This window comes from Eurosta solidaginis, unplaced genomic scaffold (assembly GCF_040869045.1).
Source record: "Eurosta solidaginis isolate ZX-2024a unplaced genomic scaffold, ASM4086904v1 ctg00001119.1, whole genome shotgun sequence".
Classification (NCBI taxonomy): Eukaryota; Metazoa; Arthropoda; class Insecta; order Diptera; family Tephritidae; genus Eurosta; species Eurosta solidaginis.
Genome location: NW_027136965.1, coordinates 8,340 through 152,518, shown reverse-complemented (window position 1 = coordinate 152,518; position 144,179 = coordinate 8,340). Strand labels below are relative to the sequence as shown.

General features: G+C 38.3%; 1 protein-coding gene and 2 pseudogenes across 17 annotated transcripts; 1 reads left to right on the top strand and 2 right to left on the bottom strand.

Moving 5' to 3' along the window:
- Nucleotides 1–2,138: 2,138 nt before the first annotated feature.
- Nucleotides 2,139–3,160, bottom strand: LOC137235967 (exocyst complex component 6-like; annotated as a pseudogene).
- A 265-nt stretch (nucleotides 3,161–3,425) lies between these two features.
- LOC137235966 (protein pinocchio-like) lies at nucleotides 3,426–4,209 on the top strand (annotated as a pseudogene).
- Nucleotides 4,210–70,616: 66,407 nt separating this feature from the next.
- LOC137235973 (dual specificity phosphatase 29) lies at nucleotides 70,617–135,063 on the bottom strand. Of its 17 annotated transcripts, none has more exons than XM_067758696.1 (8): nucleotides 134,983–135,063; nucleotides 133,837–134,163; nucleotides 120,847–120,961; nucleotides 99,303–99,478; nucleotides 81,497–81,625; nucleotides 73,515–73,612; nucleotides 71,360–73,457; nucleotides 70,617–71,315 (listed from the first exon to the last, which is right to left on the bottom strand). In XM_067758696.1, exons 3-7 carry the CDS (start codon nucleotides 120,931–120,933, stop codon nucleotides 73,252–73,254), a joined length of 696 nt encoding a protein of 231 aa, XP_067614797.1. In that variant the 5' UTR covers nucleotides 120,934–120,961; nucleotides 133,837–134,163; nucleotides 134,983–135,063; the 3' UTR covers nucleotides 70,617–71,315; nucleotides 71,360–73,251. The 17 variants fall into 17 exon arrangements, with proteins under 17 accessions (XP_067614797.1, XP_067614796.1, XP_067614809.1 ...); XM_067758695.1 differs by having other exon boundaries at nucleotides 70,617–71,283; XM_067758708.1 differs by having other exon boundaries at nucleotides 70,617–71,283; nucleotides 120,847–120,906.
- Between the last annotated feature and the right edge of the window lie 9,116 nt (nucleotides 135,064–144,179).

Genomic DNA, 144,179 nt, shown 5'->3' with positions numbered 1-144,179 from the left:
ACCCGAGGTAGTGTTGCTGATGGGATTACCGTTACGGAATGTAGTACAGAGAGGTAGCTGGCGCGGCCGTGGGGCCAGTCTACGCTCTTGGTTGCTTTCGTTGTAAGTGGAATTACTCGTGCGATGTCGCTGGCGTGGCCGAATGGCCAGTCGACGTTCGTGGCTGATTGGATGACTTTGCGTGTGTCGTTTATTGAGTGAGCGGGAAGGCCGTGGTTCCGCGCCACTCTGGATCCGTCTTTCATGGGCTAACAGGGGTCGGAACGGCCGTGGGTCCGATCCCCCGATGTACGGTTGTGGCGACTTTGTGGTTGCTTCCGCCTGGTGATTTTCTGGTGCGTCGCGATAAAAAGCGGCCTCTGAAGCGTGAATGGATAGCACTTCATCCGTCTCTTCTCCTGCGTGGTGGGGCCTACTCTCTCTGGATAATAATAATAATAATGAGCGTCACATAGAGGGCACGGCTTGGGGTAGCGACCGGCCTGGCGCTCGGTTCTTTGGCGCAACGATGCGTAGCGAGTCATTCTATGCAGAGTGTGAAAGAAAACAAAAGGAAACTCATTTACCTATAATGACTGTGTCACGCGTTCGGTGGCGAGTAGGCCCTAATTTGATTATCGAGGTTAGGAAATTCTATTAGCGCGTGTGTAGGGGGAAAATCATCTGTTGCTGCAAAAAAAATATTTGGCGCATAATATGTGCATGACCTCTTTCCCTGCACTTTATGTGCCTGGGTCTTTAGTGCCTTATTTTGTTTATTTTGTGTCACCCGGTAGCGTTTTAGTTAGCCACGGGCACACTAGTGCTGCAGAAAAATTAGCATTTCCGATTTTCGGTTCGCACATTCTGGTACCGAACCGGGTAGAAAGTGTATAGCGTGGATTCTTTTGATTCGCTGTTATTTGTGTTGTTGGTGCTAAAAACCAACAACTTTCCTGCCCGCCACAAAAAAAGAAAACAATTATTGGACAGCAAAATTGTATGCTATATAAAGAAAAAATTAAAAGAGAAAAATTTGTAGAATGAATCAATTTTTTTTTTGTATTGCCCTTCGATTATTTGTTCAAGTTTACCCTAAGTACGCTTGTAGTCCTGTTTTACTGATGGCCTTTATGACAAGGCACGGTTCCCGAAGTGTATTTGGCTCCGATACCGATTGTCAGAAACGGGTTTTTGGGTACCCGTTTGCATCTTTTTATGCATCCCTAATATAATGTACATTTAGACTCGGCATATATATGTACATACGTTGGTATAAATATATGGGCAGTCAGTGCACGGACTTTAACACTTAATTTACTTTTTGACCCGTTTTCAATTCTTAGCACTTCTAGTGTCTTTTACCACCAAAGCTTAAAATCTGCCATCATTGCAATATATTTCGCATTGAAAACACTTGCTGCGATCATTTGGTACACGTATTCAACTGCCGAGCCCACCCAAATAACACTTAGCGGTGACTCTAACCAATTTTGAAAAAATTTGTGTAGAAATTATGAGATAAATGTAGCAAATGAGTACGCAAATATTTTCCTACGCTATTTTCGGCAGTTTGTGTGAATAAAATTTGGGCGAAAAATGAACGTTTCAAGTAAATGGAATTCCAAAAAGGTGAGTATTATATGGGCATACGCTATTTATATACGAATTTACATGTAATTTTGTCTTGTTTACGAGTTTTAAAGTGTCATTTCCTTGAAATGCGCGTTATTTGTTTTACAATAAATTATTAATTGTTTGGGACAAATAAGAACTGTAGCTGTTGTTTTCTTGGTAAAAAATCTACCAACTAGTACTATTTTCATTTTTTTTTTTGTCTACCAACATATTCCTCTTAAAAAGCCCGCGTACTGGTAGATATTTACCGGCAGCAAAGACAAAAAAAAAAATTGCGCACATTCATAAACGCCCGTGTATAGAATGTAAATTCCTTAGAATTGAGACAAACGGGACTAATCGAAAGATTTTTTCCGTTGCTTCATTCTTTTTACTACGGCAACGCGCCGTAGTACAATCGTTTGCGGATTTTTGTATGCAGAATAAGGGTTAGTAAAATTCTAATATTTGCTTCTATTTATTATTATAAAAATAAATCAATTTTTTTTATTTTCCATTAGTAATTACTTTTATTTTATTTTTCAGGTGGAGAATGGGCATGGAGCGTATTGGTCTGGTGGTTCGATAAGTAACCAATCGTAGGCTCCCAAATCGAAGAATTCATCAATTTTCGAGCAAATGCGTACACCAACTTGTTTCTCAGCTTCTTGACGTGCTACATGGAACAGTGCTGAAGGTGTTTGTGATATATTACTAACTGTATTATGACAAACGAACTCATCTAAAAATGGGCATGCCTTTTCCAAGTATTGCGTATCAATTATAACTTGTATTAGTTGTGTTAGGGCTACGCTTGGATTACGAAATACCATCGATAAACAACCGCCAAAACTGCGTGTTAGCAACAAATTTGCAGCTTTACGCACCATAGCTGCAACTTCATTTGGGGAGAGCGTTAGCTCTTCGGCAAATTTCATACAGGCGTACATAAATTCTTTTGCTTGATGATAGACTCCGGGCACCATGCGAGAGAAGGGAAACTTTTTGGGGAATGGTGCATTTTCCAATTGTTCTGAATGGAAAAGAAAACGTTCAATGATTATCCTCTGGAGTTTCAACCATCATCGGTTGGAATTGTTCTTTATCCAAAATTTCACGAAAAACATGCACCCAACGCTGAAGTAACACCTCATTATAATTATCGCGCATATTATGCAAACATTCGAAAAGCATATTGACTGTATAGCCATAACATTTGAAAGTATTAATGGACAACATAATTGTTTTTTTTTTTTTTTTATGCGTAACAATATGTTTGCATCAGTAAAAGACGATGATGCCATACTAATCTCATTTACACATTTCGTCAAAGACTTAGACCAAAAATCCTCCAAATATGAAGATGTTACAACATCGTCAGCTGCATTCTTTACATGATCCTCAACAATAAAGAAGCCAAAAATTGCACAAATGTACGTTTTATTGGTTGCTTGCTGGGTAAATTTAATATAACATTCGAGCGCGGGCAGGCAGGCGTGTATAGCATCAACAGCGCTGGCCAAATTTGATTCACTTTGACGCGCGCGTACTTAATCTTGTCCATGCTGCAATACCGATGTACTTATTTGTTGCAGTGAATGATCGAGTGCATGTACCTCTTCGTGTAGTTGCTTAGAGAATTCGCATTGATTTTGTTGACTGAAGTTTGGAGGTAATTTTGCACGCTTCAGTTGCGTTGAACCTAAATCATCAAAATTTGAAATAATTTGTACATATCGAATACAAATAAAATTACAAAGAATTCTACATTAGTGGATAACAATAACTGCGAAGTTAGCAACAGAAGGGATAAAGAAGCATTTTGGAAGATGAAAACCCGTCCTATTTCAAATGTAAGTGTAGTCACCGAGTGGGAGGATAATATTATTTTCGATGTTGATGATACCGATTTTTGTGGTATTTCTCCAAATGTTGGAAATGTTCTTAATACCAATGGAATGACGGTGTCTTCAGCTAACATTGTTGCTCCACCATCGGGCTTAGTAAATGGTTTAGCTCCAAATGTCAGTTTAAAATGCATTAAATGTAAAAGTTCCAACAGCAATATCTTTAGCCAGCGTACATGGTCCACAATTCTCTGATATCTGCAGTCCTTTGGGACGCAGCAATATCAGTATATCTTCGTCCTTATCGGATTTAGTGGGTAGTCCTTTGGAATTTTTCGTGGACAATGTACTCACAATTGAGGAAATGCGTCAGCATATGGGCTCCTGCTTCATCTGCGGCGTTTCATGGACTGATCATCATGTTTCCCTCGATTGCAGTGAATGTGGTGGCTGTAGTTTAGAGCGCCCATGTCCGCTTTGTAATGGACAGTGTGGCGTACCGTGGAAGCGTGATTTCACCATGTCGCATGCCTGTGGCAAAGCTCGTTGGCATGATGTGTGTCCTAGTTATCGAGAGGCAATGACACATTTGAATCCCCAGGAATCTGCTGTTAATGCCGCTTGCCCTGTTGCTCCATCAACGTGTGCTAATGCTGCTACGCATTTACGTTTAGCTCAAGAATTATGTCTGCGTTTGGAACAACTTTCGACTAGTGCTCATACATACGTGATTAATTTGTTATTCAACATAAGAATGTGTGATTAAAAGGAGTGCAGCAATGTCTCAAAAAGTCCCTCAAGCTCAACATTTAAGTAGATAAATTGGAATTTCTAAACAGCATACAACGCATCCCGACCATCTTGAATCTATCTATATCATTTCTATCTAACCATTTTACATAGATACTCCATACATAGATACTTATACATATAATATATGTAAATACATATAAACTGGGCGTATGTAGCTAATTTTGTGATTGGATATTGTCTACGTTTAAGGCCTTTGTATACAAATACAATTGAATAGATATACTTTAGACAATATTGGATTTGTAATTACCTTTCAATATACTTACATATGTGAGTAGAAACATTTGTATAAAAAGGGAAGTGTTGCTGCAAAGCCTCTATCATAAACACCACACCGCGGGTCAATGGTGGATGCATAAATAAATCGGGACATATATTCGTGACAGATCGACGCAATGACAATGTGCAGGCCTTTGCTGCTGATGGACGTGTCTTACACAGATTTGGGGAGAAGGGAACTGCTGATGGTGCATTATGTCCCCTTCCCGATTTTGTGGCGCTGCGTGCTAAGTATAGAGTACGTTGGTTTTTGGGATGAAAGCATATCTTTTGGCACACATGGCAAAACGGGATACGGTTGATCTCATTATGGTGAGTATGGAAAATTCTTTAGCTACTATTGCTTAACCTATCTAAACCCTTTGATTTTAGTGTTGTTCCTAACTGCTAGACTATCGTTCACCCTATGCTTTCGTTGTCCAATGTGGCGCTGCTGTGATTGTAGGGCATTCACTCCATGGAGCAAGTCGCACTCCGGTGGATTTGGTGGTTGCATTGGATTTGGGATATGTATTTGGTAAGTGGTTTTACATTTCATATTCAGCCCAATTCTGAACAAAAATTCCGTGCGAGTTTTTTCACTTCTCCCTTTCCTCCTATTCTGAACAATGTTCGAAAAGGCGGAAACCGGTTATGGGAGAAAAGTAGGTATTATGAATGTGAGGGAGAGGGAGATTTCTTTGCCATTTCATAGTTTGTTTTCACTTATTAAATTAAAGGGAATGCATCAAAATAGTTAAAGGAAATTGGTTCTTTTAAGAAAGAACACTTATTTGTACAAATTTGTGCGAAAATATGTATGTACATTCTACCACAATATTCTTATTTTAATATTTTAAGTAGAAAAGTATATCATAAGCAACGTAAGAGCTCTTGGTGTATTTGATGCAGCCATCCAGAAATTCCGCAGGGATTTTTAAGAAGGCTTAAATAGATTTCGGCATATGGCGCAAGGCGAACTCAACTCGACTTGGCCCCAGAAAATTGCTTTGCTGAACGAAAGCATGCAACCCCAGCGGATTTGTGTTATCCCGCTGCCTTCTTCTTCTTATGCTCCTCTGCTGATGTTGCTGTGGCACAAATTCATTACTCATTTCAGTGAAATGCAATACTGTGCATTGTTCATATTTTATTTCTTAGTTTCAAACAAATTTGCAAAAACAATTAAACTTTTCAATTTTTTAAACGAAATAAGAAATGCGCAACGAAATTTCAATTCACAAAACAGCTGACGTCGAAAATTCGAAATTCCTATTCCCCAATTATTCTTCTCCCTAGGAGAAAAGAATTGGAGGAATTTTTCCGCGGGAATAAAAACATCCGCGAGAACAAAATTTCGCGAGAATATTTAGAATTTGTCTGATTTTATCTCTTCTTTCGCATATTTAACAGCATAAACATGCTCGGCTGTTTTTTAAACACCTACTTTTATGGATTTATGGGTTTTACTATTTTTCTGTGCGTTTTTACTGTCCAAGGCGGTTGCGCAATTTACACCATTTTGACGTTGCTCAATTATGTTGTGTGGCGATGATATGTAAAGATTATCTTTGTGTTCACGACGCATTTTAAGCGTAACCAGGCGGCGTAAGCCAACAGATTTAAGTGGGCAGCGTACATATGTATGTATGGATTGACTTAATTAGAATTTCTAACCCTATAAGGAATGTAACTCTGCTAATATCTGGGGCAGATGAGTTTTCTCATCAGCGGTAGGCTTGCGATGTGCCTCGTTGCGCGGCAACGAGTGCAGCTGTGTTCTGTGGCAGATCGGTTCGCCCTTCTGCGGTAGGCTTTTCTGTTGTCCTCGCTCGGGGTGAGCGAGTGAATTGGGGTTAGATTTTGAAAATTAACAGTAAGTGTTTTGTGACAGATGGAGATCTGCATTAGGGTGGTTGATTGGCCTTGTTTCGGTGAACGAGCGCTGGGTTTTGAAATTTTGAAAATTTAAAAAGATTATGGGCTGAATGCCTTCGTTTTCTGTGGCAGACCGAGGGTCTGCGTAAAGCCTTCTCTGGTATACTCGTTATGGAATAACGAGTGATTGGGATGGTTTGGGATATTTCGAAAGTAGGGAGGAACGGAGGGATTGTTAGGAGGAGCTCTTGGTCCTCTCGCAATCTATCTCCTCCGTGGGAAGAAGGATCAGTTTGACCAAAGGTCGTCGGACTTGACCCTTCTCGGTAAAGAGGTCGACCACACGTACTCGGTTATCTTCGCCGGGGTGTACGTTGACGACTCTACCTAACCTCCATTCGTTGGGAGATAAGTTGTTCTCTTTGAGGACAACGAGATCTCCCACTTGTATATTTTGTTTGGGGTGTTTCCACTTCACACGCTTTTGAAGTTCGGATAAATATTCGGTTTTCCATCGCCGGCAGAAGGCTTGATGGAGGGCCCTGAGCTTCTGCCATCTATTTAGCATGGAGGCAGGGCTTTCGTTTGCATCCGGTTCTGGCGGCGCCAGAAGATGGCTGCCCGTGAGGAAATGTCCTGGGGTTAGTGGCTTCAGGTCCGTTGGGTCATTGGACGCCGGGCTGAGAGGCCGTGAATTTAGACATTCCTCGATCCGGCACAAAAGGGTTTGGAACTCCTCCATGGTACATTTATGGAGAGAAGCGACCTTTTTGAAGTGGCTTTTGAAGCTCTTCACTCCCGCTTCCCACAGGCCGCCCATATGTGGAGCGCTGGCGGGAATAAAATGCCAAGTTAATGCTTGATGGCTATACCTGGATACTGTTTTGTCTCGGATTTCGGCCAGAAAGGCTTTAAATTCGGATCGTAAAGATCTTGATCCTCCGACAAAGTTTGTACCATTGTCGGAGTAGATGTTTTTCGGACATCCTCTCCTTGCGATAAAACGTGAGAAGGCTGCGAGAAAGCATAGGGTGCTGAGGTCACTAGTGGCCTCTAAGTAAATGGCCTTAGTGGCGAAACATACAAAAAGGCATACGTAGCCTTTTGACAGTCGACATCCTCTACCGCGGTAGCTTTTGATGTCGAAAGGCCCCGCAAAGTCTACCCCGGTATTGGTGAACGCGCGGGTAAAAGTAGTCCGTTCGCAGGGAAGGGTACCCATAAGTTGGGACTGTGCCTGCTTTCGATGAATAATGCCGGTTTTGCAATTGTGGATGACGGCTCTGATCATGGTCTTGACATTCGGTATCCAGTATTGGGTTCGGATGAGACGGAGCATGAGCTGGTTCTCGCCATGAAGGGAGTCATGATGAGCCATCATAACTGTAAGGCGAGACAGCCTACAATTGTAAGGCAAGATGATCGGATGACGCTCGTTGTATGATATGTCTTTTGACGCCCCCCTGTTGTAATAATATCATCTTTGTCGATATATGGGTTTAGTGACAGTATTTAACTCTTTCGATCGATAGGTTCCCTATTTTTCAATTTTAAATATTCTGTCCCGCAAAATTGTTTCTGGCAGACTCGTATTAATGCTTGAGTCGTTGCCTTAATCTCATCGGCTGAGATTATGCACGACTTTTCTTGGAACACGGCTTTAGTTTTAGGATGCGTTCTTTCATAGAATCTCCTAACATAAGACAGGACTTTCAAAGCTCGTGGTAAATCTGAAAATCGGTCAAGAATGTCTATATGATCTACACTTGTCGTGGCATATGATTGTGCCCTCTTCTCCTCAACGGACGTTTTGTATTCGATCTCTTGTGCTGGCCAGTGGGAATTGTTTTCTTGCAGCCAAGAAGGTCCCTGCCACCACAACCAATTGTTGACCGACTCTGATGCAAGTAGTCCTCTGCTTCCTAGATCCGCTGGATTAGATTCCGAGTCCACGTGAAGCCAGTCCTTGCTACCAACCATATCGATGATCTTAGTGATTCGGTGTGCGACGAAGGTTGACCAGGAACAGGGCGGCTTTCTTATCCATGCTAGTACGATCGTTGAATCCGTCCAGAGGTGAACTTTTGCTGATCCCAAATGAATGTTTCGGAATATTGATTCCATGATTTCTGCAAGCAGCACGGCGCCGCAGAGTTCTAAACGTGATAGCGAGATGGTTTTCACTGGAGCTACTCTGTTTTTTGCTGAAAGTAAGTGTATGAAAACCTGATCGTCTCTTTTCACGCGCATGTGTATCGCTGCCGTATATGCTTTCTCGGAAGCGTCACAGAAGCCGTGGATTTCTATGTTGTCTTCCGGTGAAAAATTTACCCACCGCGGTATCCTAATGTTATCTATTTCACTATAGTGTTGGGTCAAATTTTCCCACCGTTCTAAGGTAGTTGGGGAGACAGGTTCGTCCCACCCGGTGCCCTCTAACCAGATATTCTGCATTAGTATTTTTGCCACTATGACCATTGGTGCAAGCCAGCCTAAAGGGTCGAAAAGTTTGGCTATAGCGGATGGGATTGCGCGTTTGATGATGTTCTCGCCATTCTCTAAAACTCCTGCGGTGAAGTAAAACATGTCTGAATGCGCATTCCATCGTATTCCGAGTGCCTTCACCGAGCTAGCCTCTTCAAACGCTAGGAATTCCTCGCTGAGCAAATCCGTTTTGGGGATGTCCTGAAGGATTTCCTCACAATTTGATGTCCACTTGCGCAATGGAAAGCCAGCTGAGTGTAATGCTTCGCGAATCTCGTTTCTTGCTCTGATGGTTGACGCTATTGTATGTCCTCCAGATAAAACGTCGTCGACATACATACTTTCTCGTAATATACCCGATGCTATTGGGTGGGTATTTTCTACATCATCAGCCAATTGTAGAAGTGGTCGTATCGCGAGGTAGGGAGCGCAGTTTACACCAAATGTGACAGTCTTTAGTTCGTAGAGACTGATGGGTTCGTTGGGGGATGTTCGATGGACAATTCTTTGAAATTTGGCGTGATTATCGGTCACCCAAATTTGCCTATACATCTTTTCTATGTCACTATTAAAGACAAAGCGGTACAGTCTCCAACGTAGAATTAAAATAGGCAAGTCTGCTTGGAGTACTGGACCTGGGTGGAGTATGTCGTTTAGACTAATGCCATTTGCTGTCGGACTTGACGCGTTGAAGACGACGTGCACCTTGGTAGTGGTACTTTCCGCCTTTACAACGGCGTGGTGGGGCAGGAAATAATTATCTGAATCGTCGGATGGAATATTGTTTTTGATTTTTCTCATATGTCCAAGCGTTTCGTGTTCGGATAACACCCGAACATACTCTTTCCCTAACTCTTGGTTTTTCAGTAATCGCCCCTCATTTCTGAAGAATTGTGAACATGCGCGCTTTAGGGATGGTCCTAATGCAATCTTCTCAGGGTAATCCTGCCTGAATGGTAGCGACACTGTATATCTTCCACTTTCATCACGTTTTGTTGTGTCCTTAAATAATTGTTCACAATACCTTTCTTCTTCATTAAGCATTTTATTTTTGGGCACATTTTCTACCTCCCAGAAAGCTTTTAATTGGTTGTCCAACGCAACCTCGTTGTAGAATGACATGATGCTCTTCGTTGGACTCGGTGCTTCGATGCGACCGGTTAGTATCCAACCGAACACTGTCTCTTAGGCCAAAAGTGTATTTAGTATATTCTTTTTCAGACCGCTCAGTATAATTTGGGGATATATGTCTCCTCCAACTATGAGGTCTACGTCTTCGTTGATGTAGAACCTTTTGTCTGCCAAAACCAAGTCTGGGAATGCCTGCATAGTCATGGCGTTGATATGGCAGGATGGAAGATTCCCAGTGAGTTTGGCTAGGACTAGAGCGGGTGTAGTCAGGCTGAAGCAGGCATCCTCTGGTGAACGTAATTCAATTTTGGATGCCTCTTTCACCTGAGCTGACACCGCATTTGTGATGCCTGAAACTTGGGCATGCATTTTTCTCGCTGGCAAATTGATTGATTTTTTTTTTTTTTTTTTTTTTTATTTTTAAATTGATTCTGCGTTTCAGTCTTTCAGTTATAAAGGAACATTCAGACCCTGAATCAATTAATGCCCGTGAGGAGAAGTCGGTACCATTATGGCGAATGTGTACGCGAGCAGTTCCTAATAGCACGCCTGTGCTAGAATTGGCATGACAGGATTTTACATTCTGGTTCGCAGATTGTCGCGCCTGTGCCGAAGAAGGGATATTATCCGCATCTTTGAAAGGATTGCGTACAGCCGTGTGCCGAGATGTATCCGCATGCAGGAGCGTGTGGTGACGAGAGTGGCATTTGGAACAGTTGTAGGAACTGTGCACTTCGTCACGGTGTGTCCTGGGGATAAGCAATTCAGGCAGCAACTTGTGGATTTTATAAATTTAATCCTTTCTACTGGGGTTAACTCGAAGAAGCGTGAACAGTTGCGTAATCTGTGTTCAGGGGATTTACACATTTTACAAATTGATTTTATTGTTTGCTTGGATACTTTCGTTTGAAAAGCACCAATTCTTTTCGTAGGGGTTTCTGACGATTGTCGCGACGTGTTTGGTTTTTGCACTTTCGAAGTGGCATGCCCTGTAAAACGAGACACTGTTTCAAGTGTCTGAAACCGATTAGACAGGAACTTATCCATATCCTCTCACTTGGATATGTCCATTTTATGATCTATACTTTGCTCCCATAGAGCCAACGTGCTCTCTGGTAGCTTGGTTGAGCAGAGATAAGTCAGGATTGCATTCCAATTGGAAGTGTCAATTTTGTGGCATTTGAGGGACGAAATACAATTATTTATATCATTTTGCAGCTTTTTTATTGAACTGCCACACTCACTTTCTACCTTTTTTAAGTTAAATAAAATTTGTAGTTGTGTGTTAACTAAGATGCGTTTGTTTTCGTATCTTTCACACAAGTTTTTCCAGGCCATCTCGAAACCTTCATTTGTGAGAGGGCATTTTTTTACGATATCTTTTGCTTCGCCCTGCGTTTTGTTGTTGAGATGGAGCAACTTTTCCACCCCTTTCAAACTAGAATTGTTTATATATATTGCCGTGAACAGCTCGCGAAAAGTTGGCCAAGACAGATAATCCCCTTTAAAAACTTCCGTGTCGCAAGCCGGGAGGCGAATTTTATGCCCATGAGGTTCTTGCTCAGGGTTGACGTTCTTTTCATCCTTCTTGTATTTTTCTGTCTCAGCAGATATAGACGCTGAACATCGCAAGTAGATTGCGCATGCTGCCTTTTGCTTCTTTCTGATCGCCATAACGTCATCCGCTGACACCTCATCAGATCCCAATAGCGAATCAAACGCAGACTTTACCTTCTTCCACAAGAGCCGCAAGTCTTCCTGCTGTATTGCAAGGGTATGTTTGCTATGGTCGCTCTCCGGAATAAGGCTGTAATCTTTATCAAACTCTGCGATTGATTCTGATAAACGGATGTAGGTTTCCATTGTTTTATTTACGTTTATTAACGAGAAAATTGCCGATTATAGAAATGGAACGCTTTAGAGTAAATACCTGCCCAGCCGTAAATAAACACTATTGAAATTCGAAGTTTATTATTTATTTTTTTTATTGCAGATTTTGTCAGAGTAGCGACAACGAAAAGGGTTTACTTTATGGACTTTTTGTCACAGCAGCGACAACAACAGAGGTTTATTTTTCAAATTTTTTGTCACAACAGCGACAACAAAAAAGGGTATATTTTTTTTTTACCATTATGGCGAATGTGTACGCGAGCAGTTCCTAATAGCACGCCTGTGCTAGAATTGGCATGACAGGATTTTACATTCTGGTTCGCAGATTGTCGCGCCTGTGCCGAAGAAGGGATATTATCCGCATCTTTGAAAGGATTGCGTACAGCCGTGTGCCGAGATGTATCCGCATGCAGGAGCGTGTGGTGACGAGAGTGGCATTTGGAACAGTTGTAGGAACTGTGATATCATACACTCAGAGATCCCGTTTTTTTTTTAAAAATATCAATTTTCACCCAATGATGACGGTAACCATCATCTTATTCTGTACGTTTTAATTTTAATAACAATGCAAAAGCTTTGCTTAATAGAGATAGTCAAAGTAAGGAAAACTAAATTTCCTATATTTACTCGATGGCATATATATAAGGTCCTGTGGAGTAGAAAGTAAAGAAAACTAAATCATTAATATCCATTATTTTATTTTAGAAATATAAATATAAGTTAGACCTTATTCATCTAGGATAGGCCTTTTAGAAAGGTCATAATTTTAGATAATAGGATCCTTTATACCTAGTAAAGCTAGATAGTAGATATAAAGAGCCCTTTGGAATAAAAAGTATCAATAGGAAAAATATTTTTACATTTAGATCCTTTAGAGTAGTATATATCGATGAAAACAATAATTTTACATTAATGGTAGATAATATCGATAAAAACAATGTAGAAAATAGAAACATAGAAAACATAAATCAAACTAATAAAAATAAGAAAAATGTAATACATAAAAATAGACTTAAACTCATAGAATAAGAGCACTTTAACTTTATAAACACAAAGAAAACTTCTATTGTATGCAAAAGAAAAATACAATAATAAAACAAAACAAAAGAGAAAAAAAAACAAGATCGCGGGTTCGAATCGAGCTCAAGGCCTAACAATAATTTTTTATCATTATTATTGTTATGATAAATTTTTTCTTAATTGAAAAAATTTTTAAATTAGAATAGAAGAAAGAAAAAATTTTAGACAACTGCCAAAGCTCGTTGTATAGATCCATTTCGGGAACTGCTAAATTCCTTCATCGGCAACGTTTAGGCGCCGCTGCTATAACCATTCAGCCACCACAGCGGTTTTTTGTTTGTCTTCATTAATCCTACTTCCATTCTGGTTCGTGCCAATTGATATTCACAACACTGCGACATCTGTTGCAGAATAGCTGTGAAAATTGGACTTGTTTGTTGGCAATGCTGCCATAGTGTCATATTTTATTGACACTTTTTCCCCGTGCTCTGGGATGTATTAACAATTTTTGTTGTTATATCGGCCTACTGATTTTAAGATCGCGGGTTCGAATCGAGCTCAAGGCCTAACAATAATTTTTTATCATTATTATTGTTATGATAAATTTTTTCTTAATTGAAAAAATGTTTAAATTAGAATAGAAGAAAGAAAAAATTTTAGACAACTGCCAAAGCTCGTTGTATAGATCCATTTCGGGAACTGCTAAATTCCTTCATCGGCAACGTTTAGGCGCCGCTGCTATAACCATTCAGCCACCACAGCGGTTTTTTGTTTGTCTTCATTAATCCTACTTCCATTCTGGTTCGTGCCAATTGATATTCACAACACTGCGACATCTGTTGCAGAATAGCTGTGAAAATTGGACTTGTTTGTTGGCAATGCTGCCATAGTGTCATATTTTATTGACACTTTTTTCCCCGTGCTCCGGGATGTATTAACAATTTTTGTTGTTATATCGGCCTACTGATTTTAAGATCGCGGGTTCGAATCGAGCTCAAGGCCTAACAATAATTTTTTATCATTATTATTGTTATGATAAATTTTTTCTTAATTGAAAAAATTTTTAAATTAGAATAGAAGAAAGAAAAAATTTTAGACAACTGCCAAAGCTCGTTGTATAGATCCATTTCGGGAACTGCTAAATTCCTTCATCGGCAACGTTTAGGCGCCGCTGCTATAACCATTCAGCCACCACAGCGGTTTTTTGTTTGTCTTCATTAATCCTACTTCCATTCTGGTTCGTGCCAATTGATATTCACAACACTGCGACATCTGTTGCAGAATAGCTGTGAAAATTGGACTTGTTTGTTGGCAATGCTGCCATAGTGTCATATTTTATTGACACTTTTTTCCCCGTGCTCTGGGATGTATTAACAATTTTTGTTGTTATATCGGCCTACTGATTTTAAGATCGCGGGTTCGAATCGAGCTCAAGGCCTAACAATAATTTTTTATCATTATTATTGTTATGATAAATTTTTTCTTAATTGAAAAAATTTTTAAATTAGAATAGAAGAAAGAAAAAATTTTAGACAACTGCCAAAGCTCGTTGTATAGATCCATTTCGGGAACTGCTAAATTCCTTCATCGGCAACGTTTAGGCGCCGCTGCTATAACCATTCAGCCACCACAGCGGTTTTTTGTTTGTCTTCATTAATCCTACTTCCATTCTGGTTCGTGCCAATTGATATTCACAACACTGCGACATCTGTTGCAGAATAGCTGTGAAAATTGGACTTGTTTGTTGGCAATGCTGCCATAGTGTCATATTTTATTGACACTTTTTTCCCCGTGCTCTGGGATGTATTAACAATTTTTGTTGTTATATCGGCCTACTGATCTTAAGATCGCGGGTTCGAATCGAGCTCAAGGCCTAACAATAATTTTTTATCATTATTATTGTTATGATAAATTTTTTCTTAATTGAAAAAATTTTTAAATTAGAATAGAAGAAAGAAAAAATTTTAGACAACTGCCAAAGCTCGTTGTATAGATCCATTTCGGGAACTGCTAAATTCCTTCATCGGCAAAGTTTAGGCGCCGCTGCTATAACCATTCAGCCACCACAGCGGTTTTTTGTTTGTCTTCATTAATCCTACTTCCATTCTGGTTCGTGCCAATTGATATTCACAACACTGCGACATCTGTTGCAGAATAGCTGTGAAAATTGGACTTGTTTGTTGGCAATGCTGCCATAGTGTCATATTTTATTGACACTTTTTTCCCCGTGCTCTGGGATGTATTAACAATTTTTGTTGTTATATCGGCCTACTGATTTTAAGATCGCGGGTGCGAATCGAGCTCAAGGCCTAACAATAATTTTTTATCATTATTATTGTTATGATAAATTTTTTCTTAATTGAAAAAATTTTTAAATTAGAATAGAAGAAAGAAAAAATTTTTTTTGACAACTGCCAAAGCTCGTTGTATAGATCCATTTCGGGAACTGCTAAATTCCTTCATCGGCAACGTTTAGGCGCCGCTGCTATAACCATTCAGCCACCACAGCGGTTTTTTGTTTGTCTTCATTAATCCTACTTCCATTCTGGTTCGTGCCAATTGATATTCACAACACTGCGACATCTGTTGCAGAATAGCTGTGAAAATTGGACTTGTTTGTTGGCAATGCTGCCATAGTGTCATATTTTATTGACACTTTTTTCCCCGTGCTCTGGGATGTATTAACAATTTTTGTTGTTATATCGGCCTACTGATTTTAAGATCGCGGGTTCGAATCGAGCTCAAGGCCTAACAATAATTTTTTATCATTATTATTGTTATGATAAATTTTTTCTTAATTGAAAAAAATTTTTTTTTTTTTTTTTTTTTTTAAATTAGAATAGAAGAAAGAAAAAATTTTAGACAACTGCCAAAGCTCGTTGTATAGATCCATTTCGGGAACTGCTAAATTCCTTCATCGGCAACGTTTAGGCGCCGCTGCTATAACCATTCAGCCACCACAGCGGTTTTTTGTTTGTCTTCATTAATCCTACTTCCATTCTGGTTCGTGCCAATTGATATTCACAACACTGCGACATCTGTTGCAGAATAGCTGTGAAAATTGGACTTGTTTGTTGGCAATGCTGCCATAGTGTCATATTTTATTGACACTTTTTTCCCCGTGCTCTGGGATGTATTAACAATTTTTGTTGTTATATCGGCCTACTGATTTTAAGATCGCGGGTTCGAATCGAGCTCAAGGCCTAACAATAATTTTTTATCATTATTATTGTTATGATAAATTTTTTCTTAATTGAAAAAATTTTTAAATTAGAATAGAAGAAAGAAAAAATTTTAGACAACTGCCAAAGCTCGTTGTATAGATCCATTTCGGGAACTGCTAAATTCCTTCATCGGCAACGTTTAGGCGCCGCTGCTATAACCATTCAGCCACCACAGCGGTTTTTTGTTTGTCTTCATTAATCCTACTTCCATTCTGGTTCGTGCCAATTGATATTCACAACACTGCGACATCTGTTGCAGAATAGCTGTGAAAATTGGACTTGTTTGTTGGCAATGCTGCCATAGTGTCATATTTTATTGACACTTTTTTCCCCGTGCTCTGGGATGTATTAACAATTTTTGTTGTTATATCGGCCTACTGATTTTAAGATCGCGGGTTCGAATCGAGCTCAAGGCCTAACAATAATTTTTTATCATTATTATTGTTATGATAAATTTTTTCTTAATTGAAAAAATTTTTAAATTAGAATAGAAGAAAGAAAAAATTTTAGACAACTGCCAAAGCTCGTTGTATAGATCCATTTCGGGAACTGCTAAATTCCTTCATCGGCAACGTTTAGGCGCCGCTGCTATAACCATTCAGCCACCACAGCGGTTTTTTGTTTGTCTTCATTAATCCTACTTCCATTCTGGTTCGTGCCAATTGATATTCACAACACTGCGACATCTGTTGCAGAATAGCTGTGAAAATTGGACTTGTTTGTTGGCAATGCTGCCATAGTGTCATATTTTATTGACACTTTTTTCCCCGTGCTCTGGGATGTATTAACAATTTTTGTTGTTATATCGGCCTACTGATTTTAAGATCGCGGGTTCGAATCGAGCTCAAGGCCTAACAATAATTTTTTATCATTATTATTGTTATGATAAATTTTTTCTTAATTGAAAAAATTTTTAAATTAGAATAGAGGAAAGAAAAAATTTTAGACAACTGCCAAAGCTCGTTGTATAGATCCATTTCGGGAACTGCTAAATTCCTTCATCGGCAACGTTTAGGCGCCGCTGCTATAACCATTCAGCCACCACAGCGGTTTTTTGTTTGTCTTCATTAATCCTACTTCCATTCTGGTTCGTGCCAATTGATATTCACAACACTGCGACATCTGTTGCAGAATAGCTGTGAAAATTGGACTTGTTTGTTGGCAATGCTGCCATAGTGTCATATTTTATTGACACTTTTTTCCCCGTGCTCTGGGATGTATTAACAATTTTTGTTGTTATATCGGCCTACTGATTTTAAGATCGCGGGTTCGAATCGAGCTCAAGGCCTAACAATAATTTTTTATCATTATTATTGTTATGATAAATTTTTTCTTAATTGAAAAAATTTTTAAATTAGAATAGAAGAAAGAAAAAATTTTAGACAACTGCCAAAGCTCGTTGTATAGATCCATTTCGGGAACTGCTAAATTCCTTCATCGGCAACGTTTAGGCGCCGCTGCTATAACCATTCAGCCACCACAGCGGTTTTTTGTTTGTCTTCATTAATCCTACTTCCATTCTGGTTCGTGCCAATTGATATTCACAACACTGCGACATCTGTTGCAGAATAGCTGTGAAAATTGGACTTGTTTGTTGGCAATGCTGCCATAGTGTCATATTTTATTGACACTTTTTTCCCCGTGCTCTGGGATGTATTAACAATTTTTGTTGTTATATCGGCCTACTGATTTTAAGATCGCGGGTTCGAATCGAGCTCAAGGCCTAACAATAATTTTTTATCATTATTATTGTTATGATAAATTTTTTCTTAATTGAAAAAATTTTTAAATTAGAATAGAAGAAAGAAAAAATTTTAGACAACTGCCAAAGCTCGTTGTATAGATCCATTTCGGGAACTGCTAAATTCCTTCATCGGCAACGTTTAGGCGCCGCTGCTATAACCATTCAGCCACCACAGCGGTTTTTTGTTTGTCTTCATTAATTTTTTCTTTCTTCTATTCTAATTTAAAAATTTTTTCAATTAAGAAAAAATTTATCATAACAATAATAATGATAAAAAATTATTGTTAGGCCTTGAGCTCGATTCGAACCCGCGATCTTAAAATCAGTAGGCCGATATAACAACAAAAATTGTTAATACATCCCAGAGCACGGGGAAAAAAGTGTCAATAAAATATGACACTATGGCAGCATTGCCAACAAACAAGTCCAATTTTCACAGCTATTCTGCAACAGATGTCGCAGTGTTGTGAATATCAATTGGCACGAACCAGAATGGAAGTAGGATTAATGAAGATAAACAAAAAACCGCTGTGGTGGCTGAATGGTTATAGCAGCGGCGCCTAAACGTTGCCGATGAAGGAATTTAGCAGTTCCCGAAATGGATCTATACAACGAGCTTTGGCAGTTGTCTAAAATTTTTTCTTTCTTCTATTCTAATTTAAAAATTTTTTCAATTAAGAAAAAATTTATCATAACAATAATAATGATAAAAAATTATTGTTAGGCCTTGAGCTCGATTCGAACCCGCGATCTTAAAATCAGTAGGCCGATATAACAACAAAAATTGTTAATACATCCCAGAGCACGGGGAAAAAAGTGTCAATAAAATATGACACTATGGCAGCATTGCCAACAAACAAGTCCAATTTTCACAGCTATTCTGCAACAGATGTCGCAGTGTTGTGAATATCAATTGGCACGAACCAGAATGGAAGTAGGATTAATGAAGACAAACAAAAAACCGCTGTGGTGGCTGAATGGTTATAGCAGCGGCGCCTAAACGTTGCCGATGAAGGAATTTAGCAGTTCCCGAAATGGATCTATACAACGAGCTTTGGCAGTTGTCTAAAATTTTTTCTTTCTTCTATTCTAATTTAAAAATTTTTTCAATTAAGAAAAAATTTATCATAACAATAATAATGATAAAAAATTATTGTTAGGCCTTGAGCTCGATTCGAACCCGCGATCTTAAAATCAGTAGGCCGATATAACAACAAAAAAAAAAAACAAATGTAAACTATTCTTTGGAAATCAAGCTAAAGGTTACATAAAAAAAAAACCCAACAAGCAAAGTAAACACAAACGGATTCAAAACCTTTAACCTAACTTGAGTAGCCATAGATAATTCGTGCACAAAATTATATATGTCTACTCTTTCAAAGGCGGATGGTGTAGCATTCACTCATTAAGTTATTCATTCATTTGTACAAACATATATTTCAACCCGTTTTGGAATGTCTTAAAATATATTGACTTTTACATACATATTCATAAAATTGTACATACGTATATTTTGGCTCGCTTTGGTACGGCATGAGATTCCATTGACACATTAATTCATTTGTACAAACATATATTTTGTACAACGTGCATCATATGGTAACCTGAGCCTTGGTATGTCACTGTTTAGAGCTTGCTCACGACAAGCCTTTACCTGTAAACAAATTATTAACACGATTCATTTATGCTTGCGTTGCACATTCCACAGCCAATTTTAATTATGCTTAGAATGCAGTTCCCAGGGAACTAATTTGAATGTATATGTGTGTTATACTTAGTTTGTAAGTATTAGTGTAAGTAAGTATTTTAGCTCATAGGAATTTTGTAAAAAAGAAAACAACTTTTGAATAAAGAACAGAATTCAAACTGCTGCCGTTTCAATTGGCAGTAAATTCTATGTGGTGCAGCTAACTGGGCACTGCAACCTAGATTTCGATTTTCTCTTATCCGCAAACATTACACTATATCTCAAGACCCTGTACGTCGATCGCAACCAAACCTATGTAGTAATCTAGTGAGGTTAACGCAACTTGTGTGAAAGTTTGAACAAAATCCGCGGACGCATCTCTTCAAATAATGGCGACCAACTAACACACATTTTAGCCTTTCTTTTTATATATATAGATTTTTATTTTTCACAATTCACTATAATATTAAAACGAAATGCAGATTTTCGTTGCTTTTGAAACTCAGCTTAAAAATTGCACATGGAACAACTAAAGACTCTCCTGAATTATGTCATAGTACCTCTAAATCGCGGGCACCCTCAGAAAACCCCCCCCCCCCCCCCTCTCGGCGGGCCTTGTGATGTGCTATACTTGATATCATTCGCTATAATATTTTTTATTGATAAGCACGTTGTTAATTAAACACCAACCAATTACACGGAAGTATATCCGCACCCCTGAAAATTTTAATGCCGGTGCGTATACGTAACATTTTATTATTAGGTATAAACAAATAAAAAAATGTCCAATAAATAATATTGCGACTATAAACTGAGATATAACCTTTCTGTTATGATATCGCATCTTTGATGGAGCAGTAAGGAAGGCAGTCGGCATCATCTGGTGGTGCACAGTGGCTAGTCATGTCGGCTTGCCAACCTTACTGTTCCTGCGCCATAACAAAAAAAAAAAGGTCATATCATGCCTTTCAATATCAACCGTCAAAAACTGACAAAAAAGCGCAGAACGCATTCAAAACGCTTGAAATTCAAATTAAAACGACATCCGGCAGAACCGGATGCCACGGACAGACCGTTAAGCATTCAAAAATTTAAAAATTCAAAAAAGAAATAACGCAAAAAAAACTAAACGCAAAAAAAATTACCGAACCGGACATGACCAGTTACTAACTGCGGAAAATTAAAAAACAACTGAAAATTAAAATAAAAAGAGAAAAGGGGAAAAGGGCCGAATATATAGAGGGGCGCTGCGGGTGTTGTTGCGACGCCCGGTGCTTTTACCCACCCTCAAATCCATGGCCACCGTCGCACCTAAGATTTCGGTGGCCCCTTACCTGTATGCCCTATGTGCCTTCTAAATGAAAGGAGACGCCACCATTCCCATTTCAAATTACAGGTTTATTTATTCATGGCGATTACTAACCTATTCATTAATTGTATCTCCCTTATTCCTGCCTAATCTACGAATGAATACAATACAATAGGTATTAACTTATGTAACAATGGTATTTAGGTAGTTATTGTTTTATTTATTTGCTGCCTGTATTTATTTACTTTAATTGATTTCTGTAGTTTTATTCTAGTCTATTTTATTTTGGTAATTTTTATACTCAGTTGAGCAGAGCTCACAGAGTATATTAACTTTGATTGGATAACGGTTGGTTGTACAGGTATAAAGGAATCGAGATGGATATAGACTTCCGTATATCAAAATCATCAGTATCAAAAAAAAATTCGATTGAGCCATGTCCGTCCGTCCGTCCGTCAGTCCTTTAACACGATAACTTGAGTAAATTTTGAGGTATCTTGATAAAATTTGGTATGTAGGTTCCTGGGCACTCATCTCAGATCGCTATTTAAAATGAATGATATCGGACTATAACCACGCCCACTTTTTCGATATCGAAAATTTCGAAAAATCGAAAAAGTGCGATAATTCATTACCAAATACGGATTAAGCGATGAAACTTGGTAAGTTAGTTGAACTTATGACGCAGAATAGAAAAATGGTAAAATTTTGGACAATGGGCGTGGCACCGCCCACTTTTAAAAGAAGGTAATTTAGAAGTTTTGCAAGCTGTTATTTGGCAGTCGTTGAAGAAATCATGATGAAATTTGGCAGGAACGTTACTCTTATTACTCTATGACTGCTTACTAAAAATTAGAAAAATCGGAGAACGACCACGCCCACTTTTAAAAAAATTTTTTTTTAAATTCAAATTTTAAAAGAAAAGTTAATATCTTTACAGTATATAAGTAAATTATGCCAACATTAAACTCCAGTAATGATATGGTGCAACAAAATACAAAAATAAAAAAAAATTTCAAAATGAGCGTGGCTCCGCCCTTTTTCATTTAATTTGTCTAGGATACTTTTAATGCCATAAGTCGAACAAAAATTTACCAATCCTTGTGAAATTTGGTAGAGGCTTAGATTCTAGGACGATAACTGTTTTCTGTGAAAAAGGGCGAAATCGGTTTGAAGCCGCGCCCATTTTTTATACACAGTCCATCGTCTGTCCTTCCGCTCGGCCGTTAACACGATAACTTGTGCAAAAATCGATATATCTTTATTAAACTCAGTTCACGTACTTATCTGAACTCACTTTGTATTGGTGTAAAAAATGGCCGAAATCCGACTATGACCATGCCCACTTTTTCGATATCGAAAATCACGAAAAATGAAAAAAAATGCCATAATTATATACCAAATACGAAAAAAGGGATAAAACATGGTAATTGTATTGGTCTATTGACGCAAAATATAACTTTAGAAAAAAACTTGGTAAAATGGGTGTGACACCTACCATATTAAGTAAAAGAAAAGGAAAAAGTTTTACAGAGCGAAATCAAAAGCCCTTGGAATCTTGGAAGGAATACTGTTCGTGGTATTACATATATAAATAAATTAGCGGTACCCGACAAATGAAGTTCTGGATCACCCTGGTCCACATTTTGGTCGATATCTCGAAAACGCCTTCACATATACAACTAAGGGCCACTCCCTTTTAAAACCCTCATTAATACTTTTAATTTGATACCCATATCGTACAAACACATTCTAGAGTCACCCCTGGTCCACGTTTATGGCGAAATTTCGAAAAGGCGTCCACATATAGAACTAAGGCCCACTCCTTTTTAAAATACTCATTAACACCTTTCCTTTGATACCCATATCGTACAAAAAAATTCTAGAGTCACCCCTGGCCCACCTTTATGGCGATATCTCGAAAAGGCATCCAGCTATGGAACTAAGGCCCACTCCCTTTTAAAATACTCATTAACACCTTTCATTTGATACCCATATCGTACAAACAAATTTTAGAGTCACCCCTGGTCCACCTTTATGGCGATATCTTGAAAAGGCGACCACCTATACAACTACCACCACTCCCTTTTAAAATACTCATTAACACCTTTCGTTTGATACCCATATTGTACAAACATATTCTAGGGTCGCCCCTGCTCCACCTTTATGGCGATATCTCGAAACGGCGTCCACCTATGGAACTAAGGATCACTCCCTTTTAAAATACTCATTAACACCTTTCTTTTGATACCCATATTGTACAAACATATTCTAGGGTCGCCCCTGCTCCACCTTTATGGCGATATCTCGAAACGGCGTCCACCTATGGAACTAAGGATCACTCCCTTTTAAAATACTCATTAACACCTTTCTTTTGATACCCATGTTGTACAAACAAATTCTAGAGTCAGCCCTGATCCACCTTTATGGCGATATCCCTAAATGGCGTCCACCTATAGAACTATGGCCCACTCCCTCATAAAATACTCTTTAATGCCTTTCATTTGATACAAATGTCATACAAACACATTCCAGGGTTTCCCTCGGTTCATTTTCCTACATGGCTGTTTTCCCTTATGTTGTCACCATAGCTCTCAACTGAGTATGTAATGTTCGGTTACACCCGAACTTAACCTTCCTTACTTGTTTTAATTAAATTTTATTTTATTTCGGCTCGATTTTACTTAACTTGGTTTTATTATATTCTCCTTTTTGTTTTGTTTTGTTTTATTTTATTTTATTTAATGTTTTTCGCTTTATTTTATTTCGTTTATTTTATTAATATCGTATTATTTTAATTTATTTGTCTTTTCCGTGTTTTAAATAGGCGCTCTTATATGTACTTAGTTTCTTTAGTTATTTTATTTTATTTGATGACATAAGAATTTAACTTCGATTTGATTTTACTTTTTATTTTCTTTATTTTATGTATTTAAATTTATTTCAATACATTTTAATTTGCTGCATTTTTTTCTTGTAATTGTAATTTAGCAGTCGTTCTATCAAATATGTGTAAACTTATCTTGTTACTTTTTTTTCCTTTAAATTAGTTATCATTAAGATTACGATTAATTTTACATAAATTTAAATGTAGCACATTTGGCAAGATAATAAATTGTAATATTACGTTTTGGTTGCTTTGTATTCTGCATTACAATGTAATTTAGTTATGTAGGTTTTTTTTTTGTTTGCTTTAAAGTATGTATATAAATGTGTTGCCAAAAGAATAGAACGCTATAGAGTTAAGTTAATTCTAAGTTAATAAGGTCGTTTCTCATCCTTTTTGTATTTTGTATATATGTATGTATACTAGACTAAGTGGTTTTTTTTTTGGAGCAACTAACTGGTATAACTAAATGCTAAACTTGGTTTAATTTTGTGTGTTTGTTTCATATCATTTTCAATTGTTACTTTGTAGTATTGTTTTGCAATGGGGGAAATAATACAATTCCAATATATTCATAGTATGCGGAATAGCTATTTTCACTACGAATAGGTATATAGTGTATAAAGTGAGAAAAAACTAATTCAACCGTTCACACTTTATCGACTATGAATTGAAAATGATACCTTTGGTTCTTCCTAAACCGTAAAAATTGTTAAGTGTGGTAATATAACATGATAACTCACAAGACCATTGCATATTAACTTTTATTATTTAATGCGTGAAGTATGCGGGGATAAATGGGAATATGAATACTTAAGTCTGGCTAAGCTTGCTCTGTTGGAGCTTTTTGTTCGAAATATTTCAAGTTATACATATATTCGTGTTTTAGATAATCAGTATAAACACTTTGTGTGAGAAAAATAGGTAAATAAATATGTTTATGTATAGTAAGTATACTACATACAAAGTAAGAATTTGGTTGAATGCATTAAATTACATACGTATATAGTATTAGGTATAAGTAGAATGAGTTAATGAGCACATTTTGTGTTTTATTATTTCCTATACTGGTTTAGGCCTAACTGAATTAGGCAATACAAAAATAAGGGTAAAAGTAAAGTTTATAAAGTTTTTTCCTTTTCAAAGGTGAGTTACATTATAACTGTTAAATTTGTTTTATTTGCTCAATTTCACGACAAAACCAAAATGAGGAACATGACTAATGAATTTTGCAAATAATTTTTTGCTGCATTTTTCTTTCTCGCAGGTGTGTATAAAATTAAAAAGGTATACAAGTATATCAGCCCAATTCTAAACGAAAATTCCGTGCGAGTTTTTTCCCTTCTCCCATTCCTCGTATTCTAAATAAAAATTCCTTGTGAGTTTTTTCACTTCTCCCTTTCCTCCTATTCTGAACAATGTTCGAAAAAGAGGAAACCGCTTATGGGAGAAAAGTAGGTATTATGAATGTGAGGGAGAGGGAGATTTCTTTGCCATTTCATAGGAGTTTTTTCACTAGTTAAATTAAAGGGAATGCATCAAAATAGATAAATAAAAATAAAAAAGGAAATTCGTTCTTTTAAGAAAGAACACTTATTTGTACAAATTTGTGCTAAGATATGTATTTACATTCTACCACAATTTTCTCACTGTTAATACAACAACAACAACAACCACTATTCTTTATTTTAAGTCGAAAAGTATATCATAAGCAACGGAAGAGCTCTTTGTATATTTGATGCAGCCATCCAGAAATTGCGCAAGGATTTTTTAGGAAGGCTTAAGTAGATTTTGGCATATGGCGAAAGGCGAACTCAACTCGACGTGGCCGCCAGAAAATTGCTTTGCAGAATGAAAGCAGGCAACTCCGGCGGATTTGTGTTATCCCGCCGTCTTCTTCTTATGCTCCTCTGTTGATGTTGCTGTGGCACCAATTCATTACTCATTTCAGTGAATACCACATGAAATGCAATAATGTGCATTGTTTATACCTTATTTCTTAATTTCAAACAAATTCGCAACAATAATTAAACTTTTCAATTATTTAAACAAAATAAGAAATGCGCAATGAAATTTCAAATGACAAAACAGCTGACTTCGAAAATTCGAAATTCCTATTCCCCAATTTTTCTTCTCCCTAGGAGAAAAGAATTGGAGGAATTTTTTTTATTTGGAATTAGTCTGTATACGTATAAAATCATCAAAAGTTAGAGTGGCGGGTATACAAATTTACTGTAAAGGACATATTTTTGTTATGTAGGTTCGCTATTGTTTTCTAGTTTTAGCAAATCAAAAACCTTAATACACAAAACAAAATATACTCATTTATTTTTTTTTTCCAAAAAAAAAATTGTGGTTTTATCGTAACTGGAACAGACTCACCGCTGCGCCATAGGGGCTATTCTTGTGGTTGTGGCCGATGTTGCAACATGCCTACACGGGGTTCGTTGCAGCAGGTCGGTGTTCGTGGCCCTGCTATTGTGGTCCAAGTAGGTGATGTCACAGCCGGCCTATATGCGGCGGCCCTGCTGGTTGATGTTAATGAGATGGTGTAGCAGCGGCCTATATGAGTCGGCCCTGCTGGTTGTGGTTACCACCGTTCTCTTGGATTATATATTTCCTTGTGGCTTTTCGGTAATATTTCATCTAATACGCAATTCCTTTCTGACTTGTTATAATTTTGGATAGAAATCTTGCGCAGAGATTGTGTTGTTCGTTTTAGCGCCAGCCATTTGTTCCTCAATGCGCGAATTTTTATATTTGGACGATCATTTGCAAATGTTGCTTATACAGTTTATAACTTTAGCATATTTTACCACTTAGGAAGCGTCTTATTAATAACCGAGCGATATGGAATTGTATCCCGAAATAAAAATAATTTAACTGTTGTAAGCCAAATATTCTGCTATAAAAATTTAAGATTTACGTGACATCTTAAGTTATGAACGGTGGTATTGCCCCAGACGTAAGCCAAAAGTCAAGTTTTTCTTCCCGGAAACAGCGTGTTTCTTCCTAGCGATCATTTTTTTCGCCCGTGGCGACCTCTAGTGTTCATTTCGATCAACATGCCATGTAACCATGTATTTGCCATCACTAGCCACTAGGTGCGTTCCAAAGGTGACTCCCTCAAGGGGACCATAACATTTTGTATATTTCAAGTTAGATCAAACTACACACGGGGTGTAAAACAAATTCAAAATCGGTTCAGTAGTTTAGGAGTCCTTTGGCGCAAAACATAGTGACACGTGATTTTTATATATTAAGATTTTATGATCTAAAATTTTTGTCTAAGAATTTTTGTTATAAAACTTACAGGTCATTGACCTTTGGCCTCGTCAATATTTATTTCCATCTACCGGAAATATGGGTGAATCCCAAATAAGGTCCACCCCGAACTGAAAATCAAAAATGGCCAGACTTTATTTACATTACTTAGGATTAAAGGTCGAATGTGTGTATGATGTGGAAATAGAATACATTATTCTTTCCCCTTATCCTGGACAATTCTGCTGTTTTACTAACAAAGTATAAGGTCCTTTCTTTAAATAGTTGCACTGTTCAACCCAGATCTATGTATTTGCTTTTGATTAATTTTTTAGATTTTTCTGTAGCATTAAAAAAATTATAAAAAACTTTGGAAAACCGAGTTTTTATAAATTGATCCTACCATAAAATTAAAGCTGTTGTTTCTTCTTTTCATTTAGTGCGGGATTTCCTAATATTTTTGTTTACGTATATATTGCTTGAGGAAAATCTAAAATCAGTTCTGATTCCAACAAGATACGAATTTTAAAGATTAATGTAGGTTTTATTGGTTACTCAACAATTTCATATGAAGACACAAAGAAAAGCAGTACAAAATCCCTTGCATTTTATTTTGAATCTTATTTGCTTTAAAAAAATATTTGTCGACTAGAAATGGTCAAATGGGAGTATCTCAGCCAAATTTCAATTGGTTTATTATATTCTTGAGTATTTGAACGCAAAACTATGTATACTCGTAGATTCTAAGTTAATACAGTATACACTAGTAGACATAGTGACAAGAAAAATATAAAGGAAACGGCTACTAAATATCCAAAAATTCAAGTTTTTTGTTTTTTTACTCATTCTAAGATATGTATTCCGGTCAATAAAACATAGCATTTATATATCATTAGTAGCACAAAAACGTACTCTATTGAACGACCTAAAAATTGATCGAACAATAAACAGATGGTACGTTATATACCAGTATGTTCCTTTGGTCTGGCCGGTCAATAAAGACCTCACTTAGATTGCATGTGTCCAGAGAGCTACCAGAAATTGTTTGCCGACCAAACGGAAGAAGCCAAATCAGGTGCCAGGACTTATGTTATAAAATAACTCGGTCCTCTTAATTGATGCCTGACAACTCTGCCGGCCCTAACAACTGGGCCCTTAACCTGGCGAGCGTAGGAAACGAACACAGAACGTGCTCAGCTGTTTTTTCCTGCAGTGTCCACAGCATTTGTGATCAAACCCCATCCTACAAGGTTCCTCTTCTTACAGATCTTGCTGTATCAGCAGATCTCTACATTTGTCCCAGCACTTCTCGATTTCTGCAACTTTTGTCAGCTCAAATATCTTTTTTACCTGCTATCTACGAAGACTCAACTCTTTACTTCACAGTATGGGGGAGCTTTAATCTTCTCAGCGGACAAGCTCTGTTGTACGCAGTTGACAGCGCCTTTTATGAGAAGCTGTTATACCCCTCTATGGTGGTAACTTCTTTAGGATGCCTCAGTCTTTCTAATACACATTTCTGAAATGTGAAACAGTCTTTTGCCGTAAGTTTTCTAAAGGGGTTTCCCTTCTCTACCCTTTTTTGGGGGATGCTGAAACTGACATATGCATGGTCTGAGAAGCATGGCTCATTATTACTAGGCCTGGAAGCACTGCGACCTTTGTGCAGATCTATTGTGCATGACATTTCAGCCAATTTGTTTAGGTGGAGGTTTTTGATGTATCTAAGTAGCTCTTCAGGCTTTTTACTTATATCACATAGGGATTAAGAGACACACCACCTAGATGAGAGAGTATCCGCCTAGCCAGAGCGACGCATTCGCAGATAATGTGAACCAGCGTTTCATCCTCCAGCTAGCAGAAACGAAAAATTTGAGTATCGGATTGATGTCCCTTATAGTACCCAGTGATAGTTTTTGGGTCCTCCCTGCTTAGATTAATGGTGTGTGCTTTTGTCAGTTCACAAAAGGGCTCTGGACCATAGAATGCTGCTATAGCACTCTGCGTTGCTAGGTAATCTGCATGTTCATTACCTTCCTGCCCCTGATGTCCGGGAACCCAGCCTCCCATGTCATTAAGGATTTCAGTGCAGTCATCCACTAGCTTAGATCTAACTGTGTAGGATTACAAGGCACGCAGGGCCGCCTGGCTGCCCGACATAATATAGATGCTCTTCGATGTTGAGCCTCTCCACAGACTTCTATTGCATGGATTTCTGCCTGAAATATGGTGGGGCACCATCCCATTGGTATCGATTTCTTGAAGTTCGGCCCATAGATGCCAGCTCCCGCTCTTCCGTCACCGGATTTCGATCCATCCGTGAACCAGACCTCTAAGTGAGGGTCATTATAGGGATTCCCTGTTTCCCAGTGGGCCCTGTCCACAATGGACACGTAAAAGTTCCGTGAGATTCTGAGCTTAGGGAACATTACGTTACGCAGTTGCATTTCCTATGAATTTTCTTATTACTTTCATATGCCCTATCATATTTCCTGGCTTCAACTCCGAAGTCTTAGTACGCCTAGTGTTGTCTCTTTCTCTATCAGAATAGGGAAGGGAGGTATTCCCACTAAAGCACTAAGTGCATCAGCAGGGGACGTTCTCATTGCACCCGTTATGCCAATACAAACTAGTCGATGCAGTTTGCTTAGTTTTACTGTTAACTTTCTTTGCGTGGCCTTCTGCCACCAAAAGCATAGGTGCCCTGCTAGACAGCTGTCAGTCATTTGAGGCATCAATTGACAGATATGGCTGATGGAAATTTACATCAGGGCGTAAAGCAAAGTTTCTATCAAGTTGTTAGAAGCGGCATGACAAACCTGATGTTTACATTCTGTACACGTTTTTGCACACACATGCATACCATGGTTTTCCATACGAATATCGTATTATTTTAATTTATTTGTCTTTTCCGTGTTTTAAATAGGCGCTCTTATATGTACTTAGTTTCTTTAGTTATTTTATTTTATTTGATTACATAAGAATTTAACTTCGATTTGAGTTTACTTTTTATTTTCTTTATTTTATGTATTTAAATTTATTTCAACACATTTTAATTTGCTGCATTTTTTTCTTGTAATTATAATTTAGCAGTCGTTCTATCAAATAAGTGTAAACTTATCTTGTTACTTTTTTTTCCTTTAAATTAGTTATCATTAAGATTACGATTAATTTTACATAAATTTAAATGTAGCACATTTGGCAAGATAATAAATTGTAATATTACGTTTTGTTTGCTTTGTATTCTGCATTACAATGTAATTTAGTTATGTAGGTTTTTTTTTTTTTGTTTGCTTTAAAGTATGTATATAAATGTGTTGCCAAAAGAATAGAACGCTATAGAGTTAAGTTAATTCTAAGTTAATAAGGTCGTTTCTCATCCTTTTTGTATTTTGTATATATTGTAACGATTTTGCTTGCAAATCCTCTTATTTGCAATCCTCTGCTAAGTTCGAATCACTAAACTGTTGAATAAATAACTCCAATATTGAATGATGGAAAAATGGCCTTTATTAAGTACTTCACAATAACACTCAAACTGTGCAACGAATAGCTTAATAACCAAACTGATATCTTAAAGGAAACTGACTTTCAAAATAATAGTGCTATTGCTCGCTAGATATCGTCTTACTCGTAACTGCTTGACAATTCAAATCAAACTGAATTACTTCTTACTCGCCTGCATCGCTTTTATAGTTTACGCTGCATACTTCTAGGCTCTTCGATTTCCAGAAGTTACTAGTTGTTTCGGCTACAAAATCGCCAGCCACAACTACGTGCACAAATTATTGCTCTCTCTTGTGACAACTCAGATAAGGTATATGCATGTGTTTGTAGTTTACAGTCTCCCACACACACATAAGCGTATAAGTAAATTCATCGGTGTGTGACATCTCATCTCTCGCTGCCTTGTATGTAAATGTTGCTCGTCGGAATGTGTACATATGTGTAGACGCAATTATTGATTCGTTTATGTAGATACATAATGATTGAATTATTGATGTGCATTCACGTCACTGCTTAGATCGGCTTAGAGCTGGCAGCACTCCTTAGTTTTGCTAATATTCGTAACACTGCCCTCCACCTAAGTCTGATCGTCCCGATCAGACAAATCTCTCGATCTAAACGCTGCTAATCTCTCCAAATGAACCACTTTCATTTTGGTTCGTGGTTTGGTAGTGGTTTGTATGCGGTACACTACATCGTTGATCCGTTTTACAACTTTGTATGGGCCTTCCCAGTTACACTGCAATTTCGGGGACAAACCTTTTTTTCGTTGTGGGTTGTATAGCAGCACCAAATCTCCTTCCTGAAACCCTTCCGAATTAATTGCTTTATCGTACCTCGCTTTCATCTTGTCACTCATAATCTTTGCTCGTTGCCTTACCAGATCGTGTATCTCTCTCAGCTCTTCTTCTAAGACATCAGTGGATTTCTTGACATTCCTCTCCGCATCGGCATCTATCCCATACTTCAAATCAGCTGGCAGTCGAAGGTCATTGCCAAAAATTACCTTTGCGGGAGTTTGGCCCGTTGTGTCATGTACTGCCGATCGGTAGGCCATCAAGAATAATGATATGTGTGTATCCCAGTCCTTATGGTACTTGTCGACTACTTTCCTTAAATGCTCCTCCAATGTTCTATTGAAACGTTCCACCATACCATCGGACTGAGGATGCAATGCAGTTGTCCGTGTTTTTCGAATGCCCAACTTCTTGCACAGTTCTTGGAACACAGCTGATTCAAAATTCCTGCCTTGGTCAGAATGTAACTCCATTGGTACACCATACCTTGCAACCCATTCGTTTTTAACCACTTCTGCTACTGTTTCTGCTTCTTGGTTTGGGATTGGGTATACCTCTGGCCATTTACTGAAATAATCCATAACCACCAGTACGTATTTGTTTCCGCGGTTGCTAGTAGGAAATGGACCTGCGACATCCATGGCGATCCTTTCAAATGGTGCACCTGAAATATACTGCTTCATCTGGCCACGACTTCGGGTTTTGGGCCCTTTCGCTCTGTTGCATACCTCGCAATTGGCAATCCACTCGGTGACCGACTGACGGCAACCAACCCAATAGAATCTCTGCTTAATTTTCTCGAGTGTCTTCGTGATTCCAAGATGGCCTCCACTTGGACCATTGTGCAACTCGCTGAGCACGTCAGGAATCCTCTTCCTGGGAACAACTATAAGTTTCTTCTTACACTGACCATCCTCACTCTCCCATACTCGATGCAAGCAACCGGATATCAATTCCAAACTGTTCCACTGTGCCCAATATGACTTCGCAATGGGACTCTCTGCTGACATATCCTCTCTGCTTGGTCTTTCGTTTCGTTCGAGCCCTTGCATAACATGTGACAGATCTGTATCTTCTAGCTGACACTTTCTTAGTTGTTCCTTGTCCCATTCATCCGTACACGTTATAGTCATTAGCCGGACATCTATAATGTCTTCTTTAGCCTCGGCCTTTGAACAGTGCTTGCATTCCAAACTACATGGCCTTCGTGACATTGCATCGGCATTTCCATGGGTACTACCTATTCGATGCTCAATGGAAAAGTCATAGCTTTGAAGTCGCTCGATCCACCGTGCCAATTGTCCTTCCGGATTACGGAACTGCAGTAGCCATTTTAAAGCTGCGTGATCTGTCCTGACACGGAATCGCTGGCCGTAGAGGTATTTGTGAAAATGTTTAACGCACTCTACCAATGCCAACAGCTCTCTCCGCGTAACGCAGTAGTTCCTCTCTGGTTTTCCAATCGAACGGCTGTAATATGCAACTACCTTCTCCTGTCCATCGACCAGTTGTGATAAAACGCCTCCTATAGCATATCCACTCGCATCTGTATCTAGAATAAATGTTGCTCCTGGAATCGGATATGCTAACATTGGGGCAGTGCACAAACGCTCCTTCAATGTTTGGAAAGCCACTTCTTGCTCCTTCTTCCATTCAAAAGCTTTATTTTTTCTTGTAAGCTCATGGAGGCTATGGGCTACGCTGGAAAAATTTGGTACAAATCGGCGGTAATATGTGCACAGCCCAAGAAAACTTCTCAATTCATGTAGGTTCTGTGGTCTTGGCCAATCCTTTACAGCCTCTATTTTTTCGTTCGCAGTGCAGATGCCCTCTGTCGTTACCTTGTGACCCAAATAATTGACTTCCTTTTTAAACAGCGCACACTTTTTGGGACTTAACTTCAGACCAGCGCCAGCTATTCTCTGGAAAACTTCCTCCAAATTCTTAAGATGTTCATCAAAGTTCTTGCCCAATACGATGATGTCGTCCAGGTACACCAAGCATGTTTTCCAATGTAGTCCTTTCAGTACCTGGTCCATGAGTCTCTCAAAAGTAGCTGGTGCATTACAAAGTCCAAAAGGCATCACTGTAAATTGCCAAAGACCATCACCGACACTGAAGGCTGTTTTCTCTTTATCTTCCTCCTTCACCTCCACTTGCCAGTAGCCGCTTTTCAAGTCCAGCGTGGAAAACCATTTCGTACCAGATAGCGAGTCCAGAGTGTCGTCAATTCTTGGCAATGGGTAGCTATCCTTTTTCGTTACGTCATTCAACTTCCGGTAGTCCACGCAAAACCTCATTTTTCCATCCTTCTTTTTTACAAGTACTACCGGTGAGCTCCATGGACTAGCTGATGGTTCGATGACGCCGCTGTCGCTCATTTCTTGAATGATTTGACTCACAACTTCCCGCTTCGCCAGTGGAACACTACGTGGAGCTTGACGGATCGGCCTCGCATCGCCAGTGTCAATTTGATGTTTCACAACGTTGGTGCGGCCTGGTTTAGAATCATCCTGGTCAAATATGTTCGCGTACTTTAGGAGCAGTTGTTTTGCCTTACTCTGATATGCTTTCTCTAGCCCCTGCATCCATGCCGTGATGTCATTTGAAAGATCAGTATTACTAGCTGAAACGTGTTCCTGGAGTTGTTCACAGTTAATAACTACTTCAGCCTCTTGGCATCTTCCCAAAATAGCTCCTTTAGTCAGTTTGAGTGGTGACTTGAACTCATTGAGTACTCTTACCGGAATACGACCATCTTGTTGTGTCATAGCCAGGGTTTTTCCTACAAGTATGTTTAGAGCTGATTTGTTTGCTGCTTCGACAACCCACAATTTGTTTGTCCCACAATCTCCATCAACCTTTGCCCAGATGACTGCTTCGGATTTTGGTGGTATTTGCTGACTCTCTTCCACCAGCACTCGTTTACTGCTGTAGCCTCTCTCGTAGCCGAAATTAAGTGGTACATCCATGTTTTTATATCGCATCGTCTTGCTTTGCATGTCGATCTTGATGCCCTGGTCGATTAAGAAGTCGACTCCAATTATGATTTCATCAACAATTTCTGCCACTATAAAATTGTGTACTACCGTGACGTTCCCAATTGCGACTTCACATTCTACTTCTCCAATTACCTGGGTGTCCTCTCCCGTGGCTGTACGTAATCTTGCTCCAAGCAATGGTCTTATCTTTTTGTTGACTAAATCCGCTCGAATGATGGAATGAGATGCACCCGTATCTACAGTCAGTAACCGTTCCTTTCCGTCCACATGTCCTCCAACAGTAAGATTGCTCGATCTTCTTCCAATCTGCGAGATAGAGATTATGGGGCATTCAATTGCGGGAGCCAGCTGTCGCTCCTTGCGGCTGACTCGATTTAGTTTAACGATTGAGTGGTCTTGGATATTTGCTCATCACCTTCTGCTCTGCGTTTACGACCACCCACATTGTTGGAGCTATTGGGACCGCTGCTGCAATGTCGTGCCATATGACCTGGGTTGCCACACTTGAAACATTTAATAACTCCGGCATTTTTCTGTTGTGATCCCTTCAGTGCTTCCAAAATAGTGTCTACCCAATCTGGTCTTTCCACTTCTACACGATGAGCTTTGTATGCTGGTTTACTCAATAGTGAGGCCGTTTCCTGAGTCAATGCATGTGATACCGTTTCAGCAAATGTCAGCTTTGGGTTTGCGTATGTAGCTCGCTTCGTTGCCACGTCCCGTATGCCATTTATGAAACTCTGGATTTTTACCCTTTCAGTGTATTCCACGGGTGCGTCCGCATTTGCAAGATGAGCCAATCTTTCAATATCTGAAGCAAACTCCTGCAATGTCTCATTTGCTTTTTGGTAGCGGTTTTGCAACTCAATTTGGAATATCTGTTTCCTATGCTCGCTTCCGTAACGTCTCTCTAAAGCGCTCATCAATGTTTCGTAATGGTTCCGCTCGTACTCTGGGATGGTCTGTAAGATTTCCGCGGCAGGCCCTTTCAGTGCCACGAACAGAGCTGCAACTTTATCTTCAGCATTCCATTGGTTCACTGCTGCGGTCTTCTCAAACTGTAGCTTAAAGACCTGAAAAGGAACAGAACCGTCAAAGGATGGTGTCTTTACCTTTGGATTACTCGCTGAAACAGCTGGGCGATTTAGTTGTAACTGCTCCATACGACCTTTTAAATCATCTACTTCTGCCTGAAATTGAGCGATTTTTGCATCCTGCGCTTCCAGCTTTGATGTTACCCTTGCTTCCTGTGCTTCTAACTGTGAAGACATTTGTGCCACCTGCAATGATAAGCGCTCCTCTTGTTCTTCAATCTTTGATGTTATACGGGTTTCCTGCGATTCCAGTTGTGAAGAAATTTGTGTCGACATTTCTGAAATACGTGTTTCTTGTGCTTCAATCTTCGATGTTATACGGTTCTCCTGCGATTCCAGTTGAGATGACATATACGTTTTCTGTTCTTCCAATTGTGATGCCATATATGTCTTCTGCTCTTCCAGTTGTGATGACATTTGTGACGACATTGATGCTACTGTCGATGTTTGAGCAGATATTGCAGCCAAAATCATGTTCAAGTCTGTGCTGGTAACCGTCTGCGATGTTTCGTTTTTCTCTTCAATTTTTGTTGTCTCCTCGCCATCAAGGTGAAAGGCATACTCTTCCACATCAATTCCTTCTGCTTCCATTGCCTCTCGTAGCCGTGCCTGAAGTTCGAGTTTAACGCCGCTTGTATTCAATCCACGGCTCTCCAACTCCTTCTTCAGTTGCTGGATCTTTAATTCACTGAGCTTTGCCATATCCTTGTTGTCTTCTGGAATTTATTCAACAATTCCTCTTCTGACACCAATTGTAACGATTTTGCTTGCAAATCCTCTTATTTGCAATCCTCTGCTAAGTTCGAATCACTAAACTGTTGAATAAATAACTCCAATATTGAATGATGGAAAAATGGCCTTTATTAAGTACTTCACAATAACACTCAAACTGTGCAACGAATAGCTTAATAACCAAACTGATATCTTAAAGGAAACTGACTTTCAAAATAATAGTGCTATTGCTCGCTAGATATCATCTTACTCGTAACTGCTTGACAATTCAAATCAAACTGAATTACTTCTTACTCGCCTGCATCGCTTTTATAGTTTACGCTGCATACTTCTAGGCTCTTCGATTTCCAGAAGTTACTAGTTGTTTCGGCTACAAAATCGCCAGCCACAACTACGTGCACAAATTATTGCTCTATCTTGTGACAACTCAGATAAGGTATATGCATGTGTTTGTAGTTTACAGTCTCCCACACACACATAAGCGTATAAGTAAATTCATCGGTGTGTGACATCTCATCTCTCGCTGCCTTGTATGTAAATGTTGCTCGTCGGAATGTGTACATATGTGTAGACGCAATTATTGATTCGTTTATGTAGATACATAATGATTGAATTATTGATGTGCATTCACGTCACTGCTTAGATCGGCTTAGAGCTGGCAGCACTCCTTAGTTTTGCTAATATTCGTAACAATATGTATGTATACTAGACTAAGTGGTTTTTTTTTTGGAGCAACTAACTGGTATAACTAAATGCTAAACTTGGTTTAATTTTGTGTGTTTCTTTCATATCATTTTCAATTGTTACTTTGTAGTATTGTTTTGCAATGGGGGAAATAATACAATTCCAATATATTCATAGTATGCGGAATAGCTATTTTCACTACGAATAGGTATATAGTGTATAAAGTGAGAGAAAAACTAATTCAACCGTTCACACTTTATCGACTATGAATTGAAAATGATACCTTTGGTTCTTCCTAAACCGTAAAAATTGTTAAGTGTGGTAATATAACATGATAACTCACAAGACCATTGCATATTAACTTTTATTATTTAATGCGTGAAGTATGCGGGGATAAATGGGAATATGAATACTTAAGTCTGGCTAGGCTTGCTCTGTTGGAGCTTTTTGTTCGTAATATTTCAAGTTATACATATATTCGTGTTTTAGATAATCAGTATAAACACTTTGTGTGAGAAAAATAGGTAAATAAATATTGTTACGAATATTAACAAAACTAAGGAGTGCTGCCAGCTCTAAGCCGATCTAAGCAGTGACGTGAATGCACATCAATAATTCAATCATTATGTATCTACATAAACGAATCAATAATTGCGTCTACACATATGTACACATTCCGACGAGCAACATTTACATACAAGGCAGCGAGAGATGAGATGTCACACACCGATGAATTTACTTATACGCTTATGTGTGTGCGGGAGACTGTAAACTACAAACACATGCATATACCTTATCTGAGTTGTCACAAGAGAGAGCAATAATTTGTGCACGTAGTTGTGGCTGGCGATTTTGTAGCCGAAACAACTAGTAACTTCTGGAAATCGAAGAGCCTAGAAGTATGCAGCGTAAACTATAAAAGCGGCGCCAGCGAGTAAGAAGAAATTCAGTTTGATTTGAGTTGTCAAGCAGTTGCGATTAAGACGATATCTAGCGAGCAATAGCAGTATTATTTTGAATAGTAGAGTTTCATTGAGCTATCAATCAGTGTGGTTATTAAGCAAGCTATTCGTTGCATAGTTGAGTGTATTGTGAAGTACTTTAATAAAGGCCATTTTGCATTATTACAAATTGGAGTTATTTATTCAACAGTTTAGTGATTCGAACTTAGCAGAGGATTGCAAATAAGAGGATTTGCAAGTAAATTCGTTACAATTGGTGTCAGAAGAGGAATTGTTGAATAAATTCTAGAGGACAACAAGGACATGGCAAAGTTAAGTGAATTGAAGATCCCGCAACTGAAGAAGGAGTTGGAGAGCCGTGGATTGAATACAAGCGGCGTTAAACTCGAACTTCAGGCACGGCTACGAGAAGCAATGGAAGCAGAAGGAATTGATGTGGAAGAGCATGTCTTTCATCTTGATGGCGAGGAGACAACAAAAATTGAAGAGAAGAACGAAACATCGCAGACGGTTACCAGTACAGACTTGAACATGATTTTAGCTGCAATATCTGCTCAAACATCGACAGTGTCATCTCAACTGGCAGAACAGCAGACATATATGGAATCGCAGGAGAACCATATAACATCCAAGATGGAAGAACAGAAGACATATATGGCATCACAACTAGAATCGCAGGAGACACGCATAACATCCAAGATTGAAGCACAAGAAACGCGTATGTCAGAAATGTCGACACAGATTACATCGAAGATTGAAGCATAAGAAACGCGTATGGCAGAAATGTCGACACAGATTACATCAAAAATGGAGACACAACTGAAAGCACAAGAGGCACGCATAACAGTACAACTCGAAGCACAAGAGGCGCGTATATCATCAAAACTCGAAGCACGTATGGACGAGAAAATAACGCAGTTTGAGGAAAAAATCGAAGCCGAGGTGGATGCTTTGAGAGGTCGTATACAAGAGTTGCAATTAAACCGCCCAGCTGTTTCAGCAAGCAATACAAAGGTAAAAACACCATCCTTTGACGGTTCTGTTCCTTTCCAGGTCTTTAAGCTACAGTTTGAGAAGACCGCAGCAGTGAACAACTGGAATGCGGAAGATAAAGTTGCTGCACTATTCGTGGCATTGAAGGGGCCAGCAGCGGAAATTCTACAGACGATTCCCGAAGGAGAGCGGAACAATTATGAAGCATTGATGGCTGCTGTAGAACGACGTTATGGAAGCGAGCATAGGAAACAGATATTCCAAATTGAGTTGCAAAACCGCTACCAAAAAGCAAATGAAACATTGCAGGAGTTTGCTTCAGATATTGAAAGATTGGCTCATCTTGCAAATGCAGACGCACCCGTGGAATACACTGAAAGGGTAAAAATCCAGAGCTTCATAAATGGCATACGAGATGTGGAAACGAAGCGGGCTACATATGCGAATCCAAAACTAACGTTTGCTGAAACGGTATCGCATGCACTGACTCAGGAAACAGCCTCACTTTTGAGTAAGCCAGCGTACAAAGCTCATCGCGTGGAAGTGGAAAAGCCAGACTGGGTAGACGCAATTTTGGAAGCATTGAAGGGTACGCAGCAGAAGAATAATGATGCAGTCAAATGCTTTAAGTGTGGAAAGCCAGGGCATATTGCGCGTTATTGCAACACCAACCCTAACAGTTCCAACAATGTGGGTGGCCGTAAACGCAAAGCTGGCGGAAATGAGCAAGAGCGTGTCGAATGTAAAGAACGAAAACTTGCCCCGGCTGTTGAATGTCCTGTGATATCTATGTCGCAAATTGGAAGGAAATCAAGCAGTCTTACCGTCAGAGGGAATGTGGATGGCAAAGAACGAATACTGACTGTAGATACGGGCGCATCTCATTCCTTGATCCGATCTGACTTGGTCAACAGGAGAGTAAAACCGTTACCTGGAGCAAAGTTGCGTACGGTCACTGGCGAGTATAACCAAGTTCAGGGAGAAGTGATATGTGAAGTATTGATTGGGAAGGTCATGGTCCTACACAAATTTGTTGTGGCGGAGATTGTTGATGAAGTTATATTGGGAGTAGATTTCTTGGTTGACCATGACATCAAGATCGATATGCAGAGAAGGGTGATGCGTTATGAGAACCAAGATGTGCCACTTAACTTTAGTTTGGAAAAAGGGTTCAGCAGTAATCGGGTACTGGTGGAGAATACTCGACGAAGGCCACGAAATTCAAAGGTAAAGGTTGATAGATCGAATGGGCCAAATAAATCAAAATCAAAAGTACCTGCGAGAGAAACACTGGCATTGACAAAACCTAAAAGACGCAGGAAAACGAAGCAACGAATTTCCGAGAAAGAATGCGAGGGTAGTTTCAAGCCGGATCGCACTACTGTTGTGAAATGTGGGAACGATACTGATTATGCAAAGCAAATCCGTCCAGCGCAAGCTCTACGAAGTAGTTCATCGGCCAAACAACAGAGTGTAAAGGAACGAACCAGGGTATTGAGTGGTACGATGAAACACAGGTACCATGAGAACAATAATTCGAAAAGTTTCTTGGCGGGAGATTTGGTACTGTTATACAACCCTCACCGGCGGAAAGGTGTTCCAGCCAAATTTCGGTGCAGTTGGGAAGGCCCGTACAAAGTTGTGAAGAAGATCAGTGATACCATCTACCGCATACAAACCACTGGGAAACCACGGATTAGAAGAGTGGTACATTTGGAGATGCTAGCGGCGTTTAGATTGGGAGATTTGTCTGATCGGGACGATCAGACTTAGGTGGAGGGCAGTGTTACGAATATTAGCAAAACTAAGGAGTGCTGCCAGCTCTAAGCCGATCTAAGCAGTGACGTGAATGCACATCAATAATTCAATCATTATGTATCTACATAAACGAATCAATAATTGCCTCTACACATATGTACACATACAATACAATACAATACAATACATTCCGACGAGCAACATTTACATACAAGGCAGCGAGAGATGAGATGTCACACACCGATGAATTTACTTATACGCTTATGTGTGTGCGGGAGACTGTAAACTACAAACACATGCATATACCTTATCTGAGTTGTCACAAGAGAGAGCAATAATTTGTGCACGTAGTTGTGGCTGGCGATTTTGTAGCCGAAACAACTAGTAACTTCTGGAAATCGAAGAGCCTAGAAGTATGCAGCGTAAACTATAAAAGCGGCGCCAGCGAGTAAGAAGAAATTCAGTTTGATTTGAGTTGTCAAGCAGTTGCGATTAAGACGATATCTAGCGAGCAATAGCAGTATTATTTTGAATAGTAGAGTTTCATTGAGCTATCAATCAGTGTGGTTATTAAGCAAGCTATTCGTTGCATAGTTGAGTGTATTGTGAAGTACTTTAATAAAGGCCATTTTGCATTATTACAAATTGGAGTTATTTATTCAACAGTTTAGTGATCCGAACTTAGCAGAGGATTGCAAATAAGAGGATTTGCAAGTAAATTCGTTACAATATGTTTATGTATAGTAAGTATACTACATACAAAGTAAGAATTTGGTTGAATGCATTAAATTACATACGTATATAGTATTAGGTATAAGTAGAATGAGTTAATGAGCACATTTTGTGTTTTATTATTTCCTATACTGGTTTAGGCCTAACTGAGCTAGGCAATACAAAAATAAGGGTAAAAGTAAAGTTTATAAAGTTTTTTCCATTTCAAAGGTGAGTTACATTATAACTGTTAAATTTGTTTTATTTGCTCAATTTCACGACAAAACCAAAATGAGGAACATGACTAATGAATTTTGCAAATAATTTTTTGCTGCATTTTTCTTTCTCGCAGGTGTGTATAAAATTAAAAAGGTATAAAAGTATATCAGCCCAATTCTAAACGAAAATTCCGTGCGAGTTTTTTCCCTTCTCCCATTCCTCGTATTCTAAATAAAAATTCCTTGTGAGTTTTTTCACTTCTCCCTTTCCTCCTATTCTGAACAATGTTCGAAAAAGAGGAAACCGGTTATGGGAGAAAAGTAGGTATTATGAATGTGAGGGAGAGGGAGATTTCTTTGCCATTTCATAGGAGTTTTTTCACTAGTTAAATTAAAGGGAATGCATCAAAACAGATAAATAAAAATAAAAAAGGAAATTCGTTCTTTTAAGAAAGAACACTTATTTGTATAAAATTTGTGCTAAGATATGTATTTACATTCTACCACAATTTTCTCACTGTTAATACAACAACAACAACAACCACTATTCTTTATTTTAAGTCGAAAAGTATATCATAAGCAACGGAAGAGCTCTTTGTATATTTGATGCAGCCATCCAGAAATTGCGCAAGGATTTTTTAGGAAGGCTTAAGTAGATTTTGGCATATGGCGAAAGGGGAACTCAACTCGACGTGGCCGCCAGAAAATTGCTTTGCAGAATGAAAGCAGGAAACTCCGGCGGATTTGTGTTATCCCGCCGTCTTCTTCTTATGCTCCTCTGTTGATGTTGCTGTGGCACCAATTCATTACTCATTTCAGTGAATACCACATGAAATGCAATAATGTGCATTGTTTATACCTTATTTCTTAATTTCAAACAAATTCGCAACAATAATTAAACTTTTCAATTATTTAAACAAAATAAGAAATGCGCAATGAAATTTCAAATGACAAAACAGCTGACTTCGAAAATTCGAAATTCCTATTCCCCAATTTTTCTTCTCCCTAGGAGAAAAGAATTGGAGGAATTTTTTTTTATTTGGAATTAGTCTGTATACATATAAAATCATCAAAAGTTAGAGTGGCGGGTATACAAATTTACTGTAAAGGACATATTTTTGTTATGTAGGTTCGCTATTGTTTTCTAGTTTTAGCAAATCAAAAACCTTAATACACAAAACAAAATATACTCATTAATTTTTTTTTTCCAAAAAAAAAATTGTGGTTTTATCGTAACTGGAACAGACTCACCGCTGCGCCATAGGGGCTATTCTTGTGGTTGTGGCCGATGTTGCAACATGCCTACACGGGGTTCGTTGCAGCAGGTCGGTGTTCGTGGCCCTGCTATTGTGGTCCAAGTAGGTGATGTCACAGCCGGCCTATATGCGGCGGCCCTGCTGGTTGATGTTAATGAGATGGTGTAGCAGCGGCCTATATGAGTCGGCCCTGCTGGTTGTGGTTACCACCGTTCTCTTGGATTATATATTTCCTTGTGGCTTTTCGGTAATATTTCATCTAATACGCAATTTATTTCTGACTTGTTATAATTTTGGTTAGAAATCTTGCGCAGAGATTGTGTTGTTCGTTTTAGCGCCAGCCATTTGTTCCTCAGTGCGCGAATTTTTATATTTGGACGATCATTTGCAAATGTTGCTTATACAGTTTATAACTTTCGCATATTTTACCACTTAGGAAGCGTCTTATTAATAACCGAGCGATATGGAATTGTATCCCGAAATAAAAATAATTTAACTGTTGTAAGCCAAATATTCTGCTATAAAAATTTAAGATTTACGTGACATCTTAAGTTATGAACGGTGGTATTGCCCCAGACGTAAGCCAAAAGTCAAGTTTTTCTTCCCGGAAACAGCGTGTTTCTTCCTAGCGATCATTTTTTGCGCCCGTGGCGACCTCTAGTGTTCATTTCGATCAACATGCCATGTAGCCATGTATTTGCCATCACTAGCCACTAGGTGCGTTCCAAAGGTGACTCCCTCAAGGGGACCATAACATTTTGTATATTTCAGGCATGCTTAACCAACGAAACGATATCATTTCGTTACGATAATCAACGTTAATAAACGAAACGAAGTCATTTCGTTTCGTTTATTAACGTTAAGATCGTCAAATTAACGAAATGATTTCGTTTCGTTTTCTGCCATATCAAAACGAAATCAAATCGTTTATGTTGATTATTAATTTCAAACTATGCTGGCAAAGCTGATTGATGGCGGAGTCATTAAAGGTGAAAGCATTATCCAAGCTGATTGCAACTTTTCTCATGAATTTTGACAGTACGAACATTTCTCAGAGTATTTTTGACATTACCACCAACGAATTACACAAACAAATTACATAGAGTTTGTGTGTGTATATGCGCTCGTTGTTGCCACCTTACGGCTTCACCATGGCTATAGCATTGCCAGCACAATTCAAACATAAAGTATCACGTTTTCGTTTCGGTTAAAAACGAGATACAATTTATCTTGATAATTTCTTTATCGATAATATTTCGAAGTGTTTCAACGGAAACGGTGGAAATTTTTTGATAAACGATTAGCTTAACTTTAAGGTGCATCCCTGGTATATTTCAAGTTAGATCAAACTACACACTAGTTGTAAAACAAATTCAAAATCGGTTCAGTAGTTTAGGAGTCCTTTGGCGCAAAACATAGTGACACGTGATTTTTATATATTCAGATTTTATGATCTAAAATTTTTGTCTAAGAATTTTTGTTATAAAACTTACAGGTCATTGACCTTTGGCCTCGTCAATATTTATTTCCATCTAGCGGAAATATGGGTGAATCCCAAATAAGGTCCACCCCGAACTGAAAATCAAAAATGGCCAGACTTTATTTACATTACTTAGGATTAAAGGTCGAATGTGTGTATGATGTGGAAATAGAATACTTTATTCTTTCCCCTTATCCTGGACAATTCTGCTGTTTTACTAACAAAGTATAAGGTCCTTTCTTTAAATAGTTGCACTGTTCAACCCACATCTATGTATTTTCTTTTAATTAATTTTTTAAATTTTTCTGTAGCATTAAAAAAATTATAAAAAACTTTGGAAAACCGAGTTTTTATAAATTGATCCTACCCTAAAATTAAAGCTGTTGTTTCTTCTTTTCATTTAGTGCGGGATTTCCTAATATTTTTGTTTACGTATATATTGCTTGAGGAAAATCTAAAATCAGTTCTGATTCCAACAAGATACGAATTTTAAAGATTAATGTAGGTTTTATTGGTTACTCAACAATTTCATATGAAGACACAAAGAAAAGCAGTACAAAATCCCTTGCATTTTATTTTGAATCTTATTTGCTTTAAAAAAATATTTGTCGACTAGAAATGGTCAAATGGGAGTATCTCAGCCAAATTTCAATTGGTTTATTATATTCTTGAGTATTTGAAGTTAATACAGTATACACTAGTAGACATAGTGACAAGAAAAATATAAAGGAAACGGTTACTAAATATCCAAAAATTCAAGTTTTTTGTTTTTTTACTCATTCTAAGATATGTATTCCGGTCAATAAAACATAGCATTTATATATCATTAGTAGCACAAAAACGTACTCTATTGAACGACCTAAAAATTGATCGAACAATAAACAGATGGTACGTTATATACCAGTATGTTCCTTTGGTCTGGCCGGTCAATAAAGACCTCTCTTAGATTGCATGTGTCCAGAGAGCTACCAGAAATTGTTTGCCGACCAAACGGAAGAAGCCAAATCAGGTTCCAGGACTTATGTTATAAAATAACTCGGTCCTCTTAATTGATGCCTGACAACTCTGCCGGCCCTAACAACTGGGCCCTTAACCTGGCGAGCGTAGGAAACGAACACAGAACGTGCTCAGCTGTTTTTTCCTGCAGTGTCCACAGCATTTGTGATCAAACCCCATCCTACAAGGTTCCTCTTCTTACAGATCTTGCTGTATCAGCAGATCTCTACATTTGTCCCAGCACTTCTCGATTTCTGCAACTTTTGTCAGCTCAAATATCTTTTTTACCTGCTATCTACGAAGACTCAACTCTTTACTTCACAGTATGGGGGAGCTTTAATCTTCTCAGCGGACAAGCTCTGTTGTACGCAGTTGACAGCGCCTTTTATGAGAAGCTGTTATACCCCTCTATGGTCGTAACTTCTTTAGGCTGCCTCAGTCTTTCTAATACACATTTCTGAAATGTGAAACAGTCTTTTGCCGTAAGTTTTCTAAAGGGGTTTCCCTTCTCTACCCTTTTTTGGGGGATGCTGAAACTGACATATGCATGGTCTGAGAAGCATGGCTCATTATTACTAGGCCTGGAAGCACTGCGATCTTTGTGCAGATCTATTGTGCATGACATTTCAGCCAATTTTTTTAGGTGGAGGTTTTTGATGTATCTAAGTAGCTCTTCAGGCTTTTTACTTATATCACATAGGGATTAAGAGACACACCACCTAGATGAGAGAGTATCCGCCTAGCCAGAGCGACGCATTCGCAGAGAATGTGAACCAGCGTTTCATCCTCCAGCTAGCAGAAACGAAAAATTTGAGTATCGGATTGATGTCCCTTATAGTACCCAGTGATAGTTTTTGGGTCCTCCCTGCTTAGATTAATGGTGTGTGCTTTTGTCAGTTCACAAAAGGGCTCTGGACCATAGAATGCTGCTATAGCACTCTGCGTTGCTAGGTAATCTGCATGTTCATTACCTTCCTGCCCCTGATGTCCGGGAACCCAGCCTCCCATGTCATTAAGGATTTCAGTGCAGTCATCCACTAGCTTAGATCTAACTGTGTAGGATTACAAGGCACGAAGGGCCGCCTGGCTGCCCGACATAATATAGATGCTCTTCGATGTTGAGCCTCTCCACAGACTTCTATTGGATTCATGGATTTCTGCCTGAAATATGGTGGGGCACCATCCCATTGGTATCGATTTCTTGAAGTTCGGCCCATAGATGCCAGCTCCCGCTCTTCCGTCACCGGATTTCGATCCATCCGTGAACCAGACCTCTAAGTGAGGGTCATTATAGGGATTCCCTGTTTCCCAGTGGGCCCTGTCCACAATGGACGCGTAAAAGTTCCGTGAGATTCTGAGCTTAGGGGACATTACGTCACGCAGTTGCATTTCCTATGAATTTTCTTATTACTTTCATATGCCCTATCATATTTCCTGGCTTCAACTCCGAAGTCTTAGTACGCTTAGTGTTGTCTCTTTCTCTATCAGAATAGGGAAGGGAGGTATTCCCACTAAAGCACTAAGTGCATCAGCAGGGGACGTTCTCATTGCACCCGTTATGCCAATACAAACTAGTCGATGCAGTTTGCTTAGTTTTACTGTTGCCTTTCTTTGCGTGGCCTTCTGCCACCAAAAGCATAGGTGCCCTGCTAGACAGCTGTCAGTCATTTGAGGCATCAATTGACAGATATGGCTGATGGAAATTTACATCAGGGCGTAAAGCAAAGTTTCTATCAAGTTGTTAGAAGCGGCATGACAAACCTGATGTTAACATTCTGTACACGTTTTTGCACACACATGCATACCATGGTTTTCCATACGAATAAAAGGAAAAATGTATGCGAGTGTATTAGTGATGTCAACAATTCTGTTAATGTGTTGGAGTTTCCGTCAGCTCTGTCTAGCAGGGTGACTATTGGCCTTATAACAGTACTGTCGAATAGCCGAATAAATCACACACGTATTTAAAAATTTAATACTAATTGTTTAATGAAATTAGTTAAAGAAATAAACTTGTAATTTAACATCGAAATTATAAGAAAGAAAATAAACTTTAATTTTACGTCCCTTTGCTACGGTTGCACGATTCGACTCCCTTTTTGCCTTCATTCGTTAGTCTTGTTCGAGTTTGTTCTTAAGCAGTAGCAAGGTTGCCATTTGTAGTTGACAACTCGGCCCTTCCTGATAGATCGTCACTCCGGGACGATTGGTATGCTGGACACCATTCATTTCTTTCGTCGTCTCGCTCAGGACCTAATGTACACCAAGGCTTCATGTTGTCGTTGGTGAAACGCCTGTGTAATTTCTACCCGATTTTTGTGCATTTGGTAGGTTTCCAACCACATAGCGGTCATAAGGTAGCACCTTTGTTACTTGATACGGACCCTTGTATATCGGTTCCAATTTGTGTGACGTACCTGTTGGAGAAGGTATATTATCAATGGCTACTAAATCACCTATGTTATATGGCCGTGGTGTTCGATGCTTTGCATCAAACCACTCTTTCCATTTCTTTTGCTCGTTACGTATGTATACGCTCACAAACTTCATTGGATCTGAATTCGTTGGAAAGCTCTTCGCCAGTAGCATCGCCATCTTGTATAGCCTGTATGAGTCTATTGGTGGTAACATCCCGTAGTTTATAGCTAAACACCAAGCTATTCGGACTTTGTTTGGTAGTAGAGTTGCTTTGTGAATTGATGCACCTTTGAAGCTGGTACAGTGCGTCGTCCCAATCCTTCTCGTTCTTGCTACTACATTTAAGTGAAGCTAAAATTGTTTTGTTTACGCGTTCAGCTTGGCCATTGGCGCGAAGCGTGCGCACTGCTGTCTTGGCATGATGGATGCCGTAGTCTGTCATGAATTTGCTAAACTCTTCAGAGGTAAAAGCCGCCCCTCTATCCGTTACTAAACTCTGTGGTCGCCCATAAGTGGTCATGTATTCACGCAATGTTGTCAGCACTGTAGCTGTCTTCGTATTTCGTAAAGCTTTCAGTACCACATACTTCGTAAACGCACATACAATTACCAAAACGTACGAATTGCCATGCTTACTTTTCACAAATGGTCCGAGGTGATCCAGGTGCACCGTCTGGAAAGGAATCGGAACCACTTCCTTCAGATGGAGTTGCGCATCTCGTTTTCCGCCCTTGACTTTGTTTAAACAACATTCCGGACAAGCATCAATGTAAGATTTGACGTAAGCTCGCATACGTGCGAACCAAAAATATTTGCTCAACCGTTCGATAGTCTTCTCTACTCCGAAATGACCTGCTTCGTCATGACAAGACCGTGTGACTCGCCATTTCACCCCTTGTGGTACCACTAACAATTTGTTGTTGCCTAGTTTACGGTAAAGTCTAGCACCCTCGACGACGTAATCTCTTTAAGTTGTTTCGCATTATTTCCAGACTTCCCATTGAGGATTTCAATGCTATCCTTTAGTTTCTCGTCCTGCCGTTGCATTGCAGCCCCCCAGTCATCTGATATGCTAACCACTGTATAAACCGAATCAGCCACTATCGTTGCCTCACATGATGGCAGAGACGGACATCTACTGAGTCCATCAGCTAAAGCGTTTTTCGTTGCTGCTCTATGTATGCATTCAAAGTCGTATTCCTGTAATTTCAGCCACCACCTGGCTATGTGTGGAATCAACGGTGTCGTTGCCTTTGTGGATGCAACCGCGTTGCAATCCGTAACCACCTTAAAATGTTGGCCCATTAAATACGTTCGATATCGCTGTAAAGTGTCCACTATAGCCAGAACTTCCAGCTCATAGCTTGCATAATTTCGCTCAGCGTCGTTACACTGCCTGCTAAAATAAAAAACAGGTCTCCATTGGTCGTTCTCGTTTTGCATTAAAACGTCTGATAAACCTAAAGCGCTTGCGTCGGTATGTACTTCGTGCGGTTTCGTTGCATCGTACATAGCCAAAACTGGTTTCGTCGTAATAGCCGTTTTCAAATCGTTAAAGGCCCTGATTTGTAAATCTTGCCATACAAAATTACTATTTTTACGCAACAGTGCTGTTAAAGGTCGTGCTAAGATAGCGTAATTCGGTAAAAATTTCCGAAAATAACCAGTAACACCCAGAAACTGATGTACTGCTGTCGAATTCGTTGGCACAGGAAACTCTTCTATTACCTTAGTTTTATTTTCACCTGGTCTGATACCATTTTTGTCGATAATATGTCCAAGAAATTGGACTTCTTTTGCCAAAATCGTGCTTTTAGACGGACGTAATGTTAAACCTTCGCGTCGGATAACTCCAAGGAATTCCCGTAAAACTTCCAACCCTTCGTTAAAAGTTTGTGTCGCAATAATTACTTCATCAACATTACCTTGTCTCGATGTTTCATTTTTTTGATAACTTTAACGATCATCTCCTGAAAACCCATGGGCGCGTTAACTAATCCAAAGGGCATAACATTGTGCTCGAACAGCCCTTCGTGTGTCAAAAATGCCGTGTATTGTTTGGATTCCTCTGCCATTGGAATCTGGTAATACCCCGATGTCATAACCAGGGTTGTGAAAACTCGTTGCTTGTCAATCGTGCTAGTTGTTCTTCAACAACAGGCATTAAATAATTTTTTTTTCACCGTCACCTCATTAAGTGCTCGAAAATCTATGCACATCCGGTCTTCTCCATTCGATTTATTAACCAACAAAACCGATGCTGCATGAGGAGAACTACTACTCGGTCGTATAACACCATTATCTTGCAACTTCCGTAAAATATTTGTTAGTGCTGGCCTCTGCGCAAATGGAACCTGATATCGTTTGCCCAAAATTGGTTTACTCGTTGTAACCTCAATCGACATTTGCGTATTTTTGCACCGCCCAATTTGATGAATATCTTCTGAAAAACAGTCTTGATACATTAATAAAAGTTTTGAAACCTCACCTTTCTCCTTGCTTGATATCTGACTCGATAAATTGAACTCATTTTCGATTGAATTAATTTGTAGTATGTTGTGATCATTTGCTAAGTGATAGCCATAGTCCTTCAGAGCATCACGACCCAATAGAATGTCGTATGGTATCATGTCATCGTCCACCAGATATAATGTTACCAGAGGTTCAACATTAACCATCACTCCATGTACCTCTAATTTTTCTGATGCGTGTACCTCACCTCCACCGAACCCGATGAAACGTTTATCTGTATATTGTGCATGCATACCCTTTGCTGCTGTTGTTCGAATTAAGGAACCAACGCTACCTGTATCGATGAAAGCCTCGAACTGTTTACCATAAACAATAAATGTCTTTGTCACTGGTTTATCTCCGATGTTATCATTATCAATAGCCATTACTGTCGGTTTCACTTTACAATCTTTCGTGTTATGTCCTATTTTGGAGCATGAAGTACATTTTGATTTACGTTGCGGCTGTGGACATTTAGCCGATATGTGCCCAAAATCGTTGCAATTATAGCATTTGATTTGACTTGTAGGCTTAACGTTCGTTTTCTGCTCCGTCTTTGGTGATTGTTGCATTGACTGTGCGCTCATGCTTGTTACAGTTGAATTACCTGAACTCTTTACGCTTCTTAGCGCTGCCAACAAATCACTGCATGTTTTAAATTTGATTGCTGCTAACGTCTTTGAGAGTGAAACATCTCCTAATAAAAAATAAATGTAAGGCGCGATAACCTCCGAAGAGATCTAAGGCCGAGCTTCTCTTCCAATTTGCGTCGTGCTTCTCTTGATTTTTCCCTACAAATTGGCCGGACGGGACCTACATGTTTTATGCCGACTCCGAACGGCATCTGCAAGGCAGATGAGTTTTCACTGAGAGCTTTTCATGGCAGAAATACAATCGGAGCGCTTGCCAGACACTGCCGAGGGGCGACCCCGCTTAGAAAAATTTTCTTCTAATTGAAAAATCTTATTTCTAAAATTTTGATGTTGCTTTGCCCGGGAGTTGAACCCAGGGCATACGGCGTGATAGGCGGAGCACGCTACCATCACACCACGGTGGCCGCCTACATCTCCTAGTCCACCAATAATATGCGTAATAATTGAATCTTTGTCAATAGCACCTTGCCGGCCCAACATTACCATTGTATAGTAATATTCAATAAAATCTTCTGTGCTTTTACGCTTTCGTTTCGCCATCATTTTATGAGTCTCAGCTGCATTTACTGTAGTCGGAAAATCAATATAAAATGCATTCACAAATTCCACCCAAGTGCCGTAGACTGGTTGTGGGTTTAACCACATTTTCGCCATACCCTTAAGTTTATGCTGGATCGCAATTAACACCATTGTTTCTTGCCATTTGTGGCACTGTTTTAGCTGCTCTACCTTGTGAATAAACTGTTGTGATGTTATCGAACTTTTAATTGGATCAAAATCCGGCATAACATCCACCATATCTTGAATCGTCATATGTTTTACCACGTGCACTATAATTTGTTCATTACCTGAATTAACAATTGCATTCCCTCGTTGTTAGGTTACTGTACAGACTCAATCGTTGTGTTGTTATTAGAAACCTGACCCTTTACATTCATTGTATTGATGGCTGTTGTTAAATTTAACAAAACATCTTTGAGCCCATCAATTTGCGTTTGTAATTCATTCACATTCGAACATGAGCTTTCTTCTAACTCTTCTTGGTCGATTTCATCGCTTTGTAACAACTCTTGAAGTTTCGCCACTTTATGCGTTTTTGTTCCGCTCATCGTCACTCCATTAGCCCTCAGAAGTGCATTTAATTGCGTTACTTTCAACGATGTAAGTTTCAACATTTTAAATTTTATTATTATTTATTAAATATCTTCTATTTAATTTCGTTTGTGCAATAGCGTACTGCACGTCTAGAATCTTCCACCAAAAATTTTTCTCCTTGCATACATATGTACGTATATAGCCTTTACGCTCGTTGCTTCGTGTTGTCATACAATTTAGATTCTGATTTTGCTTTTCTTTGCAACGTCGTTATTATTTGAACTGCTCAAATAACACTCCTGCTTGTTGCCGTTTGTCGTTGCAAATAAAAAACACCCAAAAACAATTTATTTGCTATCGCAGTCTTGCCTTGCTGCTTCCCTTAGCTTGTTTTTTTTTTTTTTTTTTTGTTGAATTTTACTTTGCGTCGTTTGCAAAAAACCAATATCGTTGCTGTAGCAGCGCTGCCTTGCTGCTTTCCTTAGCTCGTTTTGAATTTTGCCCTGCGTTGATCGCTCAAAATTTTCGTTGAAAAGTTCTGCCCTGCGCCGTTTGCAAATTCGTGCGTTTGCGCTGCCGACTTCTCCGTTGCAATGTGTGTGTGTCCACTCAATGTGTTGTTGCTTCGTAGGGTCTCTGCTCTTACTTCGTTGTTTGGCTGTTGTGCACCCGTAAATTTTCTATACACCTATATAGATGTATGTATATACGTTGTAGGCTTCGCTATTTAATGCTAATAGCTGTGGATATTCTTATTCCACTCTGACTTTGTCGAATAGCCGAATAAATCACACACGTATTTAAAAATTTAATACTAATTGTTTAATGAAATTAGTTAAAGAAATAAACTTGTAATTTAACATTGAAATTATAAGAAAGAAAATAAACTTTAATTTTACGTCCGCTTGCTACGGTTGCACGATTCGACTCCCTTTTTGCCTTCATTCGTTAGTCTTGTTCGAGTTTGTTCTTAAGCAGCAGCAAGGTTGCCATATGTAGTTGACAGTACTAAATTTTCAGTATACCATTTTTGGAGATTTCCCCATGTTTTGCCGTAGCTCTTGTTGCTTTTATTAAAACCCGATTAAATAATAAAACGTTCCGAGTTATGTTTATGTAATTTAATAAAAGTAATTGAATTTGACATTTATGTTTAAAGAAAGAATAGAAAATAGAAATTCATATGCCGATTGTCGTGAGCTTATGCACGCTCGCACGTCTGCACTCTTCGAATGTTCACCCGTAACTAACTGTCTTTGACAGCTCGGCCTTTCCTGACATTCGTCCTCCTAGGACGTCTCATCCTCGGTACTTTCGTTTGCTTCATTATAGTCGCCTTCGAGATCTGGACTTAAACGGCACCATGGTTTCATACGGTCGCTGGAGACTACATTACAGTATCTTCGTTGTGTACGTGGTGCGTCGGGTAGATCTTCCACAACGTATCGATCGTGAACCAGCTGTTTTGTGACAATATAAGGCCCCTTGAATTTCGGATCGAGTTTGTGTGTGTCACCTGTTGCGGTTGGTACATGGTCAATAACGACCAATTGTCCTTCGTTGTATACTGGTGGACTCTGATGCTTTTGGTCGTATCTTTGCTTCCATTTTTGCCTCTCGTTGCTGATATTCTGTATGGCGTTCTGTAGCTTCTCCTGTTTGTCGTCGTCATCTGACATGGATATTTCGTCGCTTAGTGCTTGTATTAGTCGATTATCGCTGACGCATCGTAAATCGAAATTGAACACAAGTTCGTTGGGACTTATCTTTGTTGTGCTATTGTTTTGCGAGTTAATGCACCACTGGATGTTGGAAAGGGTGCTGTCCCAATCTTTGGTGGTCTTTGTTGAGCATCGAACTGCTGATAATATGGTGCGGTTGACGCGCTCTGCCTGGCCGTTTGCTCGGGGCGTTCGTACAGCTATTTTGACGTGCTGAATCCCAAAGCGTGTCATAAAGGATTCGAATTCCTTTGATGTAAAGGCAGTTCCTCGGTCAGTGGTAATCCGTAAAGGCTGCCCGAAAATTGCCATAACTTCTTGCGGCATTGATAGGACTGGTGTCGTCTTTGTGTTACGTACCGCTTTCAATATCGTGTATTTGGTGAAACCACAAACTAAAACAATGACGTATTGGTTTCCTCGTTTGCTTTTGGTGAACGGTCCGAGATGATCCATATACATTGCTCGAAATGGAATTGGTAGAACTTCGGTGAGATGCATTTGACTTTCCAGTTTGCCTCCTTTAATCTTATTTAAACAGCATTCGGGACAAGCTGCGATATAAGACTTTACGTATCGCCTCATTTGCCTAAACCAAAAATACTTTTGCAGACGTTGTAATGTTTTCTCGACTCCAAAGTGGCCAGCGTCGTCATGACAAGATTTGGTGACACGCCACCTGATAGCCTGAGGAATAACTAGTCGTCGCTCATCTTGGACAATTCGATATAATCGACCGTTGTGAATGATGAAATCATCCCGGAACTGAGATGCTCCATCGCCGTTTGTTTTCAAAGCTGTAACAATTGTTTTCACATGTTCATCCTGCATCTGCATTGTATAAATCCAGTCGTCGCTGTTTTCACTGGTTATAGCTAGAACTCTTTCAGCTACAGTCTCCGGCTCAGATGGAGGTAGGGTAGGCGAACGGCTTAAGCAGTCGACGTGCTGCATCTTCGAGCCTTGACGATGCCTACACTCAAATTCATATTCTTGTAGGCGTAGCCACCATCTGGCTATACGTGGTGGTAATTTCGACGTTGCTTTTGTTGTCACGATCGCATTGCAGTCCGTAACTACGGTGAACTTCGTGCCTAATAGATACATTCGGAATCTGTCTAGTGTTTCCACTATGGCTAGGACTTCTAATTCATGGCTTGCATAGCGTGACTCTGCATCATTGCACTGACGGCTATAAAACGACACTGGTTTAAGACCATCAGCTTCCTCCTGCAGCAATATGCCTGACAAACCAAGGTGGCTGGCGTCCGTATGCACCTCATGTGATTTACTTGGATCGTACAAGACTAGTACTGGCTTAGACGTGATTGCTTGCTTTAGCTGGTCAAACGCTCTGTCTTGTTCTTCTGACCAAATGAAGACTGCGTCTTTCTTTAACAGCTTTGTTAGTGGTGCTGCGATGTGGCTATGCTTCTCTACAAACTTTCTGAAGAATCCGGTCAGTCCTAGAAACTGACGTACTTCTACGACATTCGATGGTTTGGGAAAATCGTTGATGCATTTCGTCTTGCCATCACCTGGACTTATACCGGTGTCACCTACATTGTGACCTAGAAATTTGACGGTCTCGCAAAGGAAGTTACATTTGGAAGGTCTGAGTGTGAGACCACATTGACGTATCGCCTCCAAGACTTCTTTTAGCACGATCTTACCTTCGTCCACTGTTGGTGTTGCTATTATCATCTCATCGACGTAGCTGATGACTCGGTCTCGATTACATAATTTTGACGTTACTTTGGTGATCATTTCCTGGAAGTACATTGGGGCATTGACTAATCCGAATGGCATGACATTATATTCGAATAATCCATCATGAGTAAGGAAGGCAGTATATTTCTTGCTGCTTTCATCCATCGGAATCTGGTAATAGCCAGAGGTCATGTCCAATGTAGTGAAGAATTTCCCTCCAGCTAACTTAAAGAGTTGCTCTTCGACCACAGGCATTGGGAAGTTCTTACGTTCAGTGACGGCGTTCAGTGCCCTGTAATCGATGCACATTCGGCTCTCTCCGCTGGCTTTGCGTACTAAAAGTGCCGATGCAGCGTGTGGTGATGTACTTGGACGGATTATATCGTTGACCAATAAGTTGTTTAAAATTGACGTTAATTCTCGTTGTTGCGATAGTGGAACCTGATATCGTTTTCCGACTATTGGTCCCGACTGTGTCACTTTAATTTCCATAGTGGTAGTGTTACATCTTCCCAACGTTGACACATCTTCCGCAAAGCAATCTTCATACTCATGTAACATGGACTTTATATCGTTACGTTGTGTATCATTCAGCTGATCGTTGATTTTAAACATGTTCGATTTGACTTGTAACTGTAAAGACCCATTGTCGATGACCAGCCGTTTGTTGGCTCCGCACAAAATATCTCGTCCAAGTAGTAGGTCATACCCAAGTGTATTGCCCGGTACTACGTATAAGTTTGCGTGGACATTTTCGTTATTGATCATTAACTTTACGTCGGCCTTTCGTGTAGATTCCACAGTTGAACCTCCGAAACCTTTAAAGCGCTTATATGCAGGGATGCATTGCATCGTTGGTATTACTTGTTCGCTTATTAGTGAGTGGTCGCTGCCTGTATCGACCAATGCGTCGTAAGATTTACCATCAATTGTGACGTGTTGAATTATAGGTGGCACTTGCGAAGGTTTTTTCGACTCCACAATTTCTGCTACGTTTGGCTTGGTGTTTACTCGACATTCCTTGCTGTCATGGCCCACTTTCGAGCACTTAGAACAGCGTTGTTTCTTTTGTGGTTGCGGACATTTAACAGCGATATGTCCATGTTCATTGCAGTTGAAGCACTTCACTGATCTTTGCGATTGTTCAGAGCATCCACTGCGCATGTTAGTGCTAAACGTTGACGTTGGGTTTGGCTGTATCGAATTTGTTGACTGTACCGTTTGTAAGTTTTCTAGTGACTGTAGCAGCTCATTGCTGGTATTTAGATTCATTGCTAATAGCGTACGTGTTGTTTGTGGATCGCTTATACCATTGATCGTATAAAAGTTTATAGATGCGTCATCTAAATTATCCCGTCTTCCGAGCGTTAACATCTCGTAGTAATATTCAATCAATGTCTCGCCAGATTTTCGCTTGCGTCGGCCAAGTTCCCTGTGAATTTCCGCAGAATTTACTACACACGGAAAATCTTTCAATAGCATACTCACCAAATCAGTCCAAGACTGGAACACCGGTTGAGCATCCAGCCAGCTTTTTGCTACGCCTACGAGCTTTTGTTGTGCCGCAAAAAGTAGCAAATTGTCACTCCATAAGTATGTTCGTTGCAGCTGCTCAGCCTTCGTTACAAATTGTTGTGCAGTGATTAATTTCTTCAACGGGTTAAACTCTGGTAAGATTCCAACAATGTCTTGTATTTTGTACGTGGATGCCTGCTGTGATTGTACATTGGATTCTCGTACTGTTTCTTGGGATGTAACAGGTTCAACGGATGGTCGTGATGCATTTTGCGTTTGCAATGACCTTGTTAATTCCGTGATCATATCCCTCAACTCACTGATTGGTCTTTCCCAAGGTTCTTCCTGATCGATCTCATTGGCATCAATTTCATCAGAATCAAAATGTTGAATTAATGCCGCAACTTTGTGTGCTTTATTGCCTGTCGCTGAAATATTTGCGTTTCGCAATAGTTTATTTATTTGTGCCACGGTTAAAGATTCTATTTTTATTTGCATGGTGACTTTTGCTTCAGTTTTTTCCCTTTATTTTACAAGCCGTTGCTTAAGCAATTAACTTTTGCTTCCTTTCGTCGCCGTTGCTTGCCAAAAACTCCAGTATTTTTCCACTTCGACCCCAAGCAAGCATGCCAACAACAACTTTCGTTTGTTTTCCCGTTAGGCAGAACAATTCTGCGTAGCGTCTGCTGCCGTTGTCCAATTCCTGTAAAGCTAGATCGCTGCGCCGTCTCTGCGTTAGCGTTGATTTGCGCCGTTTAAAACGTTGAGTAGTGTTTATGTGTATGTTCGCTTTACTGCTTCGTTTGCACCCGTAACGTTGATTGTCGTTGGCCTGTACACACATATACACATGTGACGTTGCTGCCTTGCCTTTAGCAGACTTAATTCGCTGAATTTTGCACTGTCTTTCGCTACAACAATAACGTTGCTGTTTGCTGTGAAAGACTAGCCGTTGCCAGTGCCGTTTGAAATATTTTCCGTTGAGCCAAGTACGTTGCTCCTTTTGTTAAGCTTTTCGTTTTAAGTATTTCGTTTGAGCAGAGAACGTTGCTCTATTTTGGTACATACATCTGTACGCGTTGAGGAGAAACTTCGTTTTTGTACATTCGATAGGTAGACATATATGTATGTACGTATGTCTAAAATATTTTGTAGGCCCGCGCGAATCCTACTTCTGAACTATTAAAACCCGATTAAATAATAAAACGTTCCGAGTTATGTTTATGTAATTTAATAAAAGTAATTGAATTTGACATTTATGTTTAAAGAAAGAATAGAAAATAGAAATTCATATGCCGATTGTCGTGAGCTTATGCACGCTCGCACGTCTGCACTCTTCGAATGTTCACCCGTAACTAACTGTCTTTGACACTTTGTTTAGGATAGCATCCAAATGAGCATTCCAACCCTAGGTAATTTGCCTCCATTGAGAATTGTATTTTTGTACCACCCAAGGATGGTTCTGGGATGGATGCTTTTCTTCTCCTTGTGAAAGGCACTATGACAGCTTTGTTAGGATTGATAGACTATCCTTTGGTATCGCTCCACCTCTCTATGATACGAAGGGCTGGTTGCACGTATCTGATATTGCTTCCTCGGGATCCCTGTGATGCAAATAACTAGGTCATCTGCATACCCTTCTGTGTCAAATCCCTTGGTTTTCATTAACTGAAGGAGGTCTATGACGAGGTCCACAGGAGAGGGGAGAGCACACTTCCTTGTGGGTATCCTCTTGTGGCCGCAATTGATTCAGTTGTCCTCCCAGTTCCAAATGGATTTTTCTACTCTTTACCATGGACAGTACCCATCGAATTTTCATAGGGTTTATGTCCTTGTCAATCATAGCTTGTTCGATAGCTTGATGTTTGTGTTATCGGAAGCCCCTGATATGTCAATAAAACAGCAGAGGGCTATATTTTTTATTCTAGAGCCTTTTCGATTTTTACCGTGAGACTATGAATAGCCGTCTCCGTGGATTTCCCTGACTGGTAGGCGAACTAATTCCTACACAGGGGGAGTTTATTTAGATTGACCTCCCTGATATGCTGATCTACGATTTTCTCCATCCCTTTTCACCCTGTAGGAGAAACGAGCTCAGGCTTATTGGTCGATACGAAGAAGGCACTTGTTCGGGCTTCCCTGACTTTGGTAAAAATACTACCTTAACTTCTGCCCACCTGTTTGGGATACGGCCGAGCAGTAGTGATGCCTTATATAAAGTGGATAAGACTGGGGCTATATGATTTATCCCTTGCTGTAACAGACAAGGATGGGGGGTCTCATCCTGTCCTGGTGACTTGAATGGCCTCAAATTAGACAGGGCCCATTGCATTCGCTTGACAGGGGTGAGCTTTGTTGCTAGGCTTTCCAGTGAGTTTCGAGTAAGAGTTTACATGTCTCTTCCGGCCGCGTGGTGTAGCTCTCATCAGCATGGCTCATACTCAGAGCTCAATGTGATATCAAGCACCTTGCTTGTAGTTGCCCCAAAATATGTAGGCATGCTACCTCTGTTAGCCACCTCTAGACTTCTCTGTAGTATTTAACAAAAAATGGACTAACCCCTATCGTTAATAACGTCCCCTCATCATACGCCGTGATACGCATTAACATCCGCACCTGTCATAGGGCTGTCCTTTCCACAGTTCTTAATCCAACACCCTTTCTATGTCTTTTACCTTATGGGCAATGTAGCAGGATGCCACGACAGGGGACGGTTTTCCCCTCTATTGCGATCACCGCTAGGCCTTCGGTGCTGAAGTAAGATAGCATACACGAGTATAGGTGTTCCTGTACCATGACTGCAGCTCTTATCCTGCTTTCAGTCTTTGCGTAATACACGCTGAGTCCGCGTGCTTTCAGTTCAGAAACCTTTCCTCCAGCTGAGAGCCCTGGCTCCAGTATCAGCGCCCAGGACCGCAGAGAGCCGAGCCGGGCCCCTGGGACAGTTCGCGTTCACGGGCCCCCCTAGAAAATAAACTCAATACAGTAAAAAAATAACATAACATACATACATTTTTCAATTCACATTTTCAGTTTTATTTCATATAAAATAAGATTTACTGGAGCACTTACATAAATGAAATGTTAGATTTCATTGTTTGATTGCTTACATTAACTTTTTCTAAATATGTACATTTTAAGATCTTGAATCAGCCATGGAAAACCTTCCGTGCTTTAGGATCTGCATATATGGAAATGACTGATTCAAAACTAATACTGCAAGCAAGGCTGGACTCCAACGCCAATGTTCCAAGGCTTGTCAAGCGATTTTGGCTCATAGTAGAACTTGAAAAATGTTTCTCGCGAGACAATATACTAAAAGAACGCTCCCCTACAGTCACACTGACTGGAAGTGTGCAAAATATTCTTAATGCTATGCCGATGTTAGGAAATAATACTTCCATCTTCAAGTCATGAAATTTGTTCAGAAGTTGAAATAGTGGCAGCGAATCACATCCCAAATTTGCTAAGTGGATGGCTTTGAGATGAATGATTTCATCTATCAGATCCGTAGAAATATCGATGCCATAAATCGTGTAGAATGCCGCTGCCTTTTCTCTGAGCTCTTCTTTCGTCAGATGCTGATACTTCCACAAAAAACTAAATTTAATCGCAATGTCATTTACGGCTTCGAAACGTCTTGTCATATTACCAATCAAGCAGTCCAAAAGAACGTAAAAAACTTTCTGTTTGAATTGAGTTTCGAAATCACACTCAGGTGATTCGCCAGGTAATTCATCGAACTGGCGCTTTCTTATCTTCCTTCTTTTCTCTGCGAATGTATTCACAACTCCTATACTCCCTGCCAGAACCTTACATTCTTGAAGTATGATCGACCATTGATCCCTGAACTTCTTCAATTCATCAATGACCTATGTAAGCTTATCCACGGCATACTCATATGTTTGCACAAATTAGCGCTTCGCAAAACAAGTCAAGTGTACTAATTTTTTCAAATTAACGCTCTAGTTTATTATCAGCTTGTATTTACAGATGTCGCTGGCTTTTACAAAAATGAAAAAGCAATACGACCAAACCGATAGGGGCATAGTTATAGTCGAAATAAAAGTGATTTTAAGTTAGTTGAAGCATTTTTGACAGATAGCGCTTATAAAATTGTGTCAAAAACGTTTATCTCACTTAAAATCACATTTTATTTCGACTATGACTATGCCCCAGAGTATTTGATTGGATGCCTATGATTTTAGTTTAGTGATTTTCAATTTTAAAATAATTTTTTGTAGCAACAAAATATGTGTGTATCTATGAAATCCTAGTTAGAGTACTGTCAATACTGCTTTGCCTTTCCGGGTCCCCAAAAACCTTCCGGGCCCCAGGGCAATTGCTGGAGTATGATCGTTACCTCCCTTTAGCTTATTAACATTTATGTCTATATATCTCAAGCGATTATTACTTTGCTCATGCTTTATTACAGCTTTTGAAGTGCATGGATTGCAGGTACTTGTACTTCCCTCTGAAATGCGCTTTACAGATTGTAAGGTTTTGTTCTTGTCATTCTGGCTAGCTCGCCTCCTGGTTCTGGGACTGGGGCTCTTGCCCTCCCCTTCTGCCTTTTAAAAGCAGCCTTGTCAGGTTCAGCCGATCGCTGCCTCTTACTTCTCAAGGATTATTCCTATTTGATGTGGTTGCCACATTGAGGACTGCTCGTTGAACAGTTTTTGTCAGTGAACTGCCTTCGACATTCTTCTACTGTCTCTCGGTCCCATGCCAAGCGATCGTTCTCGTCATTGGTTGAGTTAACCACTGGACCGAACAGCTGAATAGTTCTTAATGCTACCCGGTATTGTGAAAGGGTTATCTTAAGCACTACACACTATCATCGCCACCCGCATCCAAATTATCGCTGATGGGGATTTCCTTTATCCCTGCTTGCGACGTCATCACCTTTTCCTTCTCATCCTTACCTCGTTCTGATGTCTAATGTTAAAAGTGGGGATAAAAAGCGTCCGCCACAATAACGCCCCTTGCTGTGATAAGACCATCAATACTTCCCGAGGCAGCCCGGTGCCAGGAAGGCTCCGTTCAAATACAGCCGATAATACCCATTAGCTGCAAATCATCCAATAGGCACGGGCCGCACAACACCCTAGATTAGGAGGTTCGCAGTTCTTGGTCTCCGACCTTTTGCGCCCTCCTATGCGGCGAAACGGTGTAGATGCAGGCCATAGCCGATCAGCCCCATAGTCGGGCGCTTTGGAGTTCGGCTAAGGCCTCACACCAACGACACGCTGTTTGCTAGTGAGGGTCACCATATGTTACTAACACAGTCCAATTTTTAAAGTTGCATAATCTTTACATAATAGGTACAGGTTGGAAATATAGACGTTCTCCTGCACGATAATATTCCTTTCTGTGGAGTTTCTACTTCCTCAGTACACAGACGCATTTGCCAAAAGGAGGCTTCTGCAAAAACACCTTTTTATATCTACCTCCTCTCCATATTCCTCCACCGTATCCACCCCTTTTCGTTTGCTTAATATTTCCCTTTTCTACTCCCACTAAAGCCATCTCCCTCTATACGGTGGCCGCCGTGGTGTGGTGGTAGCGTGCTCTGCCGACCACACCGAGGGTCCTGGGTTCAACTCACGGACAAGGTAACATCAAAAAGTTAATTAATTTAATAACAGGACTTTCTACCCGCCGTGGGTACCATAGGTAGGTTCCCCTCCTTCCTGTCCTCTCCTCGTACTTTCTACATTTTTATCTCCATTTCCTACTTCAGATTTCTTTCCTTTCCCCACTCCCTTTCTATTTTTCTTCTCTAAACCTTCCCTTTCTCACCGTCTCTAATCTCGACCTATCTCTTATTTTCCTTTATTCTTTTTCAGCCTATGATTTTTTGAATAACTCCCACTTTTTTCTCGATCTTCCTCTTAACATCCCTTGTTAAATTCCTCATTAACACATACTTTTTGATATCCATATTTCCTTCATCCCTTTTTCAGCCTATAGTTTTTTGAATAACTCCCATTTTTTCTCGATCTTTTTCTTAACATCCCTTATTAAATTCCTCATTAACACAACCTGTATGTTACCCATATTGTGAAAACATATATTGGGATCACCCCGGTCCACAATTTGATCTATGATTTTTGAAATTATTTCATCCGACCTTGAGTTATGAAGTTACCAACAGAAAGAAAAGTTTCTGAAATATTATGCTTGATAAAGGTAAATCTGTACTTAATCTCATGCAAATCGCATCATAAATTAGATTTTTTGGAAAAGATCGGTCTCTGTTCCTCCTTCCGGAAAGAAAAGTTTCCCAAATAAAAAGTCAGTCAATGAGGTTCCCAGGTTTCTCAAATAATAAGCTAGTCAAGGGAGTACCCCTGTACCAAATTTCAAGGAGGTCGCACTATAAATAATTTTTTTTTTTAGAAGATTCCCTGGTACAATTTTCGATATTTTCAACGGCTCGCTAACTCGTTAGTCTCTCATTCTTAAGCGTATTTTGTTTTTATAAATTGCGAGATTGAGAACGTTTGTGCCCTGTGCTCGCCAGATTAAAACTCCAGCTAATAGAAGCGACACAGCTAGCAGAACTCGAAAAGCAAGTAGGATAGGTCCAGTGGCGGATCTAGGATTTGGTACTGGGGGGCTTGAAATTGTTTCACTATCAAATTTTGTTTTTGTTTTCCATGATGTGTTAAATAAATATATACAGAATATAAAATGACATGACAAAACGAGGATTTTCAAAATTAAACAAGTAAGGAAGGCTAAGTTCGGGTGTAACATACTCAGTTGAGAGCTGTGGAGACAAAGTAAGGGAAATCACCATGTTGTAAAAGGAACCTAGGGTAACCCTGGAATGTGTTTGTATGACATGTGTATCAAATGGAAGGTATTAAAGAGTATTTTAAGAGGAAGTGGGCCATAGATCTATAGATGGACGCCATTTAGGGATATCGCCATAAAGGTGGACCAGGCCTGACTCGAGAATTTGTTTGTACGATATGGGTATCAAATGAAATGTGTTAATGATAATTTTAAAAGGGAGTGGGCCCAAGTTCTATAGGTGGACGTCTTTTCGAGATATCGCCATAAAGGTGGACCAGAGGTGACTCTAGAATTTATTTTGTACGATATGGGTATCAAATAAAAGGTATTAATGAGTATTTTAAAAGAGCGTGGGCCTAAGTTCTATAGATGTACGCCTTTTCGAGATATCGCCATAAAGATGGACCAGGGGTGACTCTAGAATTTGTTTGTACGATATGAGTATCAAACGAAAGGTGTTAATGAGTATTTTAAAAGGGAGTGGGCCTAACTTCTATAGGTGGACGCATTTTGGAATATCGTTATAAAAGTGGACCTGGGTTGACCCTAGAATGCGTTTGTACAATATGGGTGTTAAACGAAAAGTGTAATAAGTGTTTTAAAAGGGAGTGGGCCTTTGTTCTATGGGTGGACGCCTTTTCGGGATATCGCCATAAACGTGGACCAGGGGTGACTCTAGAATGCGTTTGTACAATATGGGTATCAAATGAAAGGTGCTAATGAGTATTTTAAAAGGGTGTGGGCCTTAGTTCTATAGGTTGACGCCTTTTCGAGATATCGCCATAAAGGTGGACCAGGGGTTACTCTAGAATTTGTTTGTACGATATGGGTATCAAATGAAAGGTGTTAATGAGTATTTTAAAAGGGCGTGGGTCTTAGTTCTATAGGTGGACGCCTTTTCGAGATATCTCCATAAAGGTAGACCAGGGTGACTATAGAATTTGTTTGTACTATATGGGTATCAAATGAAAGGTGTTAATGAATATTTTAAAAGGGAGTTGGCCTAAGTTCTATAGGTGGACGCATTTCGGAATATCGTTATAAAAGTGGACCTGGGTTGACTCTAGAATGCGTTTGTACAATATGGGTGTCAAACGAAAAGTGTAATAAGTTTTTTAAAAGGGAGTGGGCCTTTGTTCTATGGGTGGACGCCTTTTCGGGATATCGCCATAAACGTGGACCAGGGGTGACTCTAGAATGTTTTTGTACGATATGGGTATCAAAAGAAAGGTGTTAACGAGTATTTTAAAAAGGCGTGGGCCTTAGTTCTATAGGTGGACGCCTTTTCGAGATATCTCCATAAAGGTGGGCCAGGGGTGACTCTAGAATTTTTGTGTACGATATGGGTATCAAATGAAAGGTTTTAATGAGTATTTTAAAAGGGTGTGGGCCTTAGTTCTATAGGTGGACGCCTTTTAGAGATATCGCCATAAAGGTGGACCAGGGGTGACTCTAGAATTTGTTTGTACGATATGGGTATCAAATGAAACGTGCTAATGAGTGTTTTAAAAGGGCGTGGGCCTTAGTTCTATAGGTGGAAGCCTTTTCGAGATATCGACATAAAGGTGGACCAGGGGTGACTCTAGAATTTGTTTGTACGATATGGGTATCAAATGAAAGGTGTTAATGAGTATTTTAAAAGGGAGTGGGCCTTAGTTCCATAGGTGGATACCTTTTCGAGATATCGCCATAAAGGTGGGCCAGGGGTGACTCTAGAATTTTTTTGTACGATATGGGTATCAAATGAAAGGTGTTAATGAGTATTTTAAAAAGGAGTGGGCCTTAGTTCCATATGTGGACGCCTTTTCGAGATATCGCCATAAACGTGGACCAGGGGTGACTCTAGAATGTGTTTGTACGATATGGGTATCAAATCAAAGGTATTAATGAGTGTTTTAAAAGGGAGTGGACCTTAGTTGTATATGTGAAGGCGTTTTCGAGATATCTACCAAAATGTGGACCAGGGTGATCCAGAACATCATCTGTCGGGTACCGCTAATTTATTTATATATGTAATACCACGTACAGTATTCCTTCCAAGATTCCAAGGGCTTTTGATTTCGCCCTGCAAAACTTTTTCATTTTCTTCTACTTAATATGGTAGGTGTCACACCCATTTTACCAAGTTTTTTTCTAAAGTTATATTTTGCGTCAATAGACCAATAAAATTACCATGTTTCATTCCTTTTTTTGTATTTGGTATATAATTATGGCATTTTTTTCATTTTTCGTAATTTTCGATATCGAAAAAGTGGGAGTGGTCATATTCGGATTTCGGCCATTTTTTACACCAATACAAAGTGAGCTCAGATAAGTACGTGAACTGAGTTTAATAAAGATATATCGATTTTTGCACAAGTTATCGTGTTAACGGCCGAGCGGAAGGACAGACGATGGACTGTGTATAAAAAATGGGCGTGGCTTCAACCGATTTCGCCCTTTTTCGCAGAAAACAGTTATCGTCCTCGTAGCTAAGCCTCTTCCAAATTTCACAAGGATTGGTTAATTTTTGTTCGACTTATGGCATTAAAAGCATCCTAGACAAATTAAATGAAAAAGGGCGCAGCCACTCCCATTTTGTAATTTTCTTTTATTCTTGTATTTTGTTGCACCATATCATTACTGGAGTTGAATGTTAGCATAATTTACTTATATGCTGTAAAGATATTAACTTTTCTTTTAAAATTTGAATTTAAAAAACATTTTTTTTAAAAAGTGGGCGTGGTCGTTCTTCGATTTTGCTAATTTTTATTAAGCAGACATAAAGTAATAAGAGTAACGTTCCTGCCCAATTTCATCATGATATCTTCAACGACTGCCAAATTACAGCTTGCAAAACTTCTAAATTACCTTCATTTAAAAGTGGGCGGTGCCACGCCCATTGTCCAAAATTTTACTAGTTTTATATTCTGCGTCATAAGCTCAACTCACCTACCAAGTTTCATCGCTTAATGCATATTTGGTAATGAATTATCGCACTTTTTCGATTTTTCGAAATTTTCGATATCGAAAAAGTGGGCGTGGTTATTGTCCGATATCGTTCATTTTAAATAGCGATCTGAGATGAGCGCCCAGGAACCTACATACCAAATTTCATCAAGATACCTCAAAATTTACTCAAGTTATCGTGTTAACGGACAGACGGACGGACGGACGGACATGGCTCAATCGAATTTTTTTTCGATACTGATGATTTTGATATATGGAAGTCTATATCTATCTCGATTCCTTTATACCTGTACAACCAACCGTTATGCAATCAAAGTTAATATACTCTGTGAGCTCTGCTCAACTGAGTATAAACAAGTAAGGAAGGCTAAGTTCGGGTGTAACCGAACAGTACATACTCAGTTGAGAGCTATGGAGACAAAATAAGGAAAATCACCATGTAGGAAAATGAACCTAGGGTAACCCTGGAATGTGGTTGTATGACATGGTATCAAATGGAAGGTATTAAAGAGTATTTTAAGAGAGAGTAGGCCATAGTTCTATGGGTGGACGCCTTTTAGGGATATCGCCATAAAGGTGGACCAGGGCTGACTCTAGAATTTGTTTGTACGATATGGGTATCAAATGAAAGGTGTTACTGGGCATTTTAAGAGGGAGTGGGCCTTAGGTCTATCGGTGGACGCCTTTTCGAGATATCGCCATTAAGGTGGACCAGGGGTGACTCTAGAATGTGTTTGTACGATATGGGTATCAAATGAAAGGTGGTAATGAGTATTTTAAAAGGGAATGGGCTTTAGTCCTATAGGTGAACGCTTTTTCGAGAAATCGCCATAAAGGTGGACCAGGGGTGACTCTAGAATATGTTTGTACGATATGGGTATCAAATGAAAGCTGTTAATGAGTATTTTGAAAAGGAGTGATCCTTAGTTCCATAGGTGGACGCCTTTTCGAGATATCGCCATAAAGGTGGACCAGGGGTCTCTAGAATGTGTTTGTACGATATGGGAATCAAATGAAAGGTTTTACTGAGCATTTTAAGAGGGAGTGGGCATTAGGTCTATAGGTGGACGCCTTTTCGAGATATCGCCATTAGGGTGGCCCAGGGGTGACTCTAGAATGTTTGTACGATATGGGTATCAAACGAAAAGTGTTACTGAGTATTTTAAGAGGGAGTGGGCATTAGGTCTATAGGTGGACGCCTTTTCGAAATGTCGCCATTAGGGTGGGCCAGGGGTGACTCTAGGATGTTTGTACGATATGGGTATCAAGCGAAAGGTGTTACTGAGCATTTTAAGAGGGAGTGGGCATGAGGTCTATAGGTGGACGCCTTTTCGAGATATCGTCATTAGGGTGGGCCAGGGGTGACTCTAGAATGTGTTTGTACGATATGGGTATCAAACGAAAGTTGTTGCTGAGCATTTTAAGAGGGAGTGGGCATTAGGTCTATAGGTGGACGCCTTTTCGAGATATCGCCATTAGGGTGGGCCAGGGGTGACTCTAGAATGTTTGTACGATATGGGTATCAAACGAAAGGTGTTACTGAGCATTTTAAGAGGGAGTGGGCATTAGGTCTATAGGTGGACGCCTTTTCGAGATATCGCCATTAGGGTGGGCCAGGGGTGACTCTAGAATGTTTGTACGATATGGGTATCAAACGAAAGGTGTTACTGAGCATTTTAAGAGGGAGTGGGCATTAGGTCTATAGGTGCACGGCTTTTCGAGAAATCGCCATTAGGGTGGGCCAGGGGTGGTTCTAGAATGTTTGTACGATATGGGTATCAAACGAAAGTTGTTACTGAGCATTTTAAGAGGGAGTGGACATTAGGTCTATAGGTGGACGCCTTTTCGAGATATCGCCATTAGGGTGGGCCAGGGGTGACTCTAGAATGTGTTTGTACGATATGGACATCAAATTAAAGGTATTAATGAGGGTTTTAAAAGGGAGTAATCCTTAGTTCTATAGGTGGACGCCTTTTCGAGATATCGCCATAAAGGTGGACCAAGGGTGACTCTAGAATGTTTGTACGATATGGGTATCAAACGAAAGGTGTTACTGAGCATTTTAAGAGGTAGTGGGCATTAGGTCTATAGGTGGACGCCTTTTCGAGATATCGCCATTAAGGTGGGCCAGGGGTGACTCTAGAATGTTTGTACGATATGGGTATCAAACGAAAGGTGTTACTGAGCATTTTAAGAGGGAGTGGGCATTAGGTCTATAGGTGCACGGCTTTTCGAGAAATCGCCATTAGGGTGGGCCAGGGGTGGTTCTAGAATGTTTGTACGATATGGGTATCAAACGAAAGTTGTTACTGAGCATTTTAAGAGGGAGTGGACATTAGGTCTATAGGTGGACGCCTTTTCGAGATATCGCCATTAGGGTGGGCCAGGGGTGACTCTAGAATGTTTGTACGATATGGGTATCAAACGAAAGGTGTTACTGAGCATTTTAAGAGGGAGTGGGCATTAGGTCTATAGGTGGACGCCTTTTCGAGATATCGCCATTAGGGTGGGCCAGGGGTGACTCTAGTATGTGTTTGTACGATATGGACATCAAATTAAAGGTATTAATGAGGGTTTTAAAAGCGAGTGTCCCTTAGATGTATATGTGAAGGCGTTCTTGTGATATCGACCAAAATGTGGACCAGGTGATCCAGAAAATCATCTGTCGGGTACTGCTAATTTATTTATATATGCAATACCACTAACAGTATTCCTGCCAAGATTCCAAGCGCTGTTGATTTCGCCTTGAAGAACTTTTTCATTTTCTTCTACTTAATATGGTAGGTGTCACACCCATTTTACAAAGTTTTTTCCAAAGTTATATTTTGCGTCAATAAGCCAATCCAGTTACCATGTTTCATACCTATTTTCGTATTTGGTATAGAATTATGGCATTTTTTTCATTTTTCGTAATTTTCGATATCGATAAAGTGGGCGTGGTTATGGTCGAATTTCGGCCATTTTTTATACCAAGATAAAGTGAGTTCAGATAAGTACGTGGGCTAAGTTTAGTAAAGATATATCGGTTTTTGTTATTGTGTTAACGGCCGAGCGGAAGGACAGACGGTGGACTGTGTATAAAAACTGGGCGTGTCTTCCACCGATTTCGCCGATTTTCACAGAGAACAGTTACCGTCATAGAATCTATGCCTCTGCCAAATTTGAAAAGGATTGGTAAATTTTTGTTCGACTTATGGCATTAAAAGTATTCTTGACAAACTAAATGAAAATGGGCGGAGCCACGCCCATTTTGAAATTTTCTTTTATTTTTGTATTTTGTTGCATCATATCATTACTGGAGGTGAATTTTGACTTAATTTACTTATATACAGTAAAGATATTAAAGTTTTTGTTAGAATTTGAATTTAAAAAAAATTTTTTTTAAAAAGTGGGCGTGTTCTTCATCCAATTTTGCTAATTTTTATTTAGCACATATATAGTAATAGTAGTAACGTTCCTGCTAAATTTCATCATGATGTCTTCAACGACTGCCAAATTACAGCTTGCAAAACTTTTACCTTCTTACCTTCTTGTAAAAGTGGGCGGTGCCACGCCCATTGTCCAAAATCTTACTAATTTTATATTCTGCGTCATAACGTCAACACATCTACCAAGTTTCATCGCTTTAACCGCCTTTGGCAATGAATTATCGCATTTTTTCGGTTTTTAGAAATTTTCGATATCGAAAAAGTGGGCGTGGTTATAGTCCGATATCGTTCATTTTAAATAGCGATCTGACATGAGTGCCCAGGAATCTATATACCAAATTTCATTAAGATACCTCAAAATTTACTTAAGTTATCGTGTTAACGGACAGACGGACGGACGGACGGACGGACATGGCTCAATCAAATTTTTTTTCGATACTGATGATTTTGATATATGGAAGTCTATATCTATCTCGATTCCTTTATACCTGTACAACCAACCGTTATCCAATCAAAGTTAATATACTCTGTGAGCTCTGCTCAACTGAGTATAAAAAACTAAATAACTTAATAATAAAGTACAAGCAATATTTTCTGAAATGAAGTTCTTCTTTTATTCAGCACACTCGAGGTAATGATATAACAACCATATAAAAATAGTCATAAAAACCTTTCTTTCAAACCCACTTATTGCTGGTTCAATCTTCTATCGACCAATCCAAAGATTCGAGTCGTCGGGGCTTCGATTTACAGAAAAGATCCGTTATTTCTTCAATGTCCGTTTCTATTTCTTTGTGGACGTTCCCTAGTGCCAGACCAGTCAGTCGATTTTCAGACATGTTGACTCTCAAATAAATCTTCAAGCGCTTTAGAACAGTAAAAGAACGCTCTGCGGTCGCTGATGTCACGGGGATAGTCGCAAATATTTGCAACAGTGTCGTCACGTTTGGAAAAAATGAAGAAGAGTGTGCTGACTTAATGATTTTCAGGGCATCAGTAGCTGTTTCAACACTCTTGAATGGATCACTTTTGCAATGGTTATGCCACAATAAAATCTCATTTTTCAGCACTGTCTCATTGTGACTGGGGAAAGCTTCTTTATAAACTTTAGCAGCAAGTACAATTTCTTCAATCATTACTCCTGCAGAGTATGCTGGAATCAGTTCCTCCAGAGGCAGTATCTTCAAAAATTCACCTTTGAACCTTGTCGTCAATGAGGAAATCCTGTAGTCCAGGAAAGGGTAGTAAATTGTAGCTCTGTAAGTACAATATCAACGAATCATTCACCCCTATTAAAAACGTAAATAAACACATTTAATCAACAAGAACTCACCGGAAAAATTCGAGAGGAGCCTTACTCTTAATTGGAACATTGGAACGGTGCTTTTGTCGGCCACAAATGCGGGGAATTTCGAGTTTGATTCCCAATTCACATGCTTTTTCCTCGGCTCTCTTGAAGACTTCATAGAACGATGTTTCGTCTTCACGCCTCTTGACAAAAATCATGATTATATGATCAATATGAGCACAGGCCGATTTCAGTTGCAATTCAGGTTGTTGAAGTGTTCTACTGAGAGTCACAATCGGCGAATTCACATCGTTGAATGTTTGGAGAGCGATCAGAAATTCGGATTTCTCAATAGCACTGAGAAGTTGCGACGCTTTTGAAGACGTTTCAAGATCTTTATCAAACTTCAAGTTACCAAACACTTCAGCAATATGTGGGAGAAATTCACTAACGGTTTCCACACTATCGTGTTTTTCAACCCATCGAGTGAGGCAAAGTGTTCTGAGGCAAGTTTTCTGTGATTCGGGTGATCTTTCTTTGATTTCATCCTCAAGTGCTTGCGTTCTTTTGTGTGATGATGTGAAAAAATTTATTACTGCAGAAACGGTTCCAAGCATATTTCAAATTTCGGGAACTTCACACGCCTTGCATACACAGAGACTCAAGGAATGGTTGAAGTAGAGAGTGTAAAATGCAAGTGGATGCTCTTTCAAAATCAATGCGTTAACTCCATTTTCTTTTCCAGAGAAATTCGATCCCCCGTCGTAGCCTTGTCCTCGAAGATTGATTAGATCCAGTCCTAGGACGTTCAATTCTTCAAATATTCGCCCCCTCACGTCTTGTACAGTAGTAGATGTCAACAATATAAATCCTAGAAAGTCCTCGCGTAGAAGAATGTCCTCCACATCGACATACCGGATGCATAAGGTTAGCTGAACTTTATGACTTGCGTCTGTTGTTTCATCAGCTACCAAAGCGTAAAATTTGGCCTTTTTTATTCTCTCCACAAGTTTAGTTCGAACGGAGAACACATGATACAGCTCTGGGGGGAGGGCTTTAGCACCTATATCCCCCCTTCCCCCCTAGAACCGCCACTGGATAGGTCATAGCAGCGGAGCATTTGATAAAATTAATCTTGGTTCTTTGTTTGGCTTTTCAGTTGCCGAAATTTGTGGTAACACTAAGAACGCTTTCAGCCCAAATGAGGTCCACGTTCCATATAAACTCCAAACAAACTTAAATTTTGTGTCAATTTGGAAACAGCCAGGAAAGTGTGGTTTTATTGTCAAATTATAAACATATGTATGTATGTATGTACATATATAGCTACTTTAAGTTTACTTCAGGTTTGTATGCAAGTGAAAACAGATAAAATTCTTTTGTACTTCTGTATGAATATATACAGTTTTTATGAATGTAATTCAAACTCAATTAAACTTGTAAATGGCTTGTAACCATGGAAACGTCGCATATGAAACGATTTCTTTCAAACCGAGATATTATTGCCATAGCCATATAAATATAGATCAGCTGATCCAACCAAGCTTAAAGTAATCGATTACGGGTGACATACCATAACGCCCGACCCATAACCAATCAGTTGGTTTATAGAACTCCGCCCTTTTTATGACCTATGACTTCCGAGTTGGCGAATTTATTAACTTTTTAGATATTTTATTTTTCGGTCTTAGATTTTTTTTAACTGTGTGACTTATTGTTTATGTAAATCTTTAGAATTTTTTACATTTCCTTTTTTTATAGAATTATAAAATTGCCAATAGATATGGTTAAGAAAAATATGGTTATGACTATGGCAGGTTTCCGTGAGCTTTACAACTTTACGAGGTTTACACAATTTGCGAGCTTTTCGAGTTTTGAGAGTTTTTATGAGCTGTCTTAATATTTTAAAATACAAAGGTGGCAATGGTGCTCCAAAATCAGTAAGGGAAATGATTTTTTCGCCTTAGATCCATATCCAAATCCGCTAATTGTTGAAGAAATCCTTCATTTGGTCGAATTTCACGACGCATTCTCACCTTGCGAATAGCTTCTGTAGCAGACATTTTCCGGCAAATCATTAAGTACGCCAACACACACGTGGCTGATCTTGACATTCCCACTAAGCAATGGACCAAAATTTTTCCTAAAATATTTTTAATGAAATCAAGTGCACTGTAAATATCCGATGGTTTTTACTCACCTCCACTATTGAGGGCACTGTCAATGAACTTCGCAGCGACATAAAAGTATCGAGATATATCAGTAGTGGGAGCATCGACCATTGGAAAGCCCATGTATCTGAAATAAATACAGTAGTTGTTTCATACATCCACATTCAGTAATTTTAATATAGATATGCGCCTTTAATAGATTGCACCCCAAACCAAAATCAGTCACAGCTAAAAGCAAAATGTAAAAAGCATCGATCATTACTCCGTGGGCTATCTCAACTTCCCGTATTCTTCCTGAAACGGTGCTTCGCCCCATCAAATAGGGGGCGATTTTGGAAAAGAGTTTAAGGTATTGCAGTATTTAGATCAAAGTTTTGCCAGAGTGACGCGCACTTAATTAAGAAGTCCGCTTTCCTCTTCTGCGAGTTTCGGGTGTTCGACGCTGCCTGTATATGCATTTTCACTGGGCTGAGTTTTTGGGTGCCGGATTTCTACAAAGTTCTTACGGAGATATCCTCTAAAGTGCCCAGGAGGAGGGACCTCTTCAATTAGTTGTCTGTTGAATACCCAGTTTTCCGAGTATTCAACAGAAACTGTTTGTTCAGCATTACGTTTCTCAACTTAGTGGGGAAGGGAGCTTCGATGTTCGATATTTAAAACTTAAACAAAAAGTAGGGATTGGACATCACTCTACTCTGAACTGGACCAATCAATGCCTGCCGACAATTCAAATAATTTGCGGTACACCCTTTGAGGATGAGTGGAAGAGTAGACCCTTCTAAGTAACGTGTTGTGATGGACTGGTGGTTGGCACGCGGTGTAATAAGGGAACAGGACAGCTTTAAGTGTCGTGGCTCCTGGCGACTGGAGATATGTCGGGAATTACATATTACCGGCAGCCACTTCATTTGTAACCGCCAGCACTTTATCGCCTAAGGCAATCGATATTTCGTCATTGTGTGTAAGGTCCAATTAGTTCAACTCTATCCCACAGCACGCAGAACCTTAAAAGCAATATTAAGCAGACTAATTTTCCGTTAATTAGCGCGTTTCCGGAGTCGCCTTTCTTATGGATTGAGCAGGACACGCTTAAATTCCAATCTGAAGGCATGCACGTCTGACTATATTTTGCATAGGAGTTGATGCATGCTCTTTACCAGTTCTTTGCCTCCCTGGTTGAACATCTCGGCGGGTAATCCTTGTTATTATAAAAAAGCATCAAGCAAATATAATTAAATAAAAATAGTAAAGACAACAAACGGAAAAAACTGAAGTTAAGCCACACACAAACAGACGCAGCGATAGCCTAATGGTAGGCATGCGGTGTACGAAATTTGACGACTAGAGTTCGAGTCTCTCTCGGGGAGAATATAATTTTTAATTTAACAAGTAAGGAAGGCTAAGTTCGGGTGTGACCGAACATTACATACTCAGTTGAGAGCTATGGAGACAAAATAAGGAAAATCACCATGTAGGAAAATGAACCTAGGGTAACCCTGGAATGTGGTTGTATGACATGTGTATCAAATGGAAGGTATTAAAGAGTATTTAAGAGAGAGTAGGCCATAGATCTATGGATGGACGCCATTTAGGGATGTCGCCATAAAAGTGGACCAGGGCTGACTCAAGAATTTGTTTGTACGATATGGGTATCAAATGAAAGGTGTTACTGAGCATTTTAAGAGGGAGCGGGCCTTAGGTCTACCGGTGGACGCCTTTTCGAGATATCGCCATTAAGGTGGGCCAGGGGCGACACTAGAATGTGTTTGTACGATATGGGAATCAAATGAAAGGTGTTACTGAGCATTTTAAGAGGGAGTGGGCATTAGGTCTATAGGTGGACGCCTTTTTGAGATGTCGCCATTAGGGTGGGACAGGGGTGACTCTAGAATGTTTGTACGATATGGGTATCAAACGAAAGGTGTTACTGAGCATTTTAAAAGGGAGTTGGCATTAGGTCTATAGGTGGACGCCTTTTCGAAATATCGCCATTAGGGTGGGCCAGGGGTGACTCTAGAATGTTTGTACGATATGGGTATCAAACGAAGGGTGTTACTGAGCACTTTAAGAGGGAGTGGGCATTAGTTCTATAGGTGGACGCCTTTTCGAGATATCGCCATTAGGGTGGGCCAGGGGTGACTCTAGAATGTGTTTGTACGATATGGGTATCAAACGAAAGGTGTTACTGAGCACTTTAAGAGGGAGTGGGCATTAGGTCTATAGGTGGACGCCTTTTCGAGATATCGCCATTAGGGTGGGCCAGGGGTGACTCTAGAATGTTTGTACGATATGGGTATCAAACGAAGGGTGTTACTGAGCATTTTAAGAGGGAGTGGGCATTAGGTCTATAAGTGGACGCCTTTTCGAGATATCGCCATTAGGGTGGGCCAGGGTGACTCTAGAATGTGTTTGTACGATATGGGTATCAAACGAAAGGTGTTACTGAGCACTTTAAGAGGGAGTGGGCATTAGGTCTATAAGTGGACGCCCTTTCGAGATATCGCCATTAGGGTGGGCCAGGGTGACTCTAGAATGTGTTTGTACGATATGGGTATCAAACGAAGGGTGTTACTGAGCATTTTAAGAGGGAGTGTGTATTAGGTCTATAAGTGGACGCCTTTTCGAGATATCGCCATTAGGGTGGGCCAGGGTGACTCTAGAATGTGTTTGTACGATATGGGTATCAAATGAAAGGTGGTAATGAGTATTTTAAAAGGGAGTAATCCTTAGTTCTATAGGTGGACGCCTTTTCGAGATATCGCCATAAAGGTGGACCAAGGGTGACTCTAGAATCTTTGTACGATATGGGTATCAAACGAAAGGTGTTACTGAGCATTTTAAGAGGGAGTGGGCGTTAGGTCTATAGGTGGACGCCTTTTCGAGATATCGCCATTAGGGTGGGCCAGGGGTGACTCTAGAATGTTTGTACGATATGGGTATCATACGAAAGGTGTTACTGAGCATTTTAGGAGGGAGTGGGCATTAGGTCTATAGGTGGACGCCTTTTCGAGATATCGCCATTAGGGTGGGCCAGGTGTGACTCTAGAATGTTTGTACGATATGGGTATCAAACGAAGGGTGTTACTGAGCATTTTAAGAGGGAGTGGGTATTAGGTCTATAAGTGGACGCCTTTTCGAGATATCGCCATTAGGGTGGGCCAGGGTGACTCTAGAATGTGTTTGTACGATATGGGTATCAAATGAAAGGTGGTAATGAGTATTTTAAAAGGGAGTAATCCTTAGTTCTATAGGTGGACGCCTTTTCGAGATATCGCCATAAAGGTGGACCAAGGGTGACTCTAGAATCTTTGTACGATATGGGTATCAAACGAAAGGTGTTACTGAGCATTTTATGAGGGAGTGGGCATTAGGTCTATAGGTGGACGCCTTTTCGAGATATCGCCATTAGGGTGGGCCAGGGGTGACTCTAGAATGTGTTTGTACGATATGGGTATCAAACGAAAGGTGTTACTGAGCACTTTAAGAGGGAGTGGGCATTAGGTCTATAGGTGGACGCCTTTTCGAGATATCGCCATTAGGGTGGGCCAGGGGTGACTCTAGAATGTTTGTACGATATGGGTATCAAACGAAGGGTGTTACTGAGCATTTTAAGAGGAAGTGCGCAGTAGGTCTATAAGTGGACGCCTTTTCGAGATATCGCCATTAGGGTGGGCCAGGGGTGACTCTAGAATGTTTGTACGATATGGGTATCAAACGAAGGGTGTTACTGAGCATTTTAAGAGGGAGTGGGCATTAGGTCTATAGGTGGACGCCTTTTCGAGATATCGCCATTAGGGTGGGCCAGGGGTGACTCTAGAATGTGTTTGTACGATATGGATATCAAATTAAAGGTATTAATGAGTATTTCAAAAGCGAGTGGTCCTTACAAATATATGTGAAGGCGTTTTCGCGATATCGACCAAAATGTGGACCAGGTGATCCAGAAAATCATCTGTCGGGTACTGCTAATTTATTTATATATGCAATACCACTAACAGTATAACTGCCCAGATTCCAAACGCTGTTGATTTCGCCTTGTAGAACTTTTTTCATTTTCTTCTACTTAATATGGTAGGTGTCACACCCATTTTACAAAGTTTTTTCCAAAGTTATATTTTGCGTCAATAAACCAATCCAATTTCCATGTTTCATCCCTTTTTTCGTGTTTGGTATAGAATTATGGCATTTTTTTCATTTTTCGTAATTTTCGATATCGATAAAGTGGGCGTGGTTATGGTCGGATTTCGGCCATTTTTATACCAATATAAAGTGAGTTCAGATAAGTGCGTGGACTAAGTTTAGTAAAGATATATCGGTTTTTGCCCAAGTTATTGTGTTAACGGCCGAGAGGAAGGCCAGACGGTGGACTGTGTATAAAAACTGGGCGTGTCTTGCACCGATTTCGCCCATTTTCACAGAAAACAGTTACCGTCATAGAGTCTATGCCTCTACCAAATTTAAGAAGGATTGGTAAATTTTTGTTCGACTTATGGCATTAAAAGTATTCTAGAAAAACTAAATGAAAATGGGCGGAGCCACGCCCATTTTGAAATTTTCTTTTATTTTTGTATTTTGTTGCATCATATCATTACTGGGGTTGAATTCTGACTTAATATACTTATATACAGTAAGGATATTAAATTTTTTGTTAAAATTTGGATTTAAAAAAAATTTTTTTTAAAAAGTGGGCGTGTTCTTCATCCAATTTTGCTAATTTTTATTTAGCACATATATAGTAATAGTAGTAACGTTCCTGCCAAATTTCATCATGATATCTTCAACGACTGCCAAATTACAGCTTGCAAAACTTTTAAATTACCTTCTTGTAAAAGTGGGCGGTGCCACGCCCATTGTCCAAAATCTTACTAATTTTCTATTCTACGTCATTACATAAACCCACCTACGAAGTTTCATCGCTTTATCCGCCTTTGGCAATGAATTATCGCATTTTTTCGGTTTTTCGAAATTTTCGATATCGAAAAAATGGGCGTGGTTATAGTCCGATATCGTTCATTTTAAATAGCGATCTGAGATGAGTGCCCAGGAATCTACATACCAAATTTCATCAAGATACCTCAAAATTTACTCAAGTTATCGTGTTAACGGACGGACGGACGGACGGACGGACGGACGGACATGGCTCAATCAAATTTTTTTTCGATCGTGATTATTTTGATATATGGAAGTCTATATCTATCTCGATTCCTTTATATATGTACAACCAACCGTTATCCAATCAAACTTAATATACTCTGTGAGCTCTGCTCAACTGAGTATAAAAATAAAGATATCTGAAAAGATCTTTGTCAGGTTCGAAATAACTATAATATCGGCCAGTATGTTTAATTCCTTTCAGTTTTTCAATAATAACAATAGTTTGTGATAGTTATTGGTAGGCATGCGGTGTTAGAAATTTTATGTCTCGAGTTCGAATCTCACTCGGGGAGAATATAATTTCTAATTTAAAAATACAAAGGTATCTGAAGAGATTTTTATCAGGGTCGAAAAAGCTATATATGTATATCAGCGAGTATGTTCAATTCCTTTCATCATAATAAAAAAATACATTAATTTAACAAAAGAAATTATTGTGAATACGTCTCAAACTCATTAAATTTACGAATGTAGTAAAAACAAGTAAGGAAGGTTAAGTTCGGGTGTAACCGAACATTACATACTCAGTTGAAAGCTATGGTGACAACATAAGGGAAAATAGCCATGTAGGAAAATGAACCGAGGGAAACCCTGGAATATGTTTGTATGGCATATGTATCAAATGAAAGGCATTAATGAGTATTTTATGAGGGAGTGGGCCATAGTTCTATAGGTGGACGCCATTTAGGGATATCGCCATAAAGGTGGATCAGGGTTGACTCTAGAATTTGTTTGTACAATATGGGTATCAAAAGAAAGGTGTTAATGAGTATTTTAAAAGGGAGTAATCCTTAGTTCCATAGGTGGACGCCGTTTCGAGATATCGCCATAAAGGTGGACCAGGAGTGACTGTAGAATTTGTTTGTACAATATGGGTATCAAAAGAAAGGTGTAAATGAGTATTTTAAAAGGGAGTGATCCTTAGTTCCATAGGCGTTAATGATTATTTTAAAAGGGAGTGGTGGTAGTTGTATAGGTGGTCGCCTTTTCGAGATATCGTCATAAAGGACCAGGGGTGACTCTAGAATGTGTTTGTACGATATGGGTATCAAATTATAGGTATTAATGAGGGTTTTAAAAGGGAGTGGCCCTTAGTTGTATATGTGAAGGCGTTTTCGAGATATCGACCAAAATGTGGACCAGCGTGATCCAGAACTTCATCTGTCGGGTACCGCTAATTTATTTATATATGTAATACCACGAACAGTATTCCTTCCAAGATTCCAAGGGCTTTTGATTTCGCCCTGCAAAACTTTTTCATTTTCTTCTACTTAATATGGTAGGTGTCACACCCATTTTACCAAGTTTTTTTCTAAAGTTATATTTTGCGTCAATAGACCAATACAATTACCATGTTTCATCCCTGTCTTCGTATTTGGTATATAATTATGGCATTTTTCGTGATTTTCGATATCGAAAAAGTGGGCGTGGTCATAGTCGGATTTCGGCCATTTTTTACACCAATACAAAGTGAGTTCAGATAAGTACGTGAACTGAGTTTAGTAAAGATATATCGATTTTTGCTCAAGTTATCGTGTTAAAGGCCGAGCGGAAGGACAGACGGACGACTGTGTATAAAAAATGGGCGCGGCTTCAACCGATTTCGCCCTTTTTCACAGAAAACAGTTATCATCCTAGAATCTAAACCTCTACCAAATTTCACAAGGATTGGCAAATTTTTGTTCGACTTATGGCATTAAAAGTATCCTAGACAAATTAAATGAAAAAGGGCGGAGCCACGCCCATTTTGAAATTTTCTTTTATTTTTGTATTTTGTTGCACCATATCATTACTGGAGTTGAATGTTGGCGTAATTTACTTATATACTGTAAAGATATTAACTTTTCTTTTAAAATTTGAATTTAAAAAATTTTTTTTTTAAAAGTGGGCGTGGTCGTTCTCCGATTTTGCTAATTTTTAGTAAGCAGTCATAGAGTAATAAGAGTAACGTTCCTACCAAATTTAATCATGATATCTTCAACGACTGCCAAATAACAGCTTGCAAAACTTCTAAATTACCTTCTAAAAGTGGACGGTGCCACGCCCATTGTCCAAAATTTTACCATTTTTCTATTCTGCGTCATAAGTTCAACTAACTTACCAAGTTTCATCGCTTAATCCGTATTTGGTAATGAATTATCGCACTTTTTCGATTTTTAGAAATTTTCGATATCGAAAAAGTGGGCGTGGTTATAGTCCGGTATCATTAATTTTAAATAGCGATCTGAGATGAGTGCCCAGGAACCTACATACCAAATTTCATCAAGATACCTCAAAATTTACTCAAGTTATCGTGTTAACGGACAGACAGACGGACGGACGGACGGACATGGCTCAATCGAATTTTTTTTCGATACTGATGATTTTGATATATGGAAGTCTACATCTATCTCGATTCCTTTATACCTGTACAACCAACCGTTATCCAATCAAAGTTAATATACTCTGTGAGCTCTGCTCAACTGAGTATAAAAATTAAAATTAAAATTTAATATAAAAAAGGCCTCGCCTATAACACCAGATGTAGGAGGTGCGGGCTGAAGGAAAAAAACGGTTGAGCACCTACTTGAACCCACCATATTACTGTATAAAAAACTGAAACAAGGCGCAACATATAGTGCCACATTTTAGGGGTTTCCTACAAATTGTAGGAACGGGACCTACATGGTTTATCGTGTTATTCAAACACATAAGTCCTAGTACCAATTAAATTCAGTTTTCCGCTTGCTTGTTTGTTGCAAAGTAAAAGGAAATTGAAATCTGAGCATTTCAAGTAGATCAAAACTGAGTTTAAATAAGTCGGTTACATACATATGAATATACATGCAAACTTTATATAAGCGTTTTAAAAACATACCTTATACTTGGCATATCACGATAGTAGCTATGTCCAGTATCGACCTGGCCGTAGCGGCAACCCTCTGCTGCATTTAATACGTGTGTTATTCCCATCATTCTCAGATAAGACTTGTTTTTCGCTGCCGCTCTGTAATATACAATTCGCTCAAGTCAGGCATCGTTACGGATATAAGGTCTATTATAAAAATAGATATTAAAATATCTCTCTATACCTCTTTATGACCAATATAAGAAATTAAGAGGGGAATCTGTAAATTCGCAATTTTTTGCAAAGTATAACATTTTCGAAAACAGAGAATAGGGAAAATGCTAATATTTCATCCTCTAGCACACAAGGTAACTATTTTAGTTATCCAAATAAAATTGTTTTAGGTGGCCTGCTTTAAAAAAATTGTTCCCATAGTGTAGAACCCCGCGCTCAATGACCTCTATCTTCAAAAGGTAAACCCCAAAGGAAACTAGATGTTTTCAAATGGGCAAAAAATTTATTTATCTGACCGCTAACCTTAATATGCAGGATTTGTGACAAGTTCGAGGATGCTAAAACAAAAGTTAATACAAATATTTAGTTGGTAGGATGAAATCCGCGATTCCTAACTTATTAAATAAAGATGACTGGGCTATAAGAATTGTAATTAAAAAAACGATACTTCAGTTTTGCAGCTCATTACATTTTAATTCAAACAAAGTGGAATTTTTAAATTTTTATATAAAAACACGTCAACATTTATGTATAGAATTTTTTTTGCAGGCATCTTTAAATTATCCTTCATTAAAAATAAATATATGAATGTATATACACACGCCCAAAGTGTATTTCGTTGGGGACAATCCACAATGATATCTGATCTACAATAGTGTACTTAACTAAGTGTGATTGAGTATGACTGTTCTCTCATAAAGAACCGGGCTATAATGTCAAAAAGAAAAAAAACGTAAAATTTTCAGATTTTTTTTAAATTTTAAATTTCTGAAAGGTGGCTATTATTTTTAAATAAAACACCATAATTTGCGATAAGAACACTCCAAGAACAGTAGTGTATATGCAGGTCTTGGGGAGTGTTTGTATGATACTTTCATATTTGTAACAGGATTCCCTTCGAGTAGGTGAGGTTGATATTGGATTGCGATTGTGTAAGGTTGTAACGCTTTTTATTGTGTTTATCAACCCCTTTGAATCCTCTTACAATTCCATTTAGATCATAGAAGGTAGAAGTATAAAAAGAACCACTTGGTATGAAGATTGCGGTGCGTGTAACAACAGCGAGGCCAGCACAGAAGTCTATTGTTTTTCAAAACGCCTGCTTGCGAACAAAGACGAAATCTATGGGAAGAAGCTTCTTTGTTGATTTAATAACTTGTTGTTTAAACAAATTTATCTCGATTCTCCGGAAATAATTTTAAGGAAACTGATTTTATCATCTGTCCGTCAATTGTATCCACGTGCTGTTCCCATTCCAGATGAACCGAGTCCTTCAAGTTGGGCACAATTAAACAAAATACCATACATGTTTCCGATTCGGAAACTCAAACAAAAAACCTTTTCGAAAGGTAAAATATGAAACATGGAAGTACGGATTTAGGAGGTTGGGTATATAAAGTTAAAAATTTTAAGAAAAAGTAGCTCTGGAGGTGGGAAGATAATTAATGCGAAAAAGCATAATTTATGGGCCTGTTTGTAAAGAGATGTGTTTTATTTTTAGCAAAAAACTTTTATAAGGTAATGTTTTATTCAAATGTCATTTGTGTGATTGGTTTTATTAAAATAAGTACCTATGGTTGGCTTTTGAAGCTCTCACATTCTTTTCTTTTTAGTCATAAGTAATGCTGTCACACAAGGTAAAATACAAAAAAAAAAAAAAAACAGAAAGGATAAAATGCTGCATGCGCCGCATAGGGTTAATTCATTTGTTTTTCCTAATACATAGTCCCTTACAAGATAATCATATTCAACTGTCAATCACATTTTGTTATATTCACTTTACACATTCCTTGTATGAAAAAAGTTTCTGCAAAAAATTACTTAAATCTCAAGCTGATTTGTAAACCAGTGCAACATTTACATATATCAGAGAAAATCAAAGGTTTCCTACGCGAATCAAAAAAAATATATGTGTGAAATATTTTTTACGGCTTCTGCATTTTCTATGAATGTATTTGTAGTAAAATTATATAATATAATGGTTAAATTGATTTTTTTTTTAATTTAAAAGTAAAAAATTATGCAAAAAATTTTTTGACAAGGGTAATTTTCAACTTAAAAAAGGACACTGTTGCAGGAGAAAACTAATTTCAGTCACGTTCATCAAATAAAATCACAAGTTTATGCATCAAAAAAAAAAAAAAACAAAAAAAGAGCTGCAATGAAGTTTTTCATATAGATGCGTTCAACGCAATCTTATGCATGTAAGTAACATCGCCACAATCTGGTCTGTTGCGTTTGTAAATATAACGAAACGTCAGACCTGGAAATTGAAGTTCATTCCACCTTGCCTATTATCATACAAAATTTCGCGAAGCGCTATACAAGAAAAATACTTGATAACATATTTTGTGTCGTATTCATTTGTTAAATTGTAGTTTTTAACTGTGAAAAACGTTAGAAAAGTACCAAAGAGGGGGAAAAATAATTTCACTGGTAAAGTGTGAAAGAACCCTTAGCCAAAGCAAATATTGAATTCTTCTTCTTATGCTTTGCTTGCAACAAATGTTGGAAGTTGGCTACTTTTTCATTTCCGATAGTACCAGTGTCGTTAAATCTGCCGTTCTCCATAAAAATACGTGTTAAAGGCTATCTATGTATATGAAAAACGGCTTATGTGACGGGGCTTTTAGTTTTGGTAAAACCGTTTGCAGCCGGTTCCGACACCTGAAACGGGTTTCGTTTCGTTTTTTACGAATACAAGTAACGGGTTCGGACTAGTTCTTATACGTATCGGTTTCGGTTGTGTAAAGTTAAGTGGTTTTAAACGGTGATGGTTTCGGTTTCGGTTTGATTCCTTGCTACCAACAAAGTAACGTGTATTCATTTAAAAAAGAAATAGATGCCTTTTCGACTCTGTACCGGCCAACGAAACCGCCTGGCATGATTTTTTCTTTGTTTTTGCACAATTTAATATTTAAAACCCAAAGCAGAACAAGAAAATGAATTATTGAAACTTTCTTTTGTTTGGAAAAGAACATATCTAGGCACGATTCACACACAGGTTTGTTCATTAATATTGTCAGAGCTTTGACACTCCCATGTTTAAAATTCAGGACGTATTGCTTTTGCGAAGTACGGAACACGGGGAATAATTCATTCACCTTCAGTGAAAATTGTAGTAGAAAAGTACCTTTAGTAGTGATACGAGTTTCGTAAATGCCAACAGGTTTTGGGAAAATTATTCATTTTTTACTAAGTATTTTGGGAAATGTTAAAATGTTATACTGCATTGACCATTATTTCAGAATTTGTTTGAGGAGCACCGAACTTCTAAATTTTATTCAAAAATACACTATCTCACAATTTGTTTCAAAAACACCTTATCTGTGCAAAAACTCAATACAGTTCGACATACGATAGGGCGTTTATGAAAAACATTCTGAGATAAGGCGTTCTTCACCCTAATTCTGATATAGGGCACTTTTGAGACATATCCCGAAATGGGAAAGTTTTGGAAAATATTTTGAGATAGTGCGATTTGCTACACAGGAATTAATGACGTATTTACTTTGAAACTTCAAAAGGCTCATTTCCGTTTAAGTATTCAAGTAATCGTTGCGGATAAACCGTTAACTTGGAATACTCAGAACACTACGTCACAAGGTCCGAATGTTCCAAATAAGTATATAAATAATTTTCAAATATAAAAGCGATTCCATAAATACTTAATTAGAGACGAACATGAGGAAAACATTATTTCTAATGCTATTTTTGAATGAGTTGAGTCAGCCATGAACTTAAACTTCGATTTAGGTTTCGTGTTTTTGTAGGTTTAGTTTTCATACAAACTTCCCTTGCTCAGCCCCACGAATATAGTATGTATGTATATTTAATAAATTTGCCATAGAATCGAAAAAAGTTATACTAAAGAAATATACGTTCCGCCCGTATCGGGCAATTGTAAATTGATGGCCTCCCATTTCCACTACTAACATTTGCGAAGAAACAAGTTAATGGATGTCAATTAGATTTGGGAACAAGATTGGTCCAATTGTCAAAAACTTTGTAGGCAACCACGTGATTCAATAACAAGAAATTGACCGGCTGACAACATTTTTGACTATTGCAACCATCTTGCTTCCGAATCGAATTGACATTGATTAACTGTATTGTTTCTTTGCAAATGTGTGAAAATATTAGCAGTAGAAATAGGAAGCAAACAGTTTAATACCCCATACAGAATCAATTCATTTGCGGGTCATTTCGGGATTGGGGGTGACTTCGGGAACTCTGTCTAGATCTCCTCGAGGTAATTTTGGGATGATTTCGGGGAATCTCTCGGGGTTCTTCTGGGGTCATTTGGTGTTAATTTCGTGGACTCCGTCGTGGCCATTTGAGCAAAATTTCGGGGTTTTTTAGGACACTCTCGGTATACTCCCGGGGATATTTGGGATATTTCGAGTTGATTTGGGGCTATATGAGGTTCCGTCCGCCGAAATGTCCGAAGGCTCATTTTTGATTGTTTTTTTGTAATAACTTCTATTTAGATTTGAGTATTGTAACGATCTTCTGGACACGACTTCTTCGATCGTCGTGCCAACGCCTGCTTAGGCGACTCCAACTTACCGAAGAGTTAAAATTATATATTACTTCTAACTTACTTCTAATTTGATTTTAAGAGGTTTTTAGACAGTTTTTAAGAAACAAAATCTCTAGGGACTGTAAAATCGAAAAAAAAATGTGTATAAAGTAGGGCGGGTCAAATTGTATGGAGAAAAAAACTTCAGGTGCACATCCAGTTTCTGAATCTATGGGTCATACTGAGTAATATTGTCCATGGGACCATAGGTCTGAAATGAATTTCGAGCCTCCCTAATTTTGTTAGAAAATTTTATATCCGAATCCCTATTTGACCTGATGGCGACTTTAGAGAAACTTCAGAAATATTCCAAACTTCATAGCAAAAAAGAACTTAAAAAATAACGCCATCTCATTTATTTTTTGTTACAACATTTATTAACAAAATTAGGGAGTCTCGAAATTCATTTCAGACGTATGGTCCCATGGGCAATATTACTCAGTATGACCCATAGATGCAGAAACTGGATGTGCCTTTCAATAATAAATTTGACCCACCCTAGTATACAGTAATGCTTCTTTCTTAGTTCAATGTAATTTTTTTTAATGTGGGCAGAATTTTTTATTATAAATAAAAATGCATTGTTCAAAAGGGCGCCCTTAAAAATCTAATCAAATATTTTTTTAAACTCATCCTTTCATACTGTAATATGTCAAAGATATAACATAAATTAAGGGCTCGATTATGAATTGTTGAGGTGGGGTCAAAGTTTAGACTTCGCTAATTTTTTTTAATGTGGACAGAATTTTTTATTATAAATAAAAATGCATTGTTCTAAAGGGCGCCCTTAAAAATCTAATCAAATATTTTTTTAGACTCATCCTTTCATACTGTAATATGTCAAAGATATAACATAAATTAAGGGCTTGATTATGAATTGTTGAGGTGGGGTCAAAGTTTAGACTTTGCTATGTAGATCTAACACCATTTTGTTGTTGTTGTTGTAGCGATAAGGACATTCCCCGAAGGCCTTGGGGAGTGTTATCGATGTTGATGGTACTTTGCCGGATGCAGATCCGGTACGTTCCTGTAAGAAGCACCATTAAGGCACCAGCCCGGCCATCTCGGGAACGATGTAGTATGACCACATGACACCTTCAGCCATCCCACCCCGTGAGGAATTAGGGATCGCCAGAGCCTCGGGTGTTATAGTAACGGGATTCGTCAAGGGTAAGTGAGATTGTCAATTGGGTTGGAGAAGCTATATTTTGCGCTAGCAACATCTTGAAAGGGTTACGCTACACAACCCCTTGAATCAATTTGGGGTTTTAGTCGCCCCTTACGACAGGCATACCTGCCGCCGGTATATTCTAAGCCCCCTGACCCACTGGGGTAGGTCTAACACCATAGTGGGTATTGTGAAAGAAACCGAAAGGAACGATTCGTCCCTAAACGCTCTGGACTCATTCTCTCTACGTTTCTTTCGTTATGTCCGAGAGAATGCTCAAGCATTTGTCAGTCATGTGTTACTATATCTTTATACTCAGCTGAGCAGAGCTTACAGAGTATATTAATTTTGTTCGCATAACGGTACGCCGTAACGGCATAAACTAATCGAGATACATAGATATAGACTTCTATATATCAAAATTATCTGGGCGAAATAAGAAATTCATTTAGCCATGTCCGTCCGTCCGTCTGTCCACAAACACGGTAACTTGAGTAAATTTTGAGGTATCTTAATGAAATTTGGTATGTAAGTTCATGGGTACTCATCTCAGATCGCTATTTAAAATGAACGAAATAGGACTATAACCACGCCCGCTTTTTCGATATCGAAAATTTCAAAAAACCGAAAAAGTGCGATAATTCATTACCAAAGACGGATAAAGCGATGCAACTTGGTAGGTGGGTTGACGTTATGAAGCAGAATAGAAAATTAGTAAAATTTTGGACAATGGGTGTGGCACCGCACACTTTTAAGAGAAGGTAATTTTAAAGTTTTGCAAACTGTAATTTGGCAGCTGAGTATGTAATGTTCGGTTACACCTGAACGTAGACTTCTTTACTTGTTTTTTTTATATGCTTTACCCATAATACAAAAAATGGAGGTAGTTCGATTTAATGTGACATTAGCCACTTGACTTTTGCGGGGACAATGACAATTTCACCAAATACAAGCTACCAGATTGAAAAATGCTCCGAATTTTTGAATTTTGATGGATTTCATATTAACGGATACCACTCAATTACTTTCATAGTTATTTTAAATACAAAAGAAAAAAAAATGAGCCGCGTGCATTTCAAATATTTTAATACCAAGTAGTAGCCTAGAGAAGAAGGTATTTAATAAGTTTTTCGAGCCCCGAAAATTGCTTTGGTGAAAGAAACATGGATCGAAGTATGCAAAGCAAAGGAATAAAGCCTTCCCAAGAGTCGGTACGATTGCTCAGAACATGTTGAAAAAACATTCCCGTTTATCGTTGCTTGCCCGAAGCAGGTCTCCATAAACCGACACCGCAATTTCTAAAGGGTTTAGCATACTTAAACTCAATTTTTTATAAAATGTAATGGAGATAAATTGGCTACAAGTCCACATTTTTTATTTATTGTATAATTCAAGCGTAGCGCTGGAGGAAGGAATTGTTAGATCATTTTTTAGGTAGAACATTGCCCTGTAGTTCTGAAGGTAAGCCACAAGTTGTGAGAGTTCTTATGCCCATTGTAGCAGGGTTCACCTTGGGGAAAGCCACACCTATACACATTCAGTACCCTTTTAGTATGGACATGGATGTGGCGTCCTATAAACGTAATACACTAAATATCCACTGAAGAGGCATAATATAGGGCTATGCTAGAACAACAGTATTTTTCGTGTATTTTTTCTGTCTTGGGTTCAAGCTAGAGGTTTACGCCGATCACTTTATCGGCGGCGGCGGCGGCGTGGGCGGCGCGCCAACGTACGCCGGTGTTCTTACTTTAAAAAGCTTGATTTTTCTATTTAAAATAATAATATTTAGGAAAGGTTTTGTTTGTATGTATTTAAGGAAACGTGTTGGCCATTTCGGAAAGATCCGGGGTTTTCCTCAATATCTCGCAGACCGTTCAAAATTTTTTCAGGAGTAGCTCCTTGCTCCTCCTCCTTATTCGCTTACTCCAGAGAGGCTTCGAACTTAACCCCGGTCTTTGGAATTGGTACTGCTGCGTCTGTTGAAAAGAAATAGAGATATATAAAATAGTCACACTTTTGTTTGTATATCTCGAGCAAAGCGTAGTTTCACCTAGGGATAACTCCTAATAATCGTCGCGAACACAATTTCTTTAAATCATTTGTGGCTCCTTGGCGGTCACGCACAAAGGCGACTTACGGTTGCTATTAATGGTTCATTAATACTCATGACTGTCGTGGCACAGGGCGCCTCCAGTTTTTCGGCTGTTTTTAAGAGCTACAATTCCCTATGTGAGAACAGTACCAATCCCGACCATCAGTCGGTACCACGCTTCCTGACCCTTACACTATATGCCAGCACAGAACCTATAGGACTGCGACTTCGAACTCATACCTTCGTCGACGACACTTTCCTAGAAGGTCTATGTGTAGCTCCGAAGACTAACCAACGGATGCTTTTGTCGCGCTATATTTTAACTTGGTTGGTAGGCTATAAACAATGTGATTCACTCAAAGGGAATAGTTTTGGGTAGGGCCGCCAACTTTAGGAAATGTCAGACCGGGAGACTTGGGTGTTGAAGGATGAAGAGTGAAAATAAAAATTGACATTTCAGACGCTATTGTATAGTTTCGCAAATAAACAACAGATGTTTGAATATAATCGCAAGTGATTTTTCAAACCCTTCTCATACGTACATATATCCTAAACTTAAGTATGAGGTAAGAATCATTTCAAAGGAGTGTATCTGCTCCTAGAACTTACTAAAGGATTTTGCATCACTGATTTCGCTTACATCGAAAACGCCTGTTTTTATAAATAACTTTTGAACAGTTAAAAAGAGTTGAATTTCGCAATAAGTTTCTTATAACTGGCGGTGATGCGCGTCCGTTGATACAACTTTCGACCATATCCGACCAATTTTCGACATGAACAATAAATGGCCTAAACAGTCTTAAACGAGTAGAAAATATAGTAACGCGCCGGACGCCGCCGCCGCCGCGGCGATATTTTTAACATTCGGCGGCGGCGCGCGAAAAGCGATTAAAATCGGTGGCGGCGGCGGCGTATATCTCTAGTTCAAGCCGCCATAAATATATGAGTAATTATTCAATGTATGAGTTATTAGCCGTGTTTTTTTTTACACGTAAACGTCTATACGCTTAAACTTTATATGGACTGCTAAGTGTCAAACTTTAAATACACCTCTGAAATTGCTGCGCATAAAATGTGTACTACTAAATTTCAATACGCATTATACTCAGATGTAACTGAAATATGTGTCTTTGTTTCACCCTCTACACTAATTCTATGTATTCTATGCGTGTCCACAATTCATCGCAACTGATTCAGCTATATGTTATACCCTAAGGCGAAATTGTGGTTGGAATGTTGGTATGGAGCTCCTTAAACAAAAATATAAAAAATATGTAAAATCAAAAGAAATTGACATAGAATTAAGGTGAAATTACTTGACATTAAATTGAAAAATAGGTTTTTTCACACCACCCGGGAGGTCCCCGTTGGGGCGCTACCGAAGTTAGTTTTGTGTGCTCGGTTCCCCAGTAGGCCTATATCTCCCATATGCATATATCGCCCATTTACTTCAATAGTGTCATAATTCAAAAACACGAACTTTTAGTTAAAAACGAAGAAATTTGCTTAAGGAATTTAGCCTATTTCACGCCACACGTTAGGTATGCAATTGACGCTTTACCGAGTTTAATTTAGTATAAATACATATGTAGTATGTACATAAGTGTGACACAAAACGAAAATTTCGAATAGAATAGAGGATACCTTCATAAAAAATAAAAATATAAAAAAATTATGTAATGAGAAAGAAGGCAGAGTTAACTAAAAAAATTTAAATGAAAGAAAAAAAATAAAGTACTTAAAGTGCGAAAAAATTAAGCGATGCGAATAAACAGTTCCATATGAAAACGCAATAAGTGCACTTGGACCTTTTTCCGGGTTTTAATGTTATCATTGTGGAAATATGAAGATTCTAATATTCGGATATTTAATGTTGGGATTCCCATTGAGATCTATGTACGTAATTAATTTGTATTAAATTTGTAAATATTCATATTCATAAAATGGAGGTGAATATATATGACCATATCTACCATAAAATATCGTCTGTGAACGATATAATACTAAGATATAGCAAAGCAGAATAAATTAGAAAAAAAAAGAAAAAGAAACAAAAACATTGAAATTATCCACGTAAACATATTTACTAAAATAAAATTGATTTCATAATTTTAAGCGACATAAACAAATTAGGATTATTGGATCTAAGCATCCGATTAATGGGCATATAATCAAACAAAGTTAGCCTAATAATAAATACAGCAGGTAATATACTGCCTATGCAATATTTCGACCTAAAATCGAAAACTTTTTTGGGTCGTTTTTTTTTAAATATAAATTAGCATAAAAGACAATATCCAAATTTTAATGTAATATCTTTGTAGCAAATTTATTTATTTTTTGTTCACTATAAGACGTGCTATATCTAAAATGAGCATAAAATCTGGAAATGCAAGAAACATTTGGGTCAAATTTGTAATTAGTTGTTATAAATAAATAAATTTAGTGAGTTTGAACAAAAGTTGACTTATCATTTTTTTAAAGCACCTAAAATGAAAAACAAATAATCTGTTAAATAAAGAACTATGCTTCTACGTGTAAGTAAAATTTGTCCAAAAAAATAGGCCGGTTAAGTTATTACTTCTCTTTAAAGTTTTTTTGTGCGCTAACAATTATTTTAGAACAATTTTTTAAGGATTTTGGTAAAAACCAATATAGGTAATTGGAAACAATGGGAAACAATATTTTATTTCAACAGACAATGAGCGAAGCAGTAGTTCTCTCACCGTTTGGCGTATACAAATATATACATATATAGAGATGAAACATTTGAGCCACGCAACAATTGAGAATTTGGAGCTATTTACTCAGGAGGGTTTGTGAACATAATGCGTCCTACAGATGGCAATTTCGATAGTTGCACAGATTTTCGAATTCACAAAAAACTTTTTCTATTAATTATAAACAAATAGAGTAATATTTGTTAACAAATATAGGCCTATGCACTGCGGCTGATCAATACGAATCGATTCATATAACTTTTATATGATTTTACCTATGCTAAGTATGCGAAACAGCCTGTCAATTGATTGTATGGAAATTTTGTTAGCGTATTAATATATAGATAGTGGGTAATATACTGCCTATGCAATATTTCGACCTAAAATCGAAAACGTTTTTAGGTCGTTTTTTTTTCGTTTAATATACAACGTGAAATTTTCCGATTCAATCAAGTTGCATTTAAATAATGATAAACTAAGTTGAAATAAAAGATAATATAATAAAATAAAATAAGTAATATCAAAATAAATTAGCATAAAAGACAATATACAAATTTTAATGTAATATCTTTGTAGCAAATTTATTTATTTTTTGTTCACTATAAGACGTGCTGTATCTAAAATGAGCATAAACTCTGGAAACGCAAAAAACATTTGGGTCAAATTTGCAATTAATTGTTATAAATAAATAAATTTAGTGAGTTTGAACAAAAGTTGACTCATTATTTCTGATTTCATTTTTTTTAAAGCACCTAAAATGAAAAACAAAAAATCTGTTTACGTGTAAGTAAAATTTGTCCAAAAAAATTGGCCGGTTAAGTTATTACTTCTCTTTAAAGTTTTTTTGTGCGCTAACAATTATTTTAGAACATTTTTCAAGGATTTTGGAACAAACCAATATAGGTAATTGGAAACAATGCGAAACAATATTTTATTTCAACAGGAAATGAGCGAAGCAATAGTTCTCTCACCGTTTGGCGTGTACAAATATATACATATGTAGAGATGAAACGTTTGAGCAACGGAACAATTGAGAATTTGGAGCTATGTACTCAGGGGGGTTTGTGAACATAATGCGCCCTACAGACGGCAATTTCGATAGTTGCACAGATTTTCGAATTTACAAACAACTTTTTCTATTAATTGTAAACAAATAGAGTAATATGTTTTAACAAAAATAGGCCTAAGCACTGCGGCTGATCAATACGAATCGATTCATATAACTTTTATATGATTTTACGTATGCTAAGTATGCGACACAGCCTGTAAATTGATTGTATGGAAATTTTGTTAGCGTATTAATATATAGATAGTGGGTAGTATACTGCCTATGCAATATTACGACCTAAAATCGAAAACGTTTCTGGGTCGTTTTTTTTCGTTTAATATACATCGTGAAATTTTCCGATTCAATCAAGTTCCATTTAAATAATAATAAACTAAGTTGAAATAAAAGATAATATAATAAAATAAAATAAGAAATATCAAAATAAATTAGCATAAAAGACAATATCCAAATTTTAATGTAATATCTTTGTAGCATATTTATTTATTTTTTGTTCACTATAAGACGTGCTATATCTAAAATGAGCATAAAATCTGGAAATGCAAAAAACATTTGGGTCAAATTTGCAATTAGTTGTTATAAATAAATAAATTTAGTGAGTTTGAACAAAAGTTGACTCATCATTTTTTTAAAGCACCTAAAATGAAAAACAAAGAATCTGTTAAATAAAGACCTATGCTTTTACGTGTAAGTAAGATTTGTCCAAAAAATAGGCCGGTTAAGTTATTACTTCTCTTTAAAGTTTTTTTGTGCGCTAACAATTATTTTAGAACAATTTTTTAAGGATTTTGGTAAAAACCAATATAGGTAATTGGAAACAATGGGAAACAATATTTTATTTCAACAGACAATGAGCGAAGCAGTAGTTCTCTCACCGTTTGGCATATACAAATATATACATATATAGAGATGAAACATTTGAGCCACGCAACAATTGAGAATTTGGAGTTATTTACTCAGGAGGGTTTGTGAACATAATGCGTCCTACAGATGGCAATTTCGATAGTTGCACAGATTTTCGAATTTACAAAAAACTTTTTCTATTAATTATAAACAAATAGAGTAATATTTGTTAACAAAAATAGGCCTATGCACTGCGGCTGATCAATACGAATCGATTCATATAACTTTTATATGATTTTACCTATGCTAAGTATGCGAAACAGCCTGTCAATTGATTGTATGGAAATTTTGTTAGCGTATTAATATATAGATAGTGGGTAATATACTGCCTATGCAATATTTCGACCTAAAATCGAAAACGTTTTTGGGTCGTTTTTTTTTCGTTTAATATACAACGTGAAATTTTCCGATTCAATCAAGTTGCATTTAAATAATAATAAACTAAGTTGAAATAAAAGATAATATAATAAAATAAAATAAGAAATATCAAAATAAATTGGCATAAAAGACTATATACAAATTTTAATGTAATATCTTTGTAGCAAATTTATTTATTTTTTGTTCACTATAAGACGTGCTATATCTAAAATGAGCATAAAATCTGGAAATGCAAAAAACATTTGGGTCAAATTTGCAATTAATTGTTATAAATAAATAAATTTAGTGAGTTTGAACAAAAGTTGACTCATTATTTCTGATTTCATTTTTTTTAAAGCACCTAAAATGAAAAACAAAAAATCTGTTTACGTGTAAGTAACATTTGTCCAAAAAAATTGGCCGGTTAAGTTATTACTTCTCTTTAAAGTTTTTTTGTGCGCTAACAATTATTTTAGAACATTTTTTAAGGATTTTGGAACAAACCAATATAGGTAATTGGAAACAATGGGAAACAATATTTTATTTCAACAGGAAATGAGCGAAGCAGTAGTTCTCTCACCGTTTGGCGTGTACAAATATATACATATGTAGAGATGAAACGTTTGAGCAACGGAACAATTGAGAATTTGGAGCTATGTACTCAGGGGGGTTTGTGAACATAATGCGTCCTACAGACGGCAATTTCGATAGTTGCACAGATTTTCGAATTTACAAAAAACTTTTTTTATTAATTGTAAACAAATAGAGTAATATTTGTTAACAAAAATAGGCCTAAGCACTGCGGCTGATCAATACGAATCGATTCATATAACTTTTATATGATTTTACGTATGCTAAGTATGCGAAACAGCCTGTCAATTGATTGTATGGAAATTTTGTTAGCGTATTAATATATATGTAGATAAAAAATAGTGCCTACATTGTAAAAAGCTGTTATTGGAGAAATGAGCCTGATCAAACTAATGATTTTTTGCGGATTTTACTGTTCTTGTAGTTTTTGTTTTTCAAACCATGTCTAAACATAGTTGACAAATCAAATGAAAAGTAAATTGGACATTTGAACTCATTATAAGAGGATTGCTTTCCAATATTTACTCATATCTTTATGGCGGCTTGATCCCAAGACAGAAAAAAATTCACGAAAAACCCTGTTGTTCTTCTCCCTATTATTATGCCTCTTCAGTGGAAATTTCTCAAGGCATGTTAAGAAAAAGTGTATCGCCAAAGTATGCAGTGAGTGATAGGTATTTAGTGTATTACGATTATAGAACGCCACATCCATGTCAATGCTACAAGGGCACAGAATGTGTATAGCGGGGCTTTCCCCAAGGTGAAAGGGATATACTTCTTACCGTTCGATTTGATATATTATCACAACCACGATATTTTTCAATGAATTGATTATATTAAGTATTTCAGAACCTGAAATCGGATCAAAGAAATACTTTTACTGGAAGGTGGGAAACCTAAGAGCATTGGGTCAGAGTGACACATGCAAGGTATTGAGTTACTCGTTGTAGCAGAGGGTGTTCCAACACTTACGAAAAAGTTATTGAAAACTTCTGCAAATTCCAAAAATTTCGAGACGTCCACACCCTTCACGCTCAACACAAGTGGGTCAGAATTAGCCTTTAAGTTCCTGTTCACAATTATATTAACAGCGCCCATTCTTTTATAGTGTCACCTTCTGCTGGCAATACTAAATGCTGAAAATATTTGTCACGCCAAGAACGGATGCTTTTATTAATTTTATTAGATAAGCGACGCGCACGATTCCGAAGTTTTGTGTTTCTTAGATAGCTGTTGCATCGTTACGTCATCCTCATAAAAAACATATTCCCATTTTCCATATCGAAGTGATTCTTTAAGAACCCTCAAATTTAATTTCTTGATAGCTGATGACGATTCGTAATTGTCAACTCTTCTACTCACATGAAGGTCCTTAAGTTCACAACCAGTCATGAAGTGATCAGAGACTCCAAAATCAAGGTTTATTCGAGTATACACAACATTAGCCGTATAGTTAATCCTTCAATATACAATGCAAGTGCCTGAATCTGGGCCGAATTATCATTTTGAATGGGAATACAGTCCTTACATGCATTTCGAATGGATCCCAGATCTAAACTCAGGATATTTTTCTGCACTTGCTTCGCAGACATGGCTAAAGGGCCCATTACTGATACTTAGCATAGACTTGACTTGACTTGAGAACACTTACAGTTCTGTTAAATGAACATTGCATGTTACTGATTACTCAAAACTTAGCAATACTTAACTTGACTTAGAAGTCTGTTGAATTTTGATTTTCTATGTAAGTTCTAAGTGACGTTTACATTTTGAGATGCCATTTGTTTGTTTGAATTTCATTTTGAAATTTTGTCATACAAATTGACATTTATTGATTATGATGCCAGATGCGCTAAGTGGAGTATAATCGTGGCTAAGTTGCCAAGTTTACGCCAAGTCAAGTCAAGTCTATGCTAAGTATCAGTTATGGGCCCTTTACGCATTCACTAATTGCAATTGAAACTTTACTCGACAGAGCCAATCATAGCAAAAAGCGAAAATTTTCAAAGAAAATGAACTGTTTTTTTTTGACATTCGATTGTTTTTTTCTAAATTTTTTTGAAAAATCATCAAATTAAAAACAAAATTTGAAAATTTCGTGCATAAATACACAACTAAAATGAACTTTCGTGTGAAATGACCCACCAGAGAGCGAAATAACTTTTCCGTGTTATTTGCATTGTTTTTGTTGTGAAAAATGTTAATGAAAAAAAAAAAAATAAAAATTTAAAACATAAACAAAAACATGTCAAACTATTTTATTATGTGGACAATATTGGTCTCTCTTTCCTTTGTTGGAAATTGTTTTTGTAATTTGACTTTCCGATAAAGTTTCGTCAGTTTTTTTTTAGCTTGGAATCCAAGCAAAAATAAAGTAGTGTCATATACATATGTATGTAGGTATTATGAATCAATTTTGATTTCAACATTTTTTTCAGTGCCATAATATTTTTGAATATATTTTAGTTGTCAATTTGTTAGTGTAAATTTGGTTTTCTTACCCAAATGCGTTAGGTTCATATGAAAGTGCTTTTTTTACACATTCATAAGAAACTCAGGCTCTTTAAAATGAATCGTAAATATTGGGAGTGCTATAAAAATATTTTTTTATATTTGAAATGTAGATTTGTATCTGTGCCTGTAATTCAGGTCAAAAAAAAAAAACAATAGTGCTACAAATGTATAGGGGTTAAGCGCCACTGTTTATAAAAATCGATTAACCGGAATTTAATTCTTAATCGACTAGTCGTAAGGGGGCGGTTAACCAAATGACATATTCGAATAATTCGGTTAACCGACTAGCCGAGTATAGTATTTTTACGATCACTACAGCTACGCAACCAACGTGTTTAGGTTTGGTAGTAAACATTGGGTGATATGTTAAGACGAGAAAGTTATTAGTAAGTCCCTAGCAGTTTTCGTAAAAGCAACGATATTTAATAAAAGTAGTAGTGTCTACAAACCGCAAAAGCCCGAAATATGAATACCGTAGGCGATGTACATTGCAATGAATCATCCCTTAAGAGATTTTGGATGAAATACATAGAATTGGTGCTTTATCCCGTTGTTCTGGAAGCGGATGACCACGAAAGGCCACTGAATGCGATGATAAGGATATCATTAAGATAGCTCTTCTGAACACATTTAAAATTGCTGCAGAAATTGCCATGGAGTTTAAGGATAGTATAAACATGAACATGATACTGGGTTCCCGGCATAAAGGGATAGAAGGTAGCGAAAAGGCCGATGAGTTGGCAAAGGGGTGGAAATTCTGGAGAAGTTTGTAAAAACTTCTGTATAACTAAATTATTTAGTGTAAAATTCAGTATTTCAAAATTCTGTAGAATCACAAAGATACAGAGTCTGACATCTGAAATTTAAAATTCTGGATTTCAAGTTATTTCAAGGCGAATTCAGTACCAGGTGGGGTTATCCCAACAGCTGATTACTTGTTCCTGATTATTTTCCATATAACGCCGTTTACAACAATGTGTGAGTTAATCGAAATCAATGAACATTTTCTTTTAACTTGAAATTCTTCTGCACGGGGAATTGTTTGAACTCGCTTTGCCATCACCTTGTATAGATTCGCCCTGAGTTATCTTGAGCCAAAATTCTGTTTTTTTTTTATTGTAGAAATAATGAAATCACATTCTGGTTTTGAAAAACTTTCTAACTTAAATTTTTTTAAACTTCTATTTTTTGCAAATACTCCATTCGGGTGTTGCGTTACTAGTAGAAAGTGTGGCCAAAATGCAAAGCGACTTGTGGACTAATGGAAGAATATAGTTATCGGGCATGATAGAACGCTTTGCCAAGAGCTTGACTTTGTCAGGTGAGATCAATGTATTATTTAAGTGCGATCGTGCTATGTACAAAGGGTTTGAGGAACGTAAAGCAAAATGCTGAGAAAAATGTGTAAAAGTTGAAGTTTCTGGAAAGCGTTCTATATTAATTCTTAGTTTAAAAAGTAAAAAATCACTTTTTGACCGCTTTTCGAAATTTCGCAACCACAACATTGTACGTAGCGGTTTCGAAGAACGCTATACTGGACATCGTGGAGACGGTAGCCTCTTTAGTCCAGTCTATCAACTCCTACCTCACCACAAACGTTACTTACTCGTCACCAATGTATATACCAGGATACACCTCGTCACAGTCAACATCATGTATTGCGCATTCAGTTCTTCGTAAACTTGGAATATTTCTGCAAGGTGCCATAGAATAGTGAAGGACTCTTTGTAGCTGGCGGCCAGTAGTTTTGTCTAAACTTGATGACTCCAATCGGCTGGGTGGCTTTTGAACGAGTAAAAACATTATAGTAATCAAACTAATATTAGAATAATGTGACAAAAAATCTTATATACGTAATTACATATGTACGTGAGACTAGTCCCAATAAAAAAAATTACATCCCCTTATTAAAAAAAAACGTTATGGTGATACTAGGACCAAAGAGGATAAATATAATAAGAGCCACCAGTCTGCTTCGAGTGGCGAGTAACTCGCTGGAAATAAAAAAAAAATGATGCCAAATGTTTTCCAAGAGGGACATTTTCAATTGTCTCGCATTTATCCATGTCGTGTAGGAACCTTAAGCAAATGTGATTTTTGGTAAGAGAATTAATTAATTAATTAAATACAGTCGGAAAAATAAACACAAATACCCCACGAAAATCTATAAAAGACATTATTTCACATCTCGCCCCAAAAAAACCTACGACTACCATAACGAAAAAATTATAAAAAAGTAACGAGTGCCGTCTCTTACTATATTTATACCCTTTGTTAGGACCCTAGTCATGTGAATTTTCTTCCTAGACTAGCCCTAATTGATTCGAAAGTGTTACATGTTATTGTAGAGAAAATTTGAAATGCTATACTGCCGGCCTTAGCAAAATTTTGGTGTCAATAAATTTTTTGCGCTGGTTATTTACAGTTTTAATTTTCCTTGAGCTTAAGGCCAATTTTTATAAATAAAACACTTGATTTTTGTGTTTAATTATTTAATTTATTCGACATTTCGACATTAGTCTAAACTCATCATCAGGACTGCAAGAAACAATACAAAAGCTCTAATAAATTTATCAAATATTAACATTTTTGACATAAGTCATTTTCTCATTTAAACAACATATAAAAAATATAAATATATATATATTTTAAATATAACATAAATCATCAGCGCAACTTACATTTTAAGCAATGCTTTAAAGACTAAAATGCGAAAACAAAATAAATTAAGAAATATCGACGATTCAAACAAAGAGTGTACATAATTAAATGAAGTCCCGTATCTGTAAACGAAAAAACAGCATACAGAATAATTGATCACAGCAGTGTTGTTGTTGGGAGAGCTCAAGAGTGGCTTTTGTGCTTTAGTATTAGGTTACGGTAGGGGTAGGCACAGTGTTCGGTGTTTGCCTTAAAATGCATTCGTTTATTATTAGGGGTGTCCACTATGTGTACCATTTCTAACGTGAAGCGTTTATTATAATTTTTCTCCTCTTCTAAAATCGCGACGTTCTCAAAATCCCGGTAGTGACCTGTGTCTTTACAATGTGCTGTTAATGCCATTTTATTATCAGAAAAAATATTGTAACGAATTTACTTGCAAATCCTCTTATTTGCCCTTCTGCTAAGTTCGATCACTAAACTGTTGAATAAATAACTCCAATATTGAATAATGAAAAAAATGGCCTTTATTAAAGTACTTCACAATAACACTTATACTTTGCAACTAGCTTGCTTAACAACCAAACTGATTGATAGCTCAAATGAAACTCTCTCTTCGTCTCTACTGTCGCGCCTTTTATACTTTTTGATTTCTCATTGCATACTTCCAGGCTTACTAGTTAGTTTCAGCTACAAAACCGCCAGCCACAACTACGTTTATAACTTCTCATTTGAGTAATACTTGCACAAATTATTGGCCTCTCTTGTGACAACTCAAATAAGATATATGCATGTGTTTGTGCATTGGTTCTCCGCTGCTCGTATACGTACATATGTGTAGACGCAATTATTGATTCGTTTATGTAGATACATAATGATTGAATTATTGATGTGAATTCACGTCACTGCTTAGCATCGGCCTGGAGATGGCAGTACCCCTTAGTTTTGCTAATATTCGTAACAATATTCCTTAACTTTATATTTGAGTTGTGAGCGGATATCCTTGTCTTGGGTTTAGATATTGTAGTAAGAACATATACTTTCTCGCATATGTTGGACCCGTCGCCAATACAAGCAATCCGATACACTACGTCAGATTTTTCCTCTTTCGCTATGGGATCTTTCAGTTTGCTGAATACTTTTTTTAATGGGTTGATGTAGGTAAAGGCTACCTGCACCGTTTCCTTGTCATATATTTTGAAATTTTTGATCCCCTCCGAAAGCCCCGGAACATAAGTAACCGATTTATAAATTTTTGCAGTTTGATTTGCTCTATTATTATCTTTATCATGCCTAGAGTAAAATTCGTATATAAGTTTATAGGTTAATTTCGTGAGGAAGTCATTATTTTTTCAGGGTATCTTTAATGATATTGATGTTTTTGTTGTGGCACAATGTGTCGCTGATAGAGAGAACACGCCTCACAAAATTTTTTGCAGTGTTAATTTTTACATTTCTAGCATGCTGCGAGTAGAAGTTAATCAATATTCCAGATGTTGTGGATTTTTTGTACCAGTCTATTGTTAATCGGTTATATCTCTTAATTATTAGGGTATCCAAAAAAGGTATTTTCCGTACTTTTATATTTCGATCGTAAACTTAATAGATTTATGATACCCGTTGAGTAGATTTAACAATTGAGGGGATGTGTGGAATAACGGTATAACTCAAGAATCAACCTTTTGAGAAAAGTGAAAAAAACTTAACAATGCAGGTAAAAATAAATTTATAATAATCCTACTTGGTAGGATTTTAGATAGTATGATTATTTGATAAGAAAAAGTAACAAATTTTATATATACATAATTTTATTAGAAAATGGATAATTTCTTTTTTTTTTTGAGTTATACCGTTATTCCATAGATCGAATATCAAATATTTTGATTGAGATACTTTATTAAACGAAATAGTAGATACATTAATAACCATTGTTAAATACATTATATTCTATTATTTCGATGTGCTTATAACTATTTGTTATTTTTAGCAATTTTTTGTTTACTACTTTTATCATTTTTAAGCTTTTTCTATTTTTAACAATGGAGTTCTCTGTCTGCTTAGTCGTTTTTGAAACCACTTCAATTCTTTTATTATACCTTTCATGAACATGAAATGTTATATTAACTTTGGTCCGATGTTTGTAACGTTGAGAAATATAGAAGATAGACTCACAATTAAGTATACCGAATTGATTAGGGCGAAGAACTGAGTTGATATAGCCATGTCCGTCTGTCCGTCCGTCTGTCTGTTTGAACGCAAACTAGTCCCTCAAATTTTGAGATATCTCAATGAAATTTGGTACAAGGATGTATTTTTGTATTATATTAGACATTTGTCGAATCTGGTAGGATCGGACCACTATAACATATATCTCCCATACAACCGATCGTTCAGATAAGATGATTTTGGTCATTCCTGCCGCAATTTAGAAAGTATAAACGTGAAACTCGGTGATGTGTATTCTAATATATTTTAGAAGATATCCTGAAAAAATAACTTTGATCGGAGCTATATATACATACAACCCATCGTTCAGATAGAAAGATTTTTGGCAATTTCTCCCTTAATTTCCAATATAAAAACGTTACACTTGGTGATATTTATTCTAATATATCATAGAAGATTTCATGAAAAATCATTTCGATCGGAGCTATATATAATATATATCCCATACAACCGATCGTTCAGATAGAAAGATTTTTGGCCATTTCTCCCTTAATTTAGAAAGTATAAACGTGAAACTTGGTGATATATATTTTAATATATCTAGTATATTTGCTGAAAAAATCACTTTGATCGGAGCTATATATAGTATATAACCCATACAACCGATCATTCAGACCATCGTTCAGATAAAAAGATTTTTGGCAATTTCTCCCTTAATTACCAATATAAAAACGTTAAACTTGGTGATATTTATTCTAATATATCATAGAAGATTTTCTGAAAAAAATTCTTTGATCGGAGCTATATGTATATAGTATATACCTATCCCATACAACCGATCTTTCACATAGAAGATTTTTGGCCATTTCTCCCTTAGTTTCGAATATAAAAACGTGAAACTTGGTGATATATTCTAATATATCATAAAAGATTTCCTGTAAAAATCATTTCGATCGGAGCTATATATAATATATATCGCATTCCGATCGTTCAGATAAGGGGGTTTTTTGCCATTTTTTATTTTATATTTATGTTAAAAATCGTTTAGGTATGTACATCTTTTCACTATATATTTCTTATCTTATACATCCGATTATTTGAAGATTACGAACGGGATAAGATTATTGTTCAGCCCCATTCATGAAAGGTATGAAGTCTTCGGCACAGCCGAAGACAGTCCCGTCCTTACTTGTTTTTCAGTTCTTTCTGGTCTACGACATTGAATATATTTTCATACCATTTCGATGCTTCACTACTGCAAAATTTTATTAGAGAGTTATACCGTTTTTCCATAAATGAAGCTAATATCTTTGTTAAATATCACTATTATTTTCTAAGATTAATACAGTATGTGTATGTAATCGTGCTCTTTTTATTTAGCTGATTTATGGAAAAACGGTGTAACTCAACTTATACCATTATTCCACACATCCCCTCAATTTGTCTGTGTCCTCTGTTTTTACTATGGCGAATAAATCGTCCACTTATTTAGTTAACAATCTAGGTTTGTTCGACGATTCCATTTCAAATCGTGTTTAAAGATCCTTCATCACAACATCGGCTATGACTGGTGATGCTGGAGAACCCATGGGCATTCCTGATCGTTGCTCATATATTTTATCTCTGTATTTAATATAACGTTTCTCTTTAATACAAAACTGAACCTTGTTATTATATAATTTATCCACTATTTCGTTATTTTTTGCTTGAAGTTGTTTTGTGGGGTCTCGTTTTAGCACTTTGTACGTGGAAATGTCGTTTAATATTGTTTGCATCTTTTTGTTATATTCCGTTTGGTTCATTAATACAGTGACGTTTCCCTTGTCTGCATTGATAACCAAAAGTTGTTCGTGGTTTTTTAAGAATTGTTTTATAGAGCGCAATGTTTCTAGCGTAAATCTTTCCCTTACAGAAATTTTTGTCTTTTTAATGTGGTTTTGCAAGTGTGTTGTCAAATTATTCCTTTCTATATCTTGTTTTTCTTTTTCCTTAATTGTTTGTATATGGTTCTCGCCATCTGCTATCATCTTAAATAAAGGAAATTCTTTAACCTCGGGGGGAATCGCGTATTTTGGACCATGGGTTAGAAGCCACATAATATTTGTTGGTATTTATGTGTCTGTGTTACAAATGTAATCTGACACCACCCTAATGTTCAAACTTTGTTGTTGTTTCTGCTTTAACTGTTCGTACTTGTTAACTTGTGTATTTTTCACGTCGGTCTTTAGCTTATTTTATAACAGCTCTTCACTTTCAAAGAATGTCGTAGCATCATGTGTTGTTAGGGAATTTGTTATTTTTGTTTTTAACATATTTACCTCTTTTCCATTTCGCCGTAAAATCTCGTGTTTTATTGTGATGAGAAGATTTAGAAGTTTGAACCTGATTCTCTCTATGTACTTACTCACGGTATTAGCTAGTTTGTGACTATAGATGTTGTTGTTTATAATGTAACTTATGGTTTTGGTTGCATTTGTTATGAAGATGGGAGTAACGCCGTTTCTCCTACATCTCTCCAGGAATTTTGCTGACTCTGAGAGTCTGGCGAGTTGATGTGTAGTGCGTTGGTATTGTTTGATGCTTCGTATGGTTTTGATGTTGTAACCATTGTTGATGTTTTTGTAAACGTTTTTGGTGCCATTTACTTCTCGGTGTGCTCGCCATTTAATCATAATTGAGTTAATTATTGGCCGGTACAAAATCTAAACTTAAGACAAGGATATCCGCTCACAAATCAAACTTAAAATTAAGGAATAATTTTTCTGATAATAAAACGGCATTAACAGCACATTGTAAAGACACAGGCCACTACGCAGATTTTGAGAACGTCACCAAGAAGAAGAGGAAAAATATTATAATAAACGCTTCACGTTAGAAATGTTACACATAGTGAACACCCCTAATAATAAACGCATGAATTTTAAGGCAGACACCGAACACTGTGCCTACACCTACCGTAACCTAATACTAAAGCACAAAAGCCACTCTTGAGCTCTCCCAACAACAACACTACACTACAGTGATAAATTTTTCGGTATGCTGTTTTTTCGCCGCTTAATGTATAATTGTTTTTATAAAATTTTTTTTACAATTACGGGACTTCATTTACTTATGCACACTTCTTGTTTGAATCGTCACTATTTCTTAATTTATTTTGTTTTCGCATTTGTCTTTAAAGCTTATGATTTATTGTTATATTCAAGACCAAGTTTTTATTTTTTTAAAATGTATATTTTTACAAGTTATATTATATTAAGTTATTATACATAGAAAACGAGTAAATTAGAAAAAACAAAGTTCATAGACCGTATAGCCGACTATTTCAAAACCCATGATGGTTTATCATCAGCGATCCACACATTAAAGGCTTGACGTTTAGCACATCAGGCCATAAATGCACTTTGCAAGTTTCTATCTATAACTCGTTTTCTACTGTTTCTAACAAAAGAAAGAGCTTAAAGAAAAACCGTCATGATAAACCGTCATGGGTTTTGAAATAGTCGGCTATACGGTCTATGGACTTTGTTTTTTCTAATTTACTCGTTTTCTATGTATAATAACTTAATATAATATAACTTGTAAAAATATACATTTTACAAAAATAATAAACTTGGTCTTGAAGACAACAAATTAATATAATAATTAATTATTTACAGACCAGTAAAATCAAACATAAGCTTATGATTTATGTTGAATATATTTATATTTTTTATATGTGGTTTATATATTGTTTAAATGTTAAAATGACTTATGTCAAAAATGTTAATATTTGATAAATTTATTAGTGTTTTTGTATTGTTTCTTGCAGTCCTGATGATGACCTTTGTCTAATGTCGAAATATCGAATAAATTAAATATTTAAACACAAAAATCGAGGGTTTTATTTATAAAAATAGGCCTTAAGCTCAAAGAAAATTAAAACTGATATATATTTTTACCGGCCAATAATTAACTCAATTATGGTTATTTACATGTAAAAACAAAAATATCATTCAAAATTCATACTCAAATATAAAGCAGGGGTTTATTTTTGTTGTGTAGTTGGTACATTTTGAACTCAACAAGCATCAAAGCAGCAAATCAATTGTCCATGGCAATTCGCTTTAAAGCGACCAAAGCGTTTACGTAAATTCGCCCCTATTCTACGAAATTTAATGTTACAAGGTAAGATTTAGATTTAAGGTTAATTAATTAATTTTTCTTACAAACTAACAGATCTATGCAAGAATATTTCTTTGATTAGGGCTACTAAACATAAAATGTAAGAAAAAGTAAAACATTCTTTAAAATAAATAAGATAAATGAATAGAACATTTAATTATTGAATGCTAATTGATAAAATAATATTACATAAAAGGAAATGAACAAGTGTGTGGGGTGAACATGTTTTACTTAACAGCTCGTTAGCTTAATGTGAAAATGTGCTAGGTCAACTTTTACGAATTTTACAGGAGACGAAAAAAAATGAATAATTTTTGAAATAAACTTCTTTTTTTTAAAACTGTGAATGAGCATTGCTATTAGCTTTTGACTGCAGAAGCTTTGAAAAAGATAAATAAATATCATGTATGCCAACCCAGCAGCTATTTTATGACAATTTCCGCACTCAAAACAAATTTTTTCTCCTGACTTAGCACTTTTTACTCAATATGTTTTTCCATCACTCTTCACCTTTAATGATTGAAGCAAAACACTAAAACTATATATTTCACAAAAAATACTATTTATCTGTCAAACTATTTCTAACGGTTCTGATCTGAACTCTTTTGCCGGATGGTGCGCAGGTAATAATTTATATTTAAATTCAAACAAATGCTGTGTTGTGTCTTATTCCAAAAAGACAACTGCCACATACTTTATCTACAAACTAAATACTAACAAACCGGCCAGCACAGTTCTTTTTTTTTGTCTATATCTCTTTATATAACGGAAGAAAAGTTCAGCAGGGCATCTTCTGTTAGGAGTCCAGATCTAAATCCTCATGAACCTATAAACAGATCCCGCATATAAAAATAAGAAAGCAAAGAAATCATGGTTAGCTGGGAAATAAATTTCCTCGGCGTGACGTCATGCTTATGACAACATAGTTCATTGCTGACGCAGTGTTCAGACTTTATTCCAATCGCTCCGCTATTTTGCTCCGCTCTTACCTCCTACTACATTTTTTATCTCAAAGGTTTATTTGGGTCGAGTTGAAAACTAAATAATATTTCTACCTAATACCTTTTGGTTGAAGTTTTCATTGCATACGTATAAAAAGCTGATTATTTACAAGTGACGATTGTATGAAATGACGTGAATTCATTGGTCGTGTCTTAAGACATGTTTGTTCCCATTTTACTTACACTTTTTGTACTTTTTTCAAACAGGATGAGAATAAAAGGAGTAAAATGTAAGCCAAAAATGTGCCCGGCCGCGATCTGTAAATCCTGCTAAAATTCAACATACAGCACTATTGTTACGAATATTAGCAACACTAAGGGGTACTGCCATCTCTAAGCCGATGCTAAGCAGTGACTTCATGCACATCAATAATTCAATCATTATGTCTACACATATGTACGTACACGCAGCGGAGAAGCAACGCACAAACACATGCAGATATCTTATCTGAGATATGCAATATAATTGTGGAAGTGTCGCTCACAAACACACGCGCGTGAGCTGTGAGAGAAGCTATAAAAATTGTGCAGCTGTAGTTATAGATGAGAAACTTATAGCAGATAAACAACTAGTAGATTCTAGAACAGAAACGCCTAGAAATGTCAACGAGTAAACCAAACAGTATAAAAGGCGACACCAGTAGAAGCGCAATAATCAGTTGGATATAAGATGCTATCTAGCGAGCAATAGCAGTATTATTTAGAAAATCATTTGTAGTGTTATTGTAAAGAACTTTAATAAAGGCCATTTTGCATTATTGAATAGTGGAGTTATTTGTTCAACAGTTTAGTGATTCAAACTTAGCAGAAGGTTGCAAATAAGAGGATTTGCAGTAAAATCGTTACAATCGGTGTCAGAAGAGGAATTGTTAAATAAATTCCGTAGACTTCCAATACAACTTGGACATGGCAAAGTTGAGTGTATTGACGATCCAGCAAATGAAGGAGGAGTTGGAAGTCCGTGGGTTGGCTACTTTTGGCGATAAATCTCAGCTACAAAGACGACTAAGTGTAGCTATGATATTTGAAGCAATCAATGCTGCGCTTCCCAAGGCAGTCGGTTCTATGTACCGGAGCGACTCGGGATTTTTCCCGACCAAGGACTGTCATTTCAGTGTGACCCCATCTAATTTGTTTCGTCCCTCCCACAAATTGTCATCCTCCCAGCAGCTCCTTGCAGCAGGACTGCTCCATATTCTCTTACTCCGGGAAGGCATCGAATCCAATCCGGGTCCGTCTCCTGACCCCGGTCCTGAGAAATGGTTTTGCTGCATCTGCCGGAAAAGAATCTTTTTAGGACGGTCATACTCTGTTCAGTGTGTCTCGTGCAAGGGATGGTTGCATCGGACAGGTTGTTCTGGGCTTGATCCCAAAACCCGACGTCCACGTAACTTTTATAAATCTTTTGTGGCTCCTTGCTGTTCACGCCCAAGGGCGTCCCGTAGCCTACGCCTAAGTGCCCCCCCCCCCCCCCACTACCTTCCAGCAGCCACGCTGCTCAGCAAGCCACAACAAGTACCCGCTGCTGCTCGCGCCCCACGGCGCCAACAACTCAAACAGCTGATACCACTCATAACTACTACCTTCGTAGTAGAGTTGGTAGCAATGCTGAGCATCAGCCCCTGCCCCCGTCTTCTCCCCCTCTTTTCCGGCAGCAATCGTGCAGGTCAGGGAAACAGACTCTAAGTCCCTACCTCCGTTTGCACAGTCTGCCAGCACAGAATATATAGGTTTGCGACATCCGCCCAATGTAGCTCCTGCCTTGGGTGGTGCCACTTTCCTAGATGTTCTGGTTTCCGCGACGGCAACCCCCCGACGGGTTTCATCGCGCCATGTTGCCAGGTCGCAAACCCAAATCATCCGGGTACCCCAATGCTTGCCCAAGGACGCCCAGTCCCAGGGCCACAACAGTAATTGCGTCCTGGCCTTCCACAACCCAGGCGTAGTCATCCGTCACTTACCCCCAGAGTGACCGCGTCTCCCCTTATGTACTTCAGAATTCTGCAGTTAAATTGTAATGGACTAACTGGGAAGATTACGGAGATAGTCGATTTCATGAAGCGGCACAACATCCGCATTGCTGCGATTCAAGAGACTAAACTCACAGCAAGATCTGCATTGCAGACCTGCTCTGGGTATAATGTCCACAGGAAAGACCGCGAGAGCGGAAATGGAGGCGGTCTCGCTCCGGTCAGGCGATGCAAACCTAGAAATCATCAACATCTACATCCCTCCTGCCACCCAGTGGATACCGCCCTAATATCAGGGCCTTACTCACTGGCAACAATCGCATTATCTTAGGCGATTTCAATGCCCATCATGATCTATGGCATTCAAACTTGCGGGCGGACAGTAGGGGTGAGATGTTGGCGGATCAAATAGAAGAAACGACGTTCTGCACAATAAACGGAGACGCCCCCACACGTATGGTAGGAAGCTGTCACAGCTCGCCAGATATCTCAATCGTGAGCGCAGAACTCGTAAACTGCGTCAACTGGCAGCCGATGGTAACATTGGCATCCGACCACCTGCCCATACTTATTTCGCTTGAGCGTACCGCCGACGTCATCGCCACTGAAGAACGCACTTTCATAAACTTCAAAAAAGGAAAGTGGGAAGAATATAAATCCTTTACAGACAACCGCTTTGCTGCCCTCCCTATCCCGACTGATGCCCGCCAAGGGGAGCGTGCCTTCCGTAAAGTCATTGAATCCGCCTCGGCACATTTCATTCCCGCCGGGAGAATTCCCGAAATCCGGGCCCACTTCCCGGCGGAGGCCGCAAACTTAGCGAGAGAACGTGACCTTATAAGACAGCTTAATCCAGGCGACCCCCAAATAAGAGATATAAACCAACGCATCAGATTGCTTTTGGATGAACACAAGCGGGCGAAATGGGAGGAGCACCTAAGAGGTTGTAACCTCTCTACCGGTGTGGGTAAACTTTGGTCCACCGTAAAGTCCCTATCGAATCCGACTAAGCACAAAGACAAAGTTTCCATCGCCTTTGGCGACAAAGTGCCGTCGGACGCGAAAAAATGTGCGAGCGCTTTCTGCCGACAATATATAATGCATCCTACGGTCGACAAAGATAGACGGAGAGCCAATAGACACGCACATAAACACGAATTCAGCGCGTCACCAATCACCATCACCGCTAAAGAGGTTGAGGACGCCATTGGTCGTGCTAAACCATCCAAATCAGTGGGCCCAGACGGCATAGCCATGCCGATGCTTAAAAGCCTAGGGAAAGAGGGTTTCAAATATTTAGCGCATGTCTTCAACCTGTCTCTTTCCACCTTTGTCATACCTGAGAAATGGAAAATGGCCAAGGTGGTCCCGCTACTAAAGCCTGGGAAACCAGCTAACATAGGTGAGTCGTATCGTCCGATATCTCTCCTATCGGCAGTGGCAAAGACGCTTGAAGCCATTTTGCTCCCTTATTTTCAAGCAAATTTGCAGCTAGCCCTTCATCAGCATGGCTTTAGAAAACTCCATAGCACTACCACCGCGCTAAATGCCATTAGCACCCAGATAAATTGCGGTTTAAATCAATACCCCCACCATAGAACTCGTAGCGCTAGACCTATCAAAAGCTTTTGGTACGGTCAACCATGGCTCGTTACTGCAAGACCTGGAAGGGTCTACCCTTCCCCCATGTATTTAAAGGTGGACCGCAAATAATCTGGGTGGTCGGCAGGTATCGGTGCAATTTACACAAGGGGTGCCACAGGGTGGTGTCCTATCCCCACTTTTGTTTAATTTTCTACATATCTAAGCTATATTCACCACCGGAAGGAGTCACAATCGTTTCCTACGCCGATGACTGCACAATAATGGCCACAGGCCCAGGCCCAAAGATCGATGCGCTATGCAATAAAATAAACGGCTACCTCCCTGATCTCTCCAGTTTTTTCGCCTCGCGAAACCTGGCATTATCACCGACTAAATCTTCCGCGACCTTATTTACCACATGGACGTCCCAAATGTCGACCATTTTGAACATCCACGTCGATGGCACTACGCTGCCGACTGTCCTACACCCCAAAATCTTGGGTGTGACGTTTGATCAGGATCTACATTTTGGTGAGCACGCAGCCGCAATTGTTCCGAGAATTCAGAGCCGTAACAAAATCCTCAAATCCCTCGCTGGTAGTACTTGGGGAAAAGATAAAGAAACGCTCATGACTACATACAAAGCAATTAGCCAGCCGATTACGTGCTACGCGTCACCCATATGGTCGCCAAGCCTAAAAATCACCCACTGGAAGAAACTACAGGCCCGCCTAGGGGCTTAAGGAGTCATCCCCGTAAGCATTTTGAGGAAATACGGCACCTGAGAACCCAGCCGTATGAAGCGAAAAAACACAAGCAGGTCCTTGGTGAACTCCATAAACAGGTGTCGGACCTTTATGCCGGGAATTGCCCGGTGAATCCGGTACTTAACGAAAACTATCCAAAACTCGCGGAAGAGGAACGCATACTCCCCAGAGAAACGCGTGTCACTCTTGCTCAACTTCGTTCTGGATACTGTAACAGGTTAAACTCTTACCTATCCAGAATCAACCCCGACATACAAAATGTATGCCCCGCTTGCAATGTGTCCCCACATAACACCAACCATCTCTTCAATTGTAATGTGGAACCAACGCCTCTAACACCCCTTTCCTTATGGTCCACCCCTGTTGAAACGGCAAGTTTCCTTGGACTCCCGTTAGAGGATATTCATGACAATTTGTGATCGTTCGCGGCTATTAGGTGGGGCGAGCATTGCTACAACAACAACAACAGGAGTATGTCTTTCATTATGATAGCGACGAAACAACAACAAAAATGGAAGAAAAACACGAAACACCGCAGACAGTGACGAGCACAATATCTGCACAAACATCGACAATGGCATCTCAGCTGGAGTCACAGGAGGCACGCATTTCAGAAATGGTGTCGCAAATATCATCTCAATTGGAAGAACAGAAGACATATATGTCATCTCAACTGGGAGCGCAAGAGGCACGTATATCTGGACTGTGGACAAAAATTTAGGAACAGGTATCATCGCAGCTCTTTGCGAAACTGGAAAAGCAGGATGCAAAAATTTTACAACTCGAGGACAAAATAGATGGCGAGATAGAAGCGTTGAAAGGTCTTATGCAACAGTTACAACTAAATCGCCCAGCTGTTCCAGCGAGCATTCCGAAGGTAAAAACTCCATCTTTTGACGGCTCTGTTCCTTTCGAGGTATTCAAGTTTCAATTTGAGAAGACGTCAGTAGTGAACAACTGGAATGCTGAAGATAAAGTTGCTGCACTGTTCGAGGCATTGAAAGGGAATGCAGCTGAAATCTTACAGACAATTCCAGAGTACGAACGGAACAACTATGAAACATTGATGAGCGCTCTAGAGAGACGTTACGGAAGCGAGCATAGGAAACAGATATATCAAATTGAGTTGCAAAATCGTTACCAAAAGGCGAATGAGACTTTGCAGGAGTTTGCGTCGGATGTTGAAAGTTTGGCTCATCTCGCAAATGCAGACGCACCCGTAGAATACATCGAGAGGGTTAAAATTCAGAGCTTTAAAAATGGAATACGGGATGCCGAAACGAAACGTGCTACATATGCGAACCCAAAGCCAACATTTGCTGAAACGGTATCCCTTGCACTGACACAGGAAACAGCGTCACTTTTGAGTAAGTCTGCATACAAAGCTCATCGCGTGGAAGTGGAAAAGCCAGATTGGGTAGACACAATTTTGGAAGCACTGAAGGGATTACAACAAAAAAATGCCGGAGCTATGAAGTGTTTCAAGTGCGGTCACCCAAGACACATTGCGCGTCATTGCAGCACCGGTCATAGTAGTTCCAAATTGGCTGGTCGTAAACGCAAAGCTGGAGGAGATAAGCAAGAGCGAGTCAAATGTAAAGATCGAGAACTTGCCCCAGCTATTGAATGTCATGTGATACCTATCTCGCAAACTGGAAGGAAATCGAGCAGTCTTACCGTCAAAGGAAATGTGGATGGCAAGGAGCGTGTACTGACTGTAGATACGGGCGCATCTCATTCTTTAATCCGATCCGATTTGGTCAACAGGTGAGTAAAGCCATTACCTGGAGCAAGATTGCGTACGATTACTGGCGAGTATAACCAAGTCAAGGTAGAAGTGGCATGTGAAGTCTTAATTGGGGAGGTCATGGTTCTACACAAATTCGTTGTGGCAGAGATCTTTGATGAAGTCATATTGGGAGTGGATTTCTTAGTTGACTATGACATCAGGATCGATATGCAGAGAAGGAGGAATAAGGATGTGCCACTTAACTTCAGTTTTGAGCAAGGGTTCAGCAGTAAGCGAGTGCTGGTGAAAGAGATTCGACAAAAACGCAGGCAGCAGATCGGGCAAGGGTTGATGGAACGAATGGGCCAAACAAATCAAAACCAAAACTACCTGCGAGAGAAACACTGGCATTGACAAAACCAAAGGGACGCATGAAAACGAAGGAAAGAATTTCCCAGAAGGAATGCGAGGGTAGTTTCAAGCCAGGGCGCACCACTGTTGCGAAACGTAGGAACGATACTGATTATGCGAATCCAATCCGTCAAGCGCAAGCTCTGCGAAGTAGTTAATTGGCCAAACAACAGAGTGCGAGGGAACGATCCAGGATAATGAGTAGTAAGATGAAACACAGGTACGATAAAAAAAATAATTCGGAAGGTTTCCGGGAGGGACACTTGGTACTGCTATACAACCCTCAGCGGCGGAAAGGTGTTCCAGGCAAATTTTGGTGCAGTTGGAAAGGCCCGTACAGAGTTGTGAAGAGGATCAGTGATGTCATCTACCGCATACAAACAATTGGGAAACCACGAAATAGAAGAGTGGTACATTTGGAGATGCTAGCGGCGTTTAGATCAGGAAAATTTTCTGATCGGGACGATCAGACTTAGGTGGAGGGCAGTGTTACGAATATTAGCAACACTAAGGGGTACTGCCATCTCTAAGCCGATGGTAAGCAGTGACTTCATGCACATCAATAATTCAATCATTATGCCTACACATATGTACGTACACGCAGCGGAGAAGCAACGCACAAAAACATGCAAATATCTTATCTGAGATATGCAATATAATTGTGAGCTGTGAGAGAAGCTATAAAAATTGTGCATCTGTAGTTATAGCTGAGAAACTTATAGCAGATAACCAACTATTAGATTCTAGAACAGAACCGCCTAGAAATGTCAACGAGTAAATCAAACAGTGTAAGAGGCGACACCAGTAGAGGCGCAATAATCAGTTGGATTTAAGACGCTATCTAGCGAGCAATAGCAGTATTATTCTGAAAATCATTTGTAGTGTTATTGTAAAGAACTTTAATAAAGGCCATTTTGCATTATTAAATAGTGGAGTTATTTATTCAACAATTTAGTTATTCGAACTTAGCAGAAGGTTGCAAATAAGAGGATTTGCAGTAAATTCGTTACAATATGAAGTACGTGAAGTCAGCTAAACCCTGTTTTGCGATAACAGTCGGCAATTGTGAGCACCAAGCGAGGTCAAATTTTCCTCCAACTGTCTCTCCCACCTTAGTGAAGGTCTTCTTTTTCCTCTGCTTACAAACTGCCGGAGCGTATTTGTTCATCCGCATGACATGACCTAGCTAGCGAAGTTTTCTGCTTTTATTCGCTGCACTATCGTCATATCTGCGAAAAGCTCATATAGCTCATCATTATATCTCCTTGGGCACTCGCCGATATAACGGATAGGTCTATAAATCTTCCGGAGAACTTTGCTCTCGAATACTCTAAGAGCCATTTCATCTCCTCTCGACACCTTCCATGATTCTGAGCCATACGTCAGGATAGGTATGATGAGTGACTTGCAGGGCGAGATATTTATTCGTCGAGAGAGGACTTTAGTTTTCAATGGCCTAAAGAAGCACTTTTTGACAAGAGTTATTCTCTGTTTGATTTCTAGGCCGACATTGTTTTTGTTTTTAATGCTGCTTCCCAAATAGACCAAATCCTTCACAGTCTCGAATTTATATCCATCAACAGTGACACGGCTACAAAGGCCACGATGACAGCAAATACTTCGTATTATCCACATTTACTGCAAGACCCACTTTTTTTGCTTCTTTATCTTATACCAACTCTTCGACTCCATGTTTGAACAGCCGTCATTACTTGGCATCTTGTGATTTTTAGCGGTGATATTGCCATTCTCACTTCGCCATAGTTGGAGACGGAGCGTGTTTTTCATCATCGGCGATCGGGGTATCGGGTTCGTCCTCCCCCACACTCTGTAAGTGAGTTACCAGGCCGCCATTATCGTTCCTACAGGAATCTGCCCCGGTCTTGAAACCTTCTGTCATTAAAAGAGCATGAAATATGTATGGTAAACCGAAAATAATAATAACAATCAGCCCTATTCTGCATTTCGACTTGGATTGGAATTTTTTCGATTTGGCAATTTTGGTATTCTGTGTTCCAACCCCTTTCGATCCAACTTCGAATCGTTCGATTTTTTGTATTCTGCATTTCGATCGTAGTTCCGTTTTTCTAAGTTGCAAATTAGTTGGCGGAAAAATATTTTCTTTTTATTTTTTTATTAATTTATAACAGAATTTTGACAAAAATGTAAGTAAAACTTGTTAAGAAACGTAGAAGGCTTGATGATGATTGTTTTTTTATGTTTCCAGGTCAAAAACAACATGTCGATGTCGAAGTCCTTGGACGTATTTGCCCCGCAAAAGTATCTAACACATACTTGAAAGAACCCTTGTTAAGTCGAAAGTTTTTTTGAACCTAAATAAGAAAATAAGTCATTAAACTTTACCACTTTTAAGTTCAATTTCTTACAATTCGTCACTCATCTCAAATGGATTACACAAATCTCGCATTATTTGCCTTTCCATTCTCGCCTGGCAATTTTCGTATGCGTTGCTTTCCAACTCCATAAATAATGCCGCGGCTATTGATTCCATTATAATAGACAGCTATAATTTGTGTCTGTTCGTTGCGTCCAGTTATATGCCAAAGCAAGCTGTCGGCGTAGAGGAAGGTGAAGCGAAAACGTAAACAATCCTTGCGGAAAGAATAAATAAACCTTTATAAGGTCTTTTAGGCCAGTGCAATGAAATTAGCATCCTTAAAATTCAGAAAATGTCAACTATATTCGTGCAGGAATCCGTTTTAACAAAACTTGGTGGCCACGGCAGGGAATTGGTCAAAAGAACGACAAAAAGACACTTACAATTATGAAAGCACTTCACTCAAAAAAATATAACACTGCGGCAATATATTCTATTGTTTTTTTTTTGTACAAAATGGCGTGGATAATAAAATATAAACGTTTTTCAGTGTTTTTTACATATTTTCTTTAATTTATTTTGTTCCAATGTTCACACATTCCGTACCAACAGCTAATTTCGAAAAATCATTTGCTCTTCCTCTTCTCTTTACGATTCCGTCGTAATGCAGAATACCAAACTTCGATTAAAGCGGAGCGTAGAACGGGAACGTAATCGAAATGCAGAATAGGGGTGAATATTTTTTCGCGATAACTATCCGAGCATCTGATAAGGCAGGTAATTTTTTTGCTGATAAATATTTCATGGCATAAACACAATCGAAGGGATTTCCAAGCCACCAAATCAATTTGCATGGCAGATGAGTTTTCACTGAGAGGTTTTCATGGCAGAAATACACTCGGAGTGCTTACCAAACACTGCCGAGGGGTGACCCCCTTAGAAAAATTTTCTTCTAATTGAAAAAAATTTTTTCTAAAATTTTGATGTTGCTTTGCCCGGGGCGTGAATCCAGGATCTTAGATGTGGATGGCTGAGCACGCTAAAATCACACCACGGCGGCCGCCCATATGACTTAGTACGGTCGTATGTTTAGCTTTTTTAGAATAGGTCGGTTCCTGGTCCAATTCTCGGAAAGAAAAGTTTTTCAAATAATGAACTAGTAACGGAAGTACCCATATACCCAATTTCAAGCGAACCGCACCATATACTAATTTAGAATAGGTCAGCCTCTGGTCCCTTTACCGGATGATAAATTTCTCAAGTATTGTTTTGGTCCAAGAGGACCAAGTTGTGAATCTAAACCATCCTCAAATACGCTTGAACACACACATAAAATTTCATAAAAATCAATCTGGTAGTATAGAAGCAGTCCAGTCACAAAAGAGCACACGGAAGAAAAATATACATTAATATTATATTAAGTCATTGTGAATGATGACTAAGTGTGTTATCTTATCTGTCAACTGCCTGACAGGCTGTTCAATATGGCTACTTTTCAGCGTTTTGACAGGCTGTTCAATATGGCGGCGCCTATCTTCAGCGGGTGATAAAAGAGAGACAGAATGAGACAGCGATAGTCAAATACAAATCAGGTGATCCAATCACTTTGGAATTTTGACGTATATGCAGAAGATATCACACTTAGTCATCATTCGCAATGATATGAAGTGTTTTACCTGGACTGAGATAGGGTTGACGGTTTTATTGAGCAATTCAAATATATTCAAGGTTCCTGGGCGTTGTACCCTATGGATTTTGAATAAAACATTCAAACTACTATACAGTAAACAAAATTTTCTATGAAATATGTATGAACATAGGTATAATAATGTCAAACCATCTGGCATATAGTGGATATTAAAATGACGCAGTTTTTAAAGATGGCAAAAAGCCAAACTGTTTGTATAAGTACTAATGTCTAATATTGGTCTATTTTTAGTATGAGTGTTTTAGATGAGTGTTTATATATACACAACTACTAAAAATTCAGGGTCGAAGTAGCTGTACACGTTAAAACAATACCTTACTTGTAAACATAAACATTAGAGCTTATACAACTTTTTGAACATTGTAAAAAAAGCGGAATTGATTTTTCCCTTCATAATCGGATTTCACTTTTGTACTGTGCCAAATAATAACTAGAGGCCGAACGGCGACGCTCGGACGGACTGGAAAAATATTCTGATCTGTTTTGATATTGGATGGCCCTTTACTAGTATTAGGCAGTATTGTGATAAAAGTGATATCAAAAAAAGCTGAAGTTCGAATGTCCTGTGTAAATAAGTTGTAGTAGCAGTTTTATTACTGCATAATACAAATTAATGAATACTGAACTAATAATTGGTTTACGGTACAGCTGCATTACTTTTAATTACCATTTTGGGAAGAATGAAAATAAATAAGATCCAATTCTCAGACCTATTCAATATGTTCACAAAATTTCATGAGAACGGTCGAGAAGTTTCGAAGGAGTTCACCCACAAAGACTTTGGTAAGCGAACTTTATATATCAGATTATCTTTGTTAATTTCCACTTGTTATTAAGAATTCATGAGCTAAACACCGGCTTATAATAATTGTATGTTCAATTATTAGGTTTTTCTGAGAGAAACTGAAGAGAAAGAAAGAAAGAAGCATTTACTGGCATATTGCGATGGTACCATTGCGAAAACTGCCACGAATTCAACATTAGGCAATTTCGTAATGTTATTAAAAGGTTTCACCGAGATTCGAACCGCGAATCACACGGTGAAACTTGCAGTTGCCTTAGCCACTAGGCTATCCTGCTTGTATTTGTCTCCTTGCTTAATTCATTTTATCTCATTTCTACACTAACAACACAATTGAGACATTCTGCCTCTATTAATTTCCGCGGTCTGTAGATTTGTTATTGTAAAGTTTATTTTTCGTTGCGAATGAGAAGCTTTGTAAACTCGTGCTCAGTTTTATATATTTATGTTTGTTTATTGGTGTGTTCAATTTATACTTATTACTAAGCATTCATGAGCTTAACACCGGCTTATAATAATTGAATGTTCAATTATTGGGTTTTTCTGAGAGAAACTGAAAAGAAAGAAAGAAACATTTACTGGCAATATGCCATGAATGCAAGGATTTTGATGCGCTTTTTTAATAGATAGAGAGTGATTGAAGAGGAAGGAACGGATGAACATATTTGGCTGAAAATAGGTGGAGTGGTAGCTTAGAACCAGGAGACAGACATAGGATAATTTTATCCCGTTCTGGCTAGGGTCTTGAGAGCAAAACGTGGACCTGGGTAATCCTGAGATATGTTTGTACAATATGGGTATTAAATGGAAGCTGTTTATGAGTACTTTGATACGGGGTATTTTTCGTACCCGCGGGTAACTAGGGTCTCGAGATATAAGCGAAAACGTGGACGTGGGTACCCCTAGAATTTGTTTATAGAATATGGATAACAAATGAAAGCTGTTGATGAGTGCTTTAGTACAGGGTAGTTTTCATACCTATTTGTGAAGGGTCTCGAGATATAGGCCAAAATGTGGATCACGGTGACACTAGGATGTGTTTTTACATTATGGTTATCAAATGGAAGCTGTTGATGAGTGATTTAGTACAGAGTAATTTTTATACCGCTGGGTGACTACAGTGTCAAGATATAGGCCAAACCTGGACCCGGATACCCCTAGAATGTGTGTGTAATAGGGATATCAAATGAAAGCTGTTGCTGAGAGCTTTAAAGTAATTTTCATTGTGATATTCGATTTAGTCGCATCAACCTGGCAAAACTGATAAATATGCATGCGAAGCCGAAATAAAGACATAAATTAATAATACACACATAACTTTTTTACATACGTCCTATTCGATTTGCCTGGCAATAAGGGATGAAGATGAATGGGAAAAAACTTGAGAGAAGAGAAAATATGGAAGGAGGAGACGGAGAAAGAGATAGAGTGAGACGAAGATAGAGATAGATGAAACGAAAAGACAGAGGGAGGAATGAATAAAAGGATTAAAAAAAGTGGGGGGGGGGGGGGGGAGCAGAATTAGACGGAAAGAACTTATTCAAATTTATGTAGATAGACCAAATTTAGGGCAGAACAACGTCTGACGGGTCTGCTAGTAGTATTATAGATAGAATAGTATTATAGAAACAACAACTAAAAAGAACGGAACCAGGCCATTTAAAAATGTTTAGTTATTGTACTTTGCTTCACCGTGTTACTACTGAATATACAAATATATTGATGCCTAGAGAAGTACTTGTACTTGTGCGAAAAAATCGACTTTGAAAATAGTTACTCATATCGAAAAAAACATGAGTTCCCCACGCTTTATACATACATATATACATGTGTATTTGAATTATGAATATACCTGGTAGTAAAGTGGGCTGTATCTTTCCCCTATATTGGTGCTGTACCTGTCATTGAGAGGCTGAAATATAGTTGAATTGTAGTACATACGGATATAAGTATAAATTCCCAAAAATCTGAAATATTCAAGATATGCATATATGAGTCTGTTTTTTGAAAGTGTCATAAGTCTACTGAAAAAAATATCTGATGATAATTTTAGTACATGCAAGTATCCCACCTATCAAAATGAACGTTAAGAATTTTCCATAAAAGGGACGTATGTCACTTTCATTAAAAACGCTTCATATATGTACTTATATATGAGTCGATACATATCAAAACTCTCTAAGTCGATAGATATAATTTTCTTATATAACGGTTGGTTGTGCAGGTATAAAGGAATCGAGATAGATATAGACTTCCATATATCAAAATCATCAGTATCGAAAAAAAATTTGATTGAGCCATGTCCGTCCGTCCGTTAACACGATAAATTGAGTCAATTTTGAGGTATCTTGATGAAATTTAATATGTAGGTTCCTGGGCACTCATTTCAGATCGCTACTTAAAATGAACGATATTGGAATATAACCACGCCCACTTTTTCGATATCGAAAATTTCGAAAAATTGAAAAAGTGCGATAATTCATTACTAAAGACGGACAAAGCGATGAATCTTGGTAGGTGAGTTGAAATTATGATGCAGAAAAGAAAATTAGTAAAATTTTCGACAATGGGCGTGGCACCGCCCACTTTTAAAAGAGGGTAATTTAAAATTTGCAAGCTGTAATTTGGCAGTCGTTGAAGATATCATGATGAAATTTGGCAGGAACGTTACTCCTATTACTATATGTATGCCTAATAAAAATTAGCAAAATCGGAGAACGACCACGCCCACTTTTAAAAAAAAATTTTTTTAAAGTCAAATTTTAACAAAAAATTTAATATCTTTACAGTATATAAGTAAATTATGTCAACATTCAACTCCAGTAATCATATGGTGCAACAAAATACAAAAATAAAAGAAATTTTCAAAATGGGCGTGGCTCCGCCCTTTTTCATTTAATTTGTCTAGGATACTTTTAATGCCATAAGTCGAACAAAAATTTACCAATCCTTGTGAAATTTGGTAGGGACTTAGATTCTAGGACGATAACGGTTTTCTGTGAAAAAGGGCGAAATCGGTTGAAGCTACGCCCAGTTTTTAGTCTAGGATACTTTTAATGCCATAAGTCGAACAAAAAATTTACCAATCCTTGTGAAATTTGGTAGGGACTTACTTAGATTCTTGGACGATAACGGTTTTCTGTGAAAAAGGGAGAAATCGGTTGAAGCTACGCCCAGTTTTTATACACAGTCGACCGTCTGTCCTTCCGCTCGGCCGTTAACACGATAACTTGGGCAAACATCGATATATCTTTACTAAACTCAGTTCACGTAATTATCTGAACTCACTTTGTATTGGTATAAAAAATGCCCGAAATCCGACTATGACCACGCCCACTTTTTCGTTATCGAAAATTACGAAAAATGAAATAAATGCCACAGTTCTATACCAAATACGAAAAAAGGGATGAAACATGGTAATTGGATTGGTTTATTGACGCAAAATATAACTTTAGAAAAACACTTTGTAAAATGGGTGTGGCACCATCCATATTAAGTAAAATAAAATGAAAAAGTTCTGCAGGGCGAGATCAAAAGCCCTTGGAATCTTGGCAGGAATACCGTTCGTGGTATTACATATATAAATAAATTAGCGGTACCCGACAGATGATGGTCTGGGTAACCCTGGTCCACATTTTGGTCGATATCTCGAAAACGCCTTCACATATTACAACTACCACAACAACCTCCGAAGAGATCTAAGGCCGAGCTTCTCTTCCAATTTGCGTCGTGCTCCTCTTGATTTTCCCTACAAATCGGCCGGACGGGACCTACATGTTTTATGCCGACTCCGAACGGCATCTGCAAGGCAGATGAGTTTTCACTGAGAGCTTTTCATGGCAGAAATACACCCGGAGTGCTTGCCAAACACTGCCGAGGGCCGACCCCGCTTAGAAAAATTTTCTTCTAATTGAAAAATCTTATTTCTAAAATTTTGATGTTGCTTTGCCCGGGAGTTGAACCCAGGGCATACGGTGTGATAGGCGGAGCACGCTACCATCACACCACGGTGGCCTCCCTTTTAAAGCCCTCATTAATTATCACCTTTCGTTTGATACCCATATTGTACCAACGCATTCTAGAGTCACCCCTGGTCCACCTTTATGGCGACATCTCTAAAAGGCGTCCACCTTTAAAACTAAGGCCCACTCCCTTTTAAAATACTCATTAACACCTTTCATTTGATACCCACATCGTACAAACAAATTCTAGAGTCACCCCTGGTCCACCTTTATGGCGATATCTCGAAAAGCCGTCCACCCATAGAACTAAGGCCCGCTCCCTTTTAAAATACTCATTAACACCTTTCGTTTGATACCCATATTGTACAAACGCATTCTAGAGTCACCCCTGGTCCACTTTTATGGCGATATCTCGAAAAGGCGTCCACCTATAGAACTAAGGCTCACGCCCTTTTAAAATACTCATTAACACCTTTCATTTGATACCCATATCGTACAAACAAATTCTAGAGTCGCCCCTGGTCCATCTTTATGGCGATATCTCGAAAAGGCGTCCACCTATAGAACTAAGGCTCACGCCATTTTACAATACTCATTAACACCTTTCATTTGATACCCATATCGTACAAACAAATTCTAGCGTCACCCCTGGTCCACTTTTATGGCGATATCTCGAAAAGGCCTCCACCTATAGAACTAAGGATCACGCCCTTTTAAAATAATCACTAACACCTTTCATTTGATACCCATATCGTACAAACAAATTCTAGAGTCACCCCTGGTCCACTTTTATGGCGATATCTCGAAAAGGCGTCCACCTATAGAACTAAGGCTCACGCCCTTTTAAAATACTCATTAACACCTTTCATTTGATACCCATATCGTATAAACAAATTCTAGTCACCCCTGGTCCACTTTTATGGCGATATCTCGAAAAGGCGTCCACCTATAGAACTAAGGCTCACGCCCTTTTAAATACTCATTAACACCTTTCTTTTGATACCCATATCGTACAAACAAATTCTAGAGTCACCCCTGGCCCATCTTTATGGCGATATCTCGAAAAGGCGTCCACCTATAGAACTAAGGCTCACGCCCTTTTAAAATACTCATTAACACCTTTCATTTGATACGCATATCGTATAAACAAATTCTAGTCACCCCTGGTCCACTTTTATGGCGATATCTCGAAAAGGCGTCCACCTATAGAACTAAGGCTCACGCCCTTTTAAAATACTCATTAACACCTTTAATTTGATACCCATATCGTATAAACAAATTCTAGAGTCACCCCTGGTCCAATTTTATGGCGATATCTCGAAAAGGCGTCCACCTATAGAACTAAGGCTCACGCCCTTTTAAAATACTCATTAACACCTTTCATTTGATACGCATATCGTATAAACAAATTCTAGAGTCACCCCTGGTCCACTTTTATGGCGATATCTCGAAAAGGCGTCCACCTATAGAATTAAGGCTCACGCCCTTTTAAAATACTCATTAACACCTTTCATTTGATACCCATATCGTGCAAACAAATTCTAGAGTCACCCCTGGTCCACTTTTATGGCGATATCTCGAAAAGGCGTCCACCTATAGAACTAAGGCTCACGCCCTTTTAAAATACTCATTAACACCTTTCATTTGATACCCATGTCGTATAAACAAATTCTAGAGTCACCCCTGGTCCACTTTTATGGCGATATCTCGAAAAGGCGCCCACCTATAGAACTTAGGCCCACGCCCTTTTAAAATACTCATTAACACCTTTCATTTGATACCCATATCGTACAAATGCATTCCAGAGTCACCCCTGGTCCACTTTTATGGCGATATCTCGAAAAGGCGTCCACCTATAGAACTAAGACCCAGGAGCTTTTAAAATACCCATTAACACCTTTCATTTTATACCCATATCGTACAAACAAATTCTAGAGTCACCCCTGGTCCACCTTTATGGCGATATCTCGAAAAGGCGTCCACTTATAGAACTTAGGCCCACTCCCTTTTAAAATTATCATTAACACCTTTTATTTGATACCCATATCGTACAAACAAATTCTAGAGTCACCCCTGGTCCACTTTTATGGAGATATCTCGAAAAGGCGTCCACCTATAGAACTAAGGCTCACGCCCTTTTAAAATACTCATTAACACCTTTCATTTGATACCCATATCGTATAAACAAATTCTAGAGTCACCCCTGGTCCATCTTTATGGCGATATCTCGAAAAGGCGTCCACCTATAGAACTTAGGCCCACGCTCTTTTAAAATACTTTTTAACACCTTTCATTTGATACCCATATCGTACAAACAAATTCTAGAGTCACCCCTGGTCCTCCTTTATGGCGATATCACGAAAAGGCGTCCACCTATAGAACTTAGGCCAACTCCCTTTTAGAATTATCATTAACACCTTTCATTTGATACCCATATCGTTCAAACAAATTCTAGAGTCACCCCTGGTCCTCTTTTATGGCGATATCTCGAAAAGGCGTCCACCTACAGAACTAAGGCTCACACCCTTTTGAAATACTCCTTAACACCTTTCATTTGATATCCATATCGTATAAACAAATTCTAGAGTCACCCCTGGTCCATCTTTATGGCGATATCTCGAAAAAGCGTCCACCTATAGAACTTAGGCCCACGCCCTTTTAAAATACGCATTAACACCTTTCATTTGATACCCATATCGTACAAACGCATTCCAGAGTCACGCCTGGTCCACTTTGATGGCAATATCTCGAAAAGTCGTCCACCTATAGAACTAAGACCCACGAGCTTTTAAAATACTCATTAACACCTTTCATTTGATACCCATATCGTACAAACAAATTCTAGAGTCACCCCTGGTCCACCTTTATGGCGATATCTCGAAAAGGCGTCCACCTATAGAACTTAGGCCCACTCCCTTTTAAAATTATCATTAACACATTTCATTTGATACCCATATCGTACAAGCAAATTCTAGAGTCAGGCCTGGTCCACCTTTATGGCGATATCCCTAAATGGCGTCCATCTATAGAACTATGGCCCACTCCCTCTTAAAATACTCTTTAATACCTTCCATTTGATACATATGTCATATAAACACATTCCAGGGTTACCCTAGGTTCTTTTTACTACATGGTGATTTTCCCTTATTTTGTCTCCACCGCTCTCAACTGAGGATGTAAAGCTCGGTTACACCCGAACTTAGCCTTCCTTACTTGTTGTCATATTAATTTTCCAATATAAAGTACATGTTTGCTTGTGAGTAGTCTATTAAGTAATTTTTTGGAATATTCTTGCCCGTGGGTGTTCCATGGTGAATTAGGTGATCCTAGCCCAGAACATCGCTATGTAAATTGGGCCAAATTTTTTATACGTATGACGATCAGTTGTACACCACAACTCACATACTCCTCAAGCACTCTTTAAATCTTCCTTTAGAGCCTGCTTACTACAACTTACCCTTATATGGCGTTTTGGCTTGGAACTCACCATTTCAGCTATAAATAAATAATAGTTTAAAAAAACTAAAAAAACACGCTTTTATAGCAAACCGAACTAAAAATAGAAAATAATTTTCAATTAAAAAGAGTTTATACAACAGTAGTAGAAGGTCAAACAATCGTTTATAGTTAATCACAAAAATAAAATTATAATTAAATTTAAGTTATTAACAGAATAATTTAATTCAGAGTAAAAAGCGTGTGGTGCATTTGACTACATTTCATATCTTTCCTCTCAGATAGTTGCCAATAGAATGATTGTAACATTCAATATCAAGCACCACACGCTTTTTACTGTGAATTAAATTATTCTGTTAATAACTTAAATTTTATTATAATTTTATTTTGAGGTGATTAACTATAAACGATTGTTTGACCTTCTTCTATTGTTATATAAACTCTTTTTAATTGAAAATTATCTTCTATTTTTTAGTTTGGTTTGCCATAAAAGCGTGTTTTTTAGTTTTTTTAAACTATTATTTATTTTAAATTTTTTAATTCAAGTAATTTTAAAAGTTTTAGTCGAGAGTCATGAAACCTCGAAACGCCAGCGGTCCCTGGATGAATCCAACCCCACGGCACCGAAAAGGGCCAAGACGTAGGGAGGTTGGACGAGGTCTTTCGCCGAAATTGCCAAGGGTCGGCAGATCATTGGCATTATAGGCGAGAGCAGCGAAGAGGGCAGGATCCCGAAACAACAGAGGAAGTGGATCGAGGCCGCACTCGCTACGGTGGCCGTTAAGGTTAAAAAGACAAACCTGGTCCACTGCCATCTTACACCGATGCAGGGTGGTTCCAGGGCAATGTCAAGCTAATTGCCCGTGACGACGCCAGGTCGGTCAACCTCTATAGGGCCGCCGTCACGCTGATAGGGGTGGTATATCCGGCGCGCGCCTCAAGGTAGTGGTGGCGCGTGATATCCCCTCACGACCAAGGGCTAGAGCTTGGGTTCCAGTGACGCCAACGGACCCAGCTGACATCCTGGAGCTGCTCCAGGAGTACAACCCGCCACAGGTTTGGAAGTCAATCCGGATAAAACCGAGCTTGTTCTCTTCACGAGGAGGTACAAAGTACCAAATCTTACACCGCCAAGAATTGGAGGTTCGCTCTTAACGTTTAGCGATCGAGTTAAGTATTTGGGAGTCATTTTGGATAGGAAGCTATTATGGAGTGACCATATGGTGGAGCGATCCAAGAAGGCAGCAGCAGAGCTGTTCACCTGCAAGAGGGCAATTGACACCTCCTGGGGATTCTCCCCTAAGGTGGCCTACTGTATTTAGACAGCCATTGTGCGCCCGATTATTCTTTATGGTGCCTTGGTCTGGTGGCCTGCACTAGCTAAAAGTACCTATCTTAAAATGCTTCAAAAGGTGCAACGGAGTTCGGAGCTCTGCGTTACCGGGGCTCTCGGCTCCACTCCAGATTCCGTAACATACATACATGGATACATAGATACATATATAGATACAGGCCACGCTAATAAAAACGTGTTAAAAAGGGCAATGCGTTTTTCGCATTATGTGCAAGGTTTCATATCTATGGCCATTTGGGGTGGTCTCAAGTTTACTTGACCTTATGTCCGTTAATCTTTTGTGACCCCACCATCACATTATTGCATTGTCATCAAGCCTTGATACGTGTGCAAAGTTTCAATCAAACTTATGGCCATTTGGGGTGGTTATAAGTTCAATTGACCTTATGTCCGTTGACCTTATGTCACCACACCATCACATTAATGCATTGTCATCGAGCATGGATACGTGTGCAAAGTTTTAACCAAACTTATGGCCATCCAAAGTGGTAATAAGGCCAGTTGGCCTTATGGCCCTTGACTCTTATGTCACCACACCATCACATTAATGCATTGCATCGAGCCTTGATACGTGTGCAAAGTTTCAATCAAACTTATGGCCATCCAAAGTGGTAATAAGGCCAATTGACCTTATGGCCGTTAACCTTATGTCACCACACCATCACATTAATGCATTGTCATCGGTCCTTGATACGTATGCAAAGTTTAAAATTACTCGGACTTCTAGAAACCGGTGAAAATTAAGCTCAAAAATTCCGTTACATAGATACAGGCCAAGCTAATAAAAGCGTGTTAAAAAAGGGCTCCAGTATGCTCTTTCGTAGATGTGCTATGCATCCACTTCTATCATTAATAAAGGAATTCGTTTTTCGCACTATGTGCAAGGTTTCAAATCCATGGCCATTTGGGGTGGTCATAAGTTCACTTGACCTTATGTCCGTTAACCTTATGTCACCGCACCATCACATTATTGCATTAGCTGTGTTTTTTTACAAGTCTATATACGTTTACGCTTAAACTTTATATGGACTGCTAAGCGACAAACTTTAAATATACCTCTGAAATTGCCACTCATAAAATTAGTACTACTAAATTTCAGTACGCATTATTCTCAGATGTAACTGAAATATGTGTCCATGTTTCACCCTCCGCACTAATTCCATGTATTCTATGCGCGTCCACTATCTATCACAACTGACTCAGCTATATGTTATACACAGAAATACAACAGAGGGTTGTGTCTCCGCTTTTCGGTACACCCTGTAGCTGTAGCTAGTTGTTTAACCACTGCCGCTAGATGGGTCTCCTAAGCATTATCTAAGCGAGGATAGGCGTTTTTTTTTTCACGCGCAAACGAAATGTATACGGTTGTAAATAAAACACGGCTATTGTTATCGAGCCTTGATACGTGTGCAAAGTTTCAATCAAACTTATGGCCATTCAAAGTGGTAATAAGACCAATTTACCTTATGGCCGTTGACCTCATGTCACCACACCATCATATTAATGCATTGCCGTCGAGCCTTGATACGTGTGCAAAGTTTCAATCAAACTTATGGCCATTCAAAGTGGTAATAAGGCCAATTGAACTTATGTCACCACACCCTCCCATTAACGCATTGTCATCTAGCCTTATATGTGTGCAAAGTTTCAATCAAACCTATGGCCATTCAAACAGGTAACAAGGTCAATTGACCTTATGGCCGTTGACCTTATGTCACCACACCATCACATTAATGCATTGTCATCGGTCCTTGATACGTATGCAAAGTTTCAAATTAATCAGACTTCTAGAAATCGGTGAAAATTAAGCTCAAAGATTCCGTTACATACAGGCCAAGCTAATAAAAGCGTGTTAAAAACACTCTTGTCTTCCAACTTTTTGCACTATTAAGCTAAGGCCACAATGAGCTCCAAAATATTCTTCGCATGTATTCTTATGAAGCAATTCACACCTAGCGGCAGCAGCACTGCGCGGCGCGCCATGTTGATGAAATAGGCAAAAAAGTAAAGTGTGGCCTTAGCTTTAGCGATAACATTTATCTAGTTTTACTAAATATAAACTATTCATACCGTGTATCTCCATGACATTTTGATATTTCTCTTGCTGCGGTCACCTATAGAACTGTTTATGAATATAAACTATTTATGTACCTATATACGAGGGTGTTTATAGCTATTTCGTATACTTCTTTTATTTTTGATTTTTTCACAATTGCACTCGGGAAAGTTTAGCGAATATATGTATGAATGTATGTAGCTGGAACTAATAAATAGTTTTGTTGTTTCGCCTTCGTTTATATGTTTTATAAAATTAGTAAACTTATCAGTAGACTATTGATTTTTATATTCGTATGCAAACAGGTATAAAGAAACATTTATGAAGTGACGTGCTTGGTGCTAAGATAAATACTAAACAATTACACAATGTTACAAAGTAGACAAAAGTGATGCTATTTTTCTTACAGGCCCTTTGCGAGTAGAACAAGAATCGGGCTAAGAAGTTTTCGCACCACATCCAAATGATTTAAAATGACCTTATTATGGGCTTATGGGAGGCTTTCCAATAATATGCTTGATGATATGTGTGAGTAATTACCCAGTAAAGTCACACATTTTCCACTTTGTACTGGTTTTTACATAGGTAGCACAATTTTCTATAGAAGCCCATACTTTTCTTGAATGGGCATAAAAGTATTGATAGATAATTATCATAAAATTGTACCATAGATGTTGAGGTCCGACATCTAGATGCCTTATTAGCTGATTTGAAGTTGATCAGGAACCAATGGGAACCAATTTTAAACGAATGCAAAACAGTTGCTGTTCAATTGAACAATATGAAAGGAGCTTACAGCGGAGCACAACGTCACATTCTCGACAAAAACTTTGCCTTGTGCAACCCACAGTCTCAATTTATGTGGTGTTGATGCTGCAGAATGTTGTACGGCTGCAATTACTTTCTTCGGAGTTGTAAAAAAGTGTTTTATTATATTCAGCAGCAGTCCACAACGATGGGACATCGTCAAAAAAAATGTACCGAGCTCCCTTCACAGTCTTTCAGACACTAGGTCGTCGGCTAGAATTGAGGCAATCAGATCATTCGCAAACCATGTTACAGGATTAACACAAGGAATAAACACATTACTTAAGCTAAATTTGACTGCACAAGCATACGGAGATGTTACAGGCATTCTCATGTACATCAACAAGTTCGACTGTATCTTGCTGTCCTCAATTTGGTTCAAAATACTGACTACCATTAATGAAAGAAACGTCGTACTCCAAGCTAGAGACGCCACCATAGATGTGGAGGTCCGACATCTAGATGCCTTATTAGCTGATTTGAAGTTGATCAGGAACCTATGGGAAACAATTTTAAACGAATGCAAAACAGTTGCTGTTCAATTGAACATCTCGCCAAAGGACATTCGAAAGAGTAAACCCAAAAGATGTTTTGAAGATAATGGAAATTAGATACGTTTGATCCAGAGTCTGATTTTAAAAACAAGACATTCTTGGTGATCGTTGATTCGGTAATCACTGGCATTACTGAACGATTTACAGCTATGAGAAATTTGAACGAGACGATTTCCTTTTTGTGCCAATTTGAAGACATAGATGAAACTACGGTTCGGGCGAGCGCAGCAAAATTTGCCGAAAAATACTAGTCGGACGTTTCTCAAAGCTTAGAATGCGAAATAATTCACTTGAAACACATTTACGAAGCAAATTTTGATAAAGGTCTGTCACCATTGGAATTGCTAAATACTATCTATGTTTAAAATCTGTATACAATTCTCTTTTGCACTATACTTGTCACTGTAGCTAGTGCAGAATGTTCTTTCAGCGCCCTTGCAAGAATCAAAGAGCAAGTTTCAGGACTTGTCACGCTTTGTGTTGAATCCGTTTTGGCAAGACAGTTAAATTTTGATATTATCGTAATTAAATTGTAGCGAAAACAGCAAGAAAAGCCACTCATTGATATCCGCATCTTCTATATTGAATAATTAAGATTTATAATCATCATTATATTTATCAGAAATGTACTAAAATGTTACCAAAAAAAAAAAACTAGAAAGATTATTTGAAACAGTATGTGGCTGTTAAAAGAGACAATAAAAAAGTATAAATAGTGAATATTCTGTGTTAATTTTATTTTCAGCTCTTACAATTTACTTGCACAGCTAAATTATTTATTAACATTTGCCCTAAAAGCTTATCAAATGATTTCTGAAAAAATATTTTTATATATTTATAATGATTCATGAATGAAACGTCATTAATTCAAATTAATCAAATGTATTAGTGGATTATTATAGGGGGCCCGTAAATTATTTAGCCCCGGGCCCGGATTTTCTCTCTACGGCCTTGTCGCACCCATAGGATGGGGCGAAGCACTGCTACAAGAACAACAACATACGGGCCGAGAGAGTTGTTTGTAGTAAACTCATTTTAGGGGTGCCATTTTCAGCGACCCTGGAAGAAAATGGTTGGATCATGTGTACCATTTTTGTCATTAATTTTCCAAGATAAAGTACATGGCTGGTCCCAGCTTTGCTTGTGAGTAGCATATTAAGTAATTTTTTGGAATATTCTTGCCCGTGGGTGTTCCATGGTGAATTAGGTGATCCTAGCCCAGAACATCGCTATGTAAATTGGGCCAAATTTTTTATACGTATGACGATCAGTTGTACACCACAACTCATATACTCCTCAAGCACTCTTTAAATCTTCCTGCTTACAACTTACACTTATATGGCGTTTTGGCTTGGAACTCACCATTTCAGCTATAAAAAACACTTTTGTCTGCCAACTTTTTGCACTACTATTAAGCTAATACGCCAATTACACGGCTCAAGTATCCTTGTGCCAATTACCAATTTGCACAAGGATTTGACCGGTGTGTGCACTGGTTGCGCTATTTGCGCAGAGACCTGCGCTAAAATCAAAACGATTTTGATATTTACGCATGTCTGCAAATATTGCACATGCTTTTTTCTTCGTGTGTGGTGAATCTTACACAGTTTACCTGTGGTTCCTGATAATATAACATCAGTAATTATTGCTTAAAAATGTTAATATCGAAGGCGCAAGGACCATCTCTAGCTTGTAACAGGAATTCACATAGATTCAATAATAAATAATAATTTTTTATACAATTAGAACACATGTTTCATTTGTTGCGCTAGTTGAAAAATGAATATTGCGCAGTGCTGCAATGAGTTGAGCTGGCCTTGCAACTAAAATATATATTTTATAAATACAATGGAAAATAAACGCTTCTGTGCGAGTTTTTCGACTTATACCATGAATTACTTAAAATACATGTTTCATTTGTTGCGCTACTTTAAAAATGAATATTGCGCAGTGTTCTTGAGCCGTGTATGTCAAAATTTTCATTTGCACCAATTTCGTCGTTTTATATTTGCGCATGGTTTTTGTATCATGTATGGGCCGTATAAGGCCACACTGAGCTCCAAAATATTCTTCGCATGTATCCTTATGAAGCAATTCACACCTAGCGGCAGCAGCACTGCGCGGCGCGCCATGTTGATGAAATAGGCAAAAAAGTGAAGCGCATTGTAGTGCAGTTCAGTGTGGCCTTAGCTTTACCGATAACATTTATCTAGCTCTACTAAGTTTTTCGACTTATACCATGAATTACCAGAACTGTGGAAAATAGTGATTTTTTATACAATTAGTGCCTTTTTTATTCAATTAAAATACATGTTTCATTTGTTGCGCTACTTTAAAAATGAATATTGCGCAGTGTTCTTGAGCCGTGTATGTCAAAATTTTCATTTGCACAAATTTCGTCGTTTTATATTTGCGCATGGTTTTTGTATCATGTATGGGCCGTATAAGGCCACACTGAGCTCCAAAATATTCTTCGCATGTATTCTTATGAAGCAATTCACACCCAGCGGCAGCAGCACTACGCGGCGCGCCATGTTGATGAAATAGGCAAAAGTGAAAAAAAAGTGAAGCGCATTGTAGTGCAGTTCAGTGTGGCCTTAGCTTTAGCGATAACATTTATCTAGCTTTACTATGTATAAACTATCCATACCGTGTATCTCCATGACATTTTGATATTTCTCTTGCTGCGGTCACCAGTAGAACTATTTATGAATATAAACTATTTATGTACCTATATACGAGGGTGTTTATAGGTATTTCGTATGCTTCTTTTATTTTTGAGTTTTTCACAATTGCACTCGGGAAAGTTTAGCGAATATATGAATGTATGTAGGTATGTAGGTGGAACTAATAATAAATAGTTTTGTTGTTTCGCGTTCGTTTATATGTTTTATAAAATTAGTAAACTTTTCAGTAGACTATTGATTTTTATATTCGTATGCAAACAGGTATAAAAAAACATTTATGAAGCGACGTGCTTAGTGCAAAGATAAATACTAAACAATTACACAATGTTACAAAGTAGTCAAAAGTGATGCTACTTTTCTCACAGGCCTTTGGCGAGTAGAACAAGAATCGGGCTAAGAAGTTTTCCCAACACATCCAAATAATTTAAAATTACCTTATTATGGGCTTATGGAAGGCTTTCCAACAATATGATTGATGATATGTGTGAGTAATTACCCAGTAAAGTCACACATTTTCCACTTTGTACTGGTTTTTTACATAGGTAGCACAATTTTATATAGAACCCCATACTTTTCTTGAATGGGCATACAAGTATTGATAGATAATTATCATAAAATTGTAGACCATTTTCGAAAATTGATTAAGATATTCAAATACGGGAAAACCCATAAAAAGTTAAACATTTGTGTGATTCCTGTATAACTACTCACACATACCAAGTTTTTCCTAATTATCATGCATATCATTCGAAAGCCCTGTATTTCTTCACTATAAAGCCAGAAAATCGTGTCAATTCAATCTTTACCCCACCAAGCTATGGCGCTGTGCCAGCCCTAAGGTTGGTACGAAAACAGTTTTTATTTTTACACATAACCCAACATTTTGGAGGTGTTTTGAAAATTTCTTAGCCCGACTCGTGTTCTACTCGACGAGGCCTATAAGAAAAACAAAATCACGGCCCAGGTATTTTTTGGTGTGACACAGTGTTATTTTTCTGAAGAATGAGTAATTTTTATTATTGTACACCCGATGCGTACATAAATTCGGTCGGTCGCACATCGCACACAACCTGAGCCTTATATGATGCGAATCACTTTTACTCCTTTACTTGAATCTACGCGTCAGTTTTCGTATGATGTTCGATTCACTACTAAATTCTACAACCTCAAGTATTTTTCTTATTCATGCGAAACAAAAGCTTTCTGTTGTTGTACGTTGCTAAAAGCTTCTAGATGTGTAAATGTGTATTACACAAAGCTTCGTAATAACAAGTGTAAACGAAGATGGGCGTAGCCAGCTTGGAAAACTTTATTTCTTTAATCGCCTTAATCCCTATACAAATAGTTACTAAATACGTTCCAGTTTGCGTGGTAAGAAGACTTTGTTGTTGTTGTTGTTGTTGTAGCGATAAGGTTGCTCCCCGAAGGCTTTGGGGAGTGTTATCGATGTGATGGTCCTTTGCCGGATACAGATCCGGTACGCTCCGGTACCACAACACCTTTAATGTGCTAGCCCGACCATCTCGGGAACGATTTATGTGGCCACATTAAACCTTCAATCCATTCCTTCCCTCCCCACGCCCAAGTTCCATGAGGAGATTGGGGTCGCCAGAGCCTCGTCTGTTAGTGAAACAGGATTCGCCGCGGATAGGTGAGGCTGACAATTGTGTTTGGAGAAGCTATATATTACGCTGGCAGCCTGAAGGGTTGCGCTACACAGCCCCTTGAATCTGGTATTTTAGTCGCCTCTTACGACAGGCATACCTACCGCGGGTATATTCTGATCCCCTAACCCGCTGGGGGGTAAGAAGGCTTAATCATTTTTGCTGGTCACGTTGTTCAAGGCAGAATACGAAAAGTTACTTGCCATTTTCCTAACCGGTTAGAACAATGTTGTTACCAAGCTAGAATAAAGCACGGTTCAGAAAACCATCTTAGTACGCTCCTGCTCCGATGATAAGTATTTATTCAAAAAAAAAAATTCTGTGTAACCGTACCTCGTAACGACATAAACTTATCGAGATATATATGTATAGACTTCTATATATCAAAATGATCTGCGCGAAAAAAGAAATTCATTTAGCCATGTCCGTCCGTCCGTCCTTTAATACTTATTTTTCCGGTCGACTGAATTTGGTATTGTAATTAGGTAGCATATATGAGTGTAGCTGTCCCCTTACCATTATTGCATCTCACACCTTTGCTTCCAATTGCACGCGATAAACGCCAAACCCGCACGCCCTGAGCCCAGAAACCTTTCTTCGCGATTAAATACGCGGCTGCCGGATCAGCGCCTCGGAAATAGAACCCCCCTCAAGGGTTAAGACGAGTTCACTCTACTTCAATTTACTGCGTTGGACGTTTATCTGTAAGACTCGCAGCACCATTAGGCAGTTTGCTCATCTTTTGTCATGACGTCTACGCTTACCTCCTGCCTTTTTGGGTTGAGGCTTTCGAAGTACTCTTCAACATCACCCACTTCTTGCACGTTACGATTGTTATCTTCAGGACTTTTTCACGAGGTTTAAATACTATTTTGGATGTACGTCCCATCTAACACCTTTGTCTTGACCTCTGCGTCTGCATCGTCCTTTCTACAGATCCCCACCTTTCAATAGTTATCTGTCCGAAAGGATTGCAACGATCAACCAGTGCCACAGTCAGTGGCTGCTTTGCCACATCACTCATTGGCATCTTCGAGAAACTCATGAAAGCGTGTTCGAGGCATCGCTTAAAGCGCTTTTTGTCTTCCTTGGTTTACGATTTCTTTCGCCCTCTCTCATCCTCGTCATTAATTTAATATATTGAGTCGTTCATCTTGTACGACTACCTGCTCGACAAGTCGGCCTCAGCGGTCTTATGTACATATATTAAAAATGGGGAAGAAACCCATCCCCGACAGCAGCGTCTCCAATATGCCACCTGAATGCAATATACACGATTCGTATAACTCCATAAATTTGATTGGCTGGCAGTTTTTGGGTCACCGACATCCCGCCGCGATTCTATAAAGCGGAACGACGTAAATAAAAGCCTCTCACAACACACCATCAAAAAGGTGCCTACATAACAACAATGGTTTGAACCAAATAGATGTCTGGTTCTATTTGTGAGCGAGGTAATTTGTTAAGTTTCTAGTCTTTTGTTTGAACACGCTACCTTTAATAAACCAAATTTTTCAAATAAAAATACATTTCGCTGCTTGGCCATAAGCCATATGATTAAATATGTCCCTAATGTTTCTAAAAATATCCAGAGCATGGAAATTGAGGTGTGATGGAGCTAGAGACCTCACTGGATGATGGCTAGCATGCACGGCTGTATGCAATATGCATACTAGAGTTCGACCTAAAAGTCCATTTGTGCACGGTATTCGATTAGTTCGGGTTCGGTTCGGATTCGGCTAAAAAAATTCCCAGATACTTAGAAACTTTGTAAGGTAGCATGTCTTTTGTAGGCTCAAAAGCAGAGCGACCCCGAAGGATTTGTAAACGATGAACTCAAATTGTTCAAAGGTAATTACATATTAAAATTAAATTCTCCAAAATTCGCCACTACATAGCGTTCTGCAAAAACTACCCACAAACGTTCAAAATTCCCTCCAGTTGGAGAATCACCCACAAAATGGCAACGCTGGTTTCCATTGAGCAATAAAAGGGAAACGAATTATAGAAAGTTCAGCGCCAGGCTATATATATGCGGGCAATAGCTGTACTAGAGTTACCTTTGCCGCAAGCGTCGACTAGCAGCAGCAACAAATATTAAATATTAAAAAAAATAAGAATTTTTCCTGCGGTTGATGTCCGCACTGAAACGAAAACTACTTTGGCAGAGCCGACGTCGCATACATGCAGAAAAACCACAAATATTTCATGTGTTTTGTTTTTGTAATTTTTATGATGAATGTCAACATCACATTGTACCAGAAAACTAAATGTCAAATCAAACAAATAATAATATCAAGCAGCCGATTTCCGTTCAGCACCTGCAGGTTCGTGTATGTTCATTGAAAAGTTTTCATTCGTTTTTGTCATCGCTCTGAAATTCATAGATGCAATTATCGTAAATCATGTGTTTAAATAGAGCAATTGCTACAGCAAATATACAAGTACAATAGCCGCGTGGTTTAGGCGACGAACTGGAAATTGAAGTAACGTCATGCGAAACGGAATGTGTCCGTTGGATTTCCCAGAGGTTTTTAAATTTAATAATAAATACAGGTAAGTAAAATTTAGTTTCTATAATAAATTATATCAGGGTATATGTGAAGCAGAGAAGGTAGAGAGTTAAATGTAGGAGAAAAGAAGGTAGAGATGATTAAGAATAAAGGCAGATAAGAGTAAGGTAGTAAGGTGTTGGGAGGTAGGTAGGGAGATAGGAAAGGAAGGGGTTGGGTGTGAGCTGGGTGGGGCCCCCGGGCTAAGGGGGAAGAGAAATAAGGAAAAATGAAGTATTTTAGAGAAGCCCGGGGCGCGCTCCCCGGGACTTCTCTAAAATACTTCATTTTTCCTTATTTCTCTTTTTTATACAAATACTATACGCCCATATAGCCCGTCACATAAGATTTTTCACGCTGTATTTGCATGAACACATTGCGCGACTGACATACATACATTAAATGCGCTATTTTCAACTTTTGCTACATGTAAAGCATAGAAAGAAGAATTACACAACTGTTGTGGCTATCAGTGCTTTCAGACTTTGCAAGTGAAATTATTTTAGCAGTTCTTTGGTACTTTTCCAACATTTTTCACAATAAAGGAATGTATTTTACTTGTATAATATGATGTTTCTGGTAGTGCTTACCGAAATTATGTATATGAATGGGCGATAATTAATCCACAATTTTTGTTTTGTGCAATATGTAGGTATCCACTTGTAGATTAATCGACAATTTGATTGAAAGTTCCATCATTAACCCTTCAATGACAAAATCGTAGTTTATCGGTACACAAATGACCCCGAAACCCGATTTGGCGCCATATCTCTTGAACCGAGCAAGATTTTCTAAATTTAATTTTTGTATTAGATAGCCATCCCCGTTTAGCGCCATTCACAATTTGATCCAATGTTCTATCTATAACGGTTCACATTCTAGCGCATTGTGATGGGTTAATCGATCAGCCCTGTTAAAAAACCGAATAGTGTGCATATCTCTTGAACCAAGCAAGATGGAATTGATTTTGTTTTTGCATATGTTAGGTATGCACGTGTAGATTAATTCACAAATTGATTCAAGGTTCCATCATTAACGGTTCAGGCGCTACGAGGGTTAATGGGTTAATCGATAACGCGCCAAAAGCGATTATTGTGCATATCTCTTGAATCAAGCAAGATGGTATATGTTTTTTTTTTGTGCAATATGTAGGTATCCACTTGTAGATTAATCGACAATTTGATTGAAAGTTCCATCATTAACCCTTCAATGACAAAATCGTAGTTTATCGGTACACAAATGACCCCGAAACCCGATTTGGCGCCATATCTCTTGAACCGAGCAAGATTTTCTAAATTTAATTTTTGTATTAGATAGCCATCCCCGTTTAGCGCCATTCACAATTTGATCCAATGTTCTATCTATAACGGTTCACATTCTAGCGCATTGTGATGGGTTAATCGATCAGCCCTGTTAAAAAACCGAATAGTGTGCATATCTCTTGAACCAAGCAAGATGGAATTGATTTTGTTTTTGCATATGTTAGGTATGCACGTGTAGATTAATTCACAAATTGATTCAAGGTTCCATCATTAACGGTTCAGGCGCTACGAGGGTTAATGGGTTAATCGATAACGCGCCAAAAGCGATTATTGTGCATATCTCTTGAATCAAGCAAGATGGTATATGTTTTTTTTTTGTGCAATATGTAGGTATCCACTTGTAGATTAATCGACAATTTGATTGAAAGTTCCATCATTAACCCTTCAATGACAAAATCGTAGTTTATCGGTACACAAATGACCCCGAAACCCGATTTGGCGCCATATCTCTTGAACCGAGCAAGATTTTCTAAATTTAATTTTTGTATTAGATAGCCATCCCCGTTTAGCGCCATTCACAATTTGATCCAATGTTCTATCTATAACGGTTCACATTCTAGCGCATTGTGATGGGTTAATCGATCAGCCCTGTTAAAAAACCGAATAGTGTGCATATCTCTTGAACCAAGCAAGATGGAATTGATTTTGTTTTTGCATATGTTAGGTATGCACGTGTAGATTAATTCACAAATTGATTCAAGGTTCCATCATTAACGGTTCAGGCGCTACGAGGGTTAATGGGTTAATCGATAACGCGCCAAAAGCGATTATTGTGCATATCTCTTGAATCAAGCAAGATGGTATATGTTTTTTTTTTGTGCAATATGTAGGTATCCACTTGTAGATTAATCGACAATTTGATTGAAAGTTCCATCATTAACCCTTCAATGACAAAATCGTAGTTTATCGGTACACAAATGACCCCGAAACCCGATTTGGCGCCATATCTCTTGAACCGAGCAAGATTTTCTAAATTTAATTTTTGTATTAGATAGCCATCCCCGTTTAGCGCCATTCACAATTTGATCCAATGTTCTATCTATAACGGTTCACATTCTAGCGCATTGTGATGGGTTAATCGATCAGCCCTGTTAAAAAACCGAATAGTGTGCATATCTCTTGAACCAAGCAAGATGGAATTGATTTTGTTTTTGCATATGTTAGGTATGCACGTGTAGATTAATTCACAAATTGATTCAAGGTTCCATCATTAACGGTTCAGGCGCTACGAGGGTTAATGGGTTAATCGATAACGCGCCAAAAGCGATTATTGTGCATATCTCTTGAATCAAGCAAGATGGTATATGTTTTTTTTTTGTGCAATATGTAGGTATCCACTTGTAGATTAATCGACAATTTGATTGAAAGTTCCATCATTAACCCTTCAATGACAAAATCGTAGTTTATCGGTACACAAATGACCCCGAAACCCGATTTGGCGCCATATCTCTTGAACCGAGCAAGATTTTCTAAATTTAATTTTTGTATTAGATAGCCATCCCCGTTTAGCGCCATTCACAATTTGATCCAATGTTCTATCTATAACGGTTCACATTCTAGCGCATTGTGATGGGTTAATCGATCAGCCCTGTTAAAAAACCGAATAGTGTGCATATCTCTTGAACCAAGCAAGATGGAATTGATTTTGTTTTTGCATATGTTAGGTATGCACGTGTAGATTAATTCACAAATTGATTCAAGGTTCCATCATTAACGGTTCAGGCGCTACGAGGGTTAATGGGTTAATCGATAACGCGCCAAAAGCGATTATTGTGCATATCTCTTGAATCAAGCAAGATGGTATATGTTTTTTTTTTGTGCAATATGTAGGTATCCACTTGTAGATTAATCGACAATTTGATTGAAAGTTCCATCATTAACCCTTCAATGACAAAATCGTAGTTTATCGGTACACAAATGACCCCGAAACCCGATTTGGCGCCATATCTCTTGAACCGAGCAAGATTTTCTAAATTTAATTTTTGTATTAGATAGCCATCCCCGTTTAGCGCCATTCACAATTTGATCCAATGTTCTATCTATAACGGTTCACATTCTAGCGCATTGTGATGGGTTAATCGATCAGCCCTGTTAAAAAACCGAATAGTGTGCATATCTCTTGAACCAAGCAAGATGGAATTGATTTTGTTTTTGCATATGTTAGGTATGCACGTGTAGATTAATTCACAAATTGATTCAAGGTTCCATCATTAACGGTTCAGGCGCTACGAGGGTTAATGGGTTAATCGATAACGCGCCAAAAGCGATTATTGTGCATATCTCTTGAATCAAGCAAGATGGTATATGTTTTTTTTTTGTGCAATATGTAGGTATCCACTTGTAGATTAATCGACAATTTGATTGAAAGTTCCATCATTAACCCTTCAATGACAAAATCGTAGTTTATCGGTACACAAATGACCCCGAAACCCGATTTGGCGCCATATCTCTTGAACCGAGCAAGATTTTCTAAATTTAATTTTTGTATTAGATAGCCATCCCCGTTTAGCGCCATTCACAATTTGATCCAATGTTCTATCTATAACGGTTCACATTCTAGCGCATTGTGATGGGTTAATCGATCAGCCCTGTTAAAAAACCGAATAGTGTGCATATCTCTTGAACCAAGCAAGATGGAATTGATTTTGTTTTTGCATATGTTAGGTATGCACGTGTAGATTAATTCACAAATTGATTCAAGGTTCCATCATTAACGGTTCAGGCGCTACGAGGGTTAATGGGTTAATCGATAACGCGCCAAAAGCGATTATTGTGCATATCTCTTGAATCAAGCAAGATGGTATATGTTTTTTTTTTGTGCAATATGTAGGTATCCACTTGTAGATTAATCGACAATTTGATTGAAAGTTCCATCATTAACCCTTCAATGACAAAATCGTAGTTTATCGGTACACAAATGACCCCGAAACCCGATTTGGCGCCATATCTCTTGAACCGAGCAAGATTTTCTAAATTTAATTTTTGTATTAGATAGCCATCCCCGTTTAGCGCCATTCACAATTTGATCCAATGTTCTATCTATAACGGTTCACATTCTAGCGCATTGTGATGGGTTAATCGATCAGCCCTGTTAAAAAACCGAATAGTGTGCATATCTCTTGAACCAAGCAAGATGGAATTGATTTTGTTTTTGCATATGTTAGGTATGCACGTGTAGATTAATTCACAAATTGATTCAAGGTTCCATCATTAACGGTTCAGGCGCTACGAGGGTTAATGGGTTAATCGATAACGCGCCAAAAGCGATTATTGTGCATATCTCTTGAATCAAGCAAGATGGTATATGTTTTTTTTTTGTGCAATATGTAGGTATCCACTTGTAGATTAATCGACAATTTGATTGAAAGTTCCATCATTAACCCTTCAATGACAAAATCGTAGTTTATCGGTACACAAATGACCCCGAAACCCGATTTGGCGCCATATCTCTTGAACCGAGCAAGATTTTCTAAATTTAATTTTTGTATTAGATAGCCATCCCCGTTTAGCGCCATTCACAATTTGATCCAATGTTCTATCTATAACGGTTCACATTCTAGCGCATTGTGATGGGTTAATCGATCAGCCCTGTTAAAAAACCGAATAGTGTGCATATCTCTTGAACCAAGCAAGATGGAATTGATTTTGTTTTTGCATATGTTAGGTATGCACGTGTAGATTAATTCACAAATTGATTCAAGGTTCCATCATTAACGGTTCAGGCGCTACGAGGGTTAATGGGTTAATCGATAACGCGCCAAAAGCGATTATTGTGCATATCTCTTGAATCAAGCAAGATGGTATATGTTTTTTTTTTGTGCAATATGTAGGTATCCACTTGTAGATTAATCGACAATTTGATTGAAAGTTCCATCATTAACCCTTCAATGACAAAATCGTAGTTTATCGGTACACAAATGACCCCGAAACCCGATTTGGCGCCATATCTCTTGAACCGAGCAAGATTTTCTAAATTTAATTTTTGTATTAGATAGCCATCCCCGTTTAGCGCCATTCACAATTTGATCCAATGTTCTATCTATAACGGTTCACATTCTAGCGCATTGTGATGGGTTAATCGATCAGCCCTGTTAAAAAACCGAATAGTGTGCATATCTCTTGAACCAAGCAAGATGGAATTGATTTTGTTTTTGCATATGTTAGGTATGCACGTGTAGATTAATTCACAAATTGATTCAAGGTTCCATCATTAACGGTTCAGGCGCTACGAGGGTTAATGGGTTAATCGATAACGCGCCAAAAGCGATTATTGTGCATATCTCTTGAATCAAGCAAGATGGTATATGTTTTTTTTTTGTGCAATATGTAGGTATCCACTTGTAGATTAATCGACAATTTGATTGAAAGTTCCATCATTAACCCTTCAATGACAAAATCGTAGTTTATCGGTACACAAATGACCCCGAAACCCGATTTGGCGCCATATCTCTTGAACCGAGCAAGATTTTCTAAATTTAATTTTTGTATTAGATAGCCATCCCCGTTTAGCGCCATTCACAATTTGATCCAATGTTCTATCTATAACGGTTCACATTCTAGCGCATTGTGATGGGTTAATCGATCAGCCCTGTTAAAAAACCGAATAGTGTGCATATCTCTTGAACCAAGCAAGATGGAATTGATTTTGTTTTTGCATATGTTAGGTATGCACGTGTAGATTAATTCACAAATTGATTCAAGGTTCCATCATTAACGGTTCAGGCGCTACGAGGGTTAATGGGTTAATCGATAACGCGCCAAAAGCGAT

Excerpts from the sequence above, each read along its gene's own strand:
- LOC137235973 (XM_067758694.1), bottom strand. The coding sequence starts at position 71,931 with ATGCTTGGAACCGTTTCTGCAGTAATAAATTTTTTCACATCATCACAC. Across the intron at positions 71,284-71,359 it reads GCTCCTCTCGAATTTTTCCG|AGCTACAATTTACTACCCTT; the intron begins GTGAGTTCTTGT and ends TTGTACTTACAG.